This window comes from Mercenaria mercenaria, chromosome 4 (assembly GCF_021730395.1).
Source record: "Mercenaria mercenaria strain notata chromosome 4, MADL_Memer_1, whole genome shotgun sequence".
Classification (NCBI taxonomy): domain Eukaryota; kingdom Metazoa; phylum Mollusca; class Bivalvia; order Venerida; family Veneridae; genus Mercenaria; species Mercenaria mercenaria.
Window position 1 is genome coordinate 61,838,159 of NC_069364.1, and position 122,669 is coordinate 61,960,827.

Below are 122,669 nucleotides of genomic sequence, written 5' to 3' on the forward strand. Positions count from 1 at the left end.
CAGAAACGGAATTAAAATTTACGAAATATGTATAAAAACATTGTTATTTTTTACTGGGGGTAGGGGTAGCGCCACGGTAAATAGAGCGAAATCTAAAACGGTGACCCCCATTTTTCTTTTACGGAATCGATAGTGATTGAAATTTTGCACGCTTGCTCAAATTTATTCAAAAAACTGTCTGACAGTTTCTGAAATATAGGCATCTTCACGCAAAATTTTGGGTAAAGCTCGACGTCAGTTTTGCGTGTTTTGCGTTCATAAATCGTTTGCCTCTGATGTGACGTCGAAATAAACATGACATATTATATATCATTGGAGAGATAATTTTAATATAAACTTGAAAATAAAGAATTTTTGCCGTATTTTAGTTGTATACAAAAACGATAATCGAAAAACTAGTCAAGTACGTCATTTTGCGCTCTGCTGAAAAAATGACGTTAGTGGTCATGTTTGAAGATTTACAGCAGCAAAATGGAGAATAACAGAAAAATGAAAAAAATACCAGTCAATCGGAAATATCGTCAATTTTGATTTGGCAAAATTTCATAACGGTCCGTTGACTTTCGTTAGGTGGCGCATATTACCTTAAGCTGTTTGTTTTGCAATTTGTTAACTGAAACAGAAATCTTCCGGAATCTCTACAGTCTAAGACTTTTTTAAAGATTAAGAACAAAGTTGTTTTATGGGAATTATTTTACAACAATTTGGTAATATAATTTATCTTCACAGGTTCCAAGCAAGTGCTCTTATAGTTGATGGTATTAAATGAAACTCATATACACTCTAGATTGTTTGTTAACTAGTCTCCAATTAAATTTTCAACATATAATACCGAAATTATCTCCCTTCAGAATGGTATGGTTGTTGCTAACCTTTGTTATATATTTGTGGTTGATTATAATTGTGGTGTTTAACAATGAAGGTACTATATAGATATGGCGTAACTAATGGTGACCAACAATAAAGACAGTATAACTCCAAAAGTCTCGGAATCAGTACAGAGCTCAGATCAAAAGACAATGCTGAACTAACTGTACCAAAACCATGAAGAGAATTTTTTCAAAAATCATTATATTACTCAGGGCCGATAATTCTATTCCATCTCATGTAAGACTTTCAGACACACTTGACAAGTTTAAACATTCATATCTTCAGTGGAAATACTCTGGTAGTTCTGCAATCTTTCTCAGGTGAATTATACATGCAGCTTTTGCCGTGTGTTTCTGAATTTATTCTAGTACTGGTAATTACAAATTATTTCTTTTACATATTTTGTATCATATTCTATTCTGTCTAATATATTGAATTTAAGATCATTTGTCATTTTAAATGTTATTATGTCCACTTGGAAATTTTAGAACATTTTATTTAGATACTACCTTGTCTTACCTTGTAAATTTGTTATTTGTGATTCTTACTGAAAACTGCATCTGTCTGTATTGTAAATTTTGTAGCTCGACTTTTGCTTACAACTGTATAAACTCTTGTTTGTTCATGTGCACCATATTGAAAATTGGTTTTTGAACCAAATATGTCATCCGCAATAAATAAAAATGTTATTATTATTATTACTATTACTTCACCAGCCCCAGTCTCAGCCGATGTAGCTGGGAACAGGTTAAGTTACCACCCAGCACTATACGTTAGTCAGACGATCAGTCACAACCAGGATTCTGATCGCTAGCTTCATGTACGAGCCTTCTATCCACTGCTAAGTAACAAATTTTCCAGTTTTAAATGGTGGAAGATGCTATGTGCTCCTTCAGGCACAGGTGGACAGCTTACTAGAACTACAGATCTTCTGATGCCTTTATCACTCATATGAAATAGTTCCACATCCCATTTTGGATTATTGAACCTATGGCAGTAAAAACATGACCTTATAATCCAATGCTCCCTGTTGCCAGTTGAAATTGTCATGGTGCACCTACTAGCCATTTTTCACAATTTTCTTCATAGTTGAATACATAATCTATAGCTGCTTGGCGGGTGGTCTTGAACATTTATGGGGTGGGGGGGACGTCCGTTCAGATGTCTGTTGATTTCAGTGATGCTTGCATATCCATTTTACAATTTTGGCTTGTTTTTCAGAGTCATTATGTAAATAGTTCTGTTTCTTTCTCTTAGTGTCAGTCTTTGAAAACCTCAAGTACAGCAATATTGATCGGAAATGTGTCAAAAGGGATATCAAGGTGTGCTTTTTAACTTAACATTAAGGTATACTGAAAATCATAAATGACCAGTCTCAGAGAACAAGCCGTTTATGGTTTACTTGCGTTTCTCTCTATGATTCATGCCATCATTTTCAAATTAATTTACGACTACAAAACAGTATTATAAATAAAGTACATGTATAGTGCAAAACAGGACTGGTGAAATGATCCGAATTTATAAAGAAACTGCTGTAGGGTGGATAGAACCAGCTTTAATGATTTACTTTGTACCCTGTTCCGATACCAACTTTTGTATATTATGTCCCTATTTACTTACATTTGGCCATTGTAACCCAGTTTCCTATCAACTGATGATAAATAACTGAAAAGAATAAAACTTTTCACAAATATTGTTTGTTGCTTGTTTTGTTTTAGGTGAAAGTGACACAGTTCAGGTCAAATGACCACTTTCTAGCTTTAATGGTGATCGTAGACACTAGGTGTTCCATTAGTCTTTATTTCATTGGCGCCTTTGCAGATCTACCAACATGCCACATGTTAGCTGGATGGCTTCCTGACATGATGACCTGTGGAGGGCTGGAACTCGCTTGCATGGAAAGCAAGTAAATCAAGTTGGCAACCATAACTACTTGGCAGCACAGGCCCTGGCTGATTATGTTGATTTCAAAAGCTCAATTTCTCTACTACAAGGAAGTATTAAAAACTTGTGACCATTTAGTATTCATGTTCTTATGGCAGTTAAAAAACTCAAATGATCAAAATAGAACAAGGCTGTCTGAAAGACAGCTAAATCCCCACTGTTATGGATAGTGAAAGGGTAAACCTTTGACCTTGAGCTGTGACCTTGACATGGCTGACTCATGAATTCTGCACATCGTCTTGATGAGGTGATCATTTGACCCAAGTTTCATGAAAATCCTTCAAGGGGTTTAGGAGATACAGAGCTCAAACCTTTGAACTTGAATTGTGATCTTGACCTAGAGTTGACATGGCCGACTCATGAGTTCTTGACGAGGTGATCATTTGACCCAAGTCTGATGAAAAACCATTCAAGGGGTTTAGGAGATACAGAGTGGACACAAAATGGAAGGCTCAAACCTTTGACCCTAAGTTGTGACTTTGACCTTGAGCTGGCATGGCTGACTGAGTTCTGCACATCGTCTTGGATAGGTGATCATTTGATCCAGGTTTCATATGAATCCTTCAAGGGGATTAGGAGATACAGAGCGACACAAAATGGAAGGCTCAAACCTTTGTCCCAGAGTTGTGACCTTGACCTTGAGCCAACATGGCTGACTCATGAGTTCTGCACATTGCCTTGATGAGGTGATCATTTGACCAAAGTTTGATGAAAATCCTTCAAGGGGTTTAGGAGATACAGAGCGGACACAAAATGGAAGGCTCAAACTTTTGACCCCAAGTTGTGACCTTGAGCTGGCATGGCTGACTCATATATTCTGCACATCGTCTTGATGAGGTGATCATTTGACCCACTTCAAGGGGTTTAGGAGATATAGAGCAGACACGAAATGGAAGGCTAAAACCTTTGACCTTGAGTTGTGACCTTGACCTGACATGGCTGACTCATGAGTTCTGCACATTGTCTTGATGAGGTGATCATTTGACCAAAGTTTCATGAAAATCTTCAAGGGGTTTAGGAGATACGGAGCGGACACAAAGTGTTACGGATGGACGGACGGAGACCATTCCTATAGCTCCCCCACCACTCGTGGCGGGGGATTAAAAATATGAAAGGACTGTTCTTAAGTGTATTTTATTTATAAATCAACTAATAAAATTATCCATTCAGAAAATCAAGTTCCTTCTATGTAAGATTTTTCAATGTCCAGTACAGCATCTCTCAGTACTTCATATTCCGATATTTCATTGTAAATGTGAGCAGATATTCTGACATACAATCTTTGTTGAACACATTTCACTGGAACCTAGAAAAAAGATCAATTCTTTATGCTAATAACCTGTTAATAGCAACAATATGATATTATGGTCTGCTTGTTCCTTTTTTGGTCTGAAATACACGAGCATGTTAAAAGAATTGCTGTGGAGGTCTTGGTGCATGTATCAGCCATTTATACACTGCATCTCAAAGACATTTTATGAAATTTATAACACTAAACCAATCTGTAGGTGATTATACCCAAACACATCACTGATGCAGCTTGGGAACGTGGGGGTGGGGTTGAGTGACCTAGGTCATGCTCTTGATTCTGATTAAGTTAACAACTGATGTTAATCTTATGAAAACCCTTTCAAGCAGTATTGAAAACTTTGAGCGGTCAAGAAATAGAGCTCTTTGACCTTTAAATGTGACCTTGACCCTTGGACTTTGTGACCAGGGTCATAAACTCAGCATGTCATCTTAATAATACTGGTGATAGTTTTATGAATTGCAATTCACAAGGCATGGTGTGGATTCAGAATAAGCTATGTTGACTTGTGACCAAGAAGAGTGACCTCAAACTTTGTCCTACTGAGTCATGTGCTTTGCATGTCATCTTTATGGAGTAAACAAATGAATCCAGTGATGAAAAAAATATTCAAGGTCTTAGAAGATATAGAGAGTACAATAAAATTAGGTATCTGGCTTTTAACTACCGTATGCCCTTTAGACCTACGGTAGGTGTGTACCTTGTCATATTGTGATAACAAATGGTAATGTCCAATATAGCAGCAATATACTTTGTTTCTTGGGGTATATGCCTGTTTCCATTAGAACCTTATATATTCGATAGGTAATTTGACAACAGTTTTGTACAGCATAAAAAGAACCCTTTCTCAGCTTACCTCAATGTTATATTTATGGTAGAGAGTATTCTGTACTGTTTCTGCTGCAGAATAATCAACATTTGCAGACATTTTCTGTAAGCCATCTGGCAACCTGACCAGACACATGCTCCCTAAAATAAATGGTGTAAAGTCTGAAACTTGCATTTAAGAGACCATAGAACTGTTGATAAATTTCTGAGGCAACACACCAGACCAGATAGAATGATGAAAGTCATTAATGATGTAGAAAGTAGACTAATAACTAAATAATAGCATATGCTTCATGTTTATAAAACGTACAGCAAGACTTTTCCCCTTATATAAAAGTTCTTAATATCATCAATGTGACATTTTCATAAGACTGTTTCATCATAAGAAAGTTTTTATTAAAAAAATATTGAAAAACATTTTTTTTTTAATTAAACTGAAATAAATATATATTGGTTTTGTTTATGCATAGGAATATTATTGTTAGAGAAGATATTACCAAACATGTCCTCTGGAGCTGCTAGATCCGTCTTCCAACCTTCACACAACATTCTACCTGTAAAATACTGGCTTTTATTCACTTGTTCTTTACTCCTACACACAACATTCTACCTGTAAAATACTGGCTATGATTCACATGTTCTTTACTCCTACACACAACATTCTACCTGTAAAATTCTAGTCGCAATTCACATGTTCTTAACATTCTACCTGTAAAAATTCTGGTCACGATTCACTTGTTCTTAATTGCTACACACAACACTTTACCAGTAAAATTCTAGTCATGATTCACATATTCTAAACATTCTACCTGTAAAATACTAGTCATGATTCACTTGTTCTTAACTGCTACACACAACATTTTACCAGTAAAATTTTAAACACGATTCACATGTTCTTAACATTATCCCTGTAAAAATACTAGTTGTGATTCACTTGTTCTTAACTGCTACACACAACATTTTACCATTAAAATCAAGTCACAATTCACAAGTTCTTAACAGTCTACTTGTAAAAATTCTAATCACGGTTCACATGTTCTTAATATTTTACATGTAAAAATTCTGGTCATGATTCACTTGTTCTTAACTGCTACACACAACATCTAGTCACAATTCACATGTTCTTAACTCCTACACACAATATTCTACCTGTAAAATTCTTGTCATGATTCATTTGTTCTTTCAAATACTAGAGTTGTCACAGGAGTGACGAATTATACCCCCACAATATGGCCTTGTCACAGAACTAAGCCAATGTCAAAGCCGAACTTGCTTGACCTTTGACCTACTGACCACAAAATCAATAGAGGTCATCTGCTAGTCATGATCAACTTCCCTATGAAGTTTCATGATCCTCCGTCCAAGCGTTCTCAAGTTATTGTCCGTAAAAGGTTTAAATGACCTTTGACCTTTGGAACTCAAAATCAATATGGGTCATCTGCTTGACATGACCAACCTCCAGATTAAATTTCCTGATCCTAGTCCCAAGCATTCTCAAGTTATTGTCCGAAAACTGTTTAAATGTTCTGGGTCACTGTGACCTTGACCTGTGAATTACTGACCATAAAATCATTAGGGGTCATCTGCTAGTCATAACCAACCTCCCTGTCAATTTTCATGATCCTAGGCCCAAGCATTTTAAAGTTATCATCCGGAAACTGTTTAACTGTTCCAAGTCACCTTGACCTTTGACCTACTGACCTCAAAGTAGAACTTGACCAGTATTTCATGATGTTACACCTGTGTACCAAAATTTATGATCCTAGGCCCAAGCGTTCTCAAGTTATCATCCGGAAACCATTTAATTGTTCCGAGTCACTGTGACCTTGATCTTTGACCTACAGACCTCAAAGTCAATATTGACCTGCATTTCATATGTTACACCTGTGTACCAAAATGTATGATCCTAGGCCCAAGCGTTCTCAAGTTATCATCCGGAAACCATTTAACTGTTCCGAGTCATTGTGACCTTGACCTTTGACCTACAGACCTCAAAGTCGAAATTGACCTGCATTTCATGATGTTACACCTGTGTACCAAAATTTATGATCCTAGGCCCAAGCGTTCTCAAGTTATCATCCGGAAACTATTTAACTGTTCCGAGTCCCTGTGACCTTGACCTTTGACCTAGAGACCTCAAAGTCGAACTTGACCTGCATTTCATGATGTTACACCTGTGTACCAAAATTTATGATCCTAGGCCCAAGCGTTCTCAAGTTATCATCCGGAAACGGTTTAACTGTTCAGGGTCACTGTAACCTTGACCTTTGACCTACTGACCCCAAATTCGAACCTGACCTGTATTTTCTGATGTTACACCTGTGTACCAAAAATTATTTAAATTGGTCAAGCCTTTCATGAGTTATCATCCGGAAACCATGCAAAACCAACGGACCGAACAACCGACCAACCGACTGCCAAGCTCACTCCTATATACTCCCCCCCCCTAACTTCGTTTTGTGGGGGTATAGTAATGTATGCACTTACCTGCCTGTCTACTCAAGGCATGTATATAATTGTAAATTTTGTCCTGACCAACTATCTCCCAGAAATCTAGTACTGTATGCAATGCTAAAAACGGACTGTAGTCATGTAAACCTAAAAAGAAATTGGGCTGTTTCTGAATCATAGATTATACATTTACTATTGTTAATATTGTTTTTTTTGGATTTTAAATATACAATATTTTTAACAGCATTCAGTATACATAACATATTACAGATCGCAGGGCTGTGGGTACGATCCCTGGGTGAGGAATATACTCTCCGTAACACTTATAAAAGACCTTGTGTCTGAAATCTTTTGTCTTCCACCTCTAATTTATGTGGAGAAGTTGGCAGTTATTTGCAGAGAATAGATTGATACTGGTACAGAATACAGGAACACTGGTTATGTTAACTGTCTGCTGTTACATAACTGTAACACTGTTAAGAAACAGCGATAAACCCAAAACAAACAAAAATGTTATATACCGGGTAGACAATATACCTGCCCAAATAAACTCAGAGTTGAACCCAGATCCAAATCCATGGGAGATAATAAGTGGTCTAGTCGAGGGCTGTAACTCTTTCCTGACATACATGAGTGCTGTCCCTTTAGGACAGCAGAACCATTTGTGAGCATTGGTGATGTAGTAGTCTGGATCAAGGGAGGTAATATCCAAAGGGAGAGAACCAAGCCCATGTGCTCCATCTATCAATACTGGTACATTCCTGAAACAAGAAATTTTTCATTTCCATATTTAACTTTCATCTACTTGTCTGGCTGAACTAAAAAGTCACCCTTATTACATGATAGTTTTAATCTTTTGCACAGTGAATTTCTGAGTCAATGTTCAAACTTGATACTTTTCTAATTTATGCTCATGAAACTTAACAATAACAGATATATAATCAGAATTCAAAGCAAATGAAGTACAGTTAAATTCACTCTAAAATAGTTACTGCAACATTTAAACTGTCCATAAGAAAGTGATGAAAAAGAGTTGAACACACAGTGTTTGCATTGGACGTGGGAAGAAACATGTTTCACATTTGTCTTGTACTAAATATAATTTCCCAGAGTGCCACAATAAAGCATTACAAACATGCTTTGAGTGGCATATCAAATGGTGCATTACCTAGATTTACAAATATGTATAATTTCCTTGTGAGGCATAATGAATGGTGTATTGCTAGGTATATGATCGAATACTGCTAGTCTTGTACCTTCCTTCAGGTTGGCTTCTACATAATATATCAGCTGAAATAAATTATATGCAACATGAAAAGATGCTTAATATGGTTAAATGGTAAACAAGAGGGCCATGATGACCCTGGATCGCTGTCCTGAGTAATATGAGCTACATATTTGAAATATCAAACTGATGCTAAAATATTACGAAAGTAGGTCAGTAGGTTACATTCAAGGTCACTGAAAGTCAGTTTTAAGATCGGTGTGCAAAACTGTACATGTCATCCAAATTTCAAGGCTGTATCTTAAAAAACAAGAAAGTAGGTCAAGGTCACAGTCAGGTGACCCCTAATCACTTGGGGTCATCAGGTAATTATAATTAAACAGCCTAGGAAATATGATCTGATAATTTTTGAAGTATTTTTTCCTATATAACTCATATAACAGGTGACCCCCAGGGTGCAGCCTCTTTTCACCCTAAGGGTATAATTTGAACAATCTTGTTAGAGATCAAAGGGTCACAAAAGCTCACCTTGAGCCTTTGGCTCAGGCGAGCTAAAACAGGTATAACACTTATATATATGATACAGCAGACTTTACTCTAATACAATACTTTTAAAAGAAAGAACAAGAGCTGTTAGTGCACACAAATGTTCCCATGGTGGTGTTTTAGAGATAACTGTAACTTCCAGTGTCATTAATAGTATAACCATAACCTATGACCTAGCGATTGGGTAAGCAATTCTTTAAAGTTTGATGGCCATATGCATAAATATTCATCAGCTACACAGCCTCAATACATTGAAGTATCAAGGTCACTATGATGTTGATCTTAACCCCCTAGACAATATGTGTCTTCATGATGTGAAGGATGATAGTGATCAAAGACCAAAGCATTCTCCAGCTATTCAAAAGAAACCAGTTTTAGTCCAGTGTGCATCTACTGACCATAGTCAATCATCTTATGAAGTTTTAAAATCCTTGGCCAAACCATTCTCGTTATTCACAGAAACCCTTCCCTTACAGAACAAGCCTTCTCCGGTGAATAGAAAGTTAATAGAAAGTTAATGCAGCTATTCACAGCTTCAGTTCGCGGTTCATTTACCGCATCCGGATAATGATTTGCGATCAAACTTCTTTTTTAACATTCTATTCACCACAGACTCCAGTGTTCGCTTCTTATTCACCGCAGGACTTGATATTTTTATTATTGTATTATTAATTCACTTTCTATTCACGGTAAAAACTTGAATTTCATGATTTGTGAATAAAATAGCTGCACCAGTTTTGGCGGCAAAATAGTTGGTATAGTTTGAAATTCTGGACCATGCAGAGCACAGCAGATTTTTGTTAATAGCATGGTATCAGCTACAGTAAGTGCCTTTTAATTGTCTATGATATACACGAGGCATGTCAAAAGAAAAATGTGATATTTTTTTCATTTTATTTGATTCATGTAATTCTAAACAGATGCAGACTTATTTTTGTCATCAGTTTTCATGACTTTGAATTCTTGTACATGTAAATATATAGAGGTGTCAAGCTAATTCACTAGCTTATTAAATCATCTGCCACTAAGTGCCAGGATGAGCTTTTGTGATTGTTCATTGTCTGTCCACCTTTTCATCCATCAACTATATATTTTCTTAAAATAACATCTCTTCTGAAACTTCAAGACAAAAACTTTCTGCAGACATGCAGCTTGCAGCTCATTCACCGCAGACTGTTCACAGCTCATTCACCGCAGACAGTTCGCAGGTCATTCACCGCAGACTGTTCGCAGCTCATTCACCACAGACAGTTTGCAGATCATTCACTGCAGAATGTTCGCAGCTCATTCACCGAGACTGTTCACAGCTCATTCACCGCAGACCTCATCTGCATGTGAAAAGTTAATGAAAAGTTAATGATCCCAACTTCATTCACTTTCTATTAACCAATCATTCACCGACCATTCACCGCATCCATTCACCACAGACCATTTTTTTCTGTAAGGGTTTTCTCAGTCTTGAGGTCATTATGACCTTTACCTTTGACAAACTAACCGCAAATAAAAAGGGTCAACTACTGACCACAGACAATAATGCTTTGAAGTTAAATAGTGAAACGACCAAGCTTTCTGAAGCTACTGATCAGAATCCATTTTAATATCAAGGTCACTCTGGTTTTAAAATTGACCTACTGACTCATAAAACAATATGGGTCATCTAATGACCTCAGACAAACATCCTATTAAGCTTGAATACTATATGCCAAAGCAATCTCTTAGTTATTAATCAGCAACTGTTTTCAGTCTCAAGATCATTGTGACCTCAATCTTTGACCTACCAACCCGCAAAAACAAAATGGTTGAAAATCATTCTATTAAAATTAAAAGGGGGAGTTATACATTATTTACAGTAACAACAAAGGGAAGTTATCTCCCCAAAAACTAAATAAATAATTCTATATAATATAAATCCACACAAAACTCCTAACCAGGTAGAGATAGGTCAAAATACACCTAACAATTGGATGTAACATGCATGTTGTACCACAGAAAAGTGGTCTCGATTTTCCCCTAGAGCCAGAAATAAAAAAGTTAAAATATAAGCTATTTATAGTAACAACAAAGGGAAGTAATTCTAAAAACAAGTGTGCCTCATGGTGGTGAACATATGTGCCAAGTAACATCAAAATCTCTCCATGCATGAATAAGAAATTCTCCGGACAAAGTCATTCTTAAATTTGACATTTGGCCTCTAAGTGTGACCTTGACCTTAGACCAACGGACCTGGTTCTTGCATATGACAAATCAACTTATTATAGGGAACATTTGTGCCATGTAATTTTAAAATATCCCTTGATGAATGGCATAGTTATTGATTGGACAGGAATCAGACCATGTTAACCTTTAACCTCTAAGTGCGACTTTGACCTTAGAGCTAGGGGTCTGGGTCTTGCGCACGACATGTCCTCTCACCACGGGGAACATTTGTGCCAAGTAGTTTCAAAATCCCTTGAATGGCATAATTATGGACCGGACACAAAACAGACCCTGTTTAACTATGTCCTCTAAGTGTGACCTTGACCTTGGAGCTAGGGGTCTGGGTCTTGTGCATGACAAGTTGTCTCCTTATGGGGAACATTTGTGAAAAGTAATTTCAAAATCCCTTGATGAATGGCAGAGTTACGGACTGGACATGAAATATACCCTGTTAATCTTTGACCTTTGACCTTGAAGCTAGGGGTGTAAGTCTTGCTCATGACAGGTGAACATTTATGCCAAGTTATTTCAAAATCCCTTTATGGATGGCAGAGTTATGGACCAGACACGAAGTGTGACGGACGGATGGAAAGAAGACCGCAGCCTATTTCTATATCCCCCTTTTTTTTCTTCAAAAAAGGAGGGGGACAATAAGCTATGAAATTTGACTTTTGATTCCACAAGGGTGTAAAAATGAGTAGTGGAAAAACTACAAATTTTAAATTAAGTGTGACTCAGTTAGACAAAAAAGTGAGAAAGTTTGCAGCGTGCAACCTGTTGTTTGCCGGTGATGGGGAAATCCACCTCCACCTCCTGTATCTGAGCACCTGTCTGCTCACATCTCAAGCGTAACATCTTCTTTACTGCTCCTACATACAAACATATATTATACAATATCACCATAGAAATAATTTTAAGTTCTTGTGTTCTATGTGCCACCATGTTAATATAATTAGTTTGTACTGTAATCAATTCTTTCATGCACTTTCTCTTTTTTCTTCTTCTCTATATTACAAATGTCAACTTCTGTGTAGAACTTCTAATAAAATTTCTAAAACTTTTCAATAAAATCTATTACATACTGTATTTCTAAAACACATAAATACTGAATGTAAAATCCCAAGGTTGTTTTAGTAAAAGAAAAGGTTTGGGAGTTCTTAATTAACATGACAATTTCAACTATCTTAATGTAGCAGTATGTAAGACATACAATATTTTCCCTGATTTCATAAGTAACATTTCAGCTTATTTGATAAGTGACATTTTCCCTAAATTTGTGACATTTCCCTGATTTTATAATTGGCATTTTGCCCGAATTTATAACTGACATTAATAATTTTACCCTGATTATACAAGTGATATTTTCCTTGATATAGTTAGTGTTTGGAATACAAAAGTCTTACCATATGTAATGTTAAATATGAAAACAGTGTCTCCCTGCTTGAGAGGTATGCCCTGTATGACCGTATTCAATGCTGTGGTAGCATTCTCCACTAACACAATATCCTTAGCATCACAGTCTACAAAATATAACATAATTATGTTTATGTAGGAGAATCATTCATAAAAACTTTAAGTGACCGTAAACACTTATCTATAGTAGAGTTATTACAGCAGAAGCTTGGACTATATTTGACATCACTGTATATTGCTAGGCCTCGATCACAACAGGAATGCAAGTGTGATCCTGCCTTGTAATATCACTGAGAGCCAAAAATGTCCCAGACAGAGCTTCTGTTACAACAACTGTTTTATTATATACCTCAACATAATTGTTTGCTTTTAACTTAACCAAAAATGACTATAAAACTAGAAAATGCTTTTGTAAAAAAGCGCATGTCTCCCCCAATGCAAAGTCCTATAGGCAAGAAGTCAATAGGGGTCAGGAGCGAAAGTCAAAGAGACACTGATGGTTGGCTGCAATAGGGACCATCCACTTGGCATGTACAGTCATCCCGCTAAATTTCAACACTCTTGGCCTAGTGGTTCTCAAGTCACTGTTCAGGCTCCTGTGACCTTGACCTTTGATCAAGTGACCTCAAAATAAATAGGGGTCATCTACTCTGCATGTCCAATCATCCTATTAAGTTTCAACATTGTAGGTCAAGTGGTTCTCAAGTTATTTCCAAAAAATGATTTTACATGAACAGGCCACTGTGACCTTGACCTTTAATAGAATGACCCCAAAATCAATAGGGGTCATCTACTCTGCATGTTCAATCATCCTATGAAGTTTCAACATTCTGGGTCAAGTGGTTCTCAAGTTATTGATCGGAACTGGTTATCAATGTTCAGGCCCCTGTGACCTTGACCTTTAACGGAGTGACCCCAAAAACAATAGGGGTCATTTACTCTGCATGAACAATCATCCTATGAAGTTTCAACATTCTGTGTCGAGAGGTTCTCAAGTTATTGATTGGAAACGGTTTTCCATGTTCAGGCCCCTGTGGCCTTGACCTTTAACAGAGTGACCCTAAAATCGTTAGGGGTCATCTACTCTGCATGATCAATCATCCTATGAAGTTTCATCATTCTGGGTCAAGTGGTTCTCAAGTTACTGACCGGAAATGGTTTTCAATTTTCAGGCCCCTGTGACCTTGACCTATCATAGAGTGAACCCAAAATCGTTAGGGGTCATCTACTCTGCATGACCAATCATCCTATTAAGTTTCAACATTCTGGGTCAAGTGGTTCTCAAGTTACTGACCGGAAATGGTTTTCAATGTTCAGGCCCCTGTGACCTTGACTTTAATGGAGTGACCCCAAAATCGATAGGGGTCATCTACTTTGCATGTACAATCATCCTATGAAGTTTCAACATTCTGGGTCAAGTGGTTCTCTAGTTATTGATCGGAAATGGTTTTCAATGTTCAGGCCCGTGACCTTGACCTTTGACGGAGTGACCCCAAAATCAATAGGGGTCATCTACTCTTCATGACCAATAATCCTATGAAGTTTCAACATTCTGAGTGAAGTGCTTCTCTAGTTATTGATCGGAAATGGTTTTCAATGTTCAGGCCCCTGTGACCTTGACCTTTGACGGAGTGACCCCAAAATCAATAGGGGTCATCTACTCTTCATGACCAATCATCCTATGAAGTTTCAACATTCTGAGTCAAGTGCTTCTCTAGTTATTGATCGGAAATGGTTTTCAATGTTCAGGCCCCTGTGACCTTGACCTTTGATGGAGTGACCCCAAAATCAATAGGGGTCATCTACTCTTCATGACCAATCATCCTATGAAGTTTCAACATTCTGGGTCAAGTGGTTCTCTAGTTATTGATCGGAAATGGTTTTCAATGTTCAGGCCCTGTGACCTTGACCTTTGACGGAGTGACCCCAAAATCAATAGGGGTCATCTACTCTTCATGACCAATCATCCTATGAAGTTTCAACATTCTGGGTCAAGTGGTTCTCAAGTTATTGATCGGAACTGGTTATCAATGTTCAGGCCCCTGTGACCTTGACCTTTAACGGAGTGACCCCAAAAACAATAGGGGTCATTTACTCTGCATGAACAATCATCCTATGAAGTTTCAACATTCTGTGTCGAGAGGTTCTCAAGTTATTGATTGGAAACGGTTTTCCATGTTCAGGCCCCTGTGGCCTTGACCTTTAACAGAGTGACCCTAAAATCGTTAGGGGTCATCTACTCTGCATGATCAATCATCCTATGAAGTTTCATCATTCTGGGTCAAGTGGTTCTCAAGTTACTGACCGGAAATGGTTTTCAATTTTCAGGCCCCTGTGACCTTGACCTATCATAGAGTGAACCCAAAATCGTTAGGGGTCATCTACTCTGCATGACCAATCATCCTATTAAGTTTCAACATTCTGGGTCAAGTGGTTCTCAAGTTACTGACCGGAAATGGTTTTCAATGTTCAGGCCCCTGTGACCTTGACCTTTAATGGAGTGACCCCAAAATCGATAGGGGTCATCTACTTTGCATGTACAATCATCCTATGAAGTTTCAACATTCTGGGTCAAGTGGTTCTCTAGTTATTGATCGGAAATGGTTTTCAATGTTCAGGCCCCTGTGACCTTGACCTTTGACGGAGTGACCCCAAAATCAATAGGGGTCATCTACTCTTCATGACCAATAATCCTATGAAGTTTCAACATTCTGAGTGAAGTGCTTCTCTAGTTATTGATCGGAAATGGTTTTCAATGTTCAGGCCCCTGTGACCTTGACCTTTGACGGAGTGACCCCAAAATCAATAGGGGTCATCTACTCTTCATGACCAATCATCCTATGAAGTTTCAACATTCTGAGTCAAGTGCTTCTCTAGTTATTGATCGGAAATGGTTTTCAATGTTCAGGCCCCTGTGACCTTGACCTTTGATGGAGTGACCCCAAAATCAATAGGGTCATCTACTCTTCATGACCAATCATCCTATGAAGTTTCAACATTCTGGTCAAGTGGTTCTCTAGTTATTGATCGGAAATGGTTTTCAATGTTCAGGCCCCTGTGACCTTGACCTTTGACGGAGTGACCCCAAAATCATAGGGGTCATCTACTCTTCATGACCAATCATCCTATGAAGTTTCAACATTCTGGGTCAAGTGCTTCTCTAGTTATTGATCGGAAATGGTTTTCAATGTTCAGGCCCCTGTGACCTTGACCTTTGACGGATTGACCCCAAAAACAATAGGGGTCGTCTACTCCAGCAGCCCTACAATCCTATGAAGTTTGAAGGTTCTAGGTCAAATGGTTCTCCAGTTATTGCTCGGAAATGAAGTGTGACGTACGGACGGACGGACGGACGGACGGACGGACAGGGCAAAAACAAATATGTCTCCTGGGGGAGACATAATTATCAGAAACAAGGAACTGTCATAAACATATATGAAAGAAAGTAGTTCAGGCTGACATAATATGGAATCAGATTTCCCTCGGATGCAATACGGATTCTGATTTTGGTCAGTTTGTCCTTATTTGTGATGTAAAAGTCATACTTCTAACAGGGTTATTTACATTCTCCCTGTTTGTTGATGTTCATTTTGTATTAACTACAAAAGAAATGTGCCAAAGTTACAAAAATGTTGCTTAGTGATAATGTGCTGCTGTTTTGGCAACACTCACATGTAATCTAGGAGTATGTTCCTTAGATGTTCCGTGTGATGAACAGAATGACCGGGAATCATATTCTTATCTATCTTAAACATGTGCAATTTATAAAAAAAAAAGTTAACAAATCGAAGGAAAATATAATGTAAATATAAGAAATGAGATTATTTTTAAGCTCATTCAAAACAAACGACAGAATATGATCAGCAAGTTAACCACAAATCACTAGACCAATACATGGATTTGCCAATCATTTTCTGTCATTCATTTTGCATGAACTAAAAAAATCATGTATTAAGTATATACTAAATAACTATTGTCACTACTTACAATTAGATAAATCATACTTCTAAACCTACAGAAATATTTCACAAGCAGCATTACTTGAGCTGACCTAAGCTTTGGTCATTCACCACAAAGGTTTAACCCATTTTCTGGACTAATATTTCTTTAAAGAAATTGCTTATCAAAATTTTTCTTGATGTCTCTATGACACTACCAACTAAATAGACATGGAACTCATTATAAAAGGTAATAAGTTTTAGTGATTCTAAAAAAGATCCTGCACTTATTATCTGACAATTTAGTTTGACTTTAGTGTGTATCTAGTCTGTGGTACTTACTAATAAATTTAGCTATTCTTCTAGTAACATGTACAAGCCTGGGTAACAGTTCTCTATCATAAAACCTTAACGGCTGTCGTTCTGTCCATACCTGATATTTCTGAAACATACACATACAAAAAATGTCAAATCATTTATATTTGCTATGTGCTTTATAGGTTCATTTTCCAGAATAACATTGTAGTGGTTTGGTGATGTAGTGATTGTTGGGTTTAAGTCGTACTGACACAGATCATATGGGAACTTTCCAGTTTTGATGGTGGAAGAAGAGCCAAAGTGTCCCTCCGTACATTATTTCATCAAGGTCAGGCACCTGGGTAGAACCACCAACCTTCCGTAAGCCAGCTGGATGGCTTCCTCACATGAAGAATTCAACATCTGGGTGAGGCTCCAAACCTCATCAGTGATGGGCAAGTGATTCAATGTGAGCGACCTGAACCATTTGGCCACGCAGGCCCCCTGTAGTGGTTTCAAAGGTACATAAGTCCTACCAGTATACAATTATGACACATTTTACAAAATTAATTTTTTTTAAAATTACTACAACATATCTGCTATTTTCCAGCTAGACTTCAACACATATACTACAATCATTGTTACTATAGTCTTCAATCAGCTGCAGACAAGTGGTATAAAGGATTATTTACAATGGTTACAGCATATCAGGTAGCTAGATACTATGTGTATATAAATCAAAAATAATCTGGAAATATGATAATATCATAATAACAACATATACCTGAGTAATGTCTAAAGCATCTTTTAGTACTCCACCAAATGCTCCATGATTCAAAAACACACAATTATCCTCAAAGAGATAATGTACATATTTCAACTGAAAATGGTATAGTCTTCTGAAGGCAAAAATTGTAACCTAAAATTTCTTATTTTGATTACAAGTTTTTAATAATTTCATTAAAACCATAGCTTCTTTGTCTTACAAATTTTCTTTAAAATATCTTTCATTCAATGCATGACCAATATCAGTACTCCAGTTTTATATCTATCCACTAGTTCAAAAAGGCTTTACTTTTTTTAAATACTTCGTCTAGGAATTGTAATGTCAGCTTGCATCAAATATGTATCAATTAATTTAATCATACGGCAGTGCAGTACCTCTAACAGAAAATGCTTCTTCTTTATTTCTTTTCCAAATATCGGGGGATCTGATTTATACTTTTCGAAGAGATCACATCTGAATGGCAGCTCTGGGGGAACATAATCATCCTGGAACAAAATACAACATCAAAAAAATCAGCCATTTGCTATATTTTCATGAAAGTTGCTCATTTTTTATCATGTGACTCTAAAACTTTTATGAACTTTTCACATATAGTATGCTTTAAATTCAATCAAAGGAACAGACAATGTAGTAGGTGAATATCCAGGCATGAAAATATTATTTGAAATTAGGTATAAAGGTTTGACAATAAAAAAATATCAGTCTGTAAAATAGGTCAAACCTTTAATTATAAATACATTAAAACTACAGTCAGGGGTGTAACTGTTTTAAGTTATGTAACCTATTTCAGTTACTTTTTCAACATAATTCAAGCATTTTATAACCTGTATTAGTTATAAAATATAGTTAACTCAGGTAAGTTATTAAAAAAAAAGTCTTTTTGCTGTTCTTACAAAGTGACCTTTAAAGTGAAATTAGTAGCAAACTGTGGTCAATCCAATTTTCTTTTAGTCATGACCTGATAAACATAATGGGATGTTAAGAGTTTTATAGCTTTAAAACTTTTGCGTAAAACTTTATCAGCCTTGGGTAAAAAATTTTACTTCATAGCTGGAAAGATAAAAGTTCAAGTATTCAGGAAATAATTGCATTAGTCTCATTCAAAATGAGGAATTGACACAGGAGGGCTTTGTAATATTTTATGATAACTGAAACAAGTTATGAAAGTATAAGCAATAACTCAAATGGGTTATAAACTGCGCTAACTTGAAACAGTTACACCCCTGACTGAACTAGAATACCAGTCATATGAACTAGCTCGGCTAATGTAAGGTTTATCATTTCATTGTATTGTGCAAATTCAATGCTTAAATTTACATTTGCAGTGTATGCACACTCACCACTGGCAACCAGGCATGCATTAATTAATTGTTTGGATACCTGTGGGAATCCATAAATTATTGCTGACTTTCATTCTTTAACTTTTTCAGAAAAATCGATGTCAACGGAAATGACTCGATTTTTTTCTTTAGTGTAGGGATAATACACGGTTTTTTTGTGTATTAACGTCTGCAGAAGCCCGCGGGATTGTTTGTGACCGAGACCTAAACAAACGTGTATTGTCGCTATTCTTGCATAAAAATATATTTCACGACGATTTATGTATTGTTTTCATATGTGATGACTTGATGATTCCGGTACATTTTTTATTTACCATTCCAGTTGTTCTTGGAAACGGTAAACATGTTTTAAATATCCGTATCCAGGGCCCAGAAATAAACAACACTATCAAAAGCACATCCTGAAGGTTTTTGAGCGATTTTTTTTATCTCTCATTATTACAAACATAAAATTACCAATAATTGTTCATATCATTTCACAATTTGGTGGACTTGATCACAATTTCAAGAATAATAACTTTACATTCGAGTTATATTGAGTACGGACACGCAGTTGGAGTACGGATGAGTACGAACGTAGTGTCAAGTCTCATAGCTGTTTATATAAATTCTTCGAGAAATTAGATAAAAACATACTGACTGATCTTACCAAAATCATAAATATGATACCTAAAAACAAAGAATCGCACAGGTAAACACGCGATTCTTTAACATTCACGGTTGTCTACAAAATCTGAATTGACGCAGAGTTCTAAAAGGGGAGTAAACAAGGGAAGAAACGAGTACGAACAATGTTGGGGGCAGCGCATTTGGCGTTAGTTACTGATACAGTAAAACATTCTATGGTTTAGATTGCATCTTTAATGCTTCAAGAAGAGGTTTTTATGAAAGAAAAAAGACGCAGATACCAGATGTCAATCTGCGAAGAATTACATAGACGTCCCTGGGAAAGCATTTCAAAAATAAAAATCGGGTATTAACAGCACGTGAATTGCCTTGTTTGCACACGATTTTTCTCCCGTTAATACATGGGCGGATCCAGTGAAAAAAAGTAGTTTTTATGCAAGAATTTAAACAAATGTCCATGAGTGGTGCTGTCATTCAATTAAAAAAATCTTGGAAAGCTGATATCTTTTTTGTAATTCAAAAGCTTATAAACTTAATTGAATCATATCTCCACAGACGCATAAATATATGAAAAAGTTGGGATTTTCAAGAGAGTCTTTTCAGTCTTTCTTTAAATGGAAGATGTCTAACATGACACAAAAATTTTGGAGGCCTTTTTTGATTCCATTCAGTTTTGAGACCATATGATATTTCCATACTCAAAACTAATGCAGTTGTTAGGTGAAACAAAGAAGTATAAAATACATTTATTTTTATAGCTCTTTGGGTGAAACAAATCGACCCATTGTCCAGCTGAGTTTAACTGGAAAAATACTTCCAATTAAGTTTAAGTACAATGACACTTACGTCTGGAATATCGAGAAGTTCCTGTACATTTGATGAATGAAATGAACCAAAATCTCTCTTGGCAGCGCTCATCTCCTAAAGGTCAGTATCTAGTACAACATGTACATTATTTCCCGCCAAATGTCAAAATTAGCCTCACAACGATGCTGTATTTTCGGTTTTCAAACTACTTAGAACGTAACTTTGGTTAATATTTGGTAAACATATATAAATACAAAGGAGACCTTAACAGTAACACACAATGAATGACTTTCTTTCTAAACAAAACAAAACAGTTTTATTGTAAACAAGAAATCTCCCTTACTGAAAGTGAGAGTGAGCACAATAAGGGTAGGGATAGAGTGCGAAATGGACTCCATTTCGCAAAATGGACTTTACGTCTACGAAATGGACTTTTATTTTCTTAACTGTGACTTTAATGAAAAAGTTATATGTATTTTCTTCCATAGACATGATAGATAATAGGTAAAACTAAATATTGATCACCTTTGAATCATTTTTCTGATTTATAACCAAAATATTGCAATTTATCAAGACCGCGTCCTCCGCAAATTTTACAAAATGGACTTTTATTTTCTTAATTATGGGTTTAATTTTGATGAAATATATATTTTTATAAAACGATATGATAGATTAGAGGTAATACTAAATGTTGGTCACTTTTGATAATATATTTTTCTAATTTTTAACCAAAATATTACAATTTATTAAGACCACGTAGTCCGAAATGGACATTTTCGTGCCAAAATTCAACGAAATGGACTTTTATTTTTATTGTGGTTTAATTTTTAAGATTTTTGTATTTTCATAAGAAGATATGATAGGTTAAAGGTAAAAACTAAATATTGGTCACCTTTGATAAATTATTTTTCTAACTTATAACCAAAATATTACAAGTTATTAAGGCCGCGTCCTCCGAAATGGACATTTTTGCGCCAAACTTCTACGAAATGGACTTTTATTTTTTTTAATTGTGGGTTTAATTTCTATGATTTTTATATTTTCATAAAAGGATAAGATAGGTAGAAGGTAATACTAAATATTGGTCACCTTTGATAAATTATTTTTCTGATTTATAACCAAAATATTACAAGTTATTAAGACCGCGTCCTCCGAAATGGACATTTTCGCGCCAAACTTCTACTTTTATTTTCTTAATTGTGACGTAAATATCAATGTTATCAGTATTTCCATAAGAAGATATGACAGGTAAGATTAAATGTTGGTCACTTTTGATAAAATATTTTTCTGATTTATAACCAAAATATTATACTTAATTAAGACCGCGCTAAAGTTCTGTGAAAAAAATTACGAAATGGACAATTATTTTCTTAACTCTGGTTTTAATTTCAATGATATTTAAGTTTTACTTGCCATTGGATAAAAAAAAAAATCGAGGGAGGCGCTTCTTAAACAGTGGTCATTTTAATTTGTTAGTGGGCGGGATTGAATAAAGCCTTGAAAATTAATCCGTCATATCTTTTAATAATAAACGTGTTAGGAGAATTGAATGGTACTGCATGTGAATATCGAATATTTCTTGTATAGATTTTTTTTCACAACTCGGAGGAATCTTATAAGTAAAATTATATTCCATACATCTACAAATTGATAACGTGTAATATTTAAGGACGATATATTTTGTAAACACATATCTCGAACGACAGTGCTAAATTACATATAATATTAACGTAACTAATAGGTAAAAAGGAACATTGTCTGTACTATTTGAATGTGTGTTCTTACTTTTTTTTCTCAACTATATATTGAGGAAATTATGATGTCGGTTACTAGGGTGATCAGTATAAGCTTCCGTGATACGGGAGTACTTGAGGGCTTTAATAAAAATAAAATTTGTAGGGAAAATTAACCATTTTTCGCGTGAATACCCCTGGATTTAATGTGCCATGTCTTACAGCTCAAAGGATTGTCATTCATAGACTAGATTAATGAATAAGTCCGTCCGCTTTGCTCAGTAGGGAGAGCGTTTGTCTAAACCCAAACAAACAAAGAATAATGAATAACACTTGTTGACAAATACGAAATAAGAATACACTTCTAAAAACAATAAATTAATCAACATGATAATTTTAATGGAAGCGATCAGATTATTTTTTTTTCTCTTTTATATGTACAACAAAATAAAGAAATATATCATAGATATTCACTTGTTTGTTATTAATGGCACGTATAACAGGCGGACTATTTTTACTAATTCTTACCAATGAAAATTGAAAAGTGTTTGTAACTGGACGAAGACTATTTTGATTATAAATTCTATATATTTAACATACTAAACTCAATGTCTTCCGTGGCAGCGGGAAAGTTTTTTACGGCTAGCATTTTTATGATTGTTCATCTTCTGTTATGATTTTATTTAATTGGCATTTCTCAATTTTATAATTGTTGTTATTAAACTTACCTTTGACTGTTTTGATGTCGGAGTGAACAGACATCCATGCCGCTCTAATCAACGATAATTAGTAAGGTGACAATAGTAAAGATACACATGTGGTCATGCAAGAGGCACTAATAATATACACGTGCATGCACTGATTAGTAAGGTGTGATAATCCAATCATCGGGCAATTAACGCGAGAAAGGAAAAAGAAAAAGAAATAACTGCAGCAATTCAAATTAATAGTAGTTTTTATAATTACAATTAAATAAACTCGTTATGACTTGGAAAAACACCGTCGATAAATTTTGAAAGTATTTCTTTGTAACTTATAAGGGACATATCTATATCATAAAAAATAAAGTCATCATTTAAACTATCTAAACTGTTCCGTATAAAATACGAATATCATTGAAATTAAAACCACAAGAACACTATAATTCGTACAATATTTTGTAAAATAATTGTCCGTTTCATATGGTGTTATTGATATATGTGGGCTTTACAATATGAGAAGATAATCTGTGTTTTATTAAGGTAAAACCGATATATACTTGAAATTAAAACCAAACTTTACATTTAAAATATATTTTTGGCACACATTGCGTGATTCAAAAATAATCAACGTATAGGTTTATCTTTTATGTTTCATATCTATTTCATGAATTACCAATATAATTGCAATTTAAGACACAATGAAGAATATATAAGTCCATTTCGTAGAAGTGTGGCAGGAAATGTCCATTTCGCGAGGAGTGGTCGCAATAAATAGTAATATTCCATTGAAAAATTAGATCGACATATTATTAACAGAGTCAAACATGTACCTTAAACTCCAATCTATCATATCTGTTAAAGATAATACCGATATCATCAACATTAAAGTAACAGTAAAGAAAATACAAGTCCATTTCGTACAAGTTTGGCACGAAAATGTCCATTTCGTAAGACACGGTCTTACTTAATTAATTGTATTATTTTGGTTATAAATAAGATAAATATATCATTTAAAATGACCAATGTGAAGGTCTATCTATTATTTGAAAAACATCTTCAAGAAATTTCATATATCCTTGAAATTAATGCCGCAATTAAAAGAAATAAAAGTCCATTTTGTATAAGATTTTGCATGAAAATGTCCATTTCGTAGGACGCGGTCTTGATAAAACGTAAATTTTCTTTTATTAACCTGACCAATATATCATCAAAAATAAACATCACGTAGGTTTAACTCCCCTCTATCATATTCATTTAAGAAAATACAGATATATTTGAAACTAAAGCCGTAATTTAGATAATAAAACTCCATTTCGTAGACGTAAAGTCCATTTCGCGAAATGGAGTCCATTTCGTACTCTATCCCTACCGCAATAACGATAACTCTGAACCCGGAAGTGGAGTTTACTGCAGTACACACATATCTTTTAAAGATATTAAAAAGATACTGAGGATCGCAAACGTATACTATGATAGAAGTAAATTAATATTAATATTTCTGTTATACTGACTATCGAAATACTGTTTTCTTTCAATTTGTTTATGTTGATGAGTTTGCTTTAACATAATTGACAATATATTCGGATAGTCACTATTATGCCTATATACAGATGTCATTGATCGATTTCTGGACTGTATTGTTATAGATATCATAATTATTTTTTTAAAAGTTCCACAAAAGTCTATATTCACATTACAGCACCGGCCTTGCTAGTCGAACTAATCCGACGTATACAGTTTGTTTTATATTGTGACGGTCAAACTGTAACTGTAGCGGTGGCTGCAGAAGTCAGAAATTAAAAAGCAGCCGCTCAGCGACAGTAAGCTTGTCTACGGCCTTGCAAGATAGGCTTAGTTTAACCAACTTATCATATACTTTGCTTAGTCCAACTATTTGATGCGATCCTAGGAAATATTGAGATAATTTTTTCATATGGGCACTATCCCCACTCGCGTCAAACACTCGAAAGACCAAAATAGTGGAAGCAATTTCCAATGAAATTGTCATTGCTGCCGATGTTTTACATGCTATAGGTTTAAATGACGATTATTTCACAAATTGATAAATAAATTCAAATAAAACTTACATATATATATAAACATGTATCTAAAGGGGATTCAATTCCTCATTGATTTATGCCAAAATTATCAAATAATATCCAAAATTACGAATTTTCTGGTGATTTAAACCTATATGTATGTACTTAGTCTAAATAATGAGACCTCGGGTAGACCGATTTTACATTTTGATATTTTACGTTGTCTACCTAGAGGCGGATATCGAAGTCAAAAAAATATAACGATATTCAACTCTCGAGTACAATTATTTGGACTATGTATGTACTGTACACGATTAACATTTACCGTGTCTACATAAAACCAATAATTAACTTTACAGGACTGTGTACTGTGATTTAATTCTTCCATTATTTTTGTCCAAAGTTTTGACGTTTAGATTGCTAGTCACAAATATAAAACAATGTGAACGTCGAATTATTTTGAGTAGTATCGAAAGGGGATTCAATTCCTCATTGATTTATGTAAAAATTATCAAATAATATCCAAAATTACGAATTTTCTGGTGATTTTAACCTATGTATGTACTGTACACGAGTAACGTTTGCCAGTATGGGCAAGCGATAAAACCAATAACTTTACATGACTGTGTACTGTGATTTATCCTCCATTATTTTGGTCCTTCAAAGTTTTGACATTTAGATTGCCCCTTCACAAATATAAAACAATCTGAATGTCGAATTATTTTGACTAACACTTTGGTGATAAATGAAGGTAAACTATGGAATTTGTAGTTGTAACAGTCTCAGGAAAAATGTGCAGCCTTGACCAGGACTCGAACCTCGGACCTTCGACTTACTGTGCCAGTGCTCTACCAGTTGAGCTACCGAGGCTACCCGATACGAGAACCGCTACACACCTTCCCTCTTAATGCGAGACATTGGCACTCCTGGCCAAAGTCTGCTGCAGACTGTTAACCTAATTCAGATGCACACACCCCAGCCAAACTGCTTTGCCCCGCAAGGGCTCCAAGGGTGAACAACTCGGTAGAACCTCCATATGTAACAGTCTAAGGAAAAAATGTGCAGCCTCGACCGGGACTAGAACCTCGGACCTTCGGCTTACCATGCCAACACTGCCAATTGAGCTACTGAGGCCACCCGATACAAGAACCGCTACATAGTCAGTAATATTAAATGTAGATATTCATCATAAGGAAGAGTTAAATATCTTATTTTGAAGAAGTCACATAAGAAAATCGTAACAATTTTATTTTTCTGTCCTTTCATTTGACCCGCATATGTTGGAGCATTGATTTCCAGAGGCCAGTCTGAATATTTTCCTTGCTACTCACATGATCCTTGTATGCATGCCTGGAAAAATAAATTAGTGCATTATCTTCTTTGTTGTTATTAATAAAACAAACTAGGCTGTTTATTTTTTATTTTATGTTTGAGAATTTATTATTTAAGGCATGCAAGTGTAGAACTCAAAGAAAGATAGTACCTTCCATGGTCTATTCAGAACATGGTAGCTAGTTTGTCATTTTTAACTGGGTTTTTTTTTCACCAATTTATTCATACTTGGTTAGAAGTAAAACAGTTGTTGCTTTTACCGTTTGTGATGAACTGTTGTTTACTGCAGACATTTTGCAAAAAATTCTAACATATATTGGACATTTTTATTCCACTTTGCCCAAATAACAAGGCATTTTGTTTGCTTTGCTGTTGGCATTTAAAAGTGCTATTTATTCAAACAAACTTTGGAAACTCAGCTAGCTATGTTTTGGACTTTTCAGATATCATATTTTGGTAAGAAGACAGATATTTCATGGCTATTAACAAAACTATAGTCACTCTATCGTGGGTATAACATTTAGAACTGCTACCAACAGTCTAGCTGACATGTAATTATACCCACTCTCTCAGGCAGTAGTTTTGACTGTGCCCTAGACACATTTTTACATTAAATACATGTACTTTTCTGATCACTTCAGCTAGATGAAATTACTAAAACCTACCTATTGCTGAGAAATGATGTTTGCTCCAACAAATAGTTACATTATATGTCATACTTCATGTTGGTTATTGCATTATGAAACTAGAAGGGAAACCTCGACTTCCATTATTTAATGAGGTACATTGTATACTTTAGTTCTTAGCAACTACTTTTCATCTATCTATAGGAAATATAATAAAAAAGTCATGTCCATTTTGGATGTTGTTAAATTGAAAGGTTATCTTAGTTTTAAGAAATGGAACTGTTACTATAGTACGTGATCTGGGGTATTGAGACATAGGAAAGATGTTTGGAGCAGACGCAGCCCAGGTCTCCATGCTGGAAAGTGATGGTCTACGATATGAAACAAGGCAGCGAGACACATTCGATTATCTGTTTCCTAAGTTTACCCATCAATCACCATGGCAACAGACTGGACAACATAGAAACAAACTGCTTCTAGAGGACTTCATCCTTATAGCAGAATTTTCTGAACAAGAGGGACCCAGACCAGTGGTAATACATATATATACATGGGTTACTTAGATTAGTGGGATTTTTTTTTTTTTTTTTTTAATTCATTTAATTGCTTTCCTCAGCCATTTTTAGGTGAATAATACCTTGATATTTGTAATCTTATGTGTGGGATGCTGAATTTTTCAGGTCTGGGTATTGCATTTTGTTCAGAGAGGCTATAATAGGAGAGCCATCTCAGCACTGTATTTTTTGTTGCGGTCAATTTGAATGAATATAATAAATGAGCCGCGCCATGAGAAAACCAACATAGTGGCTTTGCGGCCAGCATGGATCCAGACAAGCTTGCGCATCCACGCAGTCTGGTCAGGATCCATGCTGTTTGCTAACAGTTTCTCTAATTGAAGTAGGCTTTGAAAGCGAAAGCCACTATGTTGGTTCTCATGGTGTGGCTCATATATCATTTGAGCCTGTGGCAAGTTAAATATGTAACTGAACAAATGTATTTCTAATTATCACATATCCAGTTAAAATACAGCTTAAAAACAAACATCTTACCCTCATTCTGATACCATTACTCATAGATGTAGGAAGGACCAAGAGGTATTGACTGGACAAATTCATCTTGAGTTAACAATGTAATGAGTAACATGTGAAAATTAATCACAAAGTACTGATGCAGTGTAATGATTACCGTATCTATATTACTTTATTTGAACTTAATTATGATGTCTGCAAACTTTGATATTTGAATCAGTCTCAAATCTGCTTCTTTGAAAAATTAGTACAGGTGTCATATGAGAAGGTGTTGTTGTGACCCATGGGGTTCAAACCCACAAGCTTCTGGTTGAGTGGCTGGCATCCTAGCCTCAAGACTACTGCTCCCTTGTGGTTAATGAATATATTGCCTTCACTGTGTGTAATATCACTGAGTCTCAGTACAATATCAGTTTATGGGTGTAGGAATTTTTATGACAGGTTTGTATAGCTTTGCCTAGACTGGTAACAGGCTATCTCATTGTATTAGCTTTGGGTTTATTTGTTTTTAGATTGTCATTCCTAAGGATGGTGGACAGAACTTTGACCAGAATGAATTTTCTGTGAAAATACTAGCTGTAGATCACCAGTCCTCCATTGTTGAGTAAGTCTTTCTAGTTATACTGGTTACTTGGTAACATTTTACAACTTTGGGACCTGTGTTGTAGCGTGGTTCAGGTTGTAGATTTGAACTGCTTGCCTCCCACCAGTATGGGTTGGAATCGCATTCAGCAGGGAGCACTAACTCTTTCATGTGAGATAGCTGTCCAGCTGTTTCCGACGGTTTGTAGGTCTACCGAGGTACGTGCCCTGGTCTGAAATAATGGCAGGAGTAGCATTTTGGGTCCATTGTCACTGTTGACAATGAAAATTTGCAATATGGGTGTGATTCAGATTTCAGCTTTACAAAATGTTTACAGGGAACATTAAGCAACTTAGAGGTTTTGATACTGATTTAATAATAAGTAAATCATATTACTTGTAAAAAAAATCAGAGGGGTTGAAATGACGGAGGATGAGTAGGTTGTCATGTCAGATCCTGATTTCGTAATTTAACACTGCATGATATAACCTTAAGGCTTTATTTCAGAGGGGTTGAAATGACGGAGGATGAGTAGGTTGTCATGTCAGATCCTGATTTCGTAATTTAACACTGCATGATATAACCTTAAGGCTTTATTTCAGAGGGGTTGAAATGACGGAGGATGCACAGGTTGTCATGTCAGATCCTGATACAGATACACATGCATTTGTAAGTTTCCTGTAACTTACACTTTGTATTTTACTACATTAAATTTGTATCAGTGAAGGGGAGTGATTCTTAATTGTATACTTGATACACTGATAATGAGGTCTCTTTAAGAATATTTATCCTCTTTAAACTTATCACTTACTTAGAATTACTGCTGACTCCCTGTATAAATTACAGTCAGTACTTTGTACCATATGACTGGTCTATATTCAACATGTTTCTTGGGAATTCAAAAATAAAACTTGGAAAAATAATTTGTGATGTCATGTAATGGATTGCCTGTAAATAGTAAAAACTATTGGCCTATAGTTGTTACATCTGACCAGCAAGCCAGTAAGTGTGTGGAACGGATTTACACGGATTTACAAGAAAATGTAAAAAAGTTATTAAGGTGACTCCTCATGTCAGATCAAAAAATGAATAATTTATGATTATGATTCATAAATAATTATTTGAATAAATCTTTTCAGAATGTTAGGATATACAAATAAAGTATGACCAATAAAAAGTCACCTAATTTTTTCTTAACTGGGCTGATTGAACAAATTTGGAAGTCAATCTAGTTGTCATAACTCTGTTTCGATTAAATTTTTGTGTTTAGAAAAATTATACAACATAAATTTTAAATAAACTTTTCGCAGCTTTACATTTACCTACTTATTTTTTGTCATACTGTCTAATTAAATGTACAGGTCTGTATGCTTACATTTATCAAGTTTTAGATATTTTCCTTGATTAAAGGTAGCCACAAATTTAACGTTGATTTATCAGCATTTTTATTGCCATTTCATTCTGCCATAATTTAATCTTTGTTAGTTGTTATTGTAACACTATGACAGAACATGCAGAACAACCATAAGTTTGAAAGTAAAACAATTTTAAAAACATGTTCATTGACAAAGCATTAGAGATATGCACTATTTATGATTTCAGATTCACCATATTGTTTTGAATGACATCCAGGCTCGTGGATATGTTAGACCGTTTTGTATCAGTTACGTTACATCAGACCCACTGTAAGCCACTTATACAAAATAATTTTAAAAATACAAAATGTATTCAATAATTAGAATGGATTGAAAAGTTTCACACACATTTTCACTGTTCGATAATTCTGTTTTACCTTTTCACACAGATACATCCATTTATTGATATTTTGTATTCCTGCAGTGATCTTTTTTAACAACAAAGCGTTTGAATAGTCAAGCATTGCTGTCCTGTGGCAACTTTTGTGTAACTTACATTGTCATAATAAACTTTATAATTATTCATAATTAAAGTATTACCTGGTTATGGCCCTTATTTCACTTACAAATTGTTGAACACTCCAGCACTTTGTTGTATTGACAGCTCTTGTCTCATTTAGAATGACTAGTGTAATTTTCAGGAATCATTTGTAGTACAAAAAAGAACGTCTTTATGCCTTTTATTAGCTCACCTGTCACATAGTGACAAGGTGAGCTTTTGTGATCACCCTTCGTCCGTCGTGTGTCCGTGCGTGCGTCCGTCAACAATTTCTTGTCTGCACGATAGTGGTTTCATTTATGATTTTATTTCAACCAAACTTGCACACAACTTGTATCACCATAAGATCTCGGTTCCTTTCTTGAACTGGCCAGATCCAATTATGGGTTCCAGAGTTATGGCCCCTGAAAGGGCCAAAATCAGCTATTTTGACCTTGTCTGCGCAATAGCAGCTTTATTTATGATTTGATTTTTACCAAACTGGCACACAACTTGTATCACCATAAGATCTTGGTTCCTTTCTTGAACTGGCCAGATCCCATAATGGGTTCCAGAGTTATGGCCCCTGAAAGGGCCAGAATTAGCTATTTTGACCTTGTCTGCACAATAGCAGCTTCATTTATGATTTGATTTTAACCAAACTTGCACACAACTTGTATCACTATAAGATCTTGATTCCTTTGTTGAACTGGCTAGATTCCGTTATGGGTTCCAGAGTTATGGCCCCTGAAAGGGCCAGAATTAGCTATTTTGACCTTGTCTGCACAATAGCAGCTTCATTTATGATTTGAATTTAATCAGACTTGCACAAAACTTGTGTTGCCATAAGATCTCAGTTCCTTTGTTGAACCGGCCAGATCCCATAATGGGTTCCAGAGTTATGGCCCCTGAAAGGGCCAAAATTAGCTATTTTGACCTTGTCTGCACAATAGCAACTTCATTTATGATTTGATTTTAACCAAACTTGCACACAACTTGTATCACCACAAGATCTTGATTCCTTTCTTGAACTGGCCAGATTCCATCATGGGTTCCAGAGTTATGGCCCCTTGAAGGTCCAAAATTGGCTATTTTGGCTTTTGCAGCCATATAGAGACTTCATTTATGGTTTTATTTGATACAAACTTCCAAAATATCTTCAACAACAATAAATATTGGATTCCATGACAAATCAGATCCAATCGTAGGTTCCAGAGTTATTTTATATCTGATTACCTCCCCTGATTGTAGTCAAAATGGATTTATATCAGTAAGTACTTATAGACTTATTTGAAATTTCATTATTATCATTAGTTGGACTGAGTCAATCAGGGTAGATAACTGTGGACTGATTTTATGTCAAATTACCTCCCTTTATTTCAAATTAAAATGGGTATATCTCCGTAACTAATGAAGATACTGATCTGAAATTTCATTTATGTCAACAGATTTATTTGGCAGATCCTTCTTTTGTTCACTTACAATAATTTTCTTTTTAATTACTTCCCTTTTACGTTAATATAAATAGCTTATTTTTAGTAACTTTTTTATTATTGGCCGTAGGGAAAAACCGAGACCACTTTTCTGTGGTACAACATGGATGGTACCTCCAATTTTTAGGTGTATTTTGACATATCTGTACCTTGTAAGAATTTTTTTTTTCTTTTTGGTTAAATTTCTTTCCTTTGTTGTCCCTGTCCTTTGGACTTAGATATTTTTTCTGAGGACCTTCTTGTCCTCAAGTGCAATGATAACAGGTGAGCGATATAGGGCCATCATGGCCCTCTTGTTAGCTTTTTGGCCATAAATATCAACCTTGTTTTTACAGAAAAATAATGAAGTGCTATGAAGAGATATCCTCCCAGATGAAAAAGGTAGGTTCAAAAAGTAACTTCTATTCACTTTTATTTGCATTTTTACAAGAAATTATGTAATCATGAATTCCTCATAGATTTTTTTTCTGCAAATAACATCTCCAGATGAATCCATCAGTATGAAGTAAAAGGGAAGTTATGTTTATTTAGATTACCTGAATGATCTCCAGTATCAGACAGTTGATAAGACTTTATTTTTAAAGGTGTTTTTGCTTTTACTATTCAGTCAATGATCAATGACTTTTTTTACCTTCAAAAAATGACTTCAGTAAATGCAGTAAGCAAAAAAAAGATAAATTATAGCTAATTTTTTTACCTTGCAAATTGCATGCAGCCAAAAACTCTAATATTATAATATTAACTTATCAATGCAGCTGAATATGTTATACTAATACTGCCATACCTTGTGATGACGTTGATGATAAAATCTGTAGTTTACATTGCAATACAATTTAATAACTTTAAGTTAACTGAGAAGGAATCATTTTTACCTACAAATATTAGGATACAGATGATGTGAATGTTCCTTTTAGGTATTATTGAAACCGTGCATGTTAAAGGAATATGCTAGAGTCTCTGTATATGAGATGGGCAAAATTTTTCCAAATAATAGAATTTCTTCAAACTTTGGATATTGAAGGACAATTATCTAAGAAACAAAGATATGCAATAAAAGTCATAGGTCACCAGTATTGAAAAAGAGTTATCTGCCCTTGAAAACGACATTTTCCTCCTAAAAAATGACTTTATACATGATTTGATCACAAAAAACCCACAAGGATAAAAAGTGACCTACCTCGGCTTGGTCTTAATAATGGAATTTAAATAAAGTCCAGTTTACTACAGTCTTACACAACAAAACAGCAGCAATATCACACCAGGTCTACAACTTCTGCCCAACCCATAGTTTTTAGAAAGTTAATAGTGCATTTGTTTCCTTCAATTTTTCCCAAAAATCAATAAGTTACAATGCATTTTGCCCCAGTTTAACTAGAACTTGTACCTTTCCCAATATCTGATATCTGATAAAAAAAACCTCTGTTGATGCTGCCTTGATGAATCATCTGTAGTTCAGATTATGATGTTATTTTGAAAGTTGGAAAAGTATTTCTTACAAAATTAATGAAAGTGTATTGTTAAAAATCAGTCAAGATGCTGGATTACATGAAAAAGGTTTGACATACATTTGATGAGTAAATTAAAATCAGGGACTGCGTTTTAGGCGAAGTTGAGCGATAACTTCGCTTTAAAATATTTCACTTCGCCCTTCCCACCCAGAGCAGCGAAGTTCAAGTCGCCCTAAAATTGGATGAAAGGAAAACATAATCGGCAATAAAGTGCGCCGAGGTTATACATCTCGGTTATAAATGTAAAGTCTGTAAACACTATGCAATACACAGGATGTCACCGGGAGGCACACGCGGCGAAACGTGTCCATGACAACAAAAGATGATCACTCGATTTCAGATTGACGCTGCAGGATAAGCTGCTAATTGTTTGCATTTAATGTGATTGCAGTAAACGATAATTAAAGAATGAAAGAGCAATAATTAAAGTTGACCGAAATCGGAGATCAGAGAGCCCGAAAACTTCGTAAAACAGCGATAATTAACTTTCGAATTACAAACCTAATTACGTGTCAGTCGGCGCGTGGCGTGATTGACATCTGTCAGTAGCTAATAAACATACGACGCTCTGCCTACTGTCATACTTCTGTTTGTGGCGGTGAACAACACTGAAATTGAAATTCACCGAGATTTTGACTGACAAAGCAGAACTTTCGAACTCGAGACGCATATCACGGATCGAGCCGAAGCAAGGGACACTTTTTTGTGCTGGTCAAACTCGAGTTTTTCTTTATTTTCGCGGGTCAAAACACGGAACCTCGGGTCAACGAACGCCCTCAGTACTTTATAAGGAGATGTCTTATCCAGTAATTCATGGTTTGGGATAAAAATCGTTTCAAAATATTTTTTGCCATCACAATGCAGACTACCCGTTACTCCCGACGTTTATTAAAAATTCAGTCGGGATCTGCTTACTAATCATTTTAATTTCTGTTTCATTAAAAACAAATAAGTTAAATATAAGACCCTTGACAAACTATTAAATTTGTTGTTTGATAAAAATAGCAGACAACTCTTTTAGTACATTTTGAAATGTGTTAAAGGGAGGTAATACATTTAACCAATTTTTAATTTTTATGCCCCCGAAGGGAGGCATATAGTTTTTGAACCGTCTGTCTGTCTGTCGGTCTGTCAGTCTGTCGGTCTGTCAGTCTGTCGGTCTGTCCGCAATTTTCGTGTCCGGTCCATATCTTTGTCATCGATGGATGGATTTTTAAATAACTTGGCATGAATGTGTACCACAGTAAGACGACGTGCAGTGCGCAAGACCCAGGTCCGTAGCTCAAAGGTCAAGGTCACACTTAGACGTTAAAGGATAGTGCATTGATGGGCGTGTCCGGTCCATATCTTTGTCATCGATGGATGGATTTTCAAATAACTTGGCATGAATGTGTACCACAGTAAGACGACGTGCAGTGCGCAAGACCCAGGCCCATAGCTCAAAGGTCAAGGTCACACTTAGACGTTAAAGGATAGTGCATTGATGGGCGTGTCCGGTCCATATCTTTGTCATCGATGGATGGATTTTCAAATAACTTGGCATAAATGTGTACCACAGTAAGACGACCTGTCATGCACAAGACCCAGGTTCGTAGCTCAAAGGTCAAGGTCACACTTAGACGTTAAAGGATAGTGCATTGATGGGCGTGTCCGGTCCATATCTTTGTCATCGATGAATGGATTTTCAAATAACTTGGCATGAATGTGTACCACAGTAAGACGACATGTCACACGCAAGACCCAGGTCCGTAGCTCAAAGGTCAAGGTCACACTTAGACGTTAAAGATCATTTTTCATGAAAGTGCATTGATAGGCATGTCCGGTCCATATCTTTGTCATTCATGCATGGATTTTAAAATAACTATGCATGAATGTGTGACACAGTAAGACGATGTGTCGCGCGCAAGACCCAGCTCCGTAGGTCAAAGGTCCTAAACTCTAACATCGGCCATAACTATTCATTCAAAGTGCCATCGGGGGCATGTGTCATCCTACGGAGACAGCTCTTGTTTTATGTCAAAATACATAGTTTTAAAAAATACTGCCCCTGATTTTTAAGTCTTATCTACTGTCAGATCAATAAAAATAACACTTCCTTGTAAGTTTGAGAGTTGAAGGAACTACATATAATTTTTTTTAACTCAGAATGCTCACATACGTGAAAAGGCGGCTCTAGGAAGAAAGAAATCCAAGAAATATTAAGTACTGGTTATATGAGGAAAGATTTGTTGTGTCAAGTTGTCAAACGTTTTGCAGTAAAACAGTGCAAATATGCACTGTATTGTTGAAACATTGCACCATTTTTAGCTCATCTGATTTTTTGAAAAAAAATGATGAGTTATTGTCATCACTTGAGCGGTTGTCGGCGTCGGCGTCGGCGTCTGCGTCGGCGTTGCCTGGTTAAGTTTTATGTTTAGGTCAGCTTTTCTCCTAAACTATCAAAGCTATTGCTTTGAAACTTGGAATACTTGTTCACCATCATAAGCTGACCCTGTATAGCAAGAAACATAACTCCATCTTGCTTTTTGCAAGATTTATGGCCCCTTTTGTACTTAGAAAATATCAGATTTCTTGGTTAAGTTTTATGTTTAGGTCAACTTTTCTCCCAAACTGTCAAAGCTATTGCTTTGAAACTTGGAATACTTGTTCACCATCATAAGCTGACCCTGTACAGCAAGAAACATAACTCCATCTTGCTTTTTGCAAGATTTATTGCCCCTTTTGGACTTAGAAAATCAGTTTTCTTGGTTAAGTTTTATGTTTAGGTCAGCTTTTATCCTAAACTATCAAAGCTATTGCTTTAAAACTTGCAGCACTTGTTCACCATCATAAGTTGACCCTGTACAGCAAGAAACATAACTCCATCCTGCTTTTTGCAAGATTTATGGCCCCTTTTGGACTTAGAAAATATCAGATTTCTTGGTTAAGTTTTATGTTTAGGTCAACTTTTTCTCTTAAACTATCAAAGCTATTGCTTTGAAACTTGCAACACTTGTTCACCATCATAAGCTGACCCTGTACAGCAAGCAGCGTAACTCCATCCTGATTTTTGCAATAATTATTGCCCCTTTTGGACTTAGAAAATCATTTTCTTGGTTGAGTATTATGTTTAAGTCAACTTTTCTCATAAACTATCAAAGCTATTGCTTTAAAACTTTCAACAGTTTTTCACCATCATAAGTGGACACTGTACATCAAAAAACATAACTCTATCCTGCTTTTTGCAAGAATGATGGCCCTTTTTAGACTTAGAAAATCACGGGTAGGACAATATTTCTATCACACAAAAAAAATCAGATGAGCGTCAGCACCCGCAAGGCGGTGCTCTTGTTAGCTCGACTATTCATAGAATAGTAGAGCTATTGGACTCGCCCATGCGTCGGCGTCCGCGTCCCGATTTGGTTAAGTTTTTGTATGTAAGCTGGTATCTCAGCAACTACTTGTGGGAATGGATTGAAACTTCACACACTTATTCACTGTGATAAACTGACTTACATTGCACAGGTTCCATAACTCTATTATGCTTTTTTACAAAATTATGCTCCTTTTTCGACTTAGAAATTTTTGGTTAAGGTTTTGTATGTAAGCTGGTATCTCAGTAATCACTTGTGGGAATGGATTGAAACTTCACACACTTATTCACTGTGATAAACTGACTTACATTGCACAGGTTCCATAACTCTATTTTGCTTTTTTACAAAATTATGCCCCTTGTTCGACTTAGAATTTTTTGGTTAAGGTTTTGTATGTAAGCTGGTATCTCAGTACTCACTAATTGGAATGGATTGAAACTTCACACACTTGTTCACTGTCATGATCTGACTTGCAATGCAATGGGTCAATAACTCAACTTCACATTTTACAAAATTATGCCCCTTTTTCGACTTAGGAATTTTGGGTTAAATTCCTATTATGTAAGCTGGTATCTTAGTACCCACTAACGGGAATGGATTGAAACTTCACACACTTGTCCACTGTCATGAGCTGATAAGCACTGTGCAGGTTCCATAACCCTATTTTGCTTTTTTACTAAATTATGTCCCTTTTTCGACTTTCGTATGCATTCAATCGACAAGGCTGTTGAATAGTCGAGTGTTGCTGTCCTCCGACAGCTCTTGTTATTTATGTCATAAAAAGATAATACTACAAATGGAACTGAATAAACTATTATTGTTATTTAATGCATGTAAGCAATGTCCTGTCTCACGTTTGCCGAACTGCTCCCAAAATTTCAAAACTTCTCCCTATTTCCCCAGGAGGGAGAAGTCACTTCTCCCTAATTTTCAAGGCTAAGGTAGTCCCTGAAAATAATGAAATATATAGTTGATTACTACCTGTTTTACTATAGGTTGCTAGACTGATGAAGTATGGAAACCGCCTGGTGTTTATGAGGGATCTGGAGAAACATCAAGAAGATCTCAGCTATACAAAAGGTGAGGTTAAATGGTTCTGTTGAGTGGTAACATGTCCGACTACAAAACCAGGGGTTATGAGTTTTAGCCTAACCTCCGCAACCAATATTATTATTATATTTGTACTGTGAGCTAATTTATTTTATATGATGCTGCAATAGTATGATTTCTGAATAAGTATCAATGACAAATTTATTTGATGTTGGGGCTTCTTTTAGTGATTGAATCCACCACAAAATCCGCGAAAAATAGTCCAAGAGATCATCAACCATTAGCACAGACCAAGATCAGCCTGCGCATCTGTACAGGGTGATCATGGCCTGCACTGTTCGCAGTTCAGTGAGTAAATTTTCAGTGAACACCCCTTCAAATAATAAGTGAAATTGAATGATGAACCAGTCCATTTTAGAAATACAGCAGGATAAAGGTTAATGATTTCTTACAAGTTTGACACTGTAACCTTGAAACACATTGAATACATGTATATTTCAGCCCACCTGCTGTTGTCCCAGAATAGAAGCCAGGTTTCAGCACAAGGTGACAGCGACCTACTCAATGCCCTAAATACACTGCGACAATGTATGGAAGAGGTCAAGGACATTCTCTCTAACCTCAAACCTCTTCTACAGGTAAGTGCTGTTATAACATATAAATGGAACATACGTTAAGAATAGAATATAGATCATTTATTAAACTTGAAATTAACACATAATTATGTACACGGACGTTTGTCTTTATCCTTTCTTGATTGAAACAAATACTCATAAGTAAAAAAAAAACTAGTTAACAAATACATCCATCCCCCCAGTCTGAACCATATATTGATAGACATTTGATAGATTTTATGTTTGACATGTTTAGGTTGACGCAGAGTTGTCGGAGAGATTTCAGTTTTACGAGAGAGAACTTAGAAGTCATAGACACAAGGGAGATATTGATTCTGACTCGTCAAGTCTCAAAGATTTTGAAAGTAAAGATGACGTTCATTACACTGACTGCCATCTTTGTAAGTAATCTTTATGTTGTACTGGAACAGTAGTCATATATAAGAAGTGAACGTTGTCCATGAATAGTGCCTTATGATATAATGAAACTATGCCATTATGACATTAAATTTTCTGTCGGTTCGGAAGTGCTGTATGTGTTTAAAGTTAAAAATTGTACACTGTTGATGACATAATTAATACAGCAAACAATTTATTATTTTCTTTGATATTTCATAATCAGGACTGTAGCAAGAGGCTAAAGTTAACAACGGCAAATAAGATAGTGCATTAGTTGGTGGATGAAGTGTTTTCTTCAGAAGCTTTTGGTTACCTGTAAAAAGAACAAGGATAAGAAAGGATAAGATCATGATAGGAATAATACGGCCCCATATTTCCAGAGTTATGGCAGCTGAAGTAGTACAAAATGCACATTTTCACCTTGTGACTCGCCCAGCTCAAATAGTATATATTATAAATTAATTAAACCTTGCATGCTCCTTGATTGTAATATGAATTTGTGCACCTTCTAGTTTTTGTCTGAATTCACCCTCTATTTCCAGAATTATGGCCCTTGAAATAGTCAAAAATGCACATTTTCACCTTGTAACTCACCTAGCTCAAAAAGTATTTGATATAAATTGATGAAAACTTACATGAGTCTTTATCTTGATATGAACTTGCGCACCTTATTTTTTTTTGTCTGCCTCCGCCCCTATTTCCAAAGTTATGGTCCCCAAAATAGCCAAAAATGCACATTTCCATCTTGTGACGTGCATGAGTCTTTATCATGATATTTACTTGCGCACCTTTTTTGGCTGGCTCCACCCCTAATTTTTAAAGTTATGGCCCCTGAAATAGTAAAAAGTGCACATTTTCACCTAATGATGTGCTTAGCTCAAGAAGTATTTGATGTAAATTCATGAAACATTGCATGATTCTTTATCATGATGTGACCTTGCACACTTGGCATTCTTCTTGAGATTCTTGTGCTCATTGCAGAGTTATGACCCTTGAAATAGCCAAAATAGTGGATTTTTGTGTGTGATACTTATTAGAATAATGAATCCTTTTTATAAAATGTTTGTTGAGGCTATACCCACTTAAGACTGCAAATATTTGACTTATTGCCCCTTATTTCTGACAAATGTACCAGTGGGGACACACCCTATTTCCTACAGACACATTCTAGTTATTACATAGAACAAAGAGGAAAATCAACCATGATGAATAGTATAGTAGACAAATTGACTGAGGCAAATGCATCCATAGTGGCTACAGCCATGCTATTTACACAGTTTAGATTTACGAAGTAATTGAATTTCAGTGGTTGTCTGATTTTAATTTCTTTTTAACTTTATATGTATTTTAAGATTATATTTCCTGGTCCCATGAGTTAGACTAGCTGGTTCCATTTCCTGTATAACTTCACTGCTACTGTATTTTCAGCTGGTTCCTTGACTGACAGAACAACAGAGTTTAGTTTGTTCAGTAAAGTTAAAGATCAAAAGGTATAGACTCTGTGATCTTCTGTTACATTTCATTATCTATACTCTACTATAAAGAAAAGTGACAACATGAAACAATGCATTTATAAAATGAAACTAAAGGAATACAGGCACACTTCATGAAAAAAAATATCTAGGAAATGTTTATCACTTGAACATTTTGTATACAATGTCTTTTTTGAGATAAAAAAGATTTACCTGCAATCACAAGTAAGGAACCTAAAATGCCTCTTTTAAGTTAATGAGTGTCTTGTATGAAAAGTTGTTTTTACAGCAAAGTTCAGATGCACTGCACAGCTTTGTTTAAGACCTTACAGTATGGTTCAGCAAAGTTGCTCTTTGCAGTGATTGGTTCTCTGAATGCAGAATAATATAATGTTATTTTGTAGATTGAAAAATATGATTTCTTTCAGTTCTTTAATAGAGTTATTAAATTTACCAACATTATTATTGACATTTCAGCCTAAAATTCTGGATGTAAGCACAATACGTGGTAAGCGTAGATTTGATCGTTCATTACGTGGCCTACATGAACTGTGTTCCTGGGGTACTAAAGAAGGTCTGCAGAAGCTAAGAGCATTTAGAGAGGTATGAAAACACTAAATCTAAATTTAATTAGGTATGGAAACACTAAATCTGATATTTGTATGATTCAAAATTAGGTCTGAAGTTTCTGAATGCTTTGTCTTATTTCAAATTAAAAATATTTTTACTTAAATCAAAATAAAAGAATCACCAACTCAGAACAGCAAATAAAATTTTGATTTTTATGCAGCATGATAAATGCAACTTCATTGTTCAAGTGGATAAATTTTGATTTTTACAGTGAATACCATTAAAATTTAACGAACACAGTATTATAGGATGTTTAGTTATAAACATTTCTTGTATTTCAAAAGACACATATTTCAAAGAGCATTGCTTTCTTTTCAGTTTCTGAAGAGAGATTTGGCTAGTATATATGTGGATGAACTGGATATGTCAGCTCTCAGTAAGTCAGTCTTACTTCTGCTTTAATTAAGTTTTTAAGGAAAAATGCCCTATATGGCAGTATGTTCTTACATCATAAATGATGACAATGTATCCATTCTGTAGCTAAACAAATTGGTATAATTGCTTCTTTATCTATTGAAAAACATCATTAGCTTGACTATTCAAAGAATAGTCTAGCTATTCTACTCACCCTGGCGTCGGCGTCACACCTTGGTTAAAGTTTTGCATGCAAGTACATACAGCTATCATTTAAAGGCATATAGCTTTGAAACTTATTTTTGCTTTTTCTAAGTCAACCAACCTCACTGGGTCAGGTTCCATAACTCTGACATGTATTTTGAGCAAATTATGCCCCCTTTTGGACTTAGAAAATTCTGGTAAAAGTTTTACATGCAAGTTACTACCTCAAAAACTAATGCAGATATTGAATTGAAACTTCACATGTGTCTTCAGGGTTATAAAACTAGTTAATAGCATCAAGTCCCATAACTCTGACCTTCATTTTGGCCAAATTATGCCCCCTTTTGGACATAGAAAATCCTGGTTAAAGTTTTGCGTGCAAGTACATACAGCTATTACTAAAAGGCATATAGATTTGAAACTTATTTTTCTTTTTCTAGATTAATTACCAACCTCACTGGATCAAGTCCCATAACTCTGACATGTATTTTGGGCAAATTATGCCCCCTTATGGACTTAGAAAATTCTGGTCAAAGTTTTACATGCAAGTTACTATCTGCAGAACAAATACAGATATTAAGTTGAAACTTCACGTGTGCCTTCAGGGTTATAAAACTAGTTGATAGCATCAAATCCCATAACTCTGACATGCATTTTGGTCAAATTATGTCCCCTTTTGAACTTAAAACACTTATGATATTTTAACATTTTGGGTAATATTTTCCTGCTTCTGGGACAATATTTCGAATAGTCGAGCATTGGCTGTCTTAAGGACAGCTCTTGTTTGGTATTTACATTGAAAGGGCATGATTTTTTGTTTAAATTGAAATTACATTATTTGGTATTAACATTGAAAAAAATATGATCTGTTGTTTACATTGAAAATACATGATCCGGTGTTTTCATTTAAGTCTGCATCTCAAACACCTCAGAAGAACTAAATAGTGTCAAATTTTTCTTTGCATGTTCAGAACGTTCATTCTTTACTAAGGCAGAAAGGATTGTGCTATGTTCTTACAGAAACTTTAAAAATCTCAGTTTATGTTCACTAATTATGTCTCCCACCACACAGTGATGTGGGAGACATATTGATTTACTCCAGTCTGTGTGTGTATGTGTCTGTGTGTCTGTCACAAAGCTTGTCCACACTCTTAAGTCGAACATTTCTCATCCGATCTTCACCAAACTTGAACAAAATGTGTTTGCCAGTAAGTGCTCGGCCAAGTTCGATAACTAGCCAAATCAGCCCAGGCATTGCCCTTGAATTACCAAAAAACACTTGCGCATTTTTGACCTCAAACCGGCGCCTATAGGGTACTTTTGGTGTCAAAAAAGTGCATGCACATGTGCTCTAAGTAAACAGTATATAAAGACTGACCTACTATTTAGATGATTAAGCAGTTGTGGGAGACATGTGCTTTTCTCAAAAGCATCTCTAGTTTAAAAGTAAAACCAGATCTTAGTATGAACTGGAGAAGTCAATTTTACTTGAAATACTTTGAGTGAAACAAAATATTTTCTGTGACAGAGTAATAAGACAACTTTAAAACACACTTTCTTTGGCATTCACTAGCAGAATACTTCACAATAACGGTCATAAAGGCTTTGTATTGTAAAACTTCAAACAACCATACTAAATGAATAAATTGTGTAAATGAATAATTTCAGTTCCTGAAAGTGGGGTGCTTTGTTTTAGTAACAATACAGTTGGTGCTAATTTTCTGTCAACTTCAGGCAGGTGGGTAGTGTAATGTATTTCTAAAATGTCTACAACCTACCACTTAAATAGAAGCCAGTGTTTCCATGGTTAAGGTTGCAGACTTTAAATAACAAATAATTTGCACATCTTTGTGTTTGGAGTTTAGAATTTCTACAAGAGGAAGCTATCTAGCTAGCTTTCAGGAAGTCTGGTGGTTCTTTCCATGTGCCTGCCTGTGCCTGGTGCACGAATAATGTTGGGAGGGACACTTAAGGGTCTTTTTTCACCTTTGCTACTGAAAATTTAGGGTATGACCTGATCTGTGTAATGGTATGAATTAAAAAATTACATAACATTAAATACCTGTCGAATGATTTTATTCAGTCTGTCAATAGTTTTGCTTGTATAAAACATCAACACTGCTTATAGTAATGTTTATAAAGCTATAGAGATTTTGCCGAGGTTTTAAGCTTGTGAAAGAGACATTTGTATTTACAGTATTAAAAATTCATGTTGTGTGAAGAGGAAAGTATCAGAGGTGACCTTCCATCATGCTGGCTTAACATCGGTAAGGATCTCTTACATTTGAACTTTATTTCCTGGTTATCTCCAAGTCTGTGTACACATCTTGGTTGATATTTCGTTACATTGTAATTTTATATAACAGTAGCTGCAAGTGAGAGTGAAAACTCTCCTATTCATTTCATGTCAATTTAAAATGTGACTTTCTCTGTAGAAAACTAGTTTTGTAAAGGGTCAGTTTTACTTAGTTAATTGACATTACATTACAGCATGTTTCCAGTTGTTACAAAATTTTGACCTGTAACAAAAATATTAAACATTTTCACACCTGTTTTAAGGTGGCAAGTTTATTTGCAAAAATAGAACCATGGTGAAAACCACTCGGTTTACATTATTTCATTTATAATTGAGTAACCAATTTTTATGCCCCCAAAGGGAGGCATATTAGTTTTCCACTGTCCGTTCGTTTGTTCGTTCGTCACAACGTTAACTTTTTGCATGAAGGCACTTTACTCGCGAACCACTGCACCCAGGACCTTCAAACTTCACATGCTGATAGTACTTATTGAGTATACAACCCCTACTGACTTTGGGGTCACCAGGTCAAAGGTCAAGGTCACCAGGTCAAACCTCAAGGCGCTGCGGGGGCATTTGTCACCATTAGTGACAGCTCCTGTTTTTTTGGGGGTTTTTTGTTGTTTTTTTTGTAATATGGAAATATTTTGGAATTGAATGGAAGTTACATTTCTACAACTTACAGACCCCTGAGTAGAATTACTTCCCTTCAGAGGCAGATACAGTGAAATCATTTAATGTCATTGGTATAAATTTTAGTGGTTCTGTCCAAAAACGGCTATTTTATTGAGATATGAATCTGTGGATTTCAACACATCAAAGTGAAAGAATTGGAGCTTAGCTTATTAGTTGGGATTTAATGTCATAGATTGACAAAACCATGAAATCCATGAAAAATAAGTCCCATGTTCTCCATATTGTGTTTTCCTGTGGATTACACAAAATTCCCAGAGGAAAGATTATAAGAGTGGACACACATGACCACAATGGATGTTTTATAGAATTTATTGTTACTAGACTCTGCTACAGTAGTTTCATTTTTCAAAACATTTTTAGCTCAATAGGGAGAGCACAGATCTAGGGATCTCGGGGGTTGTGAGTTCCATCCTCGGGTAGGGCGTATGTTCTCTGCGACGATTTGATAAAAGACATTGTGTCTGAAATCATTCGTCTTCTACCTCTGATTCATGTGGAGAAGTTGGCAGTTACTTGCCGAGAACAGGTTTGTACTGGTACAGAATCAAAGAACACTGGTTAGGTTAACTGCCCGCAGTTACATATCTGAAATACTGTTAAAAGATGGCGTAAAACTTAAAACAAACAATCATAACATCTTCATCAGGAGTATAAAATACAACAAAATATTTGACTAGGATAAAAAATGGAGCATCACATGATGTACATAGACTCTAAAAATAAACATGAAATCTAGAAATATGCAAAGAATTTTCAAGGTATAGTGTGTATTGATTGTATTGTTATTTAGACAACAGTTCTATTCTGTTGCAGTCATTGTAGGCGTAAATTTACCATATACTGAGTAGATAAATACTCCAGCAAAAATCCCTAGTAAATTAATTTCTCAAGAGGTGGGATCTATTTAGCCATCTGATTAAGGACTTCAAAACACTTGCCCCTCACTGATGTGAATATGAAATCTCTCCTGGGGTTGAAGAATTCTTCATGTGAGGAAGCTATTTGGTTAGTTTACTAAAGGTTGGTGGTTCTACTCAAGGCTATCCTATGATGAAATAGTGCCGAGAGGTGCACCTGGGTCTTCCTCCACTCTCAAAAGCTTAAGAATTTACTGTATGACCTAAATTATTTTGGTACGACTCTCTCAGAGAGTCAGCCTCTGTACAGCAAACATGTTTCAGGTGACACAGCATATTCAAGGTTTTAAAGTTTTCTTGATTCTATTTATCTCCCCTTAAATCATTGTGTTGAAGTATATTTTTTTGTTTCCAGCTTGGGTCGGTGGAAAGTTTCAAGTCCCTGTCTTCCTCCTTCCAGTCGTTTTATGATGATGACACGATGTATTCTGCTAACTCCAGTATGGTAGACACTTCTGTCAGCAGCTCTGCTTTAGACAGGTAAATAGTATTTTGTAAGTTTTCAGTCCTATGATGATAATATTATCCGTCCAGCTTATAGCACTTGTTAGGTTTAAAGCTGTTGAGCATGGAGACATAGAAGCCCTGATTGATATGACAACTGGCATGGTGATTGTGTCTAAAATGATTTAATGTAGTTTTTACTTTTTGAATGAATTACGACAATGACATTCTTAGTCATTCTCAAATACACTGTGTTAGATAAACCATTATGGGGTTTCAGCAACTTGAATCAATGGTTCAGAGTGAGCTGATGGATTTTCACTTTATTTGGTCAGAAGCATCCTTGCACTGATCTGTAACGGTTCTACTTAACCCCTTTATGTGGTCATCAGAGCTAAAACTAGAAAAAGCCATTAGAAGACTTGTTGTCATGAACCACATTAAGGAACTTTACCAAACATGGTCAGAAGTATCCTTGTTTAGGCCTCTCTCATACTTGTAAAAATGACTCCACTTGGCCCCTTTTAGGGGTTACCAGAGCTAAAAATTGGGAAACCTTTAAACAAGTTTTTTTTTCATGAACTGATTGATGAATCATAACTAAACTTGGTATGTAGCATCCTTGAAACATCTCTCAAATTAGCTCATATGGTTCTGCCTGGCCCCTAAAAAGGAGCCACAAGAGATGAAAATAGAAAAATTGTTAAAACAGTATTTTGCCATGAAAGCTTGATGGATATTCACAAAACTTGGTCTGCAGCATCCTTGTAAAGTCTTATTACAAGATTAGTCCAATGGTTCTGCTTGACCCCTTTTAGAGAATGCCAGAGCCAGAAATGTAGAAACTGTTAATTAATATCCTTTGATGAACCACTTTCACAAACTTAGTCTGTATCACCCTTGTAAGTTTTCTCTCAGATCTGTTCAAATAGTCCGGTGTACTGTTGCAGGGGTCCCCAGAGGGAATTTTCCCCATTTTTTTTTCTGAAAAACATATTTCATTACCTTAACCCTGAAGGAAAAATGGAAAAAATATGTCCTAATATCTTAACATTTCCTTTTACAGGCAGATATCTGAGATATCAGGAGCCCCAGAAAGCTCGGATGGGGGTGCAGAAGATTTGATGTTCCCCAATGACAATTCCTTTGATACAAATAATTACCTTGACCTATCGGCTGAAGACTGGAACAGTTCACTCCTTAATACTTTAAAAGCAGGTGAAGTAGAGTTTGATAGTAAAGGTAAAGCAGTGGTTGAACAAAATTCCAAAAGTGATTCATTGGCCAATACACACAATGCTAAAGAGGAGCTGCCTCTGAAGAAAGACAGGAGTGATACTGCTAACTCTGATTTTGACAACATTGATATCGATAAAGATTTGAAATGTACTGCCAGAGGCTGTGCCTGTGAAAAGAAAATTAAATCATTGCCAGTAGATCATAGCAAGTGCAATATAGAACAAAATGGTGCTAACATTGCTGTATTAGAAACTCAGTGTGTTCTGAAAGATGAAATTAAAGAAGAGTGCAATGATAACTCAGAAGAGAGTAAAAACAATGTGTTCAATACCAAGAAACCAAACAGTTTGGATTTGGAGGCTAATAATGGTGCTGATGATTTAACTGTGATGGTAGAAGATGTTAGTGAAGATAACGGTGATATAACTCCTGTGATGACTGAAAGCAGTTCAACACATTGTGATCAATTTTCTGTGATAACTGATACTGACAATCCTAGTGCTGAAAAGGATAAAACAAACCAAGAGGGAAACAAGTTGGATGATGTAAATATTGTTAGTGAGTTAAGAGTGGACAATGATGTTGAAAGTAAAGGTAACTTTAAAGACAAAAATAAGGTTGATAATGTAAATGTCATGGAATCTTTGTTATCAGGTGATAAACAACCATTAGAAATCAATTCTGATCAGACTGAACAGGATATAGGTATAGTTTGTGAAAGTGACATGAAAGAAAATGATGTTAAACAAAAAACAGCAAAGTCTATTGTAAGCTCAGATAGTGGTTTTGATATGGAAAACGTACATGAAAAGCAGACCAGTCTAGACTTTGGAAGTGTAAGTGATAGACAATCAGAAATAGATTTCAGTGAGAATGACAGGTATTCTGGATCAGGCTTTGGTCATGGTCATGACAGACATGGGTTCAGTATTCATCGTGACATTAGCCAAGCTATAGGCACTGCTGATAAAACCTTGGGCATGGAGGCAAAGAAAAGAAAGTGGAAATTCATGCATCCATTTAAAAATTTACTGGATGGAGATTGTTCTGTTGGTGAGTATGCTTTAACAACTCTTCAGGAAAACAGATTGGACAAAACCTTTCATTAGAGTTCTATAAAAAAAAGTATTGCTTCAATGCAGTCTCTTGGGCACTGTTGTCTGTACGAAAATAAATTAGTATACATGAATGCGTTTTATTTTTACTCCTTGATTCATAACAATTAAACTTACATTTTCACTTTCCAAGCATTGAATAAAAATCCTGCTAGATGCTTAAGGTGTAGTATAGCACAGAAGACCCATGATTTTATAGCAGTATTGTTTGTTATAATTTAGTCAGTATCAGATTTTGTATAACAGTCAATCGTTTCTTTGTAGGTCAGTCCTTACAGAAGGTAATGGGTGGTTACAACAATCTACAGCATATTGTGTACAGTCTGTTGTCAGGGAGACCTGTTGTTGTCTTGGGAACCAGACGACAGGAAGTAGCTGTTAGAGAACTTATTCAGGCAATGTCTATGTTTGTGCCATATACACCAAGGTATAAATTGTTTTAAGATTAATGTTTTTATTAATATGAGACAGTTTCATACCTGTCAAGTCTTATGTTTTAGGCATGAGTGTCACACTTTTGGGTATCAAATCAAGCTGCCATCCTTATGCCTTTGGCATGAAATTCACACCTTTTTGCCTCAGATCAAGCTGTTATGCCCAGCCATACCTCAGGCTTCTGCTATGAGAGTCACTCTTTAAGACAAGTCATGCTCTTCCTTCCAGCCTTACCTCTTGATTGGGTGTAAGGGTCATGCTTAAAGGTGGTCAGTCAAGTTTGATCAACATTTTATAGCATTTTTCAGTTTTCATATTTTTTATAAGAGATTTATTTAAGGATCAAAAAGACCAATTACATAAAGTTATATCCCAATTGGCAATATATATGTTATTACTTTTTATGAAAATTTGAAATTACTTCTCTTTAATATAAAAGTATGTAAAAAGTGGTTTTATTTGGTCGACTTTTCGAAGAAAAAGTAGAGCTATTGCACTCGCCCCGGTGTCGGCGTCGCCATTGGTTAAAGTTTTTGATAAAGTCAAATATCTCTGTTACTATCAAAGCTATTGACTTGAAACTTAAAATAGTTTTTTAATATCAAAGTCTACACAAGGAGAAACAATCCCCATAACTCTGATATGAATTTTTACAGAATTATGCCCCTTTTTAACTAAGAATTTTTGGTTAAAGTTTTGATAAAGTCAGATATCTCTGTTACTATCAAAGCTATTGACTTGAAACTTAAAATACTTATTTACCATCAAAGTCTGCACCTGGAGAAACAATCCCTGTAACTCTGTTTGAATTTTGACAGAATTATGCCCCTTTTTATCTTAGAATTTTTTTACTGGCAAAGCTCTAATTTAGAGTCAAGCACTGAGAAAAGTCGAGCGCGTTGTCTTACAGACAGCTCTTGTTTCTTTTGGTTTCAATATAATTTCTAGTTTAACATTTGCATTTGATAAATATTGGGATATTTCAACTACCTAAAACAAAAGTCAAGTTTGAAAACAGCATGTAGCTTCAGAATTTATCTGTTTTCAATCTTTTTTGGTTTGGCAACTGAGATAGACAAAGGAAGGTAATGATAATTGTATAAACTTGCACTTCTGATTATTTTTGCAAAATAAGTACTTGTCAGTGCAAATCTTTGTTCTCTTTAATACAATAGTTCTTATATTCATATAATTCTTTAGGCAAAATATGTTTATTTAATTTACACTTATGCTAAAGTAATGTTGTCTTTGGTTGGGCAACCAGGATAGGAAAATCAAATTTTGAAAATACTTCCAGTGAGAATCTGATATGTTTCAAGAACATGGTGAACACAGATAAATGATCAGCCGGTTAAGTTTTGAACACAACTATTAGTGGACCAAAATCTGATTAACCACCTTTAATGGGTCTCAAATCATGCAGTCTTGCCTAGCCTTACTAATCTTGTGAAAATTTTAAAATCTCAATTTGATTACTGTAATTGGACTGATTTTTAGCTTTGTTGATAAATTATGAGTTTGACACATTTTTTGTACAACATCAAGGGATTGTCACTGTTAATAATGTGATTTGCAAATGACAGATGATTGTTGATAAACATACTGAAATGACGTAGAGGTTCGTTTTCATATTTGCCCTTCAAACCCTATCTCACTTGGACACACCGCAGTGGCTCAACAGCTCTGCAGTTTGTTCTTCACATGGACAACAAAATATATGTTATTAGTTTGTACACTAGTCTTTCAGCATACTACTCTACATTTGCTGTTTCTAACAGTTTATCAAATATCAACTACCTGTGTATTCTCAGTCATAGCTAATTCCTGTTTTATGATTCAGGTCGAGTTCAGTGGGTTTGTTATGCCAGATAAAACAGTTAAAGATGTCGGACATACACAGGTTCCAGCTGAGAGGTGTGATCAGATCTGACAAACGTTCAGTAGACTACATGGTGCCGAAATCTGTCAGGGTGAGAGTTCACTGTGTCATTATTAATCAAAATTTAAGTTAGAATTCAGCAATGATTTGAAAGTAACCTACTGTTAAACAGGCTGTTTCAATATACATATAACGTGGGATATGTCAAGGTTTTTTGAGCTTAACTGCTTTTATAGAATGTAACTATTATTCAAAATGATCTTTAACCCATCAAACAAACAGACAGGGTTATTTATTCCAGTTGTATCAAAATAAAACGTTTTCATATAATTTCCTGGCTGTTTTACAGAGGTATGTGACCTTGATAGATCTAGAGAAGAGCATTATGTACTGTCAACCTTACCAGGGTATTTTACTGAACTTCATCACATCTGTCCACAACAAAAAGAAAACATTCAAGTCTGAGGCTGCCATCCTGACGTATGTTCAGCTGTAAGTATTATAGTCTATGTCACAAGTCTGAGGCTGCAGTCTTGTCATATGTTCAGCTGTAAGGATGGTAGCCTTTGTCACAAGTCTGAGGCTGCAGTCTTGTCATATGTTCAGCTGTAAGTATGATAGTCTATGTCACAAGTCTGAGGCTGCAGTCCTGTCATATGTTCAGCTGTAAGTATGATAGTCTGTGTCACAGGTCTGAGGCTGCAGTCTTGTCATATGTTCAGCTGTAAGTATGATAGTCTATGTCACAAGTCTGAGGCTGCAGTCCTGTCATATGTTCAGCTGTAAGTATGATAGTCTGTGTCACAAGTCTGAGGCTGCAGTCTTGTCATATGTTACAGCTGTAAGTATGATAGTCTATGTCACAAGTCTGAGGCTGCAGTCCTGTCATATGTTCAGCTGTAAGTATGATAGTCTGTGTCACAGGTCTGAGGCTTCAGTCTTGTCATATGTTACAGCTGTAAGTATGATAGTCTATGTCACAGGTCTGAGGCTGCAGTCCTGTCATATTTTCAGCTGTAAGTATGCTAGTCTGTGTCACAGGTCTGAGGCTGCAGTCTTGTCTTATGTTCAGCTGTAAGTATGATAGTCTATGTCACAAGTCTGAGGCTGCAGTCCTGTCATATGTTCAGCTGTAAGTATGATAGTCTATGTCACAAGTCTGAGGCTGCAGTCCTGTCATATGTTCAGTTGTAAGTATGATAGTCTGTGTCACAGGTCTGAGGCTGCAGTCCTGTCATATGTTCAGCTTTAAGTATGATAGTCTATGTCACAAGTCTGAGGCTTCAGTTTTGTCATATGTTACAGCTGTAAGTATGATAGTCTATGTCACAAGTCTAAGGCTGCAGTTTTGTCATATGTTACAGCTGTAAGTATGATAGTCTATGTCACAAGTCTGAGGCTTCAGTCTTGTCATATGTTCAGCTGTAAGTATGGTAGCCTTTGTCACAAGTCTGAGGCTGCCATCCTGACATATGTTCAGCTGTAAGTATGATAGTCTGTGTCACAAGTCTGAGGCAGCAGTCTTGTCATATGTTTAGCTGTAAGTATGATAGTCTATGTCACAGGTCTGAGGCTGCAGTCTTGTCATATGTTCAGCTGTAAGTATGATAGTCTATGTCACAAGTCCGAGGCTGCAGTCCTGTCATATGTTCAGCTGTAAGTATGATAGTCTGTGTCACAGGTCTGAGGCTGCAGTCTTGTCATATGTTATGCTGTAAGTATGATAGTCTATGTCACAAGTCTGAGGCTGCAGTCCTGTCATATGTTATGCTGTAAGTATGATATTCTATGTCACAAGTCTGAGGCTGCAGTCTTGTCATATGTTATACGGTAAGTATGATAGCCTTTGTCACAAGTCTGAGGCTGCAGTCTTGTCATATGTTAAGCTGTAAGTGATAGTCCATGTCACAAGTCTGAGGCTGCAGTCTTGTCATATGTTATGCAGTAAGTATGGTAGCCTTTGTCACAAGTCTGAGGCTGCAGTCTTGTCATATGTTCAGCTGTAAGTATGGTAGCCTTTGTCACAAGTCTGAGGCTGCAGTCTTGTCATATGTTATGCTGTAAGTATGGTAGCCTTTGTCACAAGTCTGAGGCTGCAGTCTTGTCATATGTTCAGCTGTAAGTATGAAAGTCTATGTCACAAGTCTGAGGTTGCAGTCTTGTCATATGTTACACTGTAAGTATGATAGCCTGTGTCACAAGTCTGAAGTTGCAGTCTTGTCATATGCTATGCTGTTAGTATGATAGCCTTTGTCACAAGTCTGAGGCTGCAGTCTTGTCTTATGTTATGCTGTAAGTATGATAGTCTGTGTCACAAGTCTGAGGCCTCAGTCTTTTCATACCCAGAAATCCCGAAAATAATAAGCCGCACTCAAAAATAAGCCCTCCAGTTTTTTTATCAGTAATAGTATCAATGAATTTGTTAGGACACAATATAAGATAGCAAAAGTTACCAACGTGTACATAGCAGATTTATTTCTACATGTGATAGCAATAAAACATACTTTGGAATAAAAACACTTAAAACAATGCATGTTGTGCCGATTTTTAAAACCCTGGACAAATTAAAACTTTAAAAGCAAGAAAATTCCTGCCTCAAACACTTCTTGTCACGTCAGTTCTACTTATTAAAATGACCGGTCTTTATAACACAATGCAGTGTTTATCACATATTGTGTGTTTATCACATATTGTGTAACTTATTCATACCCATTGGCCGATTAAATCATAGGTCTGCTTGTTTGTACGGCCAAACAAAACTTTTAAATGGGTAATTATCTGTTAGCATCGGATTATTTTCATTAAGAAATTGTAAAAAATTCTAACAAAACTGGTATGTCAGAAGTATAAGTATTTACCGACATTGAAGTCTTTACTAAAAAGCAAACTATATGACATCCATATCTTCAGTATTCCAGTACTCGAAAATACGCCGGTTTTTAAACCATTACTGAATATTTGTACTCAAAAGTTTGCCGGACTCAAAAATAAGCCAGTCTCGATAATAAGCCACCAAATCCTTACTAAAATCTAAAATTTATTATTTTCGGGATTTCAGGGTATGTTAAGCTGTAAGTATGATAGCCTTTGTCACAAGTCTGAGGCTGCAGTCTTGTCATATGTTACAGCTGTAAGTATTTTTTGAGCTTGCAAGCTTAGCTTAGTATGCAGAGCACAGATCTACAGACTGCGGGTTGTGAGTTCAATCCAAGGATCAGGTGTATATTCTGTGTGAATATTTGATAGTAGACATTGTGTCTGAAATCATTTGTTCTCCATCTTTCCCCTGAAAGAGCTAGTTTGTCAAATTAATTAATTTTGATTTTAATATTTCATTCCAGGTTCACTAGTTATATGAAAACTGTAATGCACTAGCACTGATTAAATATTGTGATACTTGTATGGAATACTGTGAAATCATTTAATTTCATTGTCACAAAATTTCGTGGTTTTGGCCAAAAAGGCTGTTTCAAGGGGACGTAAATTCGTGGATTTCAAATTTTTGAAGTTTTTTTTTATAATTTCCACAGGACTAGATCTAGTGTATCATTTTGATCATACCTGTGAAACCTACATGTGTCAAACAGCGCTACCATGGTTACCGAATTTGCAATCTACGCCGCGGGAGATAAGCAACTGATCATGTGCCAATTAACAACCACGTTATCTTAAACGACCCCTTATTTGCAAAATTTAGTGAAACTGTGAGACATTCAATAAGAAAAATTGCCGCCAATTAAAAAGTGTCAAATCAGTAGCACCTGGGATATAGTCTTGCACAATTAGCATTTATAATTGTGTTTTCTTTAAAGTTGTTAATATCAATGTGCGTTTGTCGTCTCTGTTGTTATCGTCAATTGCCTGTTTGTTTGTTTTTCACCAAATAAAATTATATATGAAAATGTTTTAATTAGCCATTCTCTAGCTGTTTTTCTGTTAAAAATTCTTACAAAATATCAATTTCCCTTGTCCGATTTCACCAATTTATGTCTTCGTAGATCTAATTATATCAAATCAAATACCATGCCCGCCCGCTTAGCTCAGTAGGTAGAGCGTCGGTCTACGGATCGCGGGGTCGTGAGTTCGATCCTCGGGCGGGGCGTATGTTCTCCGTGACTATTTGATAAACGACATTGTGTCAGAAATCATTAGTCCTCCACCTCTGATTCATGTGGGGAAGTTGGCAGTTACTTGCGGAGAACAGGTTTGTACTGGTACAGAATCCAGGAACACTGGTTAGGTTAACTGCCCGCCGTTACATGACTGAAATACTGTTGAAAAACGGTGTTAAACCCAAAACAAACAAACAAACAAATCAAATACGCACATTTCCTGCCGAGAAACTTGTAATGTGAACTGGGTAACAATGCATCAGACGCAAATCTAGCAATTAATTTATAATATTTGAAAGTACTAGAAGTTTACTACATGTCAGTAAAAATAAACATTTCAGAGCGGGGCCGAATAAATGCAAATTACAGCCACAGCATAGTGCAGTATGTCACATGATGCTATGTCAAACTACTATTTTTAGTATCTACTTTCACTTTGACGAACATGTCGTAAACAAACCACGGGTAAATGTCTAAATGAAATAGTTGGTTTTGTTCCTACGCATACCTATTATTTATTTCGTGGTTAGGCCGAACCACGAAGTCCACGAAAATTAATCTACCACGATTAATAATGATTTCCCAGTATTCTCTAAAGAGTTATTTGTACACAGAGTAAAATACTTCGGGTGTTGGTAAATTTTTAATTTTGAACATATTATACTTACAGGTGTTTACAGGAGATATCTACCAAAGCTTTCAGTTTCTATCATGCTGTCACCTCCAGTAATGAGGATATAGACTTCAGGTAAATTTAAAAGTAAAAAACTAATGGGGGATTTTATTTGTCATTTGGATTTTAATTTGTGTACAGTCCACAAATGGTTGTAAAAGCCCCAGCTTTGGCATCAGGGAAGGCATTGCCATTGATGATTGATTTCAGGTACAAGTTTTAAGGCAGCTTCTCAGTTTCACTATATATTCTTAACTACTTCCCATGTTATCACCAAATGTTTAACTTTTAAGGGTTGCTTCTGGTAAGAGGCAGACATCAGATAGTTTAGGGTCAAATATCCTAAAGGTCAAGGTCAGTAGGATCAGTTATAATTGTAATAATGCTGGTTAAATGGCAAGCATCACAGTTTTACAGTTTCTTCTTAAACTAACTTACATTGTTTCTAAGTATCCTTTATACCCCCAACAAATGTCTACATCCCACTGTAACTGCCCTTTCCACCACATCTGACCCCATTTCTAACCCCTACCCCTACTTCTACCCTCCCCTCATAAAAAACACTTCCACTTATCACACTTCAAAAATACTTTCGTTTGAAACTCCTGTTACTTACACAAATAAACACTTCTTCCTTTCCCTCCCCATCCCCTCACACACACACAAAGTTGGAAAAAAGTCAATTTTTAGCTCAACTATTCAAAGAATAGGTAGAGCTATTGGACTCACTTATGCATCGGCATCCGCGTCAACGTCCCGATTCTGTTAAGTTTTTGTATGTAAGCTGGTATCTCAGTAACACTTATGGGAATAGATTGAAACATCAGACACTTATTCACTGTGATAAACTGACTTACATTGCACAGGTTCCATAACTCTGTTTTGCTTTTTACAAAATTATGCCCCTTTTTCGACTTAGGAATTTATGTATGCAGGTATCTCAGTACCCATTGATGGGAATGGATTGAAACTTCACACACTTGCTAACTGTCATGATCTGACATGTAATGCACAGGTTACATAACTCTACTTTGCATTTTTACAAAATTGTGCCCATTTTCGACTTAGCAGTTTTTGGTTAAGTTTTTGTATGTTAAAGCTGGTGTCTCAGTACCCACTAATGGGAATGGATTGAAACTTCACACAATCGTCCATTGTCTTGAAGTGATATGCATTTTACAGGTACCATAACCCTGTTTTGCAATTTTACAAAATTATTCCCACTTTTCAACTTTAATTTTCATTCAACTGACCAGGCTGTTAAATTGTCGAGCGTTGCTGTCCTCCAACAGCTCTTGTTTCTGTTGCACTCACTTTTATCTGTAATTTTCAGTTTTCAAATAGTTGAACAAGCTGTCCTTCTGACAGCTTGTTTCGAGGGATAGTAGGTCAAAAGTCAAGGCTACAGTGACCTTGAGATTGAAAGCAGTTTCCCATAAATCAAAAGCGAATGCTTTGACCTGCAGTGATCAAACTTTAAAGGGATGATTGCTAGTAGATGATCCCAATTATTTTGGAGGTTAAGTCTTGTATGTAAGCTGGTATTTCAGGAATCACCTGTGGGAAAGAATTGCAACTTCACACATATTGTTCCCTGTGATTATTAACATGCAGTGCATAGGTGCCACATCTCTATTTTTACAAAATTATGCTCTTTTTTGGACTTAGCAATTTTTGGTAAATGTGAGCAGTAACCACTTGTGGGAATAGAGTGAAGTCTTACACACTTTTTTGTTGTGATGAACTGACACAGTGCTCAGGTTCCATAACTCTGTTATACACTTTCACAAAGTTAAATCCCATTTTCTAATTGACAAGGCTTCTGAAAAGTCATGCATTGCTCTCCTCAGACATCTCTTGTGTTTCATTTATAAGACATAGACAGGTTGTTATGGAAAACATGAATATTTTAGATTACCAGTATCTAAGTATTGGATAGTTAAAAGAATTATTGCATATTATTTTAAATTTGTAAACTCTGAAATGGGAAAATGGTTAGTTATGAAATTGGAATATATATGGATGCTTGCAATTTTGCCACAGTATGCAATTAATGTTTGGTGCTATTTCAGTGGAGCATCTTTGCCTCACAGGAGTTCCATGCTTGAACTGACTTTGGAGAAGTACTTAAACAGAGCTGGAATCCACAACTCAGATTGTAGGATTATAAAGGTATTGCAGCATGTCCGTTATGTATATGATACTTGTATTTCAGACTATGTCTGAAGGACTAACATCTTTTTGTGTAATATCTGCTGAAAGAAATGACTTGAACTTTTGATAAAAACTTTTTTTTGCAATATATGTTAGAAAAAATTCATAGGTGCAGTTTGGTTAAATTTGATGAGTTATGGCAAATCGACCTAGAGTGATTAGGGGCTGCCCCCAGAAGATTGGAGATTTTTATTCTTTGTATTGCATTGTTGGTATAGCTAAGCTACTTCCTAGTGACTTTCTGGAATAATTGTTTCTCCCCATTTCAGGGAAATGTGTAGACACATGCCTTAAATGTATTAATATCAATCCAGAATGGTCTCGAACATTTTGATTATTTTTCAGTACTTGACAGAGATAGTGAAACTACAGCAGATTGAAGAGGAATTCAGAAGCAAGTATCTTACAGGTAGGTATATAATTGTGTGACACTCATTTTTGAGTCTGAAGTACATTATGTCTGTCTACATTACCTCAATCTATCATTTAATTAAACCAGCATTGGCATAGCTATGCTGAAGAACATTCGGGTAAATTCTCTTATATTAAGACCTAAGAATACATAAAAATTGTTAATAAAACTTTTCTCAGAAGTATGGATCAAATCCCTTTTAAAGGTTCTACCTCAATTTAATTACATCTCTGTTATAGCATACCAAGTAAGCTTAGTAATTACAGCTCAAGGCTGTAGACTTAAAACCTGGATGTTTGATCCCTTGCAAATGTTTTCTGTGATGTTTTACCAGGAGACAGTGTGTCTGCAGTCATTTGTTCTTCGCCTGTATCTGTTTTGCTTTTTAGCTCACCTGAGCCACAGGCTCACGGTGAGCTTTTGTGACCACTCAATGTCAGTTGTGCGTTGTCCGTCTGTCAACATTTTCAAAAAAAAATCTTCTTAGATTTACACCAAACTTCACTTTCGATATTTGGCATGTGACATCATCTAATGGTCCTCTATAAAGATTGTTCAAATTGTGCCCCTGGGGTGAAAAGAGGCCCTGCCCCCGGGGGTTCCAAGTTTTACATAGACATATAGGGAAAAAAAAATTAAATCTTCTTGTCTGAAACTGCTAGGCCTAGGCTTTTGATATTTGGTATGTTGCATTGTCTGGTGGTCCTCTACCAAGATTATTCAAATTATGCCCCTGAGGTGAAAAAGAGGCCCCACTCAGGGGGTCGCATGTTTTACATAGACTTATATAGGAAAAGGCAGCCCGCCCACTTAGTTCAATAGGGAGAGCACAGATCTACAGATCTCGGGGTCGTGAGTTCGAGCCCTGGGCGAGGCGTATGTTCTCCATGATGATTTGATAAAAGACATTGTGTCTGAAATCATTCGTCCTCCACCTCTGGGGAAGTTGGCAGTTACTTGCAGAGAACAGGTTTGTACTGGTACAGTATCCAGGAACACTGGTTAGGTTAACTGCCTGCCGTTATATAACTGAAATACTATTGAAAAATGGCATTAAAACCTAGAACAAAAATCAAAAATACAGGAAAAAACATTAAAAATCTTCATATCTGAAAGTTCAAGGCCCAGGCCTTTGATATTTGGTATGTAGCATTGCCTAGTGGTTCTCTAACAAGATTTTTCAAGTTATGCCCCTGGGGTAAAAAGAGGACTGGCCGCGGGGGTCACTTGTTATGTGAAAAATTACTTGAAAAAATATCTGTTCATATTTCCTAGACTATTTAATCATAATTACCTGATGACCCCAAGTAATTAGGAGTCACCTGACTGTGACCTTGACCTGCTGACCTACTTTCTTGTTTTTAGCTCACCTGTCACAAAGTGACAAGGTGAGCTTTTGTGATTGCGCGGTGTCCGTCGTCCGTCGTCCGTCCGTGCGTCCGTGCGTCCGTAAACTTTTGCTTGTGACCATCTAGAGGTCACATTTTTCATGGGATCTTTATGAAAGTTGGTCAGAATGTTCATCTTGATGATATCTAGGTCAAGTTCGAAACTGGGTCACGTGCCATCAAAAACTAGGTCAGTAGGTCTAAAATAGAAAAACCTTGTGACCTCTCTAGAGGCCATATATTTCACAAGATCTTCATGAAAATTGGTCAGAATGTTCACCTTGATGATATCTAGGTCAAGTTCGAAACTGGGTCACGTGGGGTCAAAAACTAGGTCAGTAGGTCTAAAAATAGAAAAACTTGTGACCTCTCTAGAGGCCATATTTTTTCATGAGATCTTCATGAATATTGGTCAGAATGTTTATCTTGATGATATCTAGGTCAAGTTCGAAACTGGGTCACGTGGGTCAAAAACTAGGTCATTAGGTCTAAAAATAGAAAAACCTTGTGACCTCTCTAGAGGCCATATTTCTCAATGCATCTTCATGAAAATTGGTCAGAATGTTCATCTTGATGATATCTAGGTCAAGTTCGAAACTGGGTCACGTGGGTTTAAAACTAGGTCAGTAGATCTAAAAATAGAAAAACCTTGTGACCTCTCTAGAGGCCATATTTTTCATGAGATCTTCATGAATATTGGTCAGAATGTTCACCTTGATGATATCTAGGTCAAGTTCGAAACTGGTCATGTGGGGTCAAAAACTAGGACAGTAGATCTAAAAATAGAAAAACCTTGTGACCTCTCTAGTGGCCATATTTCTCAATGGATCTTCATGAAAATTGGTCAGAATGTTCACCTTGATGATATCTAGGTCAAGTCGAAACTGGGTCCTGTGCTGTCAAAAACTAGGTCAGTAGGTCTAAAAATAGAAAAACCTTGTGACCTCTCTAGAGGCGATATTTTTCAATGGATCTTCATGAAAATTGGTCAGAATATTTACCTTGAAGATATCTAGGTCAAGTTCGAAACTGGGTCACGTGGGTTAAAAACTAGGTCAGTAGATCTAAAAATAGAAAAACCTTGTAACCTCTCTAGAGGCCATATTTTTCATGAGATCTTCATGAATATTGGTCAGAATGTTCATCTTGATGATATCTAAATCAGATTCGAAACTTGGTCACGTGGGGTCAAAAACTAGGTCAGTAGGTCTAAAAATAGAAAAAAACCTTATGGACCTCTCTAGAGGCCATATTTCTCAATGGATCTTCATGAAATTGGTGAGAATGTTCAGCTTGATGATATCTAGGTCAGGTTCATAACTGGGTCATGTGCGGTCAAAAACTAGGTCAGTAGGTCGAAAAATAGAAAAACCTTGTGACCTCTCTAGAGGCCATATTTTTCACGAGATCTTCATGAAAATTGGTGAGAATGTTCACCTTGATGATATCTAGGTCAAGTTTAAAAGTGGGTCACGTGCCTTCAAAAACTAGGTCATTAGGTCAAATAATAGAAAAACCTTGTGACCTCTCTAGAGGCCATATTTTTCAATGGATCTTCATGAAAATTGGTCAGAATTTTTTATCTTGATGATATCTAGGTCACATGTGCTCAAAAACTAGGTCACTATGTCAAATAATAGAAATAACGATGTCATACTCAGTTGAACACTGGGTCATGTGGAGATAGGTGAGCGATTCAGGACCATCATGGTCCTCTTGTTTAAGGTACAGCCTTGAAATTTGGATGACATACAGTTTTGCACACCGATCTTAAAACTGACTTTCAGTGACCATGAATGTGATCTACTGACCTACTTTTTAGCTCACCTGTCACATAGTGACAAGGTGAGCTTTTGTGATCACCCTTCGTCCGTCGTCCGTCCGTCAACTATTTCTTGTCTGCACGATAGTGGTTTCATTTATGATTTTATTTTAACCAAACTTGCATACATCTTGTATCACCATAAGATCACGGTTCCTTTCTTGAACTGGCCGGATCCCACTATGGGTCCCAGAGTTATGGCCCCTGAAAGGGCCAAAATTAGCTATTTTGACCTTGTCTGCACGATAGCAGCTTTATTTATGATTTGATTTTTACCAAACTGGCACACAACTTTTATCACCATAAGGTCTTGGTTCCTTTCTTGAACTGGCGAGTTTCCGTTATGGGTTCCAGAGTGATGGCCCCTGAAAGGGCACAAATTAGCTATTTTGACCTTATCTGCACAATAGCAGCTTCATTTATGATTTGAATTTAATCAAACTTGCACAAAACTTGTGTCACCATAAGATCTCGGTTCCTGACTTGAACCGGCCAGATCCCTTAATGGGTTCCAGAGTTATGGCCCCTGAAAAGGCCAAAATTAGCTATTTTGACTTTGTCTGCACAATAGCAGCTTCATTTATGATTTGATTTTAACCAAACTTGCACACAACTTGTATCACCACAAGATCTTGCTTGCTTTCTTCAACCGGCCGGATTCCATCATGGGTTCCAGAGTTATGGCCCCTTAAAGGTCTATTTGGCTATTTTGGCTTTTGCAGCCATATAGAGACTTCATTTATGGTTTTATGTGATACAAACTTCCAAAATATCTTCAACAACAATAAATCTTGGATTCCATGACAAATCAGATCCAGTCATAGGTTCCAGAGTTATTTTATATCTGATTACCTCCCCTGATTGGAATCAAAATGGATTTATATCAGTAAGTACTTACAGGACTTATTTGAAATTTCATTATTGTTATTAGTTGGACTGAGACAATCAGGGTAGATAACTATGGACTGATTTTATGTCAAATTACCTCCCTTTATTTCAAATTAAAATTGTTATATCTCCATACCTACTGAAGATACTGATCTGAAATTTCATTTATGTCAACAGATTTATTTGGCAGATCCTTCTTTTGTCCACTTACAATATTTTTTTTAATTACTTCCTTTTAATGTTACTATAAATAGCTTATTTTTAGTAACTTTTTTATTATTGGCCATAGGGAAATCAAGAGACCAGTTTTCTGTGGTACAACATGGATGGTACCTCCAATTTTTAGGTGTATTTTCACATATCTATACCTTGTAAGAGTTTTTTTTTTGTTTTTGGTTAATTTTTCCCATTGTTGTTCCTGTCTTTTGTACTTAGATATTTTTTCTGAGGACCTTCTTGTCCTCAAGTGCAATGATAACAGGTGAGCGATATAGGGCCATCATGGCCCTCTTGTTTAATATTTTAGCATCAGTTGAAACATATAGCTCATATTACTCAGGTGAGCAATCCAGGGTCAACATGACCCACTTGTATATTGCTATTCAAAGACTGTCAATTGTCGTTCAGGAAAAATAATTTGAATGATTTAATTAAGCAGTTACAAGATATATAATATTTTCATTACAGATGCACCAGCATATCCATTCAGTGTAACACACCAGTCTATACAGACCTACAGACTGTGATCATAACCATCTGTTATACATTGAAATCATATAGTAAAAACCAGTATACTAGTCTTAACAAATTTGCAGTCAACTGTGATAGATCAAATGCAGGAAATACATGTACCAGTCAATGTACACACAGACTACTGGAATAGAATGTAAAAACTCAGTTTATAAAATACAGTGTACCAGACTGGAAAAACTTTGTATGTAATAGAATATATACATGTGAACAAGTCCGTGGAATACAGTATACAAGTCTGTGCAGACTTGCAGTCATCTGTGATAAAATGTGACCAAGAGAATTCCGTGGAATAGAGAACACAAACGTGGACTGGTCTACAAACTGTTTTTAGTAATCCTCTGCAAATGTGAAACTAATCAAAACCATGAATTACCATACTGGACTGTGTACAGATCTGCAGACTATCGCTTTTGGTGTCTGTAATAGTATGTGATTAAATCTATAAAATACCGTTTACATTGTATAAAAAAAAGATGTGCAATTATCAAATTAGAAGGTGTTCAACTCATACAATACAGTGCGCCAGTCTGTACTGGCTAACATTTTCTGTAACAGGTTGTTACCAAAGCTATAAATACAGTCTGTACACCTACAGACTATGGCCATAATTGTCTGTGATAGAATGTGAATTTAATCAAAGAATAAACAAATGCATAGAATAGTCTGTTAGAACCCAGGTGTGCCTCCAACCATTATTTCATCACAGGCAGGCACCTGGGTAGCACCGCTTCCTCACTGCATAGAGCAAAGTCTCATTTAGTCCTGTGTCAGAAGGTGAGAGGTTATCATGATTACACTAACTGAAGCCAGTTTTTAATCTCAGTAATTTGATATGATGAAACTGGATATTATTGGATTAGCGCACCTTAAAAAAGCACATTGTTCATTGTGAAATAAAGAAATATGAATTTTAATCCGGCAATCCAAAACAGACAAATCGTCTCCTGCTATTTGGTATTAAAAAACATGTTTTCTGTAGAATTTTTAGACAAAATAAAGTTCACATTATATTAAATTATGATTCAGGTGTTCATGAAACACAGTATTAACTATCATTAAAAAAAAAAAACCATCAGTTATGTATATAGATATACCCACATCCTTCGTGGGCTATTCCCCTTCTTGATTTAATAAGCACCTAATTAATCCTGAGCAGGAATATTCTGTCAGTTGTCACTAGCTAAATTATTAGATGGGCTTATTTGTAATTCTCTGAGTTTATGAACTCTTTGTTTTAATGTATAAAGTAGAGCATATCGGTATACAGACTGGGGCCAAAATACTCTCATCCACCACTTCAGATTTTGAATTTACTAGTATATAGATTCTAGTATTCCAGTCTATATTTTATTTATGCAACTTATAACAGTTGGGCACTTGTCTACTATAGAATGAATTAGTTATTAAACATCTATAATGTTTGAAGATTAATATGAGCTGTGCCATGAGAAAACCAACATAGTGGGTTTGCGACCAGCATGAATCCAGACCAGCCTGCGCATCAGCGCAGTCTGGTCAGGATCCATGCTGTTCGCTTTCAAAGCCTATTGCAATTAGAGAAACATTTAGCGATAAGCATGGATCCTGACCAGACTGCGTATCCTGGATCTATGCTGGTCGCAAACCCACTATATATGTTTTCTCATGGCACGGCTCATATATGTTTTTATTTTTCACATTTTCACGTGCAATAAGTTGATAAGTTTGTGTTCACTCTTCTATATATGTTAAGCTAACATAACACATAAAGATAAAGGTTACCCTTTATTTACAAACTGATTTCTCTGTACAGAAAGTATTGTGTGCTTGCACTGCTCTTTCAAGACAATGAACCTGTCTCCTGCTTGATAGTAAATTTTTGAGGAGAAATTCAAAAATGTCCTAGTTATGTCTTCTTCCCCCCACCCCACTGGGGGAGACATATTGTTTTTGTCCTGTCTGTCACACTTCATTTCCGATCAATAACTGGAGAACCATTTGACCTAGAACCTTCAAACTTCATAAGGTGGCAGGGCTTATGGAGTAGACAACGGCTATTGTTTTTTGGGTCACTCAATCAAAGGTCAAGGTCACAGGGGCCTGAACATGGAAAACCATTTCCAATCAATAACTTGAGAATCACTTGATCCAGAATGTTGAAACTTCATAGGATGACTGGTCATGCAGAGTAGATGACCACTAATGATTTGGGGGTCACTATTAAAGGTCAAGGTCACAGTGGACAGAACATGGAAATCGATTTCCGGTCAATAACTTGAAAACCATTTGACCTGGAACCTTCAAACTTCATAGGGTGGCAGGTCTTATGGAGTAGATGACCCCTATTGTTTTTTGGGTCACTCCATCAAAGGTCAAGGTCACAGGGGCCTGAACATGGAAAACCATTTCCAGTAATAACTTCAGAATCACTTGACCCAGAATGTTGAAACTTCATAGGATGATTGGTCATGCAGAGTAGATGACCCCTATTGATTTTGGGGTCACTGTTAAAGGTCAAGGTCACAGGGGCTTGAACATGGAAAACCAGTTCCGACCAATAACTTGAGAACTACTTGACCCAGAACGTTGAAACTTTCATAAGATGATTGGACTTGCTGAGTAGATGATCCCTATTGATTTTGGGGTCACTCTATAAAGGTCAAGGTCACAGGGACCTGAACATAGAAAACTCTTCCCAATTAATAACTTGAGAACCACTTGACCCAGAATGTTGAAACTTAATAGGATGATTGGACTTGCAGAGTAGATGACCCCTATTGATTTTGGGTCACTCTGTTAAAGGTCAAGGTCACAGGGGCCTGGACATGGAAAACCATTTCCGGTCAGTAACTTTAGAACCACTTAACCCAGAATGTTGAAGCTTCATAGGATGATTGGACATGCAGAGTAGATTGGCCCCTATTAATTTTGGTGTCACTCTATTAAAGGTCACAGTGGACAGAACATGGAAATCCATTTCCAGTCAATAACTTGAGAACCATTTGACATAGAACCTTCAAACATCATAGTGTGATAGGACTTACAGAGTAAATGACCTGTATTGTTTTTAGGCCACTCCATCAAAGATCAAGGTCACAGGGGGCTGAACATAGAAAACTCTAGTTCCCTATTGACTTTTTGCCTATATGACTATGCATTGGGGGAGACATGCGCTTTTCTACAAAAGCATCTTCTAGTTACCTTATTACTGTGAGATAGCAAACTAATTTTTGTTGACTTTGTGATTTGGTCAGTCCATGAAATAAGATACCAATGAACAAGTAAAATTCACATTTATTTTATCTTCAGATGTTGAAAACCAGGTACTCATGTCCCTACAAAATAGTCGCATTTTGGCCAGTTTTTATATAATCGTGAAAAATCATGCCCATGAAATTAAATGTTTTCACAAAAATAGATTTAGATTCCTTAGAATTTAAGGTTGTAAGTGCTATATAATGAATGACCTTCTAATTCTAAGCAGTTCATTTATAAATGTTTGATGGCAGATAGATTGATAGATGGATGGACAGGAAGTCTTGGTGGACAGGCTGTTTGAAACGCTACTTATCTGCTCAGTAACTTACATTTGTAGAAATATTTTGAAAATGTAAATTGACCTACTAATAACTTACAATAAGATGAAGGTTGTGCTTGAATAGCCCTTGGGGCCAATGGGGGTAAAGGTCATTGTTGCTATATACATGTATATATAAAACAATGTTCCTTCAATAACTCTAGTAAGGAGCTTAAGTAAATTAAATCAAACTTTAGAGATGGAAAACCTAACTTTAATACCAAGACTGACCCTGCATGTTGGGAACAAAAGAGAATATTTTCAGTTTTGAACATCAATCTGTTTCAAAACATTGCAGAACTAAAATGGCCTATTTATGATTTGGGTTGAAATTTAGATCTAAATCATGTGACAATCTATCAGTAACTTATGTTTAAAATATTTTTGCTTTCTGTAAAATACCCTTTTTTTCCCTCCTGTTGTTATACTCATTATACGAAAAAGAAAACAAAGCATTAGATTTTATATTTTTACCACACACTAATGTACAGGAATGTTTAACACATGAATTACTTGCAGGATACATATCATTTAGTATATTTATAGGCAGAATGTAAATTGATCTCTGGGCAAATAATAAAAAATTATTTTGCCTAAAAATAATTACATTTATTTTTTCCCGAAATTAATAGCTATCTCGTTGCTAGGTGTGTTATAGTGGACGCAACTTGACCCCGATGGTTGACCTTTGTATTATAATAAATAATGAGGCACAACCTATCATTGAAAAGGAGTTTACTTAAAACATGAGCTGCATAAGAAAAGGGAAATATAAATTTGTGTAATTATTACTTAGTGTATTGGAAGGTTTTAACTGATCAAATGTAAGTATATAGTCTTTGATACTGCAATGTATACAAACTAATTCCATATAAATATACACAGCTACCCTAAACACCCTTGATTTCTACAATGAAATAATCGATATGAATAATCAGCCTAAGGTCAACCATCGCGGTCAAGTTGCGACTACTATAGCTATAAACTATCGTCGTTGTCAAGTAATCCAGTTTTCTAGTTCCTTGTCTAAACATAACAGATGAATGATAAACGCCTATTCGTCAGGGAACCACTCGAGCGTTATATTAAATCGAGAGCACGTGCAATCTTCTCAGTTGAACTAAAGGTGTACTGGCTAGCGCTTCAGATCGATGTTAAATTGAATAGCCATGCCATGTGGTCGATGCAGAGCCCGCCAGAAAGGTAGAGGCGAGCCAGCCTGCCGAGATGATTAGGAAGGGAAGGAAATGAAAGGCGAACTAGACGGCGGATTTGCCCGAAATCCCAGGCATCAGACAAAATGCCGGTAGGTTTGTTATTGATTTCGAACAATATTTGAAGGAGTCGCAATTAATTCTGCAGTTGTAAGGATAGTACTTACGTCAGTAAATAGTTATACACAGTTAATGTCTTCCCGTTAACATCTATGCATAGATTATGAATTAATTGTGTATTGTATTAACTGTAAACTTAATACGGGGTGTGGCGACCCTATTTCTCATAATTTTACAGATTCGAACCAAAGCAATAATGTTGCTAGTTCAGTCAACTGTCGTAATAGTTTAGGCAGTGGTACTTTCAATACACGAGATTCACATAGTGCATTTCCGTTTTATTACTCGTAAGGTGCTCGCAAAGTAAGTAGTAACATCGATGACGTCACATTTCATAAGACAATGACACTGTTGTGCTCTTTTACTTCCCACAATTAAAATTGCAAATTTTCGGAGTGTTTTTCGTTAATGTCCCCTTTATGGGACCGTCGAATAGTTTAGTATTGCAAAGGTATAGTATACGGATTAAGATCGGATGGGTTATGGAAACCAGAAAGATTGTAAGGAAAAATATTTATACAAGGACGCAACTGTAAGATATTTAAGTAGGTTTTCTCAAGCACTATTAATTACGACCCTCACTTTGCGATAAGTTTTACATGGCCAGGAGAATCTGTCGGCATGCAAACGCAGGTTAGGTCATTTAACTCTTTCGATATCATAAACAAATATCACTAACAAATTCAATGGTTCAGTATTAGACTTAGATGTACTTACATTTTCTTCCGACTGGTTTCGGTAATGATCTTCAAATACACTGCACGGGAACACGTGCATCCATAGAATCGAAAATTTAAGATCCACAGTATTTAATCCAAAATAAATAAAGATGTTGAATTTGCTAGGTTGTATATATACAGGTATAATATGTATGTCAGGTGGATAATTTAGCCCTTGCCTTGATAAATGTGTTTTCGCAACATTATCTGAAGACTTATTTATTCAATCTCTTTTCAGCATAGTTTGTTACGTATAGAGGAATAATTTTCTTATGCTGGGAAACAAAATATGATTGAAATTTAACTAAACACACCGACGTACATATATATCGCTACATTAATTCATGCAATACACATTGTCTTCGCTTAATGTCACCGTCAATTTTGAACTAAATTCTTGTGTGCCTCATGTATTTTTCATGCAATTCAGGTAGAGTTGACGGATTACAAGGAGTACCGTTACTTTGTAGTGCATCTTTGAAATAGAGTGAGGCATGTTGTTGATAAATTTTATGTAACTCGTCCACTGTTATTTTAGGCTAAATGCTCGCAAACGTTTTACAAAAAAAAAAAAAAAAAAAAAATCGAGTGGTCTATCATGAAAATAAGATTCAAACGTTTTTTAAACAGTATTAGTTGGGCAGTTTGTTCTTTGTTTGGTGTTCAGGATTGTTAATTGTTTCACTACTACGTTTGTTAATTTTGTGAGGAAATTCTGTTTCGCTGAAGCTCAACTTTCCGTACATTAAATTTGAAACGATTGTTACGTTTCCCGAAACACATTGTTACTTGAATTTTTCGAAGAAACGGGGTCAGAATCGTGGTGTTTGTCAATTTAGAGGCTGAAAAACAATAGATATTTTGTTATTTTCCATACAGAACCGGATTCTATTATATTATTATATAGATTAAATCGTTACCAGAGTCAAATAAGATATCACGGAAACTTTGTTAATTCAAGTTGCGGCCTCAAATTTTTTTTTACACCATTCTAAACTTTTAAAACTAAAGAGAAATCAACTGAATTTATACATGTTTATGTGGCTAGCTTTCCCATGATATTTTTATTGGTTGTCATTAATTCTTGATAGTATTTAGTTAGAGTTGTTCGTATTTATTTCTAAGGGCACTGGTGTCAGTTAACATGACATTTTAAAATGGCGTGACATTGCAAATAACAAGAGAGAACTGTTTCCCAGTTGGTTTCCCATTATATAGTGTCACGTTTTTGTTTGGTGTTACAAGCTAACTAATATAAGATTAGGTCATCATAGTTGTAAATATGTAGCGTTAAGATATACTGCAATATCACAGATCATATTAATGGTTCTTAAAATTTTGGAAGTCATCATACTGTATTACAACACTCTTGACTGTTCATAATCGATGATGATTTTGTCATTGGAGTATGTATGTGTAGTGAGCAAAACTTCAGAGCTGGTTATCATGGGATTTGGTTGAAATCTGTAACAAACTACCAGTCGTTTGTTACGTTATGTATGAATAAAAATTTTTTGGTTGTCTTAATTTTTCGCCTGTCCCAGTAAGTGAATTCTCTTCGAATAGCTCATGCAGCACTATATCAATAGGAGGATACTACGTCATCGCGCACCTGCTAAAACGATCGTCCGCGGACACCAAAGGTAAACAAACCCGTCGCTCGGAAAGTAAAATTTGATCTTTATTTATCAACACTGACTTTTTGCAAAATCTCTTTCGGTGCATCGAAGAACTATATGTCCTATAGTGTCCCCGGTGTATATACTTTTCTAACAGTCCTTGTAGTTTTATAGATTACGATGTTTAAAAAAAAAATTCTCAAAGATCCACTGCGTAGACGGACCCATAGATTTGCATGTCTGGCTTAATAGCCGCTTATACAACCGTGCACGAGCTCGAACAATTGTTGTCGGGTCTTCCAAAATGCCCATACACTATCATCAACGTTCAAGTTTGTCCCGTGGTTATGTATTTAGGATGTTTTGAGAGAAAATTTAAAAAGACCCATCATGTAAACGGCTGATGAAAAGATCCACCATGTAAACGGGTGATAAAAAATTGATCCACCAGGATGTAAATTAACCTGAACTTCCTCCTTTTCTTTTTTTCTAGTTATGCTGATATTCTTTTGATAAATATTAATTGTATATTTCAGAAAATGTTCGTCTGTGCTCTATGCGCTAAAGAATATAAAAGCAAGTCTGGTTTAATTAAGCACGAGAAGAGGCATGCGGGCGTTGGCAACATAAATGTCTTCAATGTGGTATGCTTGCCTTCTCCAGAAAAGACTTCGAGACGCACATAGCCAGGCACAGCAATGACAGACTATATGTATGCACCAAATTTGGTATGTAATTAAGCAATGGCGATTTCTTTTGTAAATTCTATTAGTTCATTGCTGATTTAATAGCATCCGAAATATTATGACTGATCATCTTTATAAACATAGGTCATAGACGTATAAACGTAGGTCAGTCACAATTCATTACGTCTCGTGACCGAAACCCGGTCTCGTTAGCTTTCAAAATAAAATCTCACTATTTTCACCTACAGTTTTGATTATTTATTTTATATACACATCTAGTACACTTATTATATGAATGAAAAGAAATAAAATATTCCTTCAAAATCTTTTAAGTATAACAAGTTAAAGTCACTTAAGTTTCAACATACTGAAATTTTGCTTCTTCACTATGCTAGATCTATATGCTTATACAGTTAGTTATTGGAATGGCATATCTCAATTTCTAACAACAAAATTATTTTTAAAAAGTGTTTGGACATTATCATTCATTCCAGTTTCTGTGAAGACTTATCATTATTTAGACGCATTTGAAGTGATGATAAGATGCTAAAAATGTGTTTTCAATGGTCCCCAAGTCGAACTGTTAAAATGATGCAATAATAATCTCACCACACCTGTTCCCGTAGTTTGATTTAAGACTTAATGTAATGATATTAGTAATGCTAGCGCAAAAGATACTTACGTATCTACTTTAACCTTTTCAGGCAAGGCATTTAAAACGCAAAAAGACATGCAAGATCACTCAAGGCTAGAGGATTCTGATGGGTTCTGATGCTCCGTTAGGTCCGATTTCTTCTTGTACTTTGACCCGCAGGTGTCACACTCATATTTCCCATCAGAATCCTCTAGCATTGAGTGATCTTGCATGTCTTTTCGCGTTTTAAATGTTTTGCCTGAAAAGGTTAAAGTAGATAATGTAAGTATCTTTTGCGCTAGCATTACTAATATCATTACACTAAGTCTTAAATCAAACTACGGGAACAGGGTGTGGTGTGATTATTATTGCATCATTTTAACAGTTCGACTTGGGGACCATTGAAAATACATTTTTAGTATCTTATCATCACTTCAAATGCGTCTAAATAATGATAAGTCTTCACAAAAACTGGAATTAATGATAATGTCCAAACACTTTTTAAAAATAATTTTGTTGTTAGGAATTGAGATATGCCATTCCAATAACTAACTGTATAAGCATATAGATCTAGCATAGTGAAGAAGCAAAATTTGAGTATGTTGAAACTTAAGTGATTTTAACTTTTCATACTTGAAAGATTTTGAAGGAATATTTTATTTCTTTTCATGCATATGATAAGTACACTAGATGTGTATATAAAATAAATAATCAAAACTGTAGGTGAAAATAGTGAGATTTTATTTTGAAAGCTAATGAGACCGGGTTTCGGTCACGAGACGTAATGAATTGTGACTGACCTACGTTTATACGTCTATGACCTATGTTTATAAAGATGATCAGTCATAATATTTCGGATGCTATTAAATCAGCAATGAACTAATAGAATTTACAAAAGAAATCGCCATTGCTTAAGAACATACCACATTTGGTGCATACATATAGTTTGTCATTGCTGTGCCTGGCTATGTGCGTCTCGAAGTCTTTTCTGGAGAAGGCAAGCATACCACATTGAAGACAAATATGCTTGCCAACGCCCGCATGCCTCTTCTCGTGCTTAATTAAACCAGACTTGCTTTTATATTCTTTAGCGCATAGAGCACAGACGAACATTTTCTGAAATATACAATTAATATTTATTAAAATAATATCAGCATAACTAGAAAAAAAGAAAAGGAGGAAGTTCAGGTTAATTTACATGCTGGTGGATCATTTTTTTATCACCCGTTTACATGGTGGATCTTTTCATCAGCCGTTTACATGATGGATCTTTTTAAATTTTCTCGCAAAACATCCTAAATACATAACCATGGGACAAACTTGAACGTTGATGATAGTGTATGGGCATTTTTGAAGACCCGACAACAATTGTTCGAGCTCGTGCACGGTTGTATAAGCGGCTATTAAGCCAGACATGCAAATCTATGGGTCCGTCTACGCAGTGGATCTTTGAGAATTTTTTTTTTAAACATCGTTATCTATAAAACTACAAGGACTGTTAGAAAAGTACATACACCGGGGACACTATAGGACATATAGTTCTTCGATGCACCGAAAGAGATTTTGCAAAAAGTCAGTGTTGATAAATAAAGATCAAATTTTACTTTCCGAGCGACGGGTTTGTTTACCTTTGGTGTCCGCGGACGATCGTTTTAGCAGGTGCGCGATGACGTAGTATCCTCCTATTGTATATCATGTTAACGAAATTCTGTAGTTTTTTTACCTTAGCCCGGAACCGGGATTTCATAAATCAGTGTTGGTTTGTTATATTAATTATTAAAGTCGGATTTTTAATATCTAAGTAAAAATTTCTTTGACAAACCAAGCCGAAATTATTTACTGAAGACAGATAATGTTAACGTCATTATGTATTAGATTTAGATCTACAAATAAGGTTGACATTGTGTTTTCGTGTAAGTTGAATATCTTGACATATTTAATGTTGTATAGTGCAATCTATTTATAGAACGATTACGTATTTATAAGTAGAAAGCGATAGCGAAACATTATTGGAAAAGTCGATTATTCAGGGTCTTCATAGTAAAGCATGGTTTTCTTTTAATATACGATTGGACAGAAGTACAACATTGATAAATATATCGACCTAGTTCCGCAGTAGATCTATTCATCTATAAATACATTTATAATTGCACGACAATTTTTCGGGATGTGTGACCCATCCGCTATCTTCGGTATTTTACCGCAGTATTATTATAAATTAATAGTCCAGACATGCCTTGATGTATAAATCTCACACAGTAACTTAAACGATAAAATGTTTGATAATTATGATTTTCTTCATTAAAACGTCTCAATACAGAAAACATTTTGTATAAAACATTTCAGTATGCACATTACTTCTTTCATTGACAATCTTCTTCGAGTTCAACGATGCATGAGAACCATAACAAGCAAACGATAATACAATGTAGAAACATGCAGTCATTTTAATTAGTATCAAGTTGATCTATACAAGAATACTATGTTTAAGTTGGTACCGTAGTGTATTGGATTGTGTTGTCATACCCGACCCGATTGAGGCCTGGTAAACTCATTGAAAAGCTAACCAAAACGCAGTAACAACATAATTCTTGCAGATAAAAGGGATAATGCTTGCGGATAAAAGGCATAATGGTCTTTCTAGATATTGATGTATAGCCTTGAAGGAGTACATATCAACATGGTTGGAATTGAATTTTAATTTGATTACATTAGGACATAAATCTTAAGATAAAACGTGTATCCAAACAAATATATTTTAGGTAAGCATTTAAGTTAGCTATTTCTTTCAAAGATAGAACTATAGATTATCATCATGATGATGAACAAATGATCCGGATCACTCAAGACGATCGATAATCCTTCTGCTCCTTGTTTCATACATTGGCAAAACGTGATCACGTGATGTTGGTGGGATTTGCTCTACTTGTCTTTCAAATAGCCTATCCGATTATGTTATAGTTATATGGATGAACCAGTTTGGTTTTAAAGAACAAATATAATTGTTGTAAAGCTGAGATAGTATGTTTTAGAATTTAAGAAATCGTTGCACAGAATTTTAGGGGGATAAATTTTGGCAAATTTATTGTGCCTGGAAAAATTCTGTCGACCGTGGGGGCGATCGGGCGTGCTTTGGGACGTTTTGATGGTACGGATGTTACGGTGTATATTAAAGGTATTGCTCTAGTGCCTTGGCAATATCTGACTAGCCTTGCTTAAATGTATCATAGCCTTGGCTGATGTCATAGCCTTGCTCATCATATAGTATTTGCCTCGCTTAGAATTACAGTACGTTTGCCTTGCTCCATTGGTCCGCTAAATGTTCCTCATTACTTTGCAGGTAACGTCGAGTTATGGGGAATATTTAATTTACTAGTGGTGTACTGTAGCCTTGCTCATTATAGTATTTGCCTTGCTTAGAAGTACAGTACGTTGCCTTGCTCCATTGGTCCGCTAAATATTGTGGTTACTGTAGCCTTGCTCGTTGCTTAGAATTACAGTACGTTGCCTTGCTCCGTTGGTCCGCTAAATATTGTTGTGTACTGTAGCCTTGCTCGTTGCTTAGAACCACAGTACTTTGCCTTGCTCCGTTGGTCCGCTAAATATTCCTCATTGCTTTGCAGGTAACGTCGAGTTTTGGGGGATGTTTAATTTACTGTGTGTGTACTGTGGTATCCCTTGCGTCCGTGTGGCGCTGCTTGTTGCTCTACAGGTAACGTGGAGCAATGACGTGGTGCTTTACGAGTCGTCTGGTTTCCTCCGGTCGACTGGTTTTTCAAATAGCTTTCATTGGAGTGGCCATACTCTGCCAACATATTGATAATAACTTTATATTGAAAGAATATTTCATAGATTAAATTAGCACTGTTTACAGTATCTTACGCGCCGGTAATTGAAATATGTGACTGTATTCATATCTGAAATGTACAAATAAACATGTAAAAATGTGAATGTTACTTGTCTTCTGGTTACGATTTCGGGTAATAAAATAATAAAAAATTATTTTGCCTAAAAATAATTACATTTATTTTTTCCCGAAATTAATAGCTATCTCGTTGCTAGGTGTGTTAGCTATAAACTATCGTCGTTGTCAAGTAATCCAGTTTTCTAGTTCCTTGTCTAAACATAACAGATGAATGATAAACGCCTATTCGTCAGGGAACCACTCGAGCGTTATATTAAATCGAGAGCACGTGCAATCTTCTCAGTTGAACTAAAGGTGTACTGGCTAGCGCTTCAGATCGATGTTAAATTGCCCACCCGCCACACCCCAATAATAATAATAATAATAAAAATTGTTGTATACTACAATTCATTATATTTTGTATCTTTAATTCTGTTATGACAATCTGACTGTTTTGTGAAGTACTTATGTTGCAGATAATATGCTGCCATTGGGTGCCAACTCCGGAAGTGATCAGACTCCAGGTACTTTCCACAGACATTAATTGAACGGATTCCTGGGCTACAAACAATTTGTGAAACAGACAGATCTAAAAGGATATTATCATTCTTCCGGACTGTTGCTTTATGAGAAATCAAAAGGACAATTTAGAATTTATACATGTATAATTTTTACAACTAAAATTCCAGTTAATTATTTCCAGATTTATATACAATTATTTTTTTTTTTTTTATGTCACTCCTAATTTTAAGGGCCTGGAAAAATTCTGTCGACCGTGGGGGCGATCGGGCGTGCTTTGGGACGTTTTGATGGTACGGATGTTACGGTGTATATTAAAGTATTGCTCTAGTGCCTTGGCAATATCTGACTAGCCTTGCTTAAATGTATCATAGCCTTGCTGATGTCATATGCCTTGCTCATCATATAGTATTTGCCTCGCTTAGAATTACAGTACGTTGCCTTGCTCCATTGGTCCGCTAAATGTTCCTCATTACTTTGCAGGTAACGTCGAGTTATGGGGAATATTTAATTTACTGTGGTGTACTGTAGCCTTGCTCATTATAGTATTTGCCTTGCTTAGAAGTACAGTACGTTGCCTTGCTCCATTGGTCCGCTAAATATTGTGGTGTACTGTAGCCTTGCTCGTTGCTTAGAATTACAGTACGTTGCCTGCTCCGTTGGTCCGCTAAATATTGTTGTGTACTGTAGCCTTGCTCGTTGCTTAGAACCACAGTACTTTGCCTTGCTCCGTTGGTCCGCTAAATATTCCTCATTGCTTTGCAGGTAACGTCGAGTTTTGGGGGATGTTTAATTTACTGTGGTGTACTGTGGTATCCCTTGCGTCCGTGTGGCGCTGCTTGTTGCTCTACAGGTAACGTGGAGTAATGACGTGGTGCTTTACGAGTACGTCTGGTTTCCTCCCGGTCGACTGGTTTTTCAAATAGCTTTCATTGGAGTGGCCATACTCTGCCAACATATTGATAATAACTTTTATATTGAAAGGAATATTTCATAGATTAAATTAGCACTGTTTACAGTATCTTACGCGCCGGTAATTGAAATATGTGACTGTATTCATATCTGAAATGTACAAATAAACATGTAAAAATGTGAATGTTACTTGTCTTCTGGTTACGATTTCGGGTAATAAAATAAAAAACATAGGGAAGTTTGTTTGAATTTTTGCAATACTATCTTGAAAATTTTGAACCTCACATACATTTTCATAATGGGAGTCAAAGGGAAAATCACAATTTTGATAACATTTAACCAAACAGAAAGTTTTCTATCTATAGATTTTAATGAAACTTCTCACAACCATAAATAAACATATGGTCTATGATGGCAACCCATTAGCAAATTTATTAAAACAGCAACTTTACTATCTTTTAAAATTAAATAATTATGATATTACAACTTTTGTCATGTTAAATAAGCCAAAGAAAAGTCTTCGGCCAAGTTCAATAACTAGCCAAATCGACCCGAACACTTTGGAATTATGGCCCTTGAATTACCGAAAATACTGATACCAGTGATACAGGTCGTGGTGCATGGTTGACTCAGATACATAATGGAGAAGAAATGCCAGCAGTTGTGGGAGACATGCGCTTTTCTCAAAAGCAGCTCTAGTTTGTAAAATGATATTCATTTCGGTACTGAGTTCAGGCTTTATTCTATGTTATCAGGATAATTAACGTTGTGCCATCAGACATGCAGAAATACCTTAAAGTGAGTTATTGCGTAGTCCCTATTTCTAACTGCAGAAAAAATAAAGAACTGAATTAATCAAAACTAATGTATTGTGCTATTTGTTTTGTTGTTAATTTTGTTTGCGGTTGCTTATAAGATTACTGATGGGAATCAGCTACTGTGTCATGTTATAGGTATGGTAGTCAACTACTGTTACTGTGTCGTGTTATATGTATAAGAGTCAACTACTGTTACTGCATCATGATATAGGTATGAGTCAATTACTGTGTCATGTTATAGGTAAGGGAGTCAACTACTGCATTTAATATGGGAATCAGCTACTGTGTCATATTATAGGTATGAGAGTCAGCTACTGCATCATGTTACTACTGTGTCATGATATAGGTATGGGAGTCAACTTCTGTGTCATATTATATGTATGTTATATCTTTTGGAACAGATGAAAGAAGCCAGTAATGTTTTATGGTCACTTTAATATATAAATGTACACCATGATAAGCTATAAATTTTAACTATCATCTAGTCATTTGCTATCAGAGAGACTGCTTGGGCTAATCAAGTTACAGCATAAAGATAATCATGAATGAATTAATACATTTCTCTCTCTCATAAAGAAATGTTTATGTTTATTTTATTCACATATATCCACAAAGTTTTACCCTACCACCCCTATCTAGATAAAAATACCAGACAACAGCTTTATAAAATTTAATAGCTGGTATTAAGAGTACATTTTTAAGTATGCAGGTTACAAACAAAAAAACACTTGAAAATATGAATATGTCTGGCCAAGAATAGTAATGTTGAGGTTTTAGTTCACTAATAATCATAATGTTCACATTCAGTTCCATGCTGTTTGTTCTTTTATTAGTTTTTCTTCAACACCTTTCTGATATAGTGTTTTTGCAGGAGTCACTTTCCAGAATGTCCTGGATATTTCCCTGTAAATCTGGCTTCCTTTTATCATGTTTTTTAGCCATAGTGTATAGGAATTGAACCCCAAGTTTTTCAGAACCAAAACATGTATCTCCATTAGATAGTGGTAAAAGTGGTCTCTGGTATAAGTTTTCAGAATTCAAAATGAGTTCCAGATATGACTTGAAAACTTGGTACACATATTTTATATCTGGAATCATATGGCTTTCACTCTTTTTTGACTTAAGACCTCTTCCTACATTCTTAGATGCATGGCAGTGATATGTAATGAACTGTCCTGATTCATCTGTACCAAATGAATATTGTTCTGCCTGCAGATCTTGGTGTTAGTCATGCAATCGGAGTACAAAAACTTTGCAGTTGTAAAAATATACAACTAGTCAGACCTATGGCTGTATTTACATTAAAATGATTTTTTTCTCAAAGACATTTTTCTTTCTCATCAGAGATAGGTTCCGCCTGCTTTTTAGCTCACCTGTCACAAAGTGACAAGGTGAGCTTTTGTGATCGCGCGGCGTCCGTCGTCCGTCCGTGCGTGTGTGCGTCCGTCCGTAAACTTTTGCTTGTGACCACTCTAGAGGTCACATTTTTCACAAGATCTTCATGAAAATTGGTCAGAATGTTCACCTTGATGATATCTAGGTCAAGTTCGAAACTGGGTCACGTGGGGTCAAAAACTAGGTCAGTAGGTCTAAAAATAGAAAAACCTTGTGACCTCTCTAGAGGCCATATTTTTCATGAGATCTTCATGAATATTGGTCAGAATGTTCACCTTGATGATATCTAGGTCAAGTTTGAAACTGGGTCACGTGGGGTCAAAAACTAGGTCATTAGATCTAAAAATAGAAAAACCTTGTGACCTCTCTAGAGGCCATATTTCTCAATTGATCTTCATGAAAATTGGTCAGAATGTTCAGCTTGATGATATCTAGGTCAAGTTCGAAACTGGGTCACGTGGGGATAAAAACTAGCTCAGTACATCTAAAAATAGGAAAACCTTGTGACCTCTCTAGAGGCCATATTTTTCATGAGATCTTCATGAATATTGGTCAGAATGTTCACCTTGATGATATCTAGGTCAAGTTCGATACTGGGTCATGTGGGATCAAAAACTAGGTCAGTAGGTCTAAAAATAGAAAAACCTTGTGACCTCTCTAGAGGCCATATTTCTCAATGGATCTTCATGAAAATTGGTCAGAATGTTCACCTTGATGATATCTAGGTCAAGTTCGAAACTGGGTCACGTGCGGTCAAAAACTAGGTCAGTAGGTCTAAAAATAGAAAAACCTTGTGACCTCTCTAGAGGCCATATTTTTCAATGGATCTTCATGAAAATTGGTCAGAATGTTAACCTTGATGATATCTAGATCAAGTTCGAAACTGGGTCACGTGGGGTTAAAAACTAGGTCAGTAGATCTAAAAATAGAAAAACTTTGTGACCTCTCTAGAGGCCATATTTTTCATGAGATCTTCATGAATATTGGTCAGAAGGTTCATCTTGATGATATCTAGGTCAAGTTTGTAACTGGGTCACGTGGGGTCAAAAACTAGGTCAGTAGGTCGAAAAATAGAAAAACCTTGTGACCTCTCTAGAGGCCATATTTTTCACGAGATCTTCATGAAAATTGGTGAGAATGTTCACCTTGATGATATCTAGGTCAAGTTTAGAAGTGGGTCACGTGCCTTCAAAAACTAGGTCATTAGGTCAAATAATAGAAAAACCTTGTGACCTCTCTAGAGGCCATATTTTTCAATGGATCTTCATGAAAATTGGTCAGAATTTTTTATCTTGATGATATCTATGTCACATGTGCTGAAAAACTAGGTCACTTTGTTAATTAATAGAAATAATGACGTCATACTCAGTTCAACACTGGGTCATGTGGGGATAGGTGAGCGATTCAGGACCATCATGGTCCTCTTGTTTACTTTTCCAACGCCTTGCTCTGTTGCAAGTTTCATTCAAGAGTCTGAAGTTTGTCTAAATCTGTTAAAAGAAATAATTTACTTGTATTGAAAAAGATTAAATCTTGTCTGTTTAAGTCATCTTTCAAGCATCGTGCAATTCCAGTCACCATTTGGTAGAGTGTCATTCTTGGGTAAAGTTCACCTTGCTTGTTTTGTACTTCCAGAACAAAAAAAAGCACAAAAACTCATCAAAATCAGTGCACTTATAAACTGTAATTGTTTAGCACTTGGGAACGAAGGGTGTCCCAGCTGCCTAGCACTGTTTGGGCTTTAACCCCTGAGTTCAAAATGTTCACTCTCCAGTTGGTATTTTTCCAAGCATTTTTTCCTGACAAAATTTAAAATCAGCTTCCAGTTTTTACAGAAATGATGAGAAGGATCTAACCTACCGGTAATAACGAAACAGAATAAGTATGTAGGCAGCTTTCTTACAGTTTCCTGTTACATTTTGTTTTATCTAAAATGACAGTCATCTTATTTACAGGCATGAGTGAATTTCACCTTATTTGCCCTGGACCCGGTTGTCAGTAAGAAGATAAAACAATCCATATAACCCCCTTTGACGGTTATATGGATCCTCTTACCTATACTTATTTTTTCTCAGTCATAGATATTGAAAATATTATCTAACAAAATACAAGTACATGTAAACTCATTAATTGCAAGTAAACTCATTAATTGCAAATCCTTAGCATTATATAAAAGCACTTTACTGTTTTTGAGGTATGACATTACAAGCACTCAACAGATAAAATGGAAGTCTGTCTGGAAGTTTTCTTTCACCTGTAATCTCTCCTTGTAATCTCAGTTCCATTGCCAATTGTGGACTGGCTTTCAGATCTACTTTCTGATCCAATTTCCAAAGGAATTTTTGGTGTCAGATTAGAGTGTCCACTAATTTTTACATTTAAAATTGAAAAGCATTTACTTTGATGTTAACTGCATTAATCATAAAAATATAAATTTAGCACTTGTTAAATACATATTCCTCTGTGGTGTTTTGGTCATGTTATGTTCATGATATAACCAAACTTCAGTTTTAAAGAAATATCATTTTAGCCAAAATCTAGACTGGCCAGTGCCTGTTGGAAATACAAATGGAAGTTCAAGTTCTCATCTTCTTATGGGAAATTTTGACAGTATCTGATTTTAGGCCCAACTTCAACTAAATATGATACCAGACCCTTTTCCTGGTAACCATTTCCACTTTCCACCCCCAAGTAAAGTTGTTTTTACCAACACTATATCTCCTTCAACAAAATGTCTCATGATACTATGATTTCTATCATGACTTGATGCCATTTTTCATGGTTTCGCTCCATGCCCAGCTCATTGTTTTAACACTGCAAGAGATTCCTTAGTAATTAAGGTAGTTCTGCACGTTTGATGAACCGGAAGTGATGGCGTAACGTCATTTATCCGGAAAACGTAGAATAAAGCCTGGATTCGGCGTACGGAAATGAAAATCATTTTATGAATTAACGGCAACCTGTGAGTAATTTACTAAAATTGTACTATTACTATATTTTTAAAGTCAAAATATGATAATAAAACATCTGTCACGTTAAATAATTCAAACTAATGTCTTAAAATTAGCGTAAAATAGTCCGTTCACTTTAATCATGGTCAAATTACTCAAAAATAAGCACACGGACCTATACATTTTATTTCACTGCATTATAGGCCATATATTTAGCTATAACTGTGAGAAGTTTCATCAAAATCTACATTGTAGAAAATTTTCTATTCGCGAAAATGTTTAGAAAGTGATGATTTTCCCAAAGACTCCCATTATAAAAAATTGCGTGAAGTCCAGATTTTTCAAATCAGTCTAGTAAAAAACCAAGCACACGACCCTATCCTTTTTACTTGCTGAATTTTCTAGGTATAGTCTGAAGTTTTGAAAAATCAGAGTTTAATTAAATTCTACATTGTAGAAAAAATTTCGATCCAAACGTGCAGTATTACCTTAAGTGTGGTGTATTTCTGTACTGTAACAGAATGCTTGATAACCTGTAGTGTAAAGTATTTTTCTTTCTACCGTTTCTTGCCTCAAATAATTGTTTCTTAAGGCATTTTGAAGACTTAAACTGTTGTTTCCATTGCTCCACTCAAACTTAGATGAAGTGCTGGAACTAAAGTATCCTTTATTCCATTATTGTTCATGAATATCTCCAATGCTGCAGATGTAAACCTAGGATCGTTATCACTCACAAGTTCTTCCGGGAGGGGAGACCCGATGTACAAAACAATCCGTGTAATATTTCAGAGGTTTTCTCATTAGTCGTTGACTTCATCAAAATTATTTCTAGCCTATGAGATTAACTGTCCATCACAACTAGAAATACCTGTTTATTTGAATTCGGCATAGTCAAAGTGAATACATTGCCATGGCGTTGTTGCCCATTTCCATGGATGCAATGGTGCTGTTGCTGGTGAATTTTTAACTGACATGCATGTTGCACATACTTTAACTGTTCTTTCAATATCTGAGTCAATGTTGTTCCACTATAAATAACTGCACTAAAACTCATTTTACACATTCCCATGTGTTTCTCAAGTAGTTCAGTAAGCAGCCGCATGGGTTAAGAAATAAGACTGCCTGGTTACGTTTATAAATCATATTTGGTGCATTTTCCGTTTTGATTGTGGATGGAAGTCCGTGTGTGGCAAATATTTTCATAAGCCTTTGAATGATAGCCCTGGAGGTAATTGATTTCATGATTTCAATTTCTGGGAAGCGAGAGTAGTAGTCTATCACAACAAGAATATACTCTCCGCCAGGCAATGGTCCTGTGAGATCCATTCCTACATTTTGCCAGGGTGCGTCCGATAAGTCAGTTGGCGTTATAGCAGGTTGCTGAGGCAGGTTTGAAACTAACTGGCACTGGTAACAAGTTCTAATTAAAGTTTCAATTTCATTTTCAATTCCAGGCAAATAAACCTTTTCTCTTAGCATTTGCTTTGTTTTTACAATCCCTTGATGCGTTTCATGAGCAATCTGTAATACTCTAGGCATAAGTCCCTGTGGTATTACGATTCTGTTTCCACGTAACACAACGTTGTTATGAGTGGATAGCTCATTGCGGCACTTGAAGAATGTCTTTAATTTTTCATGCTTTGACCATTTACCGTGAGTAATGCACTTGATGAGTTCTTGAATGAATTTGTCATGAGATGACTCCTTATCAGTTTGATCTAGTTTCATGGCTGCGGGCACTGCATTTTCACATACATAATCCATGTATTTCTCTGTAGTGCTTGAAATTTCATATTTCTCTCGACTAGACATTGACCTTGAGAGGATGTCTGCTGGATTTTAATCCTCCTGACTGAAATTCTATTGTGAATTTGTAACTTTGTAGTAGCATTCTTTCTAATCTTGCTGGAGGTTTGTGTGTTGGCTTGAAAATGTTAATAAGCGGCTTATGGTCTGTAACCACTTGAAATGTTAATCCATAAACGAATGTTCGAAACTTTTCTATTCCTCATGTAACTGCTAAGCATTCACGTTCAGTTTGACTGTAGCGTCTTTCAACTTGATTTAATGTCTGCTTGCATATGCAACTGATTTAAAGTGTCCATCACTTGTTTCTGAGACAGTTTTGCCCCGAGACTATATAGTAATCCATCTACTGTTACGGTTGTTTCAGCTTCTGGGTTGTAGAGTGCCATGACACTTTCACTGGTTAATAATGACTTAAGGTGTTGAAATGCTGATTGTTGTTCTTTTCCCCACTCAAAAGTTACGTTTTTTCTTGTCAGTTTCCTGATAGGTTCTGATACTGTTGCAAAGTTGGGAAGGAATTTTGAGCAATAGTTCAGCAGCCCTAAGAAAGATTTAACTTCTTTCACATTTTGGGGAGGTGCAGTGTTCAGTTCTGCCTTGATTTTGTCGTCTTGTGACATAAGTCCTTTAGCTGTGAGTGTGTGACCCATGAACGTGATACTTGTCTCGCAAAATTCACATTTGTCTTTGTTAAGTGTTAAGTTTTTGTCACGAAGGCGTTGTAACACTTTTCGTAGTGCTGCATCATGTTCTTCCTTGGTTGTACCATATACCAGTATGTCATCCGAAATGTTTTTGCAGTTCGGGAAGTGTGTGCTGTATTACACGCTAGTAGACTTCCGACGCACAAGAAATTCCAGACATTAATCGATGATAGCGGTATATTCCGTCATTCGTTACGAACATTGTTATTTCTCGTGACCGTGGGTCGAGTTCTATTTGATGGTAATCCATGATCAAGTCTAGCTTAGTGAAGTATTGAGCTCCACTTAATTCTTCCATAGTTTCATCTATGTTTGGCACAGGAAAGCGGTCCCTTTCGATCGCTGAATTCGCTTACCCTCATGTCGACGCAAATTCGTATGTCCCCATTGCTCTTGGGAATAACAACCAGGGGTGATATCCATGGTGTGGCACCTTCGACTTTCTCGATAACGTCGGCATCCAGAAGTTGACTGATTTTCTCCTTAACCTGTTGTCGCATTTTGAAGGGTATTTGCCGGTTTGGCTGTGCAATTGGCTTGACATCTTTATCGATGTTTAGCTGTTGCTGAAAGTTTTTGAGATTTCCTAGCCCTTGAAATATGTCACTGTATTCCGATAGAACATTTTCTACACTGCTGTGATTTTTGATTACATTATTTACACAGAACTTTACTAATCCAAGATCAACGGCATTCTTCTGACCTAATAACGGTGTGCACTCATTATCAATTATGTGAAACATTTTCTTTGATTTTCACATTAAATTCTGCAATTCCAAGAATTTTCAATGGTGTTGACTGAGCGTAAGGATAGATCCTAGAACGAGATTTTGTGACTGCGGTAGATTTTGAGTTCACCTTTTCGAACGTAGAGCGATCGAGGCAATTTACGCTAGACCCAGAATCTATGAGTAATTTACATTTGATTCCTTCAATTTCAACTTCCACGTATGGTGACTGACTTTTAGCATTTACAAATATTCCTCATTTTCACTATCTGAACTTTTTGAATCCTTGTTATTATTGACATAGCGCACTTGATTTTGCTTTGACTTACACATATGTGTGTAGTGACTTTGCTTTTTGCATTTATTGTACACAATACTGCGCTATTTCATGCATTCATGACCAGAATGACCCTTTCCTCCACATCGATAGCAGGTTTTGAACTTTGATGGCTCCGGAGCAGGTCTTGCTCTAGGCTGATATTGTTTCCGTTGTTTCGTTTTCTTGTGATGAAGTTGGCTAACATCATGATTTTTGTAGTTTGCAGAACTGTCTGATCTGCGCTGATATGTGTTGTTTTCTGATGAACTCTGCATTTTGTCGGCATGCAAGTTCTGTTGTGCGGGATATTCGTTGTACTTTTTCTAGCGTAAGTTCTTGCACACGCAGAAATTTAAATTTTCAGCTCTTTGGAGATGCAGTTCCCGACAACTTGGTCGCGAACCATGTCTTCTACAGTAGCTTCAGGAAAGTCACATGACAAAGAAAGTTTTTTGAGTCTAACGATGTAATTATCCACAATTTCATCTGAATTTTGTTTCTCTGGTCTGAAACGATATCTTTCATATGCGATGCTTTTCTTTGGATTGAAGTACCGCGTTAGTGCTTGAACAGTTTGTTGACAGTTATTATCAGGATTTGTCACTGTTTCATAAATGTCCTGTAATTCTTGTCCACCAAGATGTAACAAAAGAGCCTTTTTTTCTTTCATCCTTTGTTATTCCAGATGCTTGTATGTAATATTCAAAGCGTTTTACGTAATTGTCCCATGCACTTGACAAGTTGGTGTTTTGTCCTACTACCTTAAAAAGCTGTGGCATTGGCAGTTCAAAAGAAGATGCCATCTTGAAACACTGAGAATATTTTTTTTTAAATAGCCACAAACACTGTGTCACTGAACTTATCATTAATAAGTCATCTTGAAAAACATAATCCTTTCAATTAAATCCCACCATCCTCATCGCCATTGTAATATAGTCGATGTGGTAGGACGGCATGGGTTAAGAAATAAGACTGCCTGGTTCCGTTTATAAATCTATTCATTTGATACTACAACTGGAACATAATACAAGGTGAAGTGAGGCGGAGCTTATCAGCTAGTGGCTAGTCCAAGCTGACCAATAGTTAGTCAATACATTACAGAACATTTCTCTTTTTTTAAGTGCTCAACTGATGGAGTACCTCTTGTGGGCATTTCAAATGGGTTTCATGATTCGGACCTGATGTCAAAATGTTGTCAGTTCCGCACTCAACATGTGGAATACCAAATAAAAAGTTGTCCATAGCTGACAGAAATATAGCTGGGCGTAAACTCGGTAACACGGTAGATCTATCCAGTCCCGTAATTATATGTATTTAGAGTCCTTGTCTAACTCTTACTGTGTATAAACCTGGACAAGTCTAGCTTTGAAAATTTCTCGCCACCAGCTAACATTGCAAATAGATCCTCTGTATTTGGTATTGGGTACTGTTCTTCACTTATTTCTCGGTTCACTGTTAGTGTATAATCTCCACATATACGAACACTATTAATGGGTTTCAGAACTACCACCAGGGGTGTAGCCCAATCATTATTTGTTTACTTTGTAAACTACCGGTATACCACACTTGTCCATCCGATTACACTCCTTTTCCACGGCTTCCTTGACTGCATAAGGTACCGGCCTGGCCTTACAAAATACTGGTTTTGCGTTGATCAGTATCCTGATGTTCACTTTAAATCCCTTTATATGCAAATCCTCTCCTTTTTCACTTTCAAAGAGGCACACGTGCAAATTCAGTTTTCACTCTCAAACAGTTCTGCAGATGTCATTCCAATTCAATGGAATTTCCTGCAACCAATTTCTCCCAAATAATGCGGGTTGATTTCCTTTCACTGTGATTAAGGAAAGTTTATACTTTCTCTCGCCATACTCACGGGCACCGTTATTTGACTCAAGAGTTCAATTTTATCCCCTGAATATGACTTAAGTTTCAAATCAGTTTTTGCTATCGGATAATCTCTTAAGGCCTTGTTATACTCATTTTCTGAGACAATGCTAACCCAAAAGCCAGTGTCTAACTCCATTGGTACCATTGTTTTTCCCAAAACTGGTTCCAATATAATTTTTCCTGAAGTTGTTTCCAACAAACGAAACTGGTATACGGTATTTAGCTCTTCGCTATCCAAGGTGTCAACATATTGCATCGATCCAGACCCAGGCACTTATACATTTAAAACACTAGGATGCTTTAAAACGGCATTTGTCTGGGTCGTGTATATTTCCACACCGGAACCATTTCTTAGATCGTCTACTTGTACCTTGACCACCTTTGCCTGTATATATGTTCCCTTTTTTTTTTTTGGAAACCTTTAGGCACCTTGTGTTTCTCTTTGTGGCATATGGATTTAATGTTCGCAGCTGTACCCTGAGACTAGAAACTTGCTGTGTCCTTAGAAACCATCTCCATGGTTGTTGCAGTTTGACATATACCTTTAAATGTCAATCTATCTTCTGATTACAATTTCCTCTTGATAAATTAAACTTGAGGCCACAAAAAGCCGATCTCGGAGAGCATCGGGTAGAAAATCCTTAAATTTGCAAGAGATGGTCAGCTTTTTCAATGCCACCACATATTAAATGCACAATTTTCTCACCTTCTGTTATGTTTATTGAATTTTAAACATTCCAAAATAACCAAAAGCCCTGGCATATAATATGTCATTTTAACACCTGAACTATCTGTGCATATGATTTATCTTTATGAAACTCGGACTGAACTTGATTCCTTAAAATTCTATTATGGCTCTGGACCAATACCAGACAAAAATACAGCAACTTGTTTTTCGTCTTTTAATTATTCCATTTGCACTAAAGTACTGTTCCATCCTTTCAACATAGTTTTGAAAAGTTTCTCTTGCTGGTTTAAATTCACCCAATATGCCGATGTTTGCCATAATTATTCAATTATAATTGACACAATTTGCAAAAGTAAAATGTTTCAGTTTAATATCTTTGTTTACCTTCTTGGCCAGATGTACTATTTTTTGGAACAGATAAAAGAAACCAACAATGTTTTAAAATATGCTGTGTATACTGTAAGATCTAAATGTTAGCTAACTATCCTCTGGCTGTCTGCTATCAGATAGACTGCTTCGGCGTTTGGTCCCCAGATGAAGCAATAGGTTTGCCCCAGACGAGAAAACAATGGGCAGAACTAAACAAACTGGAATTTAGAAAAGGATCTGAGGTTATGGAGCCTGCATATCACAGGAACTGTCAAAAGACAAAATTAAAAAACAGGCACCATATCCATGGGGTGATTATACAATACCCAAGGCTATGAAAGCGGGAGTATTGGAACAAGTTACAGCTTTAGGATAATCATGATTCATGAATAATTATAATGCAGTCAACTACTGTGTCATGTTATAAGTATGGGAGTCAGCTACTGTGTCAAGCCTTAGCTATGGCGATCATTTACTGTGTCATGTTATAGGTATGGAATGAACATAAAATCACGTGTCTACGGCGTGATATTCCAGTGAAGCAGCACTATAAAGTTGGGCATTGTGCTCACTGCTACAAGTAGACACCGTCGTTTATATGACTGAAAAATTGTTGAAAAAGACGTTAAATTCGAACACACACACACACACAATCACAGGTCTTGTTAATAATTATTCAATCATCGTCCTGTTCCTAATGATTTTATTTTCATGAAATAAAGAAAAATTTAACCTTGTCAGGCAAGACTGCATTATCGCTGTAATAAGAATCAGTTCTATATTTGTGGTAGTGAATTCATTTTGGTCATTCTATCTATTCTCATGAATAGATTTTGTATGGTTGCTGAGACATGAAAATTAAATTTCACCTTTTCAAGCAACAAAGTAGATTTTCTGTGATTGACTAAACAGAAGAAATTTAGTTTAAGTCAAAGTTCTGTCATTGTCAGTTTTTGGTAATCATTTACATTGTATTTCACAAAAATATCTGTAAAATCTATGGACTTTATATTGAAGTGGGGAAAAAAAGAAACAATGTTAGCGCTTAGTAAACTGTTGTTAAATAAAGACGAGAAAAACGTATATTTGGATTTATTGTTGCTTGTCCTTTATGCCCCAACCATTTATGATTAGCATATAGTAGAGATAGACCCTAAAATTTTCAATGATAGAAACACATTTAATAAAGTCTAGAAATTGATTTCCAAGTCCTTGACATAACCAAAAATGATTTCACAAATGTGGAATTTATGATAGTTTTGTTAATATCAATTACAGAAGTTTAAATATTTAATTTAAAGTTGTGATCCACAAAGAATGACAACTCTTGCCTTGGGCTAGTACTTATAAGCAGAGATATCTATTAGTTTACTTCCCTTGCAATTACACAAATGAGTGAAAAATGAAAACGGTTTAAGACACAATATCACTTTTTTGCACAACAAAAACATTTACGATTTATTCATTTGTATTTGATTTACCCCTCAAAACCTGGTTCTTATGATTTTGTCAACTTACTTATGGTGAAAAACTAACTTTTAACAAGCAGATAATAAAATGAAATACTTGTAAGTATTTTATAGAGCAGATAATACAGTTTTGCTTGTATCAAAATGTCACATTAGAATCACTTTTGTAATACAGAACACCTGGTAGGATTAGGAAGGTGCAATTATATCGATCTCTATTTCCTATGCCTACATATAGCTGATGAAAGCATTCTATCTTCATTTATAGTATTCATATATTGACTACCTGACCTGTTCACACCCCCTATATGGATGTTCTCGTGACCAGACCCCTAAAAAGAATATATAGTTTATTACAGTCTCTCTAGAGGCCTTTTTGATTCTGCTTAAATCTTTAGCTCAACTGAGTACGAAGTACTGCTGAGCTTTTAGGATTGTTACATGTACCTCATCCATCCTTCCGATTTCCACACTTTCTCTAAGGTCAACCACTACTCCAGTTGCAACCAAACTAAAAATCTCAAGAGTGTTATTTGGGCGGTGCCTTTTCAGATTCCTTCAAATTTAGATCATCCATGCTTAATTCTTGTTGCCATGGCAACTGAAAGAAAATTTGTTTAAAAAGTCTTCTCGGGAACCACTTTGGAAATAATTTCACAAATATGTTACTTTGGTTGCCTCCTACCAGATTCCTTCAAATAATTTTGTATTCAGTTCTGGCTTAATGAATTAAGGTGGCTAGGTAGTTCTACAGCTTTAACCCACCCAACTCAGTCCAACTGTACATGGGATCTCCCTCCACTGCAAAGCATTAAATTACAAAAATTATACAAGTAACTGTACGGATTTTAAGACAAGCATGGGTGGAGCTCGACAATTTTGATACGCGATAAAAACACATTCTTCTTCTTGTACCATACGCACTAGGCTCTTATATTAGAACTGTCATTTTATCACCACAAATAACAGACAACTTATCCACAAGAAACAATCAATTTAAGATAAGAGGTGGCTCAGGGTCACAGTTGACACTTATGTGCGACAGTACATGTGCATATTTCTGTCAGTCATCATAGTAGCATACATTTTATAAGCAAGACTAAGTTTCTAATCTGCTCCACCCATTGAGGTAAAAGTACCAACAACTAGAAAACAATAAGATGTCAAGAACAAAATGTTGCAACGTTTCTAAGCAATTTAAAAAAAATTGTATATGCGCACAGTTTACATTATTTCAACAGTGACAAGGCTTTTGAATAGTTGAGCGTAGCTGTCCTAAAACAGTTGTTTTTAGATTTTGTGATCGCCCTTCGTCAGTCGTCCGTCGTCGGTCTGTCCACAATTTCTTTTGAACACTTTAGGGACCATATTTTGAAACTGATTTTAATAAAACTTGCACACAACTTGTATTGGCATAATATCTCGGTTCCTTTCGAAAATTGGCCAGATCCCATCATGATTTCCAGAGTTATGCCCCCTTAAAGGGCCAAAATTTGCTATTTTGATGATTTTGGCCCTTTCAGCGATATATAGGTTTCATTTATGCTTTGATTTGAAACAAAGTTGCACAGAATGTTTATCTCTAGGCTATCGAACAATAGCGGATTAGGAAAACTAGACCCTGCGGCATATAGGATTATAAACTTACACAATTTTTCCTGTAAAAAGAAAACGCATAGAATTAAACGAGGTGGTAAAAGTAAAGAAATTCCTAAGCAAAATTAATGGTGTCAACTTAAAAAAATTGATATACCCTAAGAAATGCAATCAATACAAAATTATACGCGAACATGTATCTTGCATTACTCTTAACTGTAGATTAGTTGTGAACAAAGATGATTGTGTGGGCCAATACCTCAGGGATGAGAGAATAGATGTCGCTCTTTTGACTGAAACCTGGTACTCGGACGAGAAACAGCATTAGTTTGAAACTTCTGACTAGAACCAGAATGGATATAGATTAAACGTAACTAATAGAAAAAAGGGCGGTGGTGTTGCGATCACTTGTAAAAACACGATCAATATGCGATGGGTAACTCACGGCACTGTTCGAAGCTTTGAATATGGTATTTGGAAACTCGTTTTCAAAAATTTAACCATACACGTAGTGGATGTAAAGGTAAAGGTAAAGGTTAGTTTTATTTACCGTCGCTTGATGAAACAATTAACATTTTTATGCATAATTGAAGAAAACCCTGATAGATTCTTGTGCTCAAAGGATGTACCTTGAAATCACAAGATAAGATATGAAATTTTGATTGAGTTTAAAATTCACCATATGCGACCCTATATTAAGAACAGTTAAAACCAATTATACCTCACCCCCAGCAATTTACTGGTACCCATTTACAGCTGTATCGACTGAGGCAATCGTGATAAAGTGCCTTGCCCAAGGACAAACCGCAATGGGAGTAGCCAGGATTCGAACCAGGGGCCTTCAACTCCGTAGGAAAGCCCTCTTAGCCCTCTCGACCAATGCGTCCACGAATGTGTATAGACCCCCGGCTCTATCGACTGGTAACCAGTTCGTTGCTGATTTTTTTTATTTCATCGAAAATATTTTACCACATTATGACAATTAACTTATAATGGGAGATTTCAACTTGCATATAAACGATGACAACAGTTCTATTACAAACTTCAAGGACTCCCTAGTAACAATGGGCCTGGAACAACACGTTAATTTCAGTACTCATACAGGAGGACATAGCTTGGATCTAGACATAACTGAGTCACTTAATGGTGTTCTTGTAGAGAAATGTGAGCCTGGACCATTTTTATCTGATCAGTGTGTTGTTAAGGTTCTCTTAGATGTTAAAAAAGAGACTATTACATGTAGGAGCGTGTCATTTAGAAACTTTAAAAATTTGAACGAATCAGACTTTTCCAGCGACCTAAGTGCAATAAATGTTGATTCACAGAATATAGACAAGTTTGTGAAAGAGTTTGAATCGGGAATAGAGGATGTCCTGAATAAGCACGCTCCCCTTAAAGAAAAAACTATAATTCAGAGAGCACCCAAACCGTGGTTCAATAAAAAATTGCAACATCTAAAGCAACAAGTTAGAAAGTCCGAGCGTACATGGAGGCGTTTTGGTAAAACAGATCAGTTTGAGTCGTATAAACAAGTAAGAAATAAATACAATTTTGAAATCAAACGTTAAAAGAGAAACACACTCAGTGAAAAGATAGAGAACGCTAAAGGTGATTCCAAGACTCTGTATGGATTGGTAGCTGAACTAACTGGTACCAAATCTGAAAACCCACTGCCTCAAGGAGATTCTAATAATTCATTGGCCGAAAAATTTGCTGACCTTTTCATGGCAAAATTCTCAAAAATACGTCAATCTCTAAGTGAATATCAAAACTTTGAACCTCAAGTAAAGGATATACAAAATTTAAACAAATTTACTGAATTTACTCAAGATGAAGTGAAAAAATCTCATCAATTAATTGAATACTACGTTTTCAGAGTTAGATATTTTGCCAACACGTATTCTGAAATCACATGTAGATGCACTTCTCTCTAGTATCACTAAATTGGTGAATCTCTCATTACAACAATGTGTTTTCCCTGTGAAATACAAACAAGCAGTTGTAAGACCTCTGCTAAAAAAAGCAGGTCTTGAACTAGAGCTTTCCAATTATCGCCCTGTGAATAATTTATCATTTCTATCAAAACTTATTGAGAAAGCTGTTCTTTACAGATTAAACAAACATGTAAATCAAAACAGTCTTTTGCCTAAGAACCAGTCTGCATGTAGGAAATACCACTCCTGTGAATCTGCGCTACTGTTGGTCAATGATCTTCTAAGTGGTATGGAGGAAAAGGAAGTCACGGCCCTTATTGCGATTGACTTAAGTGCGGCATTTAAAAATTGACACTGTCGACCACGACATTCTTCTAGATGTCCTAAAAGCACAATGTGGCGTCTGTGATACAGCTCATCAATGGAGAGACTCCTATTTTTAAGGCTTCGTACTTGTAAGATTAATATCAACAATTAATGTATATTCATCAGACCGCCATCTTGAATGCAGTGTGCCCAGGGAAGTTGCCTTGGTCCGTGGCTGTATCTCACCTACGCTGGAACTCTTTTTGATGTCATTCCAAATTCCATATCAGTCTACGGTTTTGCTGATGATCATATAGCAAATAAAAGCTTTCGTCCTACATCTGTTTCCGTAGAATCACAAGCGGTTGGAGACCTTGAAAGGTGCGCAGTTATAATCAATGACTGGATGAATAGAAATAAACTGAAAATGAACACTTCCAAAACTGAGTTTATTATGTTTGTTAGCATACCTCAATTGAACAAATGTTTTACAAATTCCATTAACATTGCAGGTGATGATGTCAAACGTGAAAGCACAATTAGATATCTCGGTGCATTTCTTGACGAAACCTTGAACTTTAAAAATCATGTAAATCGCAAATGTCGTACAGCTATGTTGAATTACCTACGAATTAAGAACATCCGAAAATACTTAACAAAAGCAGCCACTGGAATTTTAGTTTTATATCTAGTTATTTCACATCTGGATTATTGCAATGTCATACTGTATGGTGTAGCTAACTGTGAGGTGCGTAAGATCCAACGTATTCAAATCATGTGCGCAAAACTTGTCTTTAACACGAGGAAATTTGACAATTTTAAACAAGCATTGTATCACTTACATTAGTTGCTGGTGAAAGCAAGGACTGAGTTTAAGATACTTTCTTTCATGTATAGCTGTCCGAGCACCTCTGTATTTAACAGAATTGCTTACAGAGTATATTCCTAGTAGACAAGGTTTGAGATCATCTGAAAATTCTGAATGTCATGTTGTTCCATACAACAAGTGCAAAAAATTCAATGATAGAAGTTTCTGTACTATTGGTCAAAGACTTTGGAATGAACTGCCGTTAAAACTACGCAAAAGTAAATCACTTGACATATTCAAAAAAAATCTTAAGACACTGTATTTCAGAGATTTCGCGGCATTGTTTTAATTTTTTATAACTGTTTATTATGCGAAAATAGCAGGTGATAGTTTTTTAATTTTTGTAAAAGGTTTTACATTTTAGCATTTACATTTCTAAGGTTTGTTTATATAAACGCACTTGTTGGTTAGGCTCTTTGGGTAGGGCAGTGTGTAGTATTTCTTTCTTAAATAGTATATGATGGCATCATTAACCGGGGGAGGGGGTGGGTCTGAACCTCTATATACAGCTCGTCTGGGCGTACCATGTGATGCGTAAAGCACTGGTATTCGCAATAGGGGTGAAATTAGTCTGGATTACCTGCCCCTTCACTGTCGATTACTAAAATACGTAGTACGACGGGAACCAGACTAGGGTGAAATAACCTCAAGGGGAGGGATGCGGTCATGACTGTTTACAATAAGGCTGTTATTATTATTGCCATTATAATATTGTTATAATAATTATTATTATTATTATTATTATTATGTACAACGCCAGTGAATATATCATTGTATAAAAATAGGCGTTTAATCAAATTATTCAGTTTCAGTTATATGTGGCAGTCGTCGTGGCAGCCGTCAGAAGTGTGTTGAAACGACAACAATATCGTTGAGTGCTTTTTAGTCTTTACCTTTACGTAAACTGCCGGAAAGCGCCGAAGTTCAACGATAGATTGTTTTGATTTGGTAGCCATTTTGGTGCAAAGAAAACAAAACTCAAAAGAAATCAACGCAATCCTCTGCTTTTGTAAAGGAGAGCGTAATATTCATCACCCAGTTACATACATCATTTATTCAATAACACGCTTTTTGTGATATTTTGCTTCATACTCGTCTTGAAATTACCAATTTAAGCAGTTGAAGTTGACTATATTCTGATGGCTTGCGGAGCGACGTTGAAGAGGAGTTTGGATTTTGATCCGCTTCATAGCCCTGGTCAGACTACTCCAAAGAGAAGGAGATGTGCACCTATGAATTTGTCTCCATCAACACCACCCAGACATTCTCAGCCTTCTCCTTTTGGCGAAGTCAATCCGAAACTAACTTCAGGTGAGCTGTCAAATTTTGACAACAAATTTGAACATGAACAAAGAAAGTAACATATAACGTATATATTGGGCTATTCCAGAAAATACCCGCCCCCCGTGGAAGCAGTTTTTTAAAAGAAAATTACCCCCCTTCAGGAGACATTTTACCCCCCTCTCCCACTTTCACACCTAAAATTTAAAAAGTTTATTCAAAATTTGACATTCAGATTGTTTTATGGGCAGTCTAAACGTCAAAACCTTAAAGGACCACAACAGTGGAGGATAAATCACAGTACACAGTAATGTAAAGTAATTGTTTTTTATCGCTTGCGCATAATGGCGTGTACACATGGTAAACGTTGATCTACAGTATACATACATAGGTATAAATCACCAGAAAATTCGTAATTTTGGATATAATTTGATAATTTTTACATAAATCAATGAGGAATTGAATCCCCTTTCAGTACATGTAAGTTATATTTGAATTTATGGCCAATTCATTTAAACCTGTAGCATGTAAAGCGTCGGCAGCAATGAAAATTTCATCGGAAATTGCTTCCATTAATTTGATCTTTCGAGTGTTTGACGCAAGTGGGGATATTGCCCATATGAAAAATTATCTCAGTATTTCTTGGGATCGCGTCAAATTTGTTGGACTACTAAAAAGTTATTTTGGACCCCCTCTAGTCGAACTAATTTGACGTGATTCTAGGAAATTCTTAAGAGCAATATCTCTACTCGCGTCAAACACTCCGAAGACCAAAATAGTGGAGGAAAATTGCTGCTGGTTTGGGTTTAGATGCTGATTTTTTTGCGAATATGAGATAAATTCAAATAAAACTGCTTGTATTAAAGGGATTGAATTCCTCATTGATTTATGTAAAAATTATCAATTTCCTAAATTATTAATTTTCAGGTGATTTAAACCATAGATGTGTTATGATTAACGTTTACTGCGTCTACACCGTACATGGCAATTAGTCCAAATAATTTGACGTCAGAACTGATTCTGAGATATTTTCATGATTATAAGGGCAGAATCCTTTCCTTTACATCAAAACCAGAAAGACCTTTTCTGTGGTGAAAATAGATTTAGGTAAAAACATCAGGCAATATACTGAGACATAGCCTTACTCATTTGGCTTACCAGGATGACTTATTTTATGATCTGATATTTTATACTATTGTGCTCCCTCTAAGCCTTACCCATATCTGCATTTTACTTAGGAAAATGAAGACTTTGAAAAATCCAAAAAAGCCATAATATACTGGTCAGACTTAATTGCTTTAATAAATTAAGCATTAATATTCATGTAGAAACTTCATATGGGTTGAATTTAATCCATAATTTTAAATAAGAGACTTAAATCTTCGAAATATGATGTGACAGGAGCAAGGAGATATCTACCCTGACACTGGTTTAAATAACAGCGGACTGTCGATATGACACTAACTTACAGAAATAAAGCACAAAATATACATTCATTAAATGTCAGCAAGGCAAGTTTATGCTTTAATGTCAACATAAATTCGTCATCAGAGTTGTAATCATTACAAATACTTTGTACATGTACCAGAAAATGTTCCCAATGGATTTTAATTGGGGATTTCCTAACAGAAATATGCAAAATAAGTTTGGGCGTGACGGAGACAGTGACAGTCAAAAGTTATCACTCTTTCCTGAAACGTCCTATTGGACTAACTGAAACAGTGAAATCGTAAAACAAAATAAAACTGAATCATTTTATGGTTTAAACACAACAGTAAAACACGTTAATAATTTAATAAATATATTTTCTCTGAATATGTTTTTGTTGTGTGTCTAACATGTTTGAGGGGGCGGGAATGAAAAATAAAAAACTTTTATAGTTTTTGAAACATTGCAGTTCTTTGTTATTTTGACAGCTCAACTTTCACTTTCAATTTTTATTTTGCGATTTTTACATTTTTTTAAATGTACATGGTTTGTAACATTTTCAACTCCCAGAGTACCTGGGGAAGTATGTTCAACACACAAGAATCCTACAAGTGATGACAAAATATGTTTGAAAAAGAAGCTTGATATTTTCTACAAAATAGAATGTAAACAGTCGAAGAACACAGGGTTTTTTCTTTCTGTTTTGGGAACATAGCCTATACCCCCAATATTGGGAATTTTGACGCATAAATGTTCCAAATTGGGAAATATTTAGTCCAATAGGATATAGTAAGGATGTGTTTAAGCACTTTCTCATACTCTTGTTTCACATTGTTCAACCTCTTTAACATACTGCCATTACAAAATTGTCCATAATTTGGTCAGTATTTGTGCAATTTTGATGAAATTTTTTTAGAATGTAGATTGGGAATTTTTGCACTCATTTTGGGAAAAATACATACTTTTTGGCATTGGGAATAAAGCCGAATAACGGCTATAAAAACAGCCGAAAAAAAACCCTGGAACAATGTGATATAGGTCAAAATGTGTTGTTCAAAAGAGAATAACCTGTCTTGAAAATTTCTTCTACTTATTGTAAACAGTTTGGTTTAATGAATTCTTTATGAGAAACCAAGGCCTAGAAGGCATAAAAGTCTAAAACAAAGATTGTTCCGAGGGATGTTTCACATGGCTTTACAAGAAACTTGAGCCTTTGTATTTTTGTGTCCCATAAGCAAAATTTACTGTATTAAATGTCGCTTCTTTATCAGGATATATTTATATATTTAAGTTCTTATACATAAAGTGGCATCTCAGTATCCGCAAATGGGAATGGGTTGAAACTTCACTCACTTGTTCACTGTGATGAGCTGATATGCATTGTACAGATTCCATAACTATGTTCTAAATTTTTACAAAATTGTACCTCTTTTTTTTTCAACTTATATATTAATTCAGTTGAGGGGCTTCCATGGCCGAGTGATTAAGGTCGCTGACTTCATATCACTTGCCCCTCATCGATGTGGGTTCGAGCCTCACTTGGGGCATTGAAGTCTTCATGTGAGGAAGCCATCCAGCTGGCTTACGGAAGGTCGGTGGTTCTAACCAGCTGCCTGCTCAAAATGAAATAATGCACGGAGGGGCACCTATCTTCCTCCACCGTCAAAGCTGGAAAGTCACCATATGACCTATAATTGTGCCTGTGTGGCAACCAACAAAAACAAAAACAAATTTTCTCTCTGATTTTGATTAAAAGAGAAACCAAGGAAACACACTTGTTAGTATATGGATGAAGTGGATTAAACAGTAGGTTATCTTGTCCATAAAGAAGGCATGGTAGAGTGATGGAAAAATCATAGAACATGGCAACTGCCTAATTTAGTAATTACCTTAGGTTACTTTCGTGATATAGCTTTTAACTGCCTAAACAAGTTTTAATCAAATTATTACTGAGAAATAACACTCATACGCTCAAAATTTGTTCATATTTGACAAATAATGAGATTTCTGATACTTTTTTTTTTCCAGAGCAAATAGCTGCTAATTTGACGATGGAAATACGTCGTCTACAGAAGAGGAAACAGCTGCATTTCCCACATGGCAGTGCAACTCTATCACCCCCAAGTAGTCCAAGCCAGTCAACCTCCACAGATAATGTGCCGTCACCATCAGCGATGGATAGTTCTAGTGTTCAAAGTCTAGTACAGTGTAGTTCAAACAGTCTATTTACTGCCCTATCTCCAAACAAACGTGACATTCCTTTGTTCACATTTAAACAAGTGAGCATGATATGTGAAAGGATGTTGAAAGAAAGAGAATCACAGATCCGTGAACAGTATAACAGTGTTCTAACATGCAAAATGGCAGGTAAGTCAAGTCAGGCTTGTGTTACACAATCTGTACTCAAGCTGTTTTCTTGCTTTGTCTTTTCACCAAGTGTGTTCAGGGATATAAATTAGCAGTAGCCCATGGCCCCTAGATTTTGGACTGGGCCCCTAAAGTGTTGGAGAAACGCCCATATACCTTATGTTAAACATTTATTTTTGACCGTCTGGGCCCCTTAATAAAATTAGCTAGTTTATATCCCTGTGTGTTTACTCATTATAAAGCATGTATTCATTTGCTTCAACAAAGTTAAGTTGAAAAATTACAGGCCAGTTTACTGATCAGTGTTTCTGTGGCACCAAATTCAGCCATTTATTTGCATATTCTAGTGTTAAATTTTGTGCAAAGATCTGTTAGTTTAGCTGTTTGGTCACTTGGTGTTACTGGATATACACAGTACTTTGCTGAAGAAATATTTATCTAATTTAATAGTGCTTTGGAAATTCTTATAAAGATGATTTTGTGAATCATATTTACTTTTGTATGAATATTAGCAGCAAAAAAGATACAGCTTGAGTTGTGTCATTTTGATAACCTTTGGTCATTTAAAAACTGAGCTAGTTTAAATAGCAACCACTGATATGCCAACAATCCTTCCAGAAGGTGGATGGTTCTACCAAGGTGCCAGCTCTTGTCTGAATCAATGCCTACCTCCACCATGAAAAAACCTGCCCGCTTAGCTCAGTAGGGAGAGTGCAGATCTGGGGATCGTGAGTTCGAGCCCTGGCGTATGTTCTCTGTGACGATTTGATAAAAGACATTGTCTGAAATCATTCGTCCTCCACCTCTGATTCATGTGGGAAAGTTGGCAGACACTTGAGGAGAACAGGTTTGTACTGGTACAGAACCCAGGAACACTGGTTAGGTTAACTGCCCACCGTTACATAACTGAAATACTGTTGAAAAAACGGCTTTAAACTCAAAACAAACAAACAAATCCACCATGAAAAGTGAAAGTCACCACAGAAACTGGATTCGAAACCCAAATAAAAAAGTTACTTATACAGTCAAATTTTATCAATTCATAATCCAAGTTTTCATTGTTTTCTTGTTAACAGAACAGTACGAGGCATTTCTAAAGTTCAACCATGATCAGATCCAGAAAAGATTCTCTGCAGATACTGTAGCCAGTTGTAAGTACACATCTTTGTCAGTGGAATGTTTATGAGTCTGTTTGTTCTGGTATAGTTCAGGGTGACATGTAAAGACAGTTTATAGAAGTATTGGCCATTAAAGGGAAGAAATGAGGAAGGTCGATATCATTGGCATACCAGGCTGGAGTTTATGGTGTTTTCTCTGGTGCAGAAAGATGCCATCTTATTCATGGGGTGCAGTTCTGGCTGCTGGAATTTATATCCTAACTTTTGAGGAAAGTGGTTGATTGCAAGTCCTGAATTTGGATTTTGATTGTCTTTCTGTTCTCCTCCTGTTAATCATTTAGAATTTAAAATAATACTTGAAATATTTGTTTTCTGTTAATTTGTGAAAAGATAATGTTTGTTCAATGTTTGATGATTGAAAAAAAAACACATTATTTTCATTTTTCAGATGTATCATGAAAAGATGTAGTGGTAGATTGAATACATGGATGCAGTGTCAGTGACTGATTGTGGACAGATCAAGGAATACAAGCATTTATCATCTGTTATAATTGTTCTTCAGCACAAGTTGTTACATGTTTTTACAAGTTTGTCATAAGTTAGCTTTTGATGATTGTGTTGGATGTTTTCACCCCAGATCTTAGTTCTTATATTCTTTTTACCAAGTTTTGCTTGAGGTGTATAATTGAGGGATTATGCTTCCAGTTAGAAGTGTCATCAATTTTATCCACATTTTTTCCCCCTGGATAAGTACAGGTACATGCATGCTTGATGCACTGTTCTTTAAATCAAGTAGAATACTTTGGGGATTGTTAAAAATGGTTTTGTTTTTAACTGATACTTTGACAGTAATGGTTATCTTAACAGTATTTGAACAGCAGTTGCACCAGTGGTTTGCCAAAAATGTTCTTGATTTCATTTCGTGGGCAGAACTGAATACTGTTTTAGTAGTCAGGGAAACAGTTTTCTTTTTATCCCTCAATTTGATATTCTCGGTTCTTTCATTTTCTATTTATCGCAACTTTTAATTTAAGAAGATAAATTTATCATTTAGAAAAACTATTTCGAGGGCTTAGAGCGAAACTAGTCTATATATATAGAAATAGAAGCAGATAGGCCAGTTTCGCTCTAAGCCCTCGATTTGTACATAGGATTATTGTGATTATTTTATTATATTGTAAACTCACTTGCACATGAAAATACCAGTAGTATTTCATTTCATTGTTTTTGCATACCATTTAATGTGTACAGAATTATATTTTGTGTTTAACTGTGTAGAGTTTGAGCAGAAAGCTTTATATTTTGTTGTAGGCTGGTTCATTGTTTTATTTGATACCCAGCTAAGTAGCTGTAGTAGGTTTATAAATTATGTTAATTTTTTCTGTCATATTTAACATTTTAGATAGATAAATGTAGATGTTCTTATTTATATTTAGGAAGATTTAGCATGTTATCAAGATTGTGCTAGGAATATATTGTTATTACTGTTACCTTACAGTATCTTGTGTGTTTGAAGTGATGACAGAAAGCATTTTACTTTTTAATAATGATGTGTTTTCCATTTTTCCTTCTTTTTTATGATAAGATTATAAGTTTTTAAGTTAACACTGTTCTAGAGTGAAATTCTTAAATGTAATGATAATGGTTTGTTTTACAGTCAGTCATAACTGAAAGTGGTTTCATGTATTTATCGTGAAAAAGTATGATTTTCTGCACCATTAAAGATTGTGTATTTTACAGCTTTTATCATTGTCCAGTGGGTATTGTTTTATGTGATCTAAAATTTGCAACAGGACAAATTTTACTTGTTTATATACGGAATATTTTTGGTATTTAAATGAACATGGGTGCAAAGTGGAAAATATTTACATTAGACCAAGAATAATGTACATTTCGAAATTTTCCTGCCTATGTAAGAATTCAAAACAAGTTAGAAATAATTGTTATTGCAATACCCACCAGTATTTGCTTTACTGTCAGCTTCAGGTACAATTGCAATACCTTATGGTATTTGCTTTTCTGTCGACTTCAAATATAGATGAAATAACTACCTATATTTGCTTTTCAATCATGTTTGGATACACTTGTTTAATTCCTACCTGTATTTACTTTTCTGTCAGCTTCAGTTTAGATTTAAGTTTTAGATGATGTATGGTATATGTAGTCATGTATTTTTTGTACTTTATTTGACATTGTGTACATAATGATATGCATAGAAAATGCAATTTGATTTTAAAAATCCTAGATGTGTCTGTGTGTGTGATTTGAAGCTTATTGCACTGTTTCTAAATCAGCATCTTCATAATGATATTTTCTTCTGAAAGTGTACATCAGTTACCATAATAATGAAGTAAAATGTTCACTATAGCAAAAATTACTTGTCAGAAAGAAAACGATGTACAGTGAAAAACTGTATGCTCTAGCACCCATGGTTTGAGCAGTTGGGCTTGCTTCAGCAATTCATACTGTCCTATGTTTGGGATGCATGTATTCCTAGTTGAGGTCATAAGATCATTGTTTTACTGTATGCAGTTAACTTTATAAAAAAAATAGTTGCAACAGGTGTTACCCATAAATTCTTGTGATAGGAAAAGTAGACAGCATGTTTTTGTTCACTCCTGAAGAAATAATTTTTTTATATTAATTACACCATATTGATTTTCCTCAAGAATTGACCCGCAAGTCTTTTTTAAAAAAAAACTTTAGTGTTCTTTGTAAACTATTTAAAATAAACTAGTATATAATAATTACTAAATCTAGTTCGATGGGGAAAATATCAGTATGAAGATGGTTGTTTTTTTTTTTACAAAGAGGAAATACATACTGTGAAATTATTAAATTCGTAAGGGACTTATTTTTGGTGTAATGTTAATCCATAAAACCAAATACCAATGAACAATCAGAATTGAGGACAATTTCCGATTTACCTTTCAAAAAAGAAAATGCCGATGATTTTTTGTCTCGTCAAAACAGCTTTTCCAAATGTAAGTTGACGAAATATGACGATTTCACAGGATAGAGGAGACTGCATGATTGTAGCAGGAAGACTTGTGCATGTTGTCAACATTGTAAATAACCATTATACCATCATATAATCTGCTCATTTCTTTGTTGTATACAAAGATACAGATATTAAGTCTTTCATTTATCATTTCATGTATTTATCTGTCCAGTTTAAAACACTTCATAGTTCTGTATACCAGTTATTAATAGTACACTGTTTAAATGAATAGAAACATTTTTGACCCATTTTTAATCTCTTCATTTTGTTCATCCATTCTAGGAAGTTTTATTTGGTTTTAACTTCTATGAAGTCAGAGAGAAAATGTTAATACTACCTTATTATAAATATGTAATTTGGTGCTAAAACTGTGTGGTTTTTCTTATGCTAAATCAAACTGAATATTTCTCTTGAGGGAAGTCTTGTAGAGAATATATTTTTGTCCCCTTTGTGCAAAAAAAGTGATAACGGCTTATTTATGTCAGTGCAGTTAACCATTTGTGCACAAAGGTGACATTGTAAGTTTGTACTTTCGTAGAGATAGTTTTCTACAAATAGCAAAGTTAGCTCCCTTTGCAGCAAATTGTGATCAGTTTAATATTGCATCCATTTGCTTTGTCAGTAAAGCCTGTTGTGGTAAAGTATTTCAAGTGTTGTGTAATGCTTCATGCAAGAGACATTTTTATTGCCTGTGTGAAAAGATTACTGTAGTAGGAGAACACAAATTCCTCAAAATTATCTATAATACCTCCAAGTTACTAGGAAATTTCATATTAAATTCTCTTAAACATTGATAAACTAATGAATATAATATGGCAGGAAAGAATAAAAAATTTAATTTTGAAATTTTTAGACTGAAGCCAGTATGCCTATGATGAATTTCCAACAGCAACTGATAGGATTAAACACTTTAGCACATGTATTTTATGAAATTGCCTAATTAATCTGCATGTACTGATTTTGGTATTTTTATGTTTCAAGAATAAACTTAATAAATTCAACTAGATTTTTTTTGTTTTCCTTGATTGCTCACCTGAATTCTTTTCTTCTGTACAGAGGGATAGCCATTTAAAATATCGCCCATCTGATGAACTATTGGAATTGTTGGCACATCTGTGCAATTTCGTGCCTGTTCCATATCTTTTTTATGCCCCCCTCCAAAGAAGTAGGGGTATATTCTTTTGCAGATGTCAGTCAGTGGGTATATAGACCAATCCGTTTCCAGATGATAACTCAAGAACGCTTGGGCCTAGGATCATGAAAGTTGATAGGGAGGTTGGTCATGACGAGCAGATGACCCCTATTGATTTTGAGATCAGTAGGTCAAGGTCACAGTGACCCAGAACAGTTAAACCGTTTCCAATAATTCAAGAATGCTTTGGCCTAAAATCAAGAAAGTTGATAGGGAGGTTAGTCATGAGAAGTGGATGACCCCTATTGATCTTGAGGTCAGTAGGTCAAGGTCACAGTGACCCGGAACAGTTGAATGATTCGAGAACGCTTGGGCCTAGGATCATGAAAGTTGATAGGGAGGTTAATCATGACCAGCAGACGACCCTAATGATTTTGAGGTCAGTAGGTCAAAGGTCCGGTGACCCAGAACAGTTAAACCGTTTCTTGACGGTAACTTTAGAACGCTTGGGCCTAGGATCACAAAACTTGATAGGGAAGTTGATCATGATCAGCAGATGACCCTTATTGATTTTGAGTTCAGTAGGTCAAAGATCAAGATCACAGTGACCGGAAACAGTTAAACGATTTCCAGAGGATAACTCGAGAACACTTGGGGCCTAGGATCATGAAAGTTGATAGGGAGGTTGGTCATGACCAGCAGGTGATCCCTATTGATTTTGAGACCAGAGGTCAAGGTCACATTGAACCAGAACAGTTAAACCGTTTCTTGAAGATGCTTGAGCCTAGGATCGTGAAAGTTGATAGGGAGGTTAATCATGACCAGTTGATTCTGAGGTCAGTAAGTCAAAGGTCAAGGTCACATTGATCCAAAACAGTAGAACTTGTGTACAGTTACTGAATAATTTCTGTTCCTTGTGCAATTACTGAATGCATCAAGGGGGACATTTCGTGTTCTACGAGCTCTTGTTACTCCAGAGTTCACTTTTACCCCAGAATGATCTGAAATTTGCAGTATGTTTTGACATAAATGAAAATATATAGAATTATTTTGTGCAAAACCTACTCCTGTCTTTAACAAATCTGAAATTGTTATGCCCCCGATGTAAAAGACCATGGAGCTCCATTCGAACTGTTCATCTGTTCGTCCATCACTCTTTTGTACTCCACTCCGAAAAAAATATTTCATTTCTTGAGTATTTTTTAGCTCACCTGAGTACGAAATGCTTAAGGTGAGCTATTGTGACCGGTCATTGTCCATTGAGCGTCAACATTTGCCTTGTTAACACACTAGAGGCCACAGTTATGACCCAATCTTTATGAAACTTGGTTAGAATATTTGTCAGTAGGCCAGATCAAAGGAAAATCGTGCTTGGAACTCATGAGAATTGGTCAGAATGTTTGTCTTGATGACCTCTAGGCCAAGTTAGAATCTGGGTTATGTGGGGACAAGCTAGGGCACTAGGCCAGATCAAAGGAAAATCTTGTAAACACTCTTAGAGTCCACAGTTAAAGTTTGAAACTCATGAGAATTTGTAAGAATGTTTATCTTGATGACCTCTAGGTCAAGTTTGAATCTGGGTCATGTGGGTCAAAAACTAGGGTCACCCTGTCAAATCAAAGGAAAAGCTTGTTAACACTCCACAGGCCACATTTATGACACTATCTTCGTGAAACTTGGTCAGAATGTTTATCTTGGTGATCTTTAGGCCAAGTTAGAATGTGTGTCAAAAACTAGGTCACTAGGCAAGATCAAAGGGAAATCTTGTTAACACTCTTAGAGACCACATTTTAAATTTGAAACTTATGAGAATTGGTAAAAATGTTTTTCTTGTTGAAATCTAGGTCATGTTTGAATATGGGTCATGTGGGATCAAAAACTAGGTCACCTGGTCAAATCAAAGAAAAACTGTGTTCAATAGGGGCTGCATTTTTGACTGGATATTCGTGGAATTTGATCAGAATGATCTTGATGAAATCTAGGTCAAGTTTGAATACAGGTCATCTGGGGTTAAAAACTAGGTCACCTGGTCAAATCAAAGAAAAACCTTGTGTATGCAACAGGGGCTGCATTTTTCATTTGATGTGCATGAAACTTGGTCAGAATGTTTGTCTCCATGATATCTCGGATGAGTTTTTATGTCAGTCACCAGGTCAAATCAAAGAAAAAACTTGTTTACACTCTAGGGGCCACCTTTTTGTACCCCCCCCCCCCCCCCCACGACAACAAAGTTGTAAGGGAGGGTATACTGGTTTCAAGTTGTCTGTCTGTCTGTCCGTAGACACAATCTTGTGCGCACCATCTCTCCTCATCCCCTTGACACAATTTAATGAAACTTCACACAAGTGATCAGTAACAACAGTAGTTGTGTATGGGGCATGTTAGGTTCTTTCAACAACAAAAATTGCAGAGTTATGGGACTTCGTTTCTTGTTAACATACTAAGTACATACAGTCTGCATATGCAATCTTGTCCGAACCCTTGCACACAATTCAATGAAACTTCACACACGTGATAGTACCAACCCTAGTTGTGCATGGTGCATGTTACGTTCTTTTAGATAAATATTCTGCATAGTTATGGGACTTTGTTTTTTTGTTACTATACTGTATACATACAGTCTATACACATTTTTTGCTCCAGTCTTCATGAAACTTGGTCAGAATGTTTATCTTCTTGAAAACTCGGACGAGTTTGAAACTGGTCATGTGGTGTCAAAAACTGGGTCACTAGGTTAAACACGTTTACACTGTTATGGTGTGTTACTAAGCGACCTAGGGCCATCTTGGCCCGCTTGTTTGGAGTTAAGGGCCTTTGAATTATTACAACTACATTTAAAAATTATGTGCTTTACGCCCTAGATTTTCCATCCAATTGAGATGAAACTGTAATAGTATATACATCATCAACATGAAGTTGACATGCGCGTATTTTCGGGATTTCCTTGTCCGAATTTTTTTGGCATTTTGGTCCTGTTGTGGATTTTGCCCATCGTTCTCTCGTTTAGGGTAACACCATTATTTTAACAAGGGACATACGCCGCTTTTCATGGAATTTCATTCTGTGTATCATTGAATGTTTCATGTGCACCGCCGTATGAATACATCTGCGGACGTCTAAATTATATTCTACATGTAGTACTTATAACAGTCAAATCACTGAAAAAGTTAGTCAATAATTTATCTGATTTATTCTTAAAACACGTTCAGAATATTTTTTAAGGAAATCTAGATCAAATTAAACGCTTGGTCATATGGGGTAAGAACTATGTCGGCCGGGTGAGCGGCACAGAGCCTTTATGATCCTCTTGTTTCAGTTATATCAAATTTGAAACTAAAATGTGTATGCCACTTATTGTTTAGGTGAAACGTCCACTTTATGAAACTTGGAAGGGATGAAAAGTAGCATGTTCCTACGGCTAAAATTGAATGTCATTTATTCGAGCTCGATCTTTATCTTTTAAACCAATAAAGGATATATTTGTGATATATTTGTGAGTTCATCCCGCCACGAACCCACGCAAAATGTCACGATTGAGGGTGGAATGTTTCACGGTTTAATTGAGCATACTCTATAATCAAAAAGTGGATTTAGCGGGCTTTCAGACAATATTATTCTCAAATTTAGAAATATCAGGATGGCCACGGTACGAAAAGTGAAAAAGGCCGTATAGGGAGGAGGCTATAACAAATGCAGCTGAACGTGACGAAAATATTAGTACACAGTGTTTCGAGTCCTGTCCATATTTTAACCCCTTGAAGGATATTTAAGAAAGTTTAGTTGTATGTTTCATGAATCCTACGCCGGTCAATGCCACACGTGACGTTTCGGTCATGGATTCCTGTTTGGTCCATGTGTTCTAAACCAATTGAAAGATATTTTTATTATATGAGTAGAATTTTCTGTAATCAAGACGACGTGCAGAACCCATGTTCCGACTTCGCCGGCCTAAGTCATACGTCACACTGTGACTGAAGGTCAAAGATTGAACCTTAGATACCAGGTCCAGCCTACATATCGTCTAAACCGCTTGAAGGATATTTATGAAACACTGTTAAACATTCGTCTCAAGAAGACACAGTGCTTGAACAATGTTCGAATTACGTTAGCCCAAGGTTAAGATCACTCCTGAATGAGCACTCTTTCTTTCTTTTCTTTTTTTACTTGTTTGCACCAATTTGGTACCAGATGAGGCCCACCATCAATATATATGCGAAAACAAAACCATTTATTTCATACTATTGTATTACTCTTATTTCCGAGAGAAGCTTGTCATTGCTGTTACAACGCTTAAACCCACTATCGCTCCGCTGGACCTCCACAATATCACGATCATAGAATATAGCTGATACAAAATTAATTCAAGGAATTACATGTGCACGTATAGGTCCTTAAATGGTAAAGCATGCCGTGCAAAACGATGTACGATAGATTTCAGTTGATTTGTAGCGTCCATACATCAAATCGTTCTTTTCTTTCAAAGGGACTAGGGGAAACTTGCTAAGTGGATTCTGCTTATCATAGGGTGATACTTGATTTTGCATATTTAGCGTGTTCGGTCTCTTTCATACCAGTGATACTGATTCAATAACTCTTTATCGGGATCTATGTCTGTGTTCATGCGTGCGAGACTGGGGGTGAACAAACAAGGGTCCCTTTGAGCTACTGACTTGCAGATAATTCCACAACGGAAGACGGGGTTACGGACTTGAAAGCCATGAAATTTCTGCCACCTCCTGTCTGACTTTGAGCGGGACCCGTTGTCTCATTGAAAAACTGATCTAATATACTATCAGAACTAATACTGTTAGGACATGAACCGTTTATACATTACTGTGAGGATCTTTGAGATAAGGACACAGACACTGTTGATACGCTTTCGTTTCTGCAAATATTTCTACTTGATCAATGTACGTCCACAAGTTATGATCACAATTTCCACGAAAGTCATATATAATAGCCACGGGTTTTCCATAACTATCATGTAATTGTGAGACGGGGTCCTTTCGTGTACGGTCCGTGCCTTTAATTTTCCTTAATAGCGCTAGGTTTCCTTGCAGAGCTTCTTAATCTCGAGTTCGCTTGTGGAGAGGAATAAGAAAGTTCTATTTTCCACTGGCTTCTTCCTTGACGTCCGACAACACTGGCGGCTGCTTCCTGCACGTCTGACAGTACTCGCGGCAACTTCTTTGACATCTGACAGTACTTGCGGTTGCTTCATGGACGTCTGACAGTACATGCGGTTGCTTCCTGGACGTCTGACAGTACTTGCAGTTGCTTCCTGGACGTCTGACAGTACTTGCAGTTGCTTCTTTGACGCCTGACAGTACTCCCGGTTGCTTTTTTGGACCCCGACAGTACTCGCGGCTGCTTCCTGCACGTCTGACGGAACTTGCGGCTGCTTCCGCTGGACGTCTGACATTACTCACAACTGCTTCCTGTGTGTCTGACAGAACTTGCGGCTGTTTCCAGGACGTCTAACAGTACTCACAGCTGCTTCCTTGACTTCTGACAGAACTTTGAGTTGCTTCCTGGACGTCCGACAGTACTCGCGGCTGCTTTCTGGACATCCGACATTACTCGCGGCTGCTTTCTTGAGGACCGACAGTACATGCAGCTGCTTCCTGGACGTTCGGCGCAGTACTCGTGGCTGCTTCTTTAATTTCCGGCAGTATTCACGGCTGCTTCCTGCACGTCCGACAGTACTCGGGGCTGCTTCCTGCACGTCCAACAGTACTCGGGGCTGCTTTCTGGGCGTCCAACAGTATTTGCGGCAGCTTCCTGCACGTCTAACAGTACTCGGGGCTGCTTCCCGCACGTCCAACAGTACTCGGGGCTGCTTTCTGGGCGTCCAACAGTATTTGCGGCACCTTCCTGCACGTCTAACAATACTCGGGGCTGCTTCCCGTACGTCCAACAGTACTCGGGGCTGCTTTCTGGGCGTCCAACAGTACTTTCGGCTGCTTCCGCCAGCAGTATTTATAACTAAAAGATTCAAAAACCAGATCGAAATAAAATTTCTTTTATTCTTTTTAGAAGTTTCTCCGAAACATTTATTCATTGTTTTCCTAATAATGACATGCACTTCGAAAAAAAACACTGCACGGCTTTTGATAACCGCCCATGTTTGAAACCCAAATATAGCTGCCTATCTTGATTTCAGACGTCGATAGGAGCTAAACCGAATGCGCAAAAACTGATCTGTTTTTCCCTGTGTTCGATAATTTTCATCAAGATTTTCTCCCGAATTGAGATCGGTTGTAATTACATGTTGCAGTTGAGTAAGATGATATTGAGTGGAACGATGGTGATTAATTTATTGCTGTTTTCACCCCCAGACATGTGGTCAATATACTCGCTGTGAGGCGATGTAATATTTTTACTCATAATTCTGATTCTGGATAATCTTGGATGTAAGGAAAATGGTATGTATATTTTTGACCATCATGACTTTGATCATACGACTTTGATAGTGTGTGTTACTTTAATTTCAATGTTCGGGTTCCCGGAAGAACGGGATACCCGAGGGTTTGGTTTTTTCCTGTTATTTTAATGGTAATTGCCCCGAAAGCAGTACAGACAACTCTTAGTTTGACAATGTATGTCACAGCTCTTCTGCGGAAATATTAAAGACGTTACAGACGTGGAAGTAGCTTCTTGCAGCCTTTTCATTCGCATGCGAGAAAAGGTGGCGTTGGAGCACATTTCATTTTTTCTTGTTTAAAGTAGTCTAAAATTTTATTATTATCCGCATTTAGAAAAGTCGTTGGTATTTTTGATGTTTTCAGACCTGCGGCAGCAAAATACTGACAGCGAATAAGACATGATGCTTCTATTTATGGACATTTATGTTGCTTTTTTTTGTTTGTATTTTTTAATAGAGAAAATTCAAACTTCAAAAACAATTTTATAACATGCGTCACTCCCCGATACATCGTCAACGAAAGGCAATATGTTTCTGGCATATTGCTATTTGAATGGACAGTTTAATCTTTATTAAGGGAAATTACTTTTTGTAACAATGTTAATGCCGAAATGTTCACTATCGTTAATTCTGTTGTATTCACTGAACTCTGCTAACACTCTTTTAGAACCTTTTTTTTATTTTGTACAAATTTATTTTGTAGGATAAGATATATTATTAGATTATGACAGGAGTGGTGTTAGGCAATCAGCTATTTTATTAACTGTGACAATATATAGCTAACTGTGTGCGAAATGTGCACGAGAAATCGATAAAATCCAGACACTCGTTGCACAACTCTAATAAATTGCTTCATAGCGACGAGAATTACTTCTTTTCTACAGGACACTGTGAATGAAAATGTCTCTCAGACATATTTTTTTTTAAACTTGTTTCAGTGACTGGTTCAATAAATAATAGTCATTAAATAAAATGTGATATAAAACAGATCGTGGTTCAAACAGCTTTCAATTAATTTCGGGGTACAATTGATTATTTTCAATATTTATCTTTTACCGCCTTGCATTTAGACATTTTTTTTACTAGTCTAAATTTTGGAATATTTCTGAGATTATTACTGCTTATTTTGATTTCATTCCATCCCAACGAAAAAAAAAATGCTAAAATTAACACTACAGTTTGATCCATATTTGCCGTAACAAGGATTTTTCTTGATTTCCCTTGAAATACCATTGAATCTGTACAGCATTACAACAACTCCGAGGGTGTTTATTTGAACTTTTTTAAACTATGATTTTCAAAATTATCTTGATTAATTTTGTATTTATTATCAAAACACGATTTTAGTTGGGTATTTCTGCTGTAAATTTCGACCATTTTGGACCAAAATATCAAAATTTAGTTATTTACTTCTTTTGTTGATGGAGTTTTATAAAACTTTCATGTTTTGTTAGTTAGTATAATATTAAAGCAATATTTGCATGCACAAATATTTTTGAAAAAAAGTTCTAAAAACAATTATTTTCGAAATGTTGTTTGGCTATTTCTTTACATTGAAAAATACATTTTTTTGGCCATAAAATTAACATTATTGAAGATATTTTGAAAATTAATAAAGATCCCACTACAATCCTCGGAGATGTTTAGAATGATTGTATAGTTATTTGGGTCTTGCAAAATAAAGCCGAAGTTCATGAAAAACTGTTATGGCTTAGGTAGATCAAACAGTAGCACCATATCTAACATTTTAAACACGAAAATTTCTCTTCTTAATTTACTACAATACAGTGTCAGAAATGCATATATACAGCTGAAATTCAAAATAAACTTGTAACTTAGATGTCGTAGGTGATTTAATGGCGTTAGCCTCGAACTTCGCACCTTCAGCTGCAGCTGTTGCAGTGTGGGCGGATGTACAGGGTGTTTTAGCTGTGAGATATTTGTTTACTAACACACATGCAGGTCACATTCCGATCGCTTTTGACAAGTTATTAGTCCCAAACACGCAACCTACGTCCGTGTATTACTAAGTGACAAGTTATGGCAATATGTGATTAATATTGACAGTTTCAGTGCCGTAGGTCACGCCGTGACCCAACCGCCAGGTAGTTGCTGGTCCTCTACCGAGGTCAAATGTCACGTGTAGCCAATCAAATAATCAATTTATTCGCGCATATCAGTTATTGATTAAATCTTTTCTGTGTATTGATATAGTAAACTGGATTTTATTTAATAAGACCGCAAGGTAATGAATTTATATTTCAACTTTGACTACTATACATAATTTTGATACAATATTATGGTACTATAATAACCTTGATTGATTAACACGAATTTCCTATAAGGATATTTTTACTTTATTTTCTAAAATAAAAAAACTGTTCATTTTTTTCTACTATAATGACTAATAACATATACCTGTAATACGAATCTGGATCCAGTGCATAACCTCAACACTCGAACTTATCAACGTTCGTCTTTGAAATAATGACGTTCGTCTTTGAAATAATGAAGTTTCTGACAGCTTTGCTGTTATTTTATTTATAATGTCCAGAATTATATTAAACTATTTTTAGAAAATTTAAAGGCCGTATCTTATATTCTATTAAGTCAGTAATAAAGGAAGCTGAAGTTACATATATTATTATATTGACTGATAAAACTTTTAACTCTGGTCAGTAATTGCAAAGAATTTTTTAAGTAAAATAAGGGAGATAAGTCTAAAATTGCTTAGGTAGATTTATGGTTTTTGGGCTATATGCCCTTTACACACCCACTCACTACGTTAAGTTTCATTTCATCTAGACAAAAAAATAGGCACCATACTGAAATATGATTAAAGTATTTGTTGTTGTTTTTTTTTTTGTGCTCTGACTGTCGGTCTCCGGCGTATACCACCATATCAAGTTTTATTACATTCCCTTTTATTGTGATATTAAGTACTAAATGGGAGACATTTAAAAATCATTCAAGATAGAGTTCAGGTTCTTGAGCTTTGCACTCTGTATCATTGTCATTTATTATTGTGTCACGTTTCATGATAATCTCTTCAGTGATTTTTAAGCGATCGTCCGGACAAAAGATAATAAAGTACAAGAAATAGAAAAGTATTAGAAATAGAATTATGGTTCTTCCGATTTGTTTCACATCCCTTAGCAATCTGTCACTGGTTTATGGAGGTAACATATTAAGACATTGGGGTTTTAATAACATGACTTGCATTTTAAAACAGCAACACACAGTATAAATTCCCTTCAGCGGTTTTTACAATTATCAGGCGGGCAAAAAAGTGTGACGGACGGACGGACGCACTGCATTTCTAGCGAAAATAAATATATTTTTAAATTTATGATTGAATACAGTTTTATGAAATACAATGAAAACAAATCGAGCACAGTTATATTTTGTTTCGGTCGCATAACCGTTAGACTGTTGTATTGGAATTAAGGTTTTTATCGCATCATTTTTATTTGTAATTTTTACAGTACATAAATTGTTCAAATCATCTTCATTTTCATAAAATACGACAGTATAGTTTAAGTATTACAAATAAGTCGGCTTTTATATTGACGGTAAATTCAAATAAGTCTTAGTAAGAAGCAAGAATGGAGATTTTGCTTTCATATTCCAAAACAAAGAAATATTTTAATGTTGAAAGAATCAATAAAATATGCATTTACAGTTTGAAGATACAGTTAAAAGTGGCGCAGTTGTCCACGCAGACTTGGGTACCTAGTCATTTTATATGTCATCCAAATAGACCATTTCCCACAAAGCAAGGATTCCAATATAAGGATAATATCCTGATAATATACTAATATACATATTTTTACTGCGTCATTTCGTTGCTTAAATGGCCCACTTACCCAGTTTCCCCATTAATCACCGGTTTTAATTTAATCATTGAGATGAAAATTAAAAGCAGCCTGCATCTAGTGCATACATGCGTATGAAATTCAGTAAAATGTCCTGGTGTTCACATTTTAATATTATATAAGTTTGACCGAGTTTAAAGTCGAAAAAAAAAACAACAACATTATACTGCCCTGTTAGAGATTGGAAGAGGTCGTCGTGAAATCGAGCTTAGCACGGAGACAAAATTCTAACGGATAGTATTTGTTGCGTGTATATATTTTTTTCCTATTCTAATGATCTAACATTTTATAAACAATATATATTACAGGATATAACAGACAATAACCTCAAAGACCCAGAATCGGGAATGGGTAACGGTATGTAAATTAATGTTATAACCCGCATGCTATTTTATAACCCGCATGTTAACGTTATGACTCTCAGTTACAGCCAACATGTCAATGTTTTAATTCGCATGTTTAATGTAGAACCCGCGTGTTTAATACCGTGTTCAGACTACTTTTTAACTCACCTGAGCATTGCTCAGGTGAGTTATTGTGATCGCTCGATGTCCGGCGTCCGGCGTCTGTCGTCTGTCAACATTTAGCTTGTGGATGCGATAGAGGCTGTATCTTCATGAAATTTGGTCTGAATGATAACCTTGATCAAATCTAGGCCAAGTTCGAAAATGGGTTATCTGGGGTCAAAAACTAGGTCACTAGGTCAAATCAAAGAAAAACCTTGTGTATGCGATAGAGGCTGTATTTTTCAATTGATCTTCATGAAATTTGGTCAGAATGATTGCATCGATGAAATCTAGGTCACATTTGAATATGGGTCACCTGGGGTCAAAAAATAGGTCACTAAGTCAAATCAAAGGAAAACCTTGTGTATGCTATAGAGGCTGTATTTTTCAATCGATCTTCATGAAATTTGGTCAGAATGATTGCCTTGGTAAAATCTAAGATGAGATCGAATATGGGTAATCTGGAATTAAAAAGTAGGTCACTAGGTCAAATAAAATAAAACCCTTGTGTATGCAATAAAGGCAGTATTTTTCAATTGATCTTCATGAAATTTAGTCAGAATGATTAACTTTATAAAATTAAGGTCATGTTTGAATATGGGTTATCTGAGGTCAAAAATTAGGTCACTAAGTTAAATCAAAGAAAAACATTGTTTATGCGATAGAGGCTGTATTTTTCAATTGATCTTCATGAAATTTGGACAGAATGATTGTCTTGAAGAAATCCAGGTCGAGTTCGAATATGGGTCATCTGGGATTAAAAAATAGGTCACTGGGTCAAATCAAGGAAAAACCTTGTAGATGCGATTGAGACTGTACTATCAATTGATCTTCATGAAATTAAGTGAGAATAATTGCCTTGAAGAAATTTAGGTCGAGTTCGAATATGGGTCGTCTGGGGTCAAAAAGTAGGTCACTAGGTCAAATCAAGGAAAAATCTTGTGGATGCGATAGAGGCTGTATTTTACAACTGATCTTTATGTAATTCAGTCTGAATGATTGCCGTGATAAAGTCTAGGTCGAGTTTGAATATGGGTCATCTGGGGTCTAAAAATAGTTCACTAGGTCAAATCAAAGAAAAGCCTTGTGTATGCGATAGAAGCTGTATTTTTCAATTGATCTTCATGAAATTTGGTCAGAATGATTGCCTTGATAAAATCCAGGTCGAGTTGGAATATGGGTTATCTGGGATTTAAAAGTAGGTCACTAGATCAAATCGAAGAAAAACCTTGTGTATTTTTTTTAATTGCTCTTTATGAAATTTGGTCAGAATGATTGCCTTGATGAAGTCTAGGTCAAGTTTGAATATGGGTTATCTGGGGATCAAAAAGTAGGTCACTAGGTCATATCAAAGAAAATACTTGTTTAAACTGAAGAGACCACATTTTTGGTCCAGTCCTAATGAAAATTGGCCAGAATATTTGTTTCCATTAACTCACTAGGTCAAACATGTTTACACTGTTATAGTATGTTTCTCAGGTGAGCGACCTAGGGCCATCTTCGCCCTCTTGTTTAATCCTATATAAACTTGGGTTTATTTTTTAAACTTGTTTGCGTCCACACTTTATGTGTAAAACGTGAATTATGTAAAGGTCAAGTGGGTTCTGTAATATAGCATTATAACTTCCTCGGGAGGTGGTTTTAATACTATATTAAAAAGTAATACTACATTATTTTACAAGTGTGAACGCAAATGTGAGTTATAACTGGTTTTACAATCCCAGATCCACAGATCTTACCTTTTGGCGGAAGAATACCATGTGTTTCTCTTTTGTATCAAACAATTGATGCTATGGCTGGCAAAAGTAATTGGACTGTTGGTGAAACAAAAACATTAAATTGCGATATGGAGTCATACTGATGCTTAAAAGAACTATAGATGGAATGAACAGAAATTCTTAGATGAACACAGAAGATTAAACATTGATGACTCCTTCTTGTTTTGATAGCCTCCTTCTTTGTAACCTTTTTTGCTTATTGCAAAATATTTAACTTCCAACATTGCATGTATATATTTAAACCACATTTCTTCGCCCAGTGTGGACGCAAACTAGATTATATCTTGATGGGTTTTAAATGTCAAATACCAATTATAGCCAATTAGTGCCTGATAAAAATAAAACCGATCTGCTGGTGTGAACACGGTATAATTCTCTATGTTAATGTTATAACCCGTATGTTAATGTTAATTCTATAACTCATATGCTTGCTTCATAGATTTTATGCCCCCACATGTGGGCATATTACAATCGCACTGTCCGTCCGTATGTGTGTGTGTGTGTGTGTGTGTGTGCGCGCGCGCGCGCCCGCGTGCATGCATCCGTCCGTCCGTCCGTCCGTGAGTCTGTGTGTCCGTGTAAATTTTTGTCCGGGCTGTACCTCTGCCACATATAGGGATTTTGAAATAACTTGGAATAAATGTTCACCATAATGAGACGACCTGTCATAGCTCTTACGTTTACTTCATTTTAGCTCACCTGAGCATTGCTCAGGTGAGTTTTTGTGATCGCTCGATGTCCGGCGTCTGTCTGTCGTATGTCTGTCTGTCTGTCAACATTTAGCTTGTGAATGCGATTGAGGCTGTATTTTTCGTTTGATCTTCATGACATTTTGTCAGAAAGATAATCTTGATATAATCTAGGAAAAGTTTGAATATAGGTCATCTGGGTTCAAAAACTAGGTCACTAGGTCAAATCAAAGAAAAACCTTGTGTATGCGATAGAGTCTGTACTTTTCAATTGATCTTCATGAATTTTGGTCAAAATGATTATCTTGATAAAATCTAGGCCAAGTTTGAAAATGGATGTTCTGGGGTCAAAACTAGGTCAGTAGGTCAAATCAAAGAAAAACCTTTTGTATGCGATAGAGGCTGTATTTTTCAACTGATCTTCATGCAATTTTGTCAGTATGATTATGTTGATGAAATCCAGGAGGATTTCCAATATGGGTCATCTAGGATCAGAAGCTAGGTCACTAGGTCAAATCAAAGAAAAACTTTGTGTATGCGATAGAGGCTGTCCTTTTCAATTGATCTTCATGAGTTTTGGTCAGAATGATTTCTTTGATGAAATCTAGGTGAAGTTCGAATATGGGTCATCTTGGATCAAAAACTAGGTCACTAGGTCATATAAAAGATAAAGCTTGTGTATCCAATAGGGACTGCATTTTACACCGAATATTCATGAAATTTGATCAGAATATTTGTCTAGATGAAATCTAGGTTGTTTGAATATGGGTCATCTAGGGTCAAAAACTAGGACACCCGGTCAAATTAAAGAAAAAACTTGTGTAGGCAATACGGGCTGCAAATTACACTGGATATATATAATCCTTGAGGATTTCCAATATGGGCCATCTGGGATTAAAAGCTAGGTCACTAGGTCAAATCAAAGAAAAACCTCGTGTATGCGATAGAGGCTGTATTTTTCAGTTGAACTTCATGCAATTTGGTCAGAATGATTGCATTGATGAAATCTAGGTCAAGTTTGAATATGGCTTATCTGGGATCAAAAGGTAGGTCACTAGGTCAAATCAAAGAAAAACATTGTGTTTGCGATAGAGGCTGTATTTTTCAATTGATCTTCATGAGTTTTTGTCAGAATGATTGCCTTGATAAAATTTAGGTGAAGTTCGAATATGGGTCATCTTGGATCAAAAACTAGGTCATTAGGTCATATAAAAGAAAAAGCTTGTGTATGCAATAGGGACTGAATTTTACATCGAATCCTCTTGAAATTTGATCACAATATTTGTCTGGATGAAATCTATGTCAAGTTTGAATATGGATGATCTGGGGTCAAAAAGTAGGACACCTGGTCAAATTAAAGGAAAACCTTGTGTAGGCAATAGGGACTGCATATTACACTGGATATTTATAAAATTTAGTCAGAATGATTGCCCTGATGAAATCCAGGAGGATTTCCAATATGGGTCATCTGGGATTAAAAGCTAGGTCACTAGGTCAAATCAAAGAAAAACTTTGTGTATGCCATAGAGGCTGTACTTTTCAATTGATCTTCATGAGTTTTGGTCAGAATGATTTCTTTCATGAAATCTAGTTGAAGTTCGAATATGGGTCATCTTGGATCAAAAACTAGGTCACTAGGTCATAATTAAGATAAATCTTGTGTATGCAATAGGGACTGCATTTTACACCGAATCTTCATGAAATTTGATCAGAATATTTGTCTGGATGAAATCTAGGATGTTTGAATATGGGTCATCTAGGGTCAAAAACTAGGACACACGGTCAAATAAAAGAAAAAAACTTGTGAAGGCAATAGGGGCTACAAATTACACTAGATATATATAATCCTTGAGGATTTCCAATATGGGCCATCTGGGATTAAAAGCTAGGTCACTAGGTCAAATCAAAGAAAAACCTCGTGTATGCGATAGAGGCTGTATTTTTCAGTTGAACTTCATGCAATTTGGTCAGAATGATTGCATTGATGAAATCTAGGTCAAGTTTGAATATAGGTTATCTGGGGTCAAAAAGTAGGTCACTAGGTCAAATCAAAGAAAAACATTGTGTATGCTATAGAGGCTGTATTTTTCAATTGATCTTCGTGAGTTTTTGTCAGAATGATTGCCTTGATAAAATTTAGGTGAAGTTCGAATATGGGTCATCTTGGATCAAAAACTAGGTTATTAGGTCATATAAAAGAAAAAGCTTGTGTATGCAATAGGGACTGCATTTTACATCGAATCCTCCTGAAATTTGACCAGAATATTTGTCTGGATGAAATCTATGTCAAGTTTGAATATGGGTAATCTGGAGTCAAAAAGTAGGACACCCGGTAAAATTAAAGGAAAACCTTGTGTAGACAATAGGGACTGCATATTACACTGGATATTTATAAAATTTAGTCAGAATGATTGCCCTGATGAAATCAAGGAGGATTTCCAATATGGGTTATCTGGTATCAAAAGCTAGGTCACTAGGTCAAATCAAAGAAAAACTTTGTGTATGCCATAGAGGCTGTACTTTTCAATTGATCTTCATGAGTTTTGGTCAGAATGATTTCTTTGATGAAATCTAGGTCAAGTTCGAATGTGGGTCATCCTGGGTCAAAAAGTATGTCACTAGGTCAAATCAAAGAAAAATATTGTGTATGCAGTAGGGGCTGCGTTTCGCACCGGATCTTCATGACATTTGATCAGGGTATTTGTTTGGATGAAATCAAGGTTGAGTCAAAAAGTAGGTCACTAGGTCAAATCGAAGAAAAACCTTGTGTATGTGATAGAGACTGTATTTTCCAATTAATCTTCATGAAATTTAGTCAGAATGATTGCCTTGATAAAATCTAGGTGTTGTTTGATTATGGGTCAACTTGGATCAAAAAGTAGATCACTAGGTCAAATCGAAGAAAAACCTTGTGTATGTGATAGAGACTGTATTTTTCAATTGATCTTCATGAAATTTGGTCAGAATGATTGCATTGATATAATCTAGGTCAAGTTTGAATATGGGTTATCTGGGGTCAAAAAGTAGGTCACTAGGTTAAATCAAAGAAAAACCTTGTGTATGCGATAGAGGCTGTATTTTTCAATTGAACTTCATGAAATTTGGTCAGAATGATTGCATCGATGAAATCTAGATCAAGTTTGAATATGGATCATCTGAGGTCAGAAAGTAGGTCACTAGGTCAAATCAAAGAAAAACTTTGTGTATGCGATAGAGGCTGTACTTTTCAATTGATCTTCATGAGTTTTTGTCAGAATGATTGCCTTGATAAAATTTAGGTGAAGTTCGAATATGGGTCATCTTGGATCAAAAACTAGGTCACTAGCTCATATAAAAGAAAAAGCTTGTGTATGCAATAGGGACTGCATTTTACACCAAAGCTTCATGAAATTTGATCAGAATATTTGTCTGGATGAAATCTAGGTCGAGTTTGAATATGGGTAATCTGGGGTCAAAAAGTAGGACACCCGGTCAAATTAAAGAAAAACCTTGTGTAGGCAATAGGGACTGCATATTACACTGGATATTTATAAAATTTAGTCAGAATGATTGCCCTGATGAAATCCAGGAGGATTTCCAATATGGGTCATCTGAACTCAAATCGTGTTTTATCTGCCAACAAATCACGCAAAACTAAAATCTATTTCCCAAGCTGAGTTAGACGTATCTATTTTGTCTGAAAAGTTTGTGTTTTGTAAAATTATGAATCTGAACGGCGAAAATGAGAATTTGTTTATAAATGTCCGACTTTCTTGTTGATTGTTAATGCACTTCGATACAAACAACATGGTGATGCTGTTTATAAGTACCCTCTTGTGATGAGATGAAGACATACGTCATAAATAATATGATATATGAGGTGCAGAAAACATTCGTTATCTCGTTGTTTTTTACATTATATACATAGAGAGAGAGACATTTGTTTGTTTCAGTGTAAGATTGAATATTTCTTTTACGAGTGAAAATGTAAGACATGGTGTTCATGATTGAAAGATATTTTGATCTTAAATGTAAAACAAACAAATTTTCTTTTTATTTCATGTTTTGACTAAATTTAATTTACCCATTTTATAGTTTCTTACCAGTGAAAAATATATTTGATATTTTTCAGTATGAAAATTCCGGATATATTTCACTCTAATATTTTGATATTTCACTGAAAAAACATGTGATAAATATGTATATAGAAGATGAATAGAAAACAAACATTTGATTATCTTATGTAATACCAACGAAAAAATAAACAACTTCTCTTGATGGGTTTAATAGAATAAGGAGTAAAATGCGTGTAGCTATGATTGATGTGATACTGAAACACATTGAGGTTAGAAGAGCCCGGGGTTGAGCCCCTCACGGACATTTTCTATATTCTACAACAGATGTTTCCGTGATTTTACTAAATTTAAAGTATTTGTATGAAAATTTTATGTTGATCAAATTCATTATAAGCCCAGGCTTATGTGCTTCCAC

The 122,669-nt window shown here is 35.8% G+C and overlaps 4 protein-coding genes and 1 long non-coding RNA gene across 5 annotated transcripts; 3 read left to right on the forward strand and 2 right to left on the reverse strand.

Annotated features, from left to right (window-relative positions):
• Positions 1-3,969: 3,969 nt before the first annotated feature.
• On the reverse strand, positions 3,970-20,925 carry LOC123551905 (uncharacterized). Its single transcript, XM_045341183.2, has 12 exons — positions 20,618-20,925; positions 18,179-18,289; positions 17,802-17,870; positions 17,063-17,162; positions 12,773-12,889; positions 12,144-12,238; positions 8,571-8,692; positions 7,940-8,163; positions 7,439-7,549; positions 5,449-5,505; positions 4,980-5,092; positions 3,970-4,120 (listed from the first exon to the last, which is right to left on the reverse strand). Exons 1-12 carry the CDS (start codon positions 20,687-20,689, stop codon positions 3,989-3,991), a joined length of 1,323 nt encoding a protein of 440 aa, XP_045197118.2. The 5' UTR covers positions 20,690-20,925; the 3' UTR covers positions 3,970-3,988.
• A 3,458-nt stretch (positions 20,926-24,383) lies between these two features.
• Positions 24,384-63,872, forward strand: LOC123551904 (uncharacterized). Its single transcript, XM_053541460.1, has 23 exons — positions 24,384-24,490; positions 27,274-27,542; positions 28,550-28,641; positions 29,223-29,289; positions 30,223-30,305; positions 32,342-32,387; positions 37,863-37,947; positions 38,419-38,555; positions 38,788-38,932; positions 40,359-40,420; positions 40,880-41,005; positions 41,351-41,408; positions 43,259-43,328; positions 43,788-43,857; positions 45,855-45,979; positions 47,010-48,235; positions 48,562-48,724; positions 50,573-50,702; positions 50,961-51,103; positions 55,394-55,471; positions 57,469-57,568; positions 57,956-58,019; positions 62,808-63,872. Exons 2-23 carry the CDS (start codon positions 27,333-27,335, stop codon positions 62,864-62,866), a joined length of 3,339 nt encoding a protein of 1,112 aa, XP_053397435.1. The 5' UTR covers positions 24,384-24,490; positions 27,274-27,332; the 3' UTR covers positions 62,867-63,872.
• Positions 63,873-71,525: 7,653 nt separating this feature from the next.
• Positions 71,526-81,254, reverse strand: LOC128556652 (gastrula zinc finger protein XlCGF7.1-like). Its single transcript, XM_053542235.1, has 4 exons — positions 81,176-81,254; positions 77,549-77,583; positions 72,345-72,537; positions 71,526-71,680 (listed from the first exon to the last, which is right to left on the reverse strand). Exons 1-4 carry the CDS (start codon positions 81,252-81,254, stop codon positions 71,526-71,528), a joined length of 462 nt encoding a protein of 153 aa, XP_053398210.1.
• Positions 81,255-81,387: 133 nt separating this feature from the next.
• On the forward strand, positions 81,388-83,398 carry LOC128556409 (uncharacterized). Its single transcript, XR_008370631.1, has 2 exons — positions 81,388-81,809; positions 82,415-83,398. It is a non-coding gene; the product is annotated as an uncharacterized LOC128556409 (long non-coding RNA).
• A 12,131-nt stretch (positions 83,399-95,529) lies between these two features.
• Positions 95,530-104,796, forward strand: LOC123551906 (akirin-2-like). The gene is made up of 4 exons (XM_045341184.2): positions 95,530-95,911; positions 99,338-99,676; positions 100,753-100,827; positions 101,243-104,796. The coding sequence occupies exons 1-4, from the start codon at positions 95,740-95,742 to the stop codon at positions 101,251-101,253; spliced, it is 597 nt and encodes a 198-aa protein (XP_045197119.1). The 5' UTR covers positions 95,530-95,739; the 3' UTR covers positions 101,254-104,796.
• Positions 104,797-122,669: the final 17,873 nt, after the last annotated feature.

What these genes read in the sequence shown, in the direction of transcription:
- LOC123551905 (XM_045341183.2), bottom strand. Translation starts at nt 20,689, where the DNA reads ATGAGCGCTGCCAAGAGAGATTTTGGTTCATTTCATTCATCAAATGTA. An exon ending in AAGAATAGCTAAATTTATTA is followed by an intron (nt 12,890 to 17,062) that starts GTAAGTACCACA and finishes TATATTTTGTAG; the next exon opens with ACTGTGATGCTAAGGATATT. An exon ending in CCATCACCGGCAAACAACAG is followed by an intron (nt 8,693 to 12,143) that starts GTTGCACGCTGC and finishes AATTTATTTCAG; the next exon opens with CTGATATATTATGTAGAAGC.
- LOC123551904 (XM_053541460.1), top strand. Translation starts at nt 27,333, where the DNA reads ATGTTTGGAGCAGACGCAGCCCAGGTCTCCATGCTGGAAAGTGATGGT. An exon ending in AGATCTCAGCTATACAAAAG is followed by an intron (nt 37,948 to 38,418) that starts GTGAGGTTAAAT and finishes TGTATATTTCAG; the next exon opens with CCCACCTGCTGTTGTCCCAG. An exon ending in ATCATGCTGGCTTAACATCG is followed by an intron (nt 43,858 to 45,854) that starts GTAAGGATCTCT and finishes TTTTGTTTCCAG; the next exon opens with CTTGGGTCGGTGGAAAGTTT.
- LOC128556652 (XM_053542235.1), bottom strand. Translation starts at nt 81,254, where the DNA reads ATGGAACTGAGATTACAAGGAGAGATTACAGGTGAAAGAAAACTTCCA. An exon ending in ACGCAATAACTCACTTTAAG is followed by an intron (nt 72,538 to 77,548) that starts GTATTTCTGCAT and finishes TGTATATTTCAG; the next exon opens with AAAATGTTCGTCTGTGCTCT. An exon ending in ATATGTATGCACCAAATGTG is followed by an intron (nt 71,681 to 72,344) that starts GTATGTTCTTAA and finishes TAACCTTTTCAG; the next exon opens with GCAAAACATTTAAAACGCGA.
- LOC123551906 (XM_045341184.2), top strand. Translation starts at nt 95,740, where the DNA reads ATGGCTTGCGGAGCGACGTTGAAGAGGAGTTTGGATTTTGATCCGCTT. An exon ending in CAATCCGAAACTAACTTCAG is followed by an intron (nt 95,912 to 99,337) that starts GTGAGCTGTCAA and finishes TTTTTTTTCCAG; the next exon opens with AGCAAATAGCTGCTAATTTG. An exon ending in TCTAACATGCAAAATGGCAG is followed by an intron (nt 99,677 to 100,752) that starts GTAAGTCAAGTC and finishes TCTTGTTAACAG; the next exon opens with AACAGTACGAGGCATTTCTA.